The sequence below is a fragment of the Lepidochelys kempii genome, chromosome 14, assembly GCF_965140285.1.
Source record: "Lepidochelys kempii isolate rLepKem1 chromosome 14, rLepKem1.hap1, whole genome shotgun sequence".
In the NCBI taxonomy this organism is placed as follows: domain Eukaryota; kingdom Metazoa; phylum Chordata; order Testudines; family Cheloniidae; genus Lepidochelys; species Lepidochelys kempii.
This window is the reverse complement of record NC_136393.1, coordinates 23,934,723-24,077,067: the sequence shown is the minus strand read 5'-3', so window position 1 is coordinate 24,077,067 and position 142,345 is coordinate 23,934,723. Positions and strand designations below refer to the sequence as shown.

The 142,345-nt window shown below is 52.9% G+C and overlaps 2 pseudogenes; both read right to left on the bottom strand.

Annotated features, from left to right (window-relative positions):
- Positions 1 to 42,509: 42,509 nt before the first annotated feature.
- On the bottom strand, positions 42,510 to 58,144 carry LOC140898033 (C-type lectin domain family 2 member D-like; annotated as a pseudogene).
- Positions 58,145 to 71,580: 13,436 nt separating this feature from the next.
- On the bottom strand, positions 71,581 to 135,110 carry LOC140898028 (C-type lectin domain family 2 member D-like; annotated as a pseudogene).
- Positions 135,111 to 142,345: the final 7,235 nt, after the last annotated feature.

Here is a 142,345-nt window from a genome sequence, read left to right as displayed (position 1 = left end):
AGTGTAAATAAGTCACAATCTGAAATTTTAGTTTCTACTGACTTCGCTCATGCTTTTTGTGTTCCCCTGGTTCCCCTGGTTTTGTGTTCCCCATGTTCCCCTGGTTGAGAACCAGTGGTCTACAGAATAGTTCACCAAAGGGGGCATGTGAGGTCTGTATCAAGGGCCAGTAGCCCAATGGTCACCATAATCGGAGCAAGACCTCTTTACGGATACTATGTAAGGAGCTGTGTCTCCAGACGGACAATGGTGCCCTTAAGGTCTTGGAGTCAAGGCAGGTCACGGGAGGTGATGTACCCCAGATGCTCCTTTCAGACAGGAGACAACTGAAGTTACCTCCCTGTCTGGCCCTCTGTGTATTGTGTGCCTGATGTTGGATGTCTCTTTGCGCACTGAGCCAGGTGCAAAATTAGATTGCAAAATCCACAAAAAAGGGAAATCTACAGGAAGAAACTAACAGCAGGGGGCTGTGTGTGTGTCTGTCTGTGGTGTTTAAGCATAAAGACAAAGGATCGGCCTGATCTCTCTCGGTGTGCAGAGACCTACTGGATCCGTCCCCTCGGAGACGAACTGACAGTACGCATGTCTCAAGAAAGAAGGGTCCGAGGCTGCCTGGCTATGAAGTGCTGCAAGGATTTCGGGTGAGCTGTACTTGGTTAGACAGGAGAATACCTTGTTAGTTTGCTCTAGGCTCTAGAACGCATGTTATGACTTTGTTATATGTAACCATTTGTTTCCAACACTTCCACTTGACTCTTGGCTTTGTTGAACTGAGGTGTGATTTCGCTGTGAGCCTATGGCAGCGCTGTGTGTTAAGTGGAGCAGTGATCTGAGCTGGACCTGGTAAGCTGGGGCCGAGGATGTTACTGTTCCTTTGGAAATAGTGAATCTGTGAATCCTGCCAGGGGACCAGGGACTGGACGCTCCAGACAGATGCTCATAGGGCTTGAGGGCAGAGTGGGCCTATTGCTACCCTGCAGTGACGGCAGGCCCAGCAGCGAGTGCGTGTGGCCAGTGGAGTTGGGGAGCTGACCCCTGACAGGCACAGACAAGGCTCCCTCAGGCAAAGGGCAGGTGGTGGCGAGGTGCCTCCCAGCCCTGGGTACCCTGGGAAGAATTGCAGGGTATTAACTTACTGCAGGTTTGGGGCAGTTAAAAATTACACCCCAAGGCCCCAGCCCAGTGAGGAGGACCGAGGAGAGGAACTGTGACTGCGTGGGGCACCTGAGTCCCAGCACCGCCCAGAGTTCTGCTCTGCCTAAAGCCCCAGTCCCGCCCCGTGAGTAGGGCTTTACCAAATTCATGACCATGAAAAATGCATCACAGCCTGTGAAATCTGGTCTCCCCCGTGAAATCTGGCTGCGGGGGGAGGGAGAGATATGTCCCAGTACTGCCCCCCTTACGTCTACGCTGCCTTCAGAGCTGGGCGGCCAGAGAGCAGCAGCTGCTGGTCTGGTGCCCAGCTCTGAAGGCAGCGCTGCTGCCAGCAACAGTGCAGAATTGAGGGTGGCATGGTGGGGGAGGTGGAGGGGAAGGGCGGATCTTACGGGTGGGTGATGTGGGCAACTGCCCCGAGCGCAGTGGTCAGGAGAGAACCCCGCCACCCGCCAGCTCCAGGCCCTTTTAACCTCTGAGTGCTGGACCCTGGAACGGGGGAGGGGCAGGGCTGGGAGCGTCCTGGGCAGGGGCTCCTACCGTGTGCCAGGCTCTAGCTGCAAGTTCGGGCTGGGCTGGGGAGGAACCGGACCTCGTCCCCTGCATGGACTGCTCCCAGGGCCAGATCAGAGCCACCTCCAGGAACCTCCCCCAGCAGCAGAAAGCACCGTGGCTGCCGGCCGGGAGCCCAGCTCTGAAGGTAGCACCACTGCCAGGAGCAGTGCCGAAGTCAGGGTCGCAATACCGTGACACCCCTCCCCCAATAGCCTTGAGACCCCCCCCCCCCTTGACCCTCTTCTGGGATGGGATCCACACAGTTACAACAGGGTGATATTTCAGATTGAAATAGCTAAAACTGTGAAATTTAAAGGACTTTTAAAAATCTCATGACCATGACATTTACCAAACTGGATGGGTGAATTTGGTAGGGCTCTACCCAGGAGACTAAACAGGGGGTACTTCACGTTACAGCTACACAAATGTGGATCCTCAGTTGCACTGTTTCTATCACGGCCGCTTCTTTCTGGCAGATCCATTTGAGCTCCGCGGCACACGTCTCAGACAGAACCTGGCTGCCTTTTATCAACCCGCAGCTGTTCCCATCAGCAGAGCCTGAGAAGCTGCAGAGTGAGAGAGAGTCCGTGTCACTGTGGGTCCCTGTAACAAGGAAAGGCCCAGGGGTGAGTCTTTCTTCCCCCTCCCCATAGTGGGAAGCTGGGCTTTGGTGTTGTCCTTCATCTCTAACTTCCCTGCGGAGCGTGAGTCGAGAAGACGTCCCAGGCTGTGAGGTGAGTTAGGGCAGTGGCTCTCAACCTTTCCAGACCACTGCACCCCTTTCAGGAGTCTGATTTGTCTTGCGTACCCCAAGTTTCTCCTGACTTAAAAAGAACTTGCTTAGAAAATCCGACAAGAAAATACAAATGTTGCCACAGCCACTATTGCTGAAAAATTGCTGACTCATTTGTACCAAATAATTATAAAATAAACCCATTGGAAATAAGTATTGTACTTACATGTCCGTGTGTGGCGTACAGAACAGTATGAACAAGTCAGTGTCTGTCTGAAATTTTAGTTTGCACTGACTTCGCTAGTGCTTTTTATGTAGCCCGTTGTAAAACTAGGCCAATATCTAGATGAGTTGACCTACTCCTCGGAAAAGCTCTGTGTGCCCCAGGCATACATGTACCCCTGCTTGAGACCCACAGAGTTGGGGGTCTGGAGCAAGGACCATACGAGGCTGAATCCCATGGGGTGGGTGAACTGGTACTTGTTCATTGGAAGCACCACCTTGATCTCCTGCATCTCAGCTTTCCTTTAAAAACGAAGTCTGATGGGTGAGAGGAAACCTGCACCGTGCGGCCTGGGTAACGGAAGAGCTGCAGGGAGCTGAGGACTTGTCCTGATTAGGGCTGGATTCCCAAAGGGACTTAAGAGGCTAATGGCCACTTCAGGCACCCCTGTCTCTTGGAGTGCGAAGTTCCTTGGAGAATTCCACTGGGTGGGAGTCTCAGCTGTGAAGGGAGGGGGAGGGCAGGAGCATCTCCTCAACCCAAGATTGGAATAACTGGAGTAATGTTCCTTTTGCACAGAGCCTCAGCTCTTTGGAACCTCTGCAAACGCTTTAGCCACGTGTTTAATTCCATCCGCAGGAGTAGCCTTGGATCGCAGTGGGAGGGCTCAGGTGTGTATGTGTTTGCAGGATGGGCGCTCAGGGCAGTCCCTGATGCCAGGGGAAAGGGGATATGAAGTGCCACTGTCTGGATTTGGGAGCCTGCCTGCACACCACACTCACTAGGCGCTGGGTGCATGACTGCAAGGTGCTGGGCTGGGGAAAATCAGCCCTGGGTGGTTATTTTGAGTAGAAAACCAGAGCCACTTCTGGGGTCTTTCAGCTTCTAATGCCCTTTCCCTTCTGCAGCTGGATTTCAGCATATGATAATATCCCTCTCAATGCCAAGTCAGTGCCATAAATCACTGGACTGGGTGCAGAAATCAGTAGGCGATGTTCTCTTGCCTGGGTTATGCCAGGGCTCAGACTAAATTATTCTTCCCAAAACTTTTAAAAGCTGAGCCCCCTTCTCAAGGCAAAGAAACCAATCGTGCCCCTCACCCGTCAGCAATGTGTTAGCGACCCCACCCCCCATTTTCTTGTATACATCTTCAAACCCCACCCTTCCCACCATGGCAAGCCCTTCTCCACGCTTCAGGAGACGCTGGAGTAAATGATCCTAACCGTCCCCTCTAACCTTTAGACCTGAGGGACCCCGTCCTGGAGCATCTTAAAAATCACAGTTCCCAGACTCTGGAACAGGGGCTGCTTTGCCGGGCTCACCTTTCTCCCTCCGTCACGTTGGCCGTTGAGGATAATGAGCCTGGAGATCTCATTCCCGCTGCTCTGAGTGGTGACCATGTGCACATGACCCAACTCAGCTCTTACTGTGTCCCAGGAACGTCTTCATCTTCTGGGAGAATCATGGCAGCAGTGGGATGATTTAACGGAGTCCCTTAGTCATGGGGCCTTTCTCTCTCTCTTTAGTTTCAGAGCCAGCATCCTGGAATCGTCTCACGGTGGGTGAAGTGGCGGCAGTGGTGGGGGTGCTGGTCTCACTATACGAATGTGGGCTTTGGAAAGGTAGAGGGAAAGTGTTTGCCTACTCGCGACTCGTCTTCAGGAAGCTGCTGACTCATCAGTCCCAGCAGCCTAGAAGTCCGCAGGATTCACAGGAATCTGAGCTCCCCGCAGTGCGTGACAGGGACGGGGACCAGGCCCAGGGAACCAGAAACAGGAATCGAGACCCAGCCCTGGAGAATGGGGAGGGAGACCTGCTAATGGAGGACAGACGCTTGACCCAGGAACCCAGAGAAAGGGATCCATTAGGTGGGGACACGGGTGTGGCCCAGGAAACTGGAGTAGCATTGCCAATCCTCCAGGATGACCGGGAGACTGCAGGAATTAAAGATTAATTGTCATGTGATAAAATCTTCAGGAATATGTCCAATTAAAATTGGCAACCCTAAACCGGAGTGGGGGGAGGGACCCATTAAATGGAGACAGACTTGGGCTGGGGAACCAGCTAGAAGAGCTGATCCCTCTTACGATGCCCCTCAACAGTGGGGACTAGACTAGGCGAAACTTTTCATCTAAACCTATTTTAGATTCAGCAGTTTGCGAATTCATATCCGGTCTGCTGAATTGTTCATGTCCAGACCCTCCCCCGAGTTCTTAAAAAGTCAAAGCATTTAGTTTAGACACTTTCCAAACAATCCATTTTGATTTTTCAGTTTGAAACAATCTTTTGTTAAAAAGTGTCCTTCAGTTTTATTTTAAAAATTCAAAAAGTTACAACCCTTGAAATGTTCCTGTGGTTTTTTTTGTTTTTTTTTTTTTGTTTTTTCTTTAAAGCTTTTTGGTTCATCAAAAATTTGGAAAAAAATTAGTTTTGTTCAACCTGAAACCAGTTTTTTTCCATCTCTTTTTTTGGAATTGTCAGCGACCAAAACATTCTGTTTGCCCAGCTCTTGGGGCGGGTGAGGATTTTAGTGGTTATATTGTGGGTCTCTGAGTCTCCTTGTTGCTCAAAGTTTTCTTACTGTAACAAATTGATTTGAGATGAGGGCAAGATGGACAAAAGCTTCCTAAAAGTGTGGGAGGGCTGCTGGCACCCAAACTGTGGCCCAGCCCCTGTGCCACCCCTTCTCCTCGAAGTCCGGCCCCCTCAAAACGTCCCTTTCCGAGGCCCCCCTTCATGCCGCCTTTCTCCCTGAGCTCCCACTTCACACTGCCCCTTGCCCCCAAAACACCGCCCCCCTCCCGCTCCTTCTCTCCCCCCTCATCCAGTCGCTCACACTTATGGCCAGTAAAAACTGGTGGGCCCTGGTCTCCCCTGTTCCAGCACCCATGGATGAGAGTGGGAGAGGATGAAGAACTCATTTCAAATATAACTCCCCCCCACCTCAAAAAAGCACAATTTGCCAGCAACAACAAAACGGGCCAGTCACGCTGTGTTGTGTGTTACATTCCCGTCCTGGGGCGGTTTATCTCTTTGAGAATGTGAACCCTGCAGGCCTGGGTGTTTTTCTGCGTAATGTGACCTCAGTGCTCCTCACGAGAGCCATTGTTTGTAAATGTTTCAGGAGCAGACATATTTATCATTCATGGACAGACGGACATTTATTCATAATTAGAACTGGTCAAAAATAGCAGGGGTGGGGAGGGTCATGAAAATTGAAGAAGAAACCAGTTCCCCCCCGCCCCATATTCTTCAAACTTATTTGCAAATGTTTTTAATGATCACATTTCTGTTTAGTTTTGGTGGGAAAACCTCCACGTTCTCTCTCAAGTGGGCAGGGAAATCCAAAATGTTTTTTTTAAAAAGGGAACTCTTTTCAAATGATCAATGTAATCCAAAGTGGCATTTTTAATTCAAAGGTTGCATTGTGAGTGTTAAACCGTTTTGAACCAGCTCTACTACTATATAACAAGATGAGTTTATTTTTCATGATGCATTGTTTGGGCCACGTTCCACGTGCTATTTCAGTTTTTGCACCGCTCTTCTCTTCTTGCGTCTGCCCCTCTCATAAGCTGTGGCCTTAATCTCAGCCCTGGATACACTTTAACCTGCATGTTTAACTTTAATGACTGCTGTGAATAATTCCATTTCAATGGGACAACTCGGAGGTCGGGTTTGCGCTACGGCTCTATATCAGTGTCACTACGTCATTTATTTAATTTTCTTTCTTTTATTTGTGAAAGTTATTGAGAGGTGAAAGCAGGAAAAATACATGAACAGGTTGGGACAGTCCAAGTTTAGAGTGCAAAGTGACAGCAGAGATGAGGTATCTGCTAGTTTTCCATAAGTCTCTCAGGGTTACCCAGGATAACTTTGGGGATCTCTGTCTTGCATCTGGAATGTTCCCTGGAAGTGTCCAAACAGCTCAGAGATGCAGAACCATTTCCTGGATCCATTCTTACAGCTGTCTTCCCCGGAAAGCAGTCTGGCAAGAGTTCCTGTCAGCTCTTTGCTAAGTTATCTGCCAAAACACTAGAGTTTTCAGGTGCCGAAGTAGCCCTTTGAATCATGGTGAAATTATCCTCCCAGCCACCACCAAAATTTGAAATGGTGCCCCTGCGTGCACGGTACCCTACCGTGCTCCCCCAAGAGGAGCTGCATAAACAGGCAACTCTGCAAGTTCTCTGCATGCCTCTGCAAGAGACCCCCACGCCCCTCCATTTCCTTGGCCACATGTATCCTGTCCCCATGTTGGTGGCTAATCCAGAAAAAGGGGGAAAGAGCTCATCACTGCAACCACCTGAGGGATGTGTTGGGCTGAGCTCAGCTGGTCAAAGCAGGCAATAGGGACAGAATCGGAGACTTGAAGCTCCTCGAGTGACCTCTGACCTTTCCAGATCTGCCCTTCAATCAGACACAGCCATTGTAAAGTTTAATGTGATAGTAACTAGACCCATTTTAAACCCTTCACCACACAAGACAAAGCCTGTAGGATTCATCATGAGCAATTTATTTCTCCTCCCCTGGATTCCTGCAGACACCTTGGAGCTTTCCCTCCTCTCTCCCAGGCTGGGTTCACTTGATTGCAAGAGCTCAGCGGAGGGTCCAGCTTTGCTCTTTCGCTTCCATTCTTCACACCTTTGGATGGCTGCATTTGCAACTGAGCAGCCTGATGGAAACACTGAGTCCTCTGTCCAAAGACTCCCTGAGAACAGGGGGAGGTTCGCCTGAACTCTCAGGAGTGGAGGCTTGGCCCATAGGGCAGGGTTACCATGTTTGAACTTTCAAAAAAGAGGACACTCTGGGGGCGGGGGGGGAGTTGTAGCCCTGCCCCCTATCTACTCCCTCCCACTTCCTGCCCCCTGACTGCCCCCCACAGAACTGCCAACCCATCCAACCCCCGCAGCTCCTTGTCCCCTGATCGCCCCCCCCAGGACCCTGCTCTCCATCTAAGCCTTCCTTCTCCCTGTCTCCAACTGCCCCCTCCTTAGACCCCCCCCCACCCTAAATGCCCCCCTAGAACTTCCCCCCCAACTGGCCCCTGACTGCTCCAACCCCTATCCGCACCCCCGCCCCCTGACAGACCCCTGGGTCTCCCACACCTATCCAACCACTCCCTGTCCCCTGACTGCCCCCACAGAACCCCCGACCCATCTAACCCCTCTGCTCCCTGTCCCTTGTCTCCCCGACCCCTCTCCATATGCCCACCCCCTGACAGGCTCCCCCCAGAACCCCTGACCCATCCAACCCCTCCTGCTCCCTGTCCCCTGACTGCCCCTTGGGACCCCATGCCCTTCTCCAGCCCCCCGGCCCCCTTACCCTGCTGCTCAGAGCAGTGTGTTTGGGGTGCGGAGCCAGACACAGTGCCGTGCTCCCCCGCAGAGCGCACAGCTCCCCAACCCCTGCCCCCAGAGTGCTGCATTGGGAGGGAAATCCCGGCCCTCTGGAGAGTTTTACAAATTCCTCCCGGAGGGCGATTTAAAACCCAAAAAGCCGGACATGTCCGGGAAAATCCGGACGCATGGTAACCCGACCACAGGGACTCCAGAATTTGCAGCTGCTGCCAACTCTATGGTGAATCCTCCAACTCATCACCAACCATCTCTTCCCCATTCTGCCACCCGGCCCCACGGTCTGACCGTGCAGGAGAACAGAAACCCTTTGGGACAGCAGGAGAGTCTCCTCAATGCCGCACTCTTTGCATGGCTTCCCGCGGTCACCGGGAAACACGACTACCCTGCCCCCAGGAGTCTCTCAAGGAGCTGCCGGCGCAGTCACTGGGCACCCACTCGTAATGGTCTCGGGCAGTGGCATTGCAGAGGGAGCTGAGCAGACCGTCCCTTCTGTGACTTCCTGAATTGTTGCCAGGACGGATTCTCCTCTGCGCTAGAGTGAGTCCCTGAGGAAAAGCAGCTGTGGTGGGGGAGGGGGCAAGACAAGCTCTCCCCCTGAGCCCTTGACTAGCAGGTAAGCAGGACTCTGGGAGCCAAGGAATCAGTGTGTCTTGCTGGGAGAGCAGAGCTGGAGAGCAGAAAAGGGTACTGGAGGAATTGTAGAAAAGTCAGTGTCATGGCCGAGTCATGGGCAGCCAGATCTAGTGGGCAGAGGCAGAGTCCACACTCACGAGACAGGAGTCGAGAGTCAGCTGGGTCAGGACACTGGAAGAGCAGAAGCAAAAGACCAAATTGTGTTCAGCACCTCAAGTCAGATGAGTCACCCCGAGTCCGGATGCCAGGAAATCAAGCCTGGGGAGTGGGAGCAGGAACAGCCAACACACGGTCCAGAGGGGGCGGGGAGGAGCTCGGGTGTTCAGACAGCTTCTTGTTCCTGCTGCTGGTTTAAGGAGGTCCTGGGGGCCGATTAGCTGCTCTGGGACTCTGCCAATAGGAGCCTCAAACTGGGTCTGGACTTCGTCAGTCCTAGGTAAGCAGTTTTTCGTAGGTTTCCAGGTGGCGTGCTGGAGGGTGGCTGCTCCCAGGAACCCTGCACACCCGGGTTAATGAGCCATGGGTCATGACATTGACTGATCTCTCCCCGCTCAAACCTCCTGCATGAAACAGTCTCCAGGGTCCCGGACGCATCCTCTGAGAATAAAAAAACACAGTCATGAGGACAAATAGGCTATGGAACAGGAGCCCCCTCTTTGTTGCAACAACCCCAAGTGCCCAAAAGAGTGGACGGTTCTTACCTCCAGGAGATGCCTGGGATCTTCCATCTAAGCCTCAGTGGGACCCCTGTTTCTTGGTCTGACATGATGAGATCATCTGTCCCCACTGCTCCCTGCGCTGTTCTGGCTGCAGCACACATCTGTGTAAGAGGCTGGGCCAGAGAGATGTTACAGTCAGGGTCCAGGCAGCCCAGAAGGAGAACAGAGGGTCTGAAACCAGAAGACGAAGCAATCAAAACAGCGGATTCGAGAGAGTGGTTTTGTACCCTACAGGGACATCAAAGAAGGTCTGTAAGGAAAGCTGAGATGTTAGTCTGGAAACTGCTAAGGCAAAGATTGTGACTTGTTAAGGTTCAGTTTAAGTCACTACAAAGTATGTTTTGTTTTCTTTGTCTGTTTGAAATTTGTCTCTTTCTCTTGCTTAGTTTCACTTAAATCTCTTCTTTGTTACTGTGCTTCCCAAAGCACCTCAGCGCTGGGTGTTCGAGTGAAGTGTGAGTCTCCAGCCTACCCAACAGGCTGAGCTGTGCCCTGTCTCTCTGAAGGTAGCAAAAAATTTCTGAGTGGTGCTGGGCCCAGAGTCCAAGGGCAGTTCACCAGACATCTCCTGTGAAGCCCAAAGAGACCAAAGGAGCAGGAGAGATTCAGGCCCCACTGATCCATGGGAACTTCCCACAGAAGAGGCTACACAGGGCTCCAGACACAGCCAGCAGGATCCCTCCCACAAGCTGGGCCGTGTCCTTCCCCTGCCAGCCCCACAGCTGCCTCCCCACCCCAGCCTCAGGAAGCCCTCCCACCTCCCTGCTCTCCCCACCCACTCTCCAATACCAGGCTGTTTCCAGAATGGAAGCAGGTGCGTACCAGAGTTCACTCACCGCTAGATGCTGGCCAGGCCTCGTGTCACCGCTTTCTAGCTGGGCTAGCAACCTCGCTGATACTCACTCTTGCAGTTTGTTGGCTGAGAACTCAGCCCTCCAACCAGATGACTGGCCTTTACTCCACTCCTTCCTGGGTCGTGCTCCTTCCAAACAAAGTCCAAAAATGTCTTGAACAGAAACAAGGTCTTCCACCCTCGTGGGGAGTTCTGCCTCAGCCTGATTTCGGCTCGGCCTGCCCTTCTTGGGTTTCCATGGTCTTCTGTGTCCCCTTCCTTAGGGACGGTGAGAGAACCCAGTCCTACCCTGGACTCCAAATCCGGTCCAGCCCGCTGACAGGTTTGCTGAGGGGATGGTGAAACCCTATTGCTGATCAGAAGGAGGTCAGAGTCTGTTCTTTAGGAGCTGAAGGTCCGTTTGTCCTGCTGCAGGAAGTGGAGCTGGAGAGCGGAGATGTTAGGTGAAAGAGACTGCATGATTGAGTTGGAGACTGAGGGAAGGGAGTCTCCTCCCAGAAACGGTCCCAGAGAACAGCTTTGAGGAGTTCTCTGGGGAGCCTCCTGCTAGGAAAAAAACAAGGGTGGCACATTGATGGAGATGTCTCTGTCCCAGGGATGGGGGAAGCTCCCAGCCAGGCTATGCAGCAGGGATCCCATTTCTCCCCCAAGAAACCCAGATGCCCAAAGAAGTCAATGGCTCTTACCTCCATGAGGGAATGGGGTCTTCCCTCTCAGCCTCTTTGAGAACTACCACTGCTTGGTTTCCTCGGACAAGGGACCTGCCCCCACTGCTCCCTGAGGTGGTTCAGCTTCTGACTGCACCCATCTGGGAGGCTGTCACACACCCCAGGGCCTAGGAGACACAGGGGGAGGAGGCTCCTCTTCATGTCAGACTCTGAGAGCCCATAGAGGGGCCAAAGGAAGAATAAAGGGCAGGAGATGAAGCTAGCCCTGAGCCTCTGTCCCATCCTCACCTCCGCAAATGTGGAGCTTCCTGAGCTTCAGTTGGGCAGACAGTCTGTCGCCCTGACCCAAAGGTCCTTCTGCGCCATATGGGGCAGGAAGATCTCTGCCTGGGAGCACGGGCAATGGGATTGGGGTGAGATCAAGGAAAGAGGGGAGGGGTATGGGTGGGAGGGAAAGAGCTCCTGCCCCAGATGAAGGAATTTCGGGGGCCGAGGGAAGGACCAGCTCCACAGAGAGGGCAGAGAATTTCTGTGAGTGCCAGGGGCCTCCATATCCGCTTCGACTAGCCCCGCATTTACAATGAGACAGAACAGTACCTGCAGCAGGGAGCGGGACTTGCTGAACAGGGAGGGGAACCTTTAAGAGCATCAGATGAGCCACAGCCCTTGCAGCGCCTCGGGCATCTGGTGCAAGTGCCTGATGATGTGAAGCTGGCCCATGACCTTGGCTGTGACATCCTCGTGCTGCAGGGGAACGAGAACATGTCAGAGACAGAGACACTCCCCAGGAATCAGGGAAAATTAAGGGCACCTGGAACCAGCACCATCATTTCCACCCAGCAACTGCTCATGTCTGAGTGGTGGATTCACCCTCCTGACGCCCAGGATGGAGGCTTGCTGTCCTCTCTAGTGACCTCCAGTACCAACCCCCCTCCTTGTCGGGTGGGCTCCTGCCACCGCCCCATCGGTGTCCCTGACAGCTGTTCCACCTCCAACCCACCTCGGGAGACTGCTCAAGTTCCTAGAACCCTCTTCTCCACCCCTACCTCCATCCCCACCCAGGTAGGGCAGGGAGGGGGCTCTAGCAGGGTGGCGGGGGGCAGAAGGGATTCTGGCAGCAGTGAAGTGGGATGGGGAGAGGTTGAGACCTTTCCCCAAGTAACCCCAGGGACAAAAGCTAAAGCCACAGGATGGCAGCCCTGCTGAACGGGCCAGCGAATGGCAATAGGATGGGAATGAGGCCCTGGCCCCCACCCCAAGCTCCTGAGCCGATTGCAGTTGCTTACCGTGACCCCCATCAGTCGCTGCGCTTCCCCCAGGAGGGAGTAGACGAGCATCAGCCCAGCCTGGCTGACACGCAACAGGGGGTCGTGGATGGACAGCACTGCTGTCTGCAGGAAGGATCTCTTCTGACCAATGGAGAAGAATTTTCCAAAGACCTAAAACCAAGAGGACACGGGACTCGAGCAGATTGCCCAGAGCCAGCCTCCAAGTCCTGGCGGTACAATGGCATCTAGTGCCCCAAAGGGCGGGGAAGAGAGCTGCTGTGGCCAAGGCAGTTCATTCCCCAGGAGGCTTTCAGGGTCCCAGGGCTCAGGGAAGCCCCTTTATTAAAAGGTCGCAGATGCTGAGGGACCAAAGCCTCCAGTGGCTCTTTCAGAAGGGCAATTTCTGGCAGGGGCCAGGATAGGCTGGAAATGGATCTCTAATGTGTGTGAGCAGGCCCACTCTGCTGTGCAGGGCACAGAGACGACAAGGGACCCTGTGTTGCTTCCAGCAGAGAGATCTCCTGCATCTCAGCGGCTAGAGGAGTGTATATGGGGGGAGATAGGGAGGGAGTTGGAGCTGAGAGACCAAAGGTCTCTTCCCCGCAGCTTAGTGATTTCTCTCGTTGCTGGGAATGGCCTCTGCATCTCCTTGGTTTCTTCACAGGGAATCCAACCTGCAGCCTGACAAGGACAAGTAGACTCATGGCCCAGTCCCCATCCCAGACACTCCTCGGAGACTTTTCTTCCGCGACAGCAATTCAGCTTGTGGGAGGCGGGACAAGCTCACACAGTCTCTCTCACGGGGCGTCTGTGGAGCAGCGTTCTGTCGATGCCCTTGTCGATCCAGGAGCCGCTCCAGGGCCTCCTCTGTGATGTTGTGGCAATCACCCATTTCACCTTTGACTCCAGGCTGGGGGCACTGTGTTACGGTGTGTTGGAAGGTTTGGATATTCTCACCACAGTTGTGAGACGGGGGCGGGGGGGTGTCTTTGATTTTCTACTTGTGCAGCAAGTAGCCGCAACTTGGGTCAGTGACAATGTGCTTCTTTGGAACAGTGGCTGAGGTCCAGATACTCTGCCATTCCCTGGCCGGGTCTGGAGACATGAGGGGCGCGCATGTGGTCCATATTGGCTCTGGAGCTCACTATGTCCCCTACCCAGTTCCCAGGTTGGGGCATTCGGCTTCCTGACCTGCAATGGAATTGGGCAAAGCCCACCTCCTTTCTCTGCTTCTACAGGGTGCAGGGAATTAAACAAGGGTCTGATCAAGCAATCCTGACTGACTGACTCAGGGCTCTCCTCTCAGACACTTGGGGATCAGCCAGCGGGACAAGGAGCAGAGAGACACCCAAAGCCATAATCCTATATTAACTCACCCACCCGGGGATCCTCCTTATGCCACGGAGCAATGCAGCCATGTAAGACACTCAAATCACGGCAACTAGCGAGGTTCCAATGTGGGACCTTTAGCACCAGCCTGTCCCACTGGTTGCTGGATGAGGAACTCTGAGCTGGAAATAAGGAGTGGGCTCTTTTCCTGTCTCCAGGAGGCATCCACTGCAGGGAACCCAGCCAGCCACATTCCCTGAGCTGTGTCATGCCCTGGCACAGTGCCCTTACCTCCCCGACTCTGGCTGTATTCTTGTAGCCTAAGAGCCTTCTGTCCTGGTGCCAGTCATAGCACCAGAGATCTTCTGCATCATGTATGGTCAGGCCTGGAAGAGAGAGACAGAGAGAGAGACCTTTCTCCTCATTCTGGTTGCAGTTTCTGTGTCCTTCCAATCCCATTGGTGGCTCCACAGTGGAGTGGAGAAGAACAGAGGCAGAGAGAGACTTGTCCTTCAGCCTGGGTGAGTCTGAGAGAAATGGTCTGGGGTCCCATTATCCACCTGTGGTCACTCTCAGTCCCCTATTGGGTTCTGTGTCCCAGCTGGGTTCCTTACCCCTCTGTTGGAGCAGCAGCTGGTAGAGCCGGTAAGTCCCCTCCCTGGCCTGCCGGCTGATGTCCTTGTCTGGATCGCTGACAAACAGAGCCAGCTGGGCCACATGGTGACCCATCCTGGGGAACTCGGCAGAGATCTAATGGAAGAGAGAGGAGAGGGGACTCCATCAGCATTTTCCTGTCAGCTCCCCTGGGCCAGAGGGCTCCTTCCCCTTAGTTCCTCTGCAGGAGATGCTGGGGGAGAGGAGCTTGAGATCGACCCTTCATTTTCTCTGCTGCCAAGGGAGCACGGAGCTGCTTTGGGATGCCAAGCAGGGACTGGAGCATGGGCCCCTTAAAGGCCCAGGGGCAACACTGAACCAGGACAAGAAGAACTTGAGTCAAGCCTAGCTCAGTCCCTGCTCTGACTCTGCCTCCCCATGAAGAACCCTCCTAACCCACAGCCCCGGCAGCAGCAGATCCTGCAGCCCGCTGGAGCCAGCCCGCCACCAGCTGGAGCCAGCAAGCTGGGGTCGGAGCTCACTTACGTCAAACTCAGGGAGGGTGACTGTGTATCTCAGCAGGGCTGTGCTGCTCCTGATGGCCCTGGCTCGCTCCTGCGACACCCTGGACACGACCCACAAGTTGATATTCTGCGGGGAAAGGAGGCAGGTCAGACTCAGTGGCCAGGTGCACCTGCTTTGAAAATGAGCTCCCCACGCCCCCAGCTCCAGGGGCCTGAGACATTCTGTGCAGGGGGGAATATCTGAGGCCTTGGTGGCAGAGCTTTAGAAGGGGATTATTTCACCCAGGATGCAGCTTGTACCCTGCAGGTCACAACTTGTCAGCGTCTCTCTAGATTGGGACAATGTTCGGGGTCGGGGCTGGTCCCCTCCTCCCAGAACTCCTGATTCCTGAACAGTTCACCAGAAAGGAGACTGAACCCTCGGCCCTTCCCTGCTACGAAAATCCTTGCGGGGATGTAGGGAGTGACTGAGAACACAATCCCCCCAGGAATTTCAGAGCAGATCAGAGGGAAGGGCTGATTCCCTGGGATCCTCCTGTTTCTCTAGGAAGGAGCGTGTGCCTCTTCTCTGAGAACCATCTCCCAAATCTCATGGGGTGTGTGTGTTGCAGGGGTGAGGGAAAGGTGGGTTTTCAGACTCTCACTCCCCAAGACAGCCAGGAGCCGTGTGGTTAGTGCTCAGCAGAACCAGGCAGTGCTCTGGCTTTAAGTCCCAGCTCCTTCCTCTGTCCCTCAAGAAGGAAGGACCTGATACTGCTTGCACTGACCTCCCCAACCAAGGACGGCCCACTGGGGACCCAGCTAGGAGGACACAGTAGAAAATGGATCTTCCAGTCTCTCCTTACCAGTCCTCCAAAGAGTTCAGGTGAAATGGGGCTCACCTCCAAGATGAAGTGGAGCCTGTCTGTGCCTGGGGACTCTGCCAGCAGGTTCCCCAGCATGGCATCCAGGACCTCTGGGATGACTTTGTGCAGAGCCTGCAAAGCATGGGTCAGAGTTAGGGAACCTGGGCCTACACGTGCCACAGGATGGGAAGAGGGGTCTCTGGGAAACAATGGGGAGACTCCCAAACACATCTCCTGGACTCTCTCCTTCACATCCCACTGCAGGCAATTCGCAAGAATTGATGACCCCTGGACCTTTGATCCATGAGCTTAGCAGGTCTCTGCAGAGTGCCTTGTAGGCAGAAGAGTATGAAACCGCCAAGTTGCTATGGATGGAAGCTGGGCTTCTGGATAAAACAGGGCTTATGAAAGAAAGAAAGAAAGAAAGAAAGAAAGAAAGAAAGAAAGAAAGAAAGAAAGAAAGAAAGAAAGAAAGAAAGAAAGAAAGAAAGAAATCCCCCAGGGAGGGGCAATCTCTAACCTGCTGGAGGCAAGGATCCAACCCTGCAGTTTCTTCCATCTCTGCTACCCCACCCCTAAATCTGGAGCTCCAGTGAATCAAGGGAGCAGGGACCAAGGACCACTCTGGAAAAGTAAGAGGATGGAGGAGGAGGAGGTACCTGGATGCCGGTGGTGTCCTTCTCCGTGCCCAGGGTGAAGACGGAGTGAAGGGCAGCTCGCAAGAGGTGGGTCTCTAGGGCTGGCTCCAGGGCAGGTTTCATGGTGCTGGCAAGAGAGAGGAGCTGGTATTAGACTGTGCAGTATGGGGGTGGGACTGTCGCCAACACAGACACCAACCCACAGGGATAGAGGCACAGGCTGGCGAGAATGGGAACTGAGGCACTGAGCTTGGGAATGACAAGGCCAAGGCGTCCCAGACAGACAGTGGCAGGACAGGAATAGCTCCTGTTCCCTGGAGCCTGCTGCCCCTCCTGTATCTGAGCCCGGGAATGAGCCCCTCCCCAAGGCCCCTGTCATGTTATGGGAGTGAAAAGAAGAGCCCTGCCAGGAGAGAGTGACCCTTCCCACCCCACCATCTCTGCCAGAGGCGCCACTCTTGGGAGGTGACCTGGGAGGGACAGTGACGGTGACTCCCAGCCTTGGGCCTGAGCAGCACTGGGGTGAGGGGAGCCGGCGGGGTGTGGGGGTGGGGCTGTTTCGGTACCAGAGGTTGCCCACTGCAGCCAGGGAGTGGGCGAGGACGGCGCTGGGTGACGAGTCATCGGGAAGCTCCTCGATGAGCTCCTGTGAGACGCAAAGGAGACAAAGGAGCATGTGAGATTCAGGCCCGACTGACACCTCCCAGGGAGGAGATGACACAGCCAGTGCCCCACATGGCCAGAAGGATCCCCCACCACCTCCCGCTCCCCCGATTCCTTCCTGCCCATCCGACTTGCCCCCTTCCCGGATTCCTGCCCAGCTCACTCCCAATCCCCTTCTCTCCTCCTCCCTGTCAAAACTGCCCTCATTCAGCCCCATCCCGACGACCAAGCTGGGACCATGTGATTCCTTGTCCCCCACTCTCAGCTGCCCCCCAGCCCCACAATTCCCCCCCTCCCTCCAGTTGCCGTATGGAGTGTCTCACTCACCACGATCCTCTTCACCACAGCCGCCTTGCAGCAGCGCGGCTCCAGCGTGTCCTCCCCTCTCTCCCGTGCAGCCAGACATGCGGGGTAGATGGCCTGAAGGAACAGGAGCTGCTGCCCCTCATCCTGGACCCACCAGGAGTGGGGTATAGCGAGAGAGAACCTGTTAGCGAGGGACCTTCCTGCCCCACCCACACCAGCTCCAGGGCTCAGGCCTCAATGGGGGATTGTGGGGACCCGCTGATTGTCCAAATCCCCCACCACTCCTACACAAGCAGGATCAGGAACCGGGACAGTGCCTGTCGGGGGAGACGACCTCGGCTGTTGTGGGATAAACACCCCCATCTTGGGGGTCCCACATAATGGATGTAAAAGGGCCCCATTAGGGGTGGTGGATCAGGAGGGACAAGACCCTCGGCAGGGGGTGGGGATGCTGGGAAGGAACAGGGCAATCTTGGTTGCAGCCCAGGTGGGGAACATTTGTACCTTATCTCTGCACTGGAGCTGCTCTCGGATGACCTTGAGAGCAGCTTCATCTTTGGCCATGTCCACCCCTTCCTCCTGCTCCGAATCCAGGGGGGTCCCTGCACCAGGGAGGGAAGGACAGGGGTGTGGTGGGCAGAGCAGGATTCAAGACCCCCCTTCCCACCTCAGGCCCCCAGGGCAGATCAGGCCCCAAACCCCCCTCTCAGGGATGCCTTCAGCCCCCAACAGTTGCAGAAGCCCACAGCAGAGCCCCCCTCCCCTGCCCAGGACTCCAGGGGAGGTGCCTGTTCCCCCCGCCCGGAGCAGCAAGGACCAACTGGCAGCAGCTCTTCACGCCCCCACCCCCAGGTCCCCGTGCGGAAGGGGCAGCTGTGTGACGGCTGCTGCTGTCCGTGGGGTTCGCAGGGCTCAGGCCAGACATCTGGGCTGGGGACCCCCCCCTGTACCCCTGGGAGAGCGTCTGGGCCCAGGGTGTTCACATCCCGTCCTCAGCCCTCCCGGAGCCCAGCCCGGCTCCTCACCTGGAACAAAGCAGTGGCGCCCGTCGGCCTGGCTGCTGCCAGAGGCCCAGGTGCTGCCGCTGTCCCAAGCTGAGCTGCCGGTGCTGGGACAGGGACCTTCCCCCTCCTGGCCGGCGGGGGCTGGAAGGGCCTCAGAGACCGGGCAGGGCGAGGCCTCCTGATGGGAAGGAGGGCTGGGCTCCTGGGGCCGCTGCTGCCCACACAACAAGCCCCAGAGCCACCCTGCCCGGCGCCCCTCCTGGGCTGGGTCCTGTCTGCAAAACCGCAGCCTGGGCCAGCTCCATTGGGGCCTGGTCGGGGCCTCTCCCAGCTCGGCGCCTGCGCCGGGAGCCGGGGTCCTTTTCCAGAAGGCCGGGCACTTCCGCCGTCTGGCCTGGACGGGACCTGCTTCCCCGCCAGCGGGGACGCAGGGCTTGCTCTGCCCCTTGGGAAGACGGCAGCTGCTTCCCTCAGGCTCTGGGGCCACGTGCAGAGCCTTCCTCCGCAACATCCGCAGGAGCCTGGCCATCCTGGAACCGAGCGGGGAGCAGGTGTGAGTCTGGGCTCAAGGCATCCTTTCACTCCTGGGCCTTTTCCGTCCCTCCTCCTCCCTGCTCCAACCACAGCCGCACCCTCTGCCCCCACAGGAGTGCAGGGAGTGCCATCTACACACACGGGCAGGAGTTCATTGCATGATCTGCTCCCAACCTTTCCCCTCATAATCCCTGCTGCTGCAATAGCCAGGAAGTCTCATCCTTTTCCAGCAATGGCGTAAGTCCCAAAGACCATCGGTTACTCTGGACAAGCAGCCCCCTCCTGACGTCCCAGGCCACTCTCCCGCCCAGGCTAGAGAAGGAACAGAAGCAGGAGTCCGGACTTCTCCTGGGAAACCATTCCCCATGTCAAAGTCACAGAGACCCTAAGCACAGGAAGACCAGGGCCCTCCTCGTTCCCCCTTGATTTCCAGGCTCAGCAGCTCACAGGGTCTGGCCCAGCTCAGAGACTCTCAGCCTGGGGACCAGTGTCCCACAAGGGAAGGGCTGGGAGCCCCATTGCTGGAACCTTTCCAAACACACTGGAGACGGCTCTGGAGAAGCCCCTGCCTGGTCTAAGAGAGAGGAGCTCTTGGGGGCTGTTTGCAAATGAAATCCCCCTTTGGAGATATTCTCTCCCCTTCTTTCTGCCTCTCCCGACACAGACGGGAAGACACCGAGGAATCCGAATGCCACTCACTTGCTCTCAGTGATGGGATGATGGATGGCGGATGTTCAGGGTCAGCAGACGTCCCTCGCCCTCCTCCTCACTCTCCAAGCCCAAGGCAGGCTGGAGAGGGTGGTGACCTCAGGAGTTACCCTGCCCAGCCAGCAGGCAGGGTGATGACACGAGGGCGATCGACTGGCTGTAAAAACAAGAATTTGTCTTATTGCCAAGGGACGGAGAAACTCAGCCAGCAGCAGGGGGGTGCAGAACACGGCCCTAGGGCAGAGGTGACAGCGCCTCCAGGATCCTGACATCCCAGCACTTTACACATCTTCCTGGAGCCTCCCAACCCTGCTGGGCTGTAGCGATGGGACCCCAACCCTACTCTAGGCAAACGGGCCTCAGCTACCAGCTCAGGGTCACATTGAGTGTCAGAGCCATGGATGGACCCCTTCACTAACCACTGCCGCACACTCCCTCCCACAGCTGGCAATTGGAACCAGGCCCTAACGTCTGGTCCCCCTGCCTTTGAGAGGGGGTATCACTCCTGCTTCCACTGCTGCCTATTGATCTGTGGGACTTTGGGCAAGTTGCTCCCCCGCTCTAGGCTCTCTGGGACTCACATCCCTGAATGGGCTTTAAAAAAGACAATGGTTAAAGTTTGGCCCCAACTAGTTCTTGTTTCTCTTGACTAGCCATTTTAGCAAAGTTTAGAATTCTTGACATTCAACACCTGGAAACATCCCTTTCTCCTTCGCAGACGGCCTTAACATTCCTTATCTCACCCAGGCTCCCTGCTGCCTGGAGTTAGAGAATTGACCCTGTTCCCATTGGACCTACCCAAGGTGTCACACAGCAAAATGGGGACGGAGCCAGAAAGAGAAGACAACAGTCCTAACTCCTGGTCTAACTAACAGAAAACAACCCCCCCCCCCCCCGGAGGCAGGGATAAAGCCCAGGAAATCAGGTGTGAACATTTGCATGGAAACCGTTTTCTGTCAGAAAATCCATTCAGACGAAACCACTTTGTTTCTTGAAATCGTAACAAGTAGGATGAAAATTCTTTGCAAAAATATTTGTTTGCAAAACAAGAGCATCTCCTGTCCGTCACAGTGCATTAAACTGTCTCATCGTACACAAAGGGGAGACACTATGCTCTAGAAAATTAGATGAGATGCTTCAGTCTGAGCTAAGTAGTTGCTGCTCTTCACAATTTCAAAACAATAAAATACAAATGAGATTGAATATTAGGTCATAATCTGCTATGGCTCGGTGTGATAGGACACCCCCTAGTCTGCACTGCTCCGAGTGACACTCTTCAGTGGATCCCCAGCATCCACCCATGGCGAGGCAGGTGGGAGAGGATTGTTATTCGTACTTGACAGAAGGAGAAATGAAGGCTGAGAAAGGAACAGTGACTTGTCTTAGCTGATGCAGCCAGTCAGTAGCAGAGTTGCTCTCAAATGAGCTACAGACCAACAATTGTTCCTAGTAATTATTCAGCAATTATTTCAGAAGAATTGGAATGTTCGAGAGGATCATGAACTGCTCCGAGACAATGAATGGAGAGCAGCGTCAACATTGGTCAAACAGATAACTGGTTGTGACTTATTTGCTTGATCATAAAAGAGAACAACAAAGACCAGAGTTTCCTCCCTGTCAATAGCCCCCTCCTCAGCCAATCAAGGTTGGGACTTTGAGGGGTGGGAGGCTAAGGGTTCTCATCAAATAGCCCAAAGAATGGCCCTGGTCACCACCGAGGGGATCACTCTCGGAGCACTAGTCCAGTCTCACCTCTCTGTGAGGGCCTCCCACAACCCCCCCCCCCGGCCCCCGCTCCACCCACAGAGCTCCTGGTGGTGGGAGGAGAGCAGAGGAAAAGGACAAAGGAAGCAAGAAGAGAAAGGTAGGAGGGACAGAGGAAAAGGGAAAACAAAAAGGAGAAACCCCAATGTCCCCAGTAATTCTAAGGGACAAAGTCCTAGGTGGGAAATAAAATGCTGCCCCCACAATCTAGTGTTTTCCATTCCTAAAAATCAGCCGGCACCTCATGGATCAGACTGAACAGGTTCCAAATCTCTCCGAGGCTCTTACCTTCTCTACAGGGAGGTCTCTTTTCAAGCAAAACCACTAAAAGAAAAGGAGAAAACTCCGAAGAGAATCCTCCTTGCGCTCACGAATGTGAAAGTGAATGCTCTCTCAGTCCTCCAGGAGAGACCTCGAGAAGGAGACGTGCTGAAGCAAAGCCACAGGGATCTCCGAGGTTGCCCCTGTCCTGCACCCCTGTCCTGCCTGGCTGATGTCAAGATCTCTCTGTGAGGTCATCGCCTCCCCACCACCTTTGTCCAATAGGCTGAGGTCCTGCCAAAGGCCCTTGTGATGTCACTGCCACACCCACCCCTCCCCTGCAGTGCTGATGTCCTGCCCCTGTCCAGCTACATTGGATGTTTGAGCTGCTTCCCCTGGATCACCCCACTCAATGACACTTCTTTGTGGGGTGACACCGACTACACAGTAGAACACAGAGGTTCTTCCCCAGGCCACAATTAGGTTTCACAAGTTAGTCGACTTTATGGCCAGAAGGAACCGTTCGAGCATTTAATCTGATCCCCTGCGTATCCTAAGGCTTCCTGTATGTCAGAAGAGCTGGGCTTTTCTTTTTCTCAAACCTTTTCCAGAAAGGCATCTCGTCTTTATTCGAAGAGATCAAGAGATGGAGAAGCCATCATTTCTCTTGGTTCTTTGTGCCAATGACGAACCACCCTCTTACAAATCTGGGTCTTATTGTCATTATACTTTTTCTGATTTCTGCTTCCATCCATGGGGTCTTGTCATGCCTTTCTCTGCGACATAAAAGAACCCTTTTATACTCAACATTTTCTCTCCATGAAGTCAAGCAACTCACTTCTCATTCTTCTCTTGTATATACTAAACAGATTGAGGTTTTTCAATGTCTCATTATAGGGCATCATCGCCATCACTCAGTTATGAATCTTTTCTGCACCCTCTCCAATTGTTTTAACATAATATTCAAAATGTGGACACAAGAACTGGATTCAACGTTCCAACATCAGTCTCACCAATGCTCTTCACTTCCCTTTCCATCCTCACTACTCTATCCAGCCAAGAATGGCTTTAACCTTTTTTAACACAGTTTCACATTGACAGCTCATGTTGAGCAGCTCGTCCACTATGGCCCCAAAATCCTTTTCAGGGTCACTGCTTTCCAGCGGATTGTCCCCAATTCTGTAGGGTGCCGCCTGACTCCTTTGTTACTGGAGGTATGGGGTTGCATTTGACTTTATTGAAACCTAATTATTTAGTAAGTATTTTAGAAGAACTAGCCCATTAGAGAGAGAATCGTGAATTACTCAAAGACAATGAATGGAGAAAAGCGGCAAGAGCAATCAAATACATATTTGGTTGTGGCCTATTTCCTTGGTCTTAAAAGAGGGTAACAAGGACCTGAGCCTCCTCCCTCACAATAGCCCCAAGCTCCCCCAATCAGCATTGAGACTCTGAGAAGCAGAAAGCTGAGAGTTCTCACCAGATGTCCCGGTCACCACCTGAGGGAGTCACTCTTAGAGCACCATTCCAGCCACATGTCTTTGGGAGGGCCTCCCGCAATGAGAGTTGGAGTGCAACCCCCCCCCCCCCCGCCCGTCCCCAACTCCAGACGCACAGACAGGTCCTGGTTGGTGAAAGGAAAGCAGGGGAAAAGGACAAAGATGCAAGAGAAGACGAGAAAGGAGGGAGAGACAGGAAAGGGAAAACAAAAAGGAGAAACCCCAATGTCCCCAGTAATTCTAAGGGACAAAGTCCTAGGTCGGAAATAAAATGCTGCCCCCACAATCTAGTGTTTTCCATTCCTAAAAATCAGCCGGCACCTCATGGATCAGACTGAACAGGTTCCAAATCTCTCCGAGGCTCTTACCTTCTCTACAGGGACGTCTCTTTTCAAGAAAAACCACTAAAAGAAAAGGAGAAAACTCCGAAAAGAATCCTCCTTGCGCTCACGAATGTGAAAGTGAATGCTCTCTCAGTCCTCCAGGAGAGACCTCGAGAAGGAGACGTGCTGAAGCAAAGCCACAGGGATCTCCGAGGTTGCCCCTGTCCTGCACCCCTGTCCTGCCTGGCTGATGTCAAGATCTCTCTGTGAGGTCATCGCCTCCCCACCACCTTTGTCCAATAGGCTGAGGTCCTGCCAAAGGCCCTTGTGATGTCACTGCCACACCCACCCCTCCCCTGCAGTGCTGATGTCCTGCCCCTGTCCAGCTACATTGGATGTTTGAGCTGCTTCCCCTTGATCACCCCTCTCAATGAGCGTTCATTGTGGGCTCAAGCCGAACACAGTAAAACATCAGAGGCTTCTCCCCATGCTACGCTCATTTTTTCATAAATTAGCAGACTTTATGGACAGAAGAGACAATTAGAGCGTGTCATCTGACCCCCTGCATATCACATGCTTTCTGTAGAGCATAGGAGCTAGTTTTTGACTACACACCTTCCAGAAAGGCATCTAGTCTTCATTAGAAGACATCAAGAAGTGGGGAATTCCCACCACTTCCCTTTCTACTTTGTTCCTTTGGTGATTCATCCTCACGGTTGAATATGTGTGCCCTCTTTCGAATACGAATTGGTCTCTTTTGAGTTTCCAGCCACTGGGTCTTGTTATGCTTTTCTCTGCTAGATTAATGAGCCCTTTAATACCCGATATTTTCTCTCCATGAAGTCACTTCAACACTTCGATGACATCACCTCCCGATCTTTTTTATCATCTAAACAGGCTGAGCTCTTTCAATAGCTCATTCGCAGGCATTTTTCTCCAGCCCTCAAAACGTTTCGTTGCTTTTTGCTGCCCCATCTCCAATATTTCAAAATCTTTTTTCAAAGGTGGACGCCAAAACTGGATGCAGGATTCCGTGATCAGTCTTCCTCACGGTGTGTCACCTCCCTCTGCGCCTCACTGCTCTTTTCATACATCTAATGATGGCTTTAGCCCCGTTCACCACAGCATCACCCTGGGTGCTCATGTTGAATGGCTTGCCCAGCATGGCCCCGAAATCCTCTTCACAGTCAGTGCTTTCCTGGATACACTTCCCCACTCTGTAGGTGTGGCCTGCATGCTTTGTTGCTAGCTCTAGGACCCTTCCTTTGGTTATTTTCAAACTTGTTTTCTTTGAATGGGTCCAGCTTATCAAGGGATCCGATTTCTCTGTGTCACTGCCCTGTCCTCATCATTAGTTACCACTCTGCTACTATTTTATCACCCACCAATGTTAGCAGCAGTGATTTTTTATTTGGGTTGCAGTTCATTGATATTGATTTTCAAGAATTAGTCCTTGAGAGCCTCTTCATATCCCTAGTGCCTAGAACCTGCTCCACACAGCACAGTGAGAAAAGGCCGCCCGGCCCAGCTGTGCCATAGGGGCTAAGCACAGAACAACCTTAGGAGCTTGTGTCAGGTTTCCAGTTTCAGGCTGTCCCAGGGTGAGATGGCCATGAAAGGGGTAGTAGCGCAACTGAACCTATCCCCAGGTGAAGGGACTAAGTGCAGGGGCAGAAGAGAGGCCCCGAGTTAGGACAGATTCTTCTGCTGGGCTAAGAGTATAGTTGGATGCACTTCACTTCACTTCATCGGATGCATTCAGTGGAAAATACAGTGAGGAGATTTATATACACACAGAACGTGAAAAAATGGGTGTTATCATACACACTCACTTCAGATGAGCTATTACCAGCGGGGGGCGGGGGGGGGAAGAAATCCTTTTGTAGTGATAATCAAGGTGGGCTATTTCCAGCAGTTAACAAGAACGTCTGAGGAATAGTGGGGGGTGGGGGTGGGGGAATAAACATGGGGAAATAGTTTTACTTTGTGTAATGACTCATCCATTCCCAGTCTTCATTCAAGCCTAAATTAATTGTATGCAGTTTGCAAATTAGCTCCAATTCAGCAGTCTCTCGTTGGAGTCTGTTTTTGAAGTCATTTTGTTGTAATATAGCAACTTTTAGGTCAGAGATCGAGTGACCAGAGAGATTGAAGTGTTCTCCGACTGGTTTATGAACGTTATAATTCTTGACATCTGATTTGTGTCCATTTATTCTTTTACGTAGACACTGTCCGGTTTGGCCAATGTACATGGCAGGGGGCATTGCTGGCACATGATGGCATATATCACATTGGTAGATGTGGAGGTGAACGAGCCTCTGATAGTGTGGCTGATGTGATTAGGCCCTATGATGGTGTCCCCTGAATAGATATGTGGACACAGTTGGCAACGGGCTTTGTTGCAAGGATAGGTTCCTGGGTTAGTGGTTCTGTTGTGTGGTGTGTGGTTGCTGGTGAGTATTTGCTTCAGGTTGGGGGGCTGTCTGTAGTCAAGTACTGGCCTGTCTCCCAAGATTTGTGAGAGTGAAATGGCCCACCTTGATAATAGCTGGTAATAGCTCATCTGAAGTGAGTGTGTATGATAACACCCATTTTTTCACGTTCTGTGTGTATATAAATCTCCTCGCTGTATTTTCCACTGAATGCATCCGATGAAGTGAGCTGTAGCTCACGAAAGCTTATGCTCAACTAAATTGGTTAGTCTCTAAGGTGCCACAAGTCCTCCTTTTCTTTTTGCTTAGATGAATGGGTCTGTAGTTGCCTGGATCACTTTTTTCCCTCTTGCTTTACTATCATCGGACACTAGATGAGGAGGAAGAGCCTCACCAGCTCTATAAAACCAGCTGGGGGAAGGCTGGGAGCAACAGGTATCAGAATAAGCTGGACCCGGGCTTCTCAAACTTTTGGTTTTGCTGGCCTCACTTTGAAAGTATTTCAGGGTATGACAACCCCCGACCCCCAAACAGTCATAGCAAGTTACTGTACGGACTCATAGAAACATACGCATGGTATTGCCACCCTTACTTCTGGGCTGCTACGGGCGGGGCACTGCCCTCAGAGCTGGGCAGCTGGAGAGGGGCAGCTGTTGCAGCCCTCTTCCCCTCCTGCCCCCCTCCCCTGAGAATATTTTTGTGATCTCTTGACCCCTCCCTCCCCCCGCCAAAGCCTTGCAACCCCCTTTTGGGTCAGGACTCCCAGTTGGACAAATGCCGAGCTAGACAATCTCAAACCATGAACTAGTTCCCAGGCGTCTCTGGGCCGATTCACAGAGGAGGCAGCTCCCAGAATCAGGCCCTTGATGGCTCTCCCAGTGCAACAGGCCCTGGGTGCAGCGATCTGTTTGAAACAGGAACCCCTGCAAGATGCTCTCTACCTTCGGTTCCTGACCCCTCCAGGAGCCGAGTGCATCTCCCCCAGCCTCAGGCAGAGCTCAGAGCAGAGTCAGCAGCAGCAGCCCCTCCCCGGCGAGAGCTCCAAGCGAAGGCAGGGGCCTGGCAGAGAGAGGAGAGGGGCACAGGCAGGTCAGCGGAGGGGTGGAAGGTGGATCCCACCCCAGGAGATTTAACAGAGAGAGGAAAGCGGGGCTGTGAGAGCGCAGAACAGAGACACCCCCCAGCAAATCCCCCCACCCCCAGACACCGAGATCCCGGCCTGGCAGAGGGGTTCGCTCCCCAACACTTACTCACGACAGCTGCAGCAAGGGGTCCCTGTGGGGCGGGAGGAGCTTCCACCCCGCTCCGGCTGGCTGGATCTGGAGAGAGAGAGAGAGAACAGGGAGAGGAGAGTGCGGTGAGGAGTTGGTGCCCAGGGGTCCCCCTGCCCCCTCTCCTAGCTCTGGACCCCCATTGCAGGGGTATCTGTGGGTGTGTTCAGGGAAGGGCCAGGGCCTCTGCTCCACCAGGGCTGAGAGCGTCAGAGCAAAGTAACTGTAACACTGCTGAGTATTTTCAATGTTGCCTCGTCCTGAATGTCACTGATCCCCCAGTTTATAATGCATCTCCCCGGCCGCTTCTCTTGCTAATTTGAACTTCAGGGAACACATCAAATCTCTCTCCTGTCCCCCACAGCTGCTGGGTATGGGCCACTGCCAGGGCCCTCTACACTGGGGTTAACATCTGGATCCTGGCCAAGCTGGTTCTAGCCCATGTGGCCAACCCCCAGTGAACAAAAATCACAAGTCAGAGCCCCCCAAAACCATCAGATTGGCTGAAACAAGATGAGATTTTGAAAACAACTTTGGGTTCTGTTCTTGATCTTCTGGTGGTGGAGCCTTTAGGGGTCACCTTTTCAAGCTTTTCTCCACAGCCAGGAGGGCTAGAACAAGAAAAAGGTCCGACAAAAATGGTCAACCCCGCCAAAATCTTCAACCAGAATCAGAAAAAATTAGTCCAGAATGATTGAAAACAGAACAATTTTTGGTTTTTGAATTTTCCAGGAAGACAGTGAATGTTTTCTATTAAAGCCGACACTTTCCACAAAAACTTGCCTTTAATCAAACACCCAATTTTTCCTAAAAAAAAAGTCAATGGAACCATTTCAGTCCACTCGTTACAGCTGTTGTGAAATCCCTCATCCCACCCACCCCAGTTCCCACAACCTCCCCCGCAACTCCATCCCCTTCACCCATTGCACACACAGCTGCGCCCCCTGCCTGGCCATAGGGCCCCTTCCCTGCCCCCAAAGAGCAGGTGCAGCAGATCCCAATGGGGGGATCCGCACAGGGACCAGCCAGTTGCACCTGTTGCTGCTCAGCCCTGCAGGGTCGTGTTTAGCCTCTCCCTGTCCCTGTCCCGGGCAGAGAAGCGCGGTACCTGGGGCTGTGCCAGGCCCATCCCTGCCATGAAGATGCCCTGTGGGCTGCGGTGCCCCGGCAGAGGGAGAAGCTGCTGGATCCATCTGGGCTCCGGGCGAGCGCTGGGTTGGGATCAGGCCCCTCTGGAGTGGCTGGGCAGCTGGTTTGCAGGGCTGGTCACCTCCTGGCCCCATGCAGATTGTCTGAACGTGGCAAGCTTCTCTCTAAGGGGAGCTCGGACAGTTCCTCCCAGACCTGTCAGTCACGACATTGCCTCCATTGTTTAGAACCGGTTGTGGGGTCCCCATATCAGGATTCCCCCCTTATATCCCCTCACCATGCCCTGGAGGGACCAGATGGAGGGATCTCACTTCAGTCCTTGGCCTTGGCCTGCTGGGATCCCTCAGGCACGTGGTGACATTTACTCGTGTTCATCCACTCCCCACTTACAGGATTGTGACCAGTGGTATCTCTCCCAAGCACCCCTGTCCCAATGCCACCCCATTGGGCTCCGGAGCTGTTGCCGCTCCATTCCCCACCCAGTTCTCTGGCTTCATACCCTCGCCCATGCTCCTGGTGTCACGCCCCACAATCTGATTGGCTGAGAATTCATTCCCAGTGCTTCCAGCCCAGGGTCCTTGTCCCTCCCTTCCCCCTAGCCAGCCTGGGACCCCTGCAGCCCCACCAGCCGGAGCAAAACGGAGAACACGAGAAGCAAAAGCGCGTGCGTCTCCTTTTAGGGTTGTGCCTCCAGCCCAAGAACCAAATGGATTATCCAGTGGTTCTCCAACTTTTGTCCTGGTGACCCCTTCCACACAGCAAGCCTCTGAGTGCACCCCCCCGTTATAAATTGAAAACCACTTTAATATATTTAACACTGTTATAATGGCTGGGGATGAAGCAGGGTTTGGGGGTGGAGGCTGACAGCTCGTGACCCCCACATAATAACCTCACGACCCCCAGTTTGAGGACCCCTGCACTACACTGAGCATGCACAGAAAGAGAGCCAGAGGGTTGAAAGGCTGCTGGGATGGACAAGTCTTGTGGGGCTCCAAGAGACTGTCCCCCCCCGCCACCCCGCAGCAGTGTGAATTCAGCTCCAACCAGGGGCAGGAATCTGAAATCAGTTAAACAGCAAAGACTTCATGCAGGCAGAGGTCCGGCTTGCCAGGCAGGGACAGCTCCTTCCCTTCCAAGACGTGGGCATCAGCAAAACTCAAGCATCAGAAACCTGGGAATTACAGAGTTACGGTCCATGCCCAGGCAACCTCAACTCTGCTCCCTGGAGCAGGCAATAGGCACTGGGATTATTGGCATGTACAGCGGCTGCACTCACTGTGGGACCTGTAGCTGTACTGAAGGGTGGGGCAGGTCGAGAGAGGTGATAGGCGTTAGTTTGAGGAGTGTCCGAGCTGTGACTGGGCTACGAGGAAACCAGGGGTTGCCCCCACCCCATCAAAGCGCAGGAAGCCTTGTACCTTGAGGCTCCAGTCTGCCTCATTTTGTTGCAAACTTGTGTATGTTGTCTCAGTAGCAAGGCACTGGGGGGTCTTGCCATGGGGATTGGCAGCAGTGAGGTGGGATGCCAGAGCAGGCTGTGGGTTGAATGGTGGGTAAGGGAAAGTCTAAGGTTAGATGGTATCCAGTGAGTGAGTGGGAAGTGGTTGGTACATTTCACATGTGCAGTATTGTGCAGGGATTATGCTTAGTGTTTGAGCACTCGGCAAGCGGAGGCAGCTCCTGCCCATGACAGTGAAAAGGCCGAGTGTGAGCGTATGATGGACCTGTTGGGACATCACTCAGAGGGCAGAGTTACGGCTACCTGGGCACGTACCTGTATTTCCTGGCTTTTAGGTGGTTGAAATTTGCTGAACTCGATATTCTGGAACTGCTCCATTCATGGCCGTGGATATTCTCATCCCCACTGCTGGAGAGCCTGGGATATGCACCAAGCGTGCCCGGACTCAGCTCCTCACCCTGGTGTCAGCGGTGTGTTCTTGGTGCATGCTCCCAGTATGCCTGTTCTCCGCTCCACACCCACAGTGGTAGGGCTTCCCCACATACTGGCTCACAGGGGGTGCAGGAAGAGGTGCTCAGACACCCCCAGAGGGGCAGGGACCCACAGAGCCCAGCTCACATGAGGGGGTTGAGGATCATTGGGAGGGAGGGGACTCAGGACCCTCCCTCAAAAGCAATGGTCCCCCAAAACCATGCTCACATGAGGATGGAGGGCACAGAGGGTGGGGTCAGAACTACAGAGTTGGCCAGGGCCCTCTCCCCTCCCCCAGATCCTGCCACTCGCACAAGGGACAGGCACACATGGGAAGTTTTAGGGAAACAGGCTCAGAACCCTCAAGGACAGGCCAAGGCCTTCCAGCTCCCAGATCCCATGGGGGTGTCAGCCATATATGGGCTGGGAGGTGCCAGATCATGGCCCACACACCTCTGCTCCTATTCTCCCCCAGTCCCCATCCCACACCCCCACTCCTCCCTTCTCAGTGCCCCACTTCACCTAGCCCCCAACCTCAACCCCTCTCTGCCCCTATTCCCAGCCACTCTTCCGTCCTTCTCACCCTCCGCTCCCAGCAAGCATTTGCATGTGGAATTCATTGTCATTTCAAAGACAGAGTTAGCACCTTCTGAGTATTCTGCTGTATTTGGATTAAGTTTCCCCCAAAAAAAACCCTTGGAGAGAGGCAGATTAGAGCAAGATGCCTCCTTTTTTTAAGATACAGATTTCCTACCAAGGCTTGGATTTGAACTCCTAAGAGCATAAGACTTCCCACACTGGGTCAGCCCAAAGGCCCATCCAGCCCAGTGTCCTGTCTTCCAACAGTGGCCAGGGCCAGGTGCCCCAGAGGGAATGAATAGAACAGGGAATCATCAAGTGATCCATTCCCTCTTGCCCATTCCCAGCATCTGGCAGAGGCTAGGGACACCATCCCTGCCCATCTTGGCTCATACCCATGGATGGACCTGTTCTGCATGAATTCATGGTGCCCACTGCGGTTCAATGGCTGGACCATTCCCCCTGGGGTCATAACTAGTTTTCAAGCTCCTTCCCCTCTCTCCCTGCACGGGCACAGTGTGATTTGCTTGGCGTGTGAGTCTCACACCGGCTCAGCAGCCGGCCAACCTAGAATCAAAGTGGTTCATAACGTGGTCATTTGATCTCCCCGAAAGGGCTGGGGGATGCCCTGCACTCTGCTGGGAGAACTCTCAGCCATCTAAAAAAAGAACAGGAGGACTTGTGGCACCTTAGAGACGAACACATTTATCTGAGCATAAGCTTTCAGGAGCTACAGCTCACTGTGTCGGATGCATTTAAAACCCTGGTGCACTGATCTCAGCCCTGGCTGTAAGGAAAGCAGGTCAACTTTAGCTGGTTGGAGGCTTTGTTTGGGGGAGGAGGGGATCTCAGAAATCCCTTGTCCAAATGGCCCTGTGGGCCCCCACCCCGAGGCACACAAACTGTCAAGGCTCCAAGTCAGTGGATGGATTTCAGAGCAGGCAGGAGATCGGTGCTTCAGGCAGAGAGCTGGCGCTTTGCTAGAATAAAATCTCTTTAGCTGCCCTCCACTAAGATCCCGTCCTTCAGCGCCTCATCCCCAGGGCTCACTTGGGACCCCAAGTGAGGGTCAGCCCCAGACCCCCCCACATGGCGGGCTGAGACACGCGACGCTGCCAGGATGCAAGTTCAGAGGGGGTGTTAGGACTCTTTGGCCCATCAGTTAAAAGACAAAGAAACAAAGTCTGCCCTGGGGACCAACGGAGACGTCTTCCCTCATGACAGGGAAAAACCACTTCCCCTTCCACCCCAAAACAATCCGCACTCATGATTTGCTGCCCAGCAGCGGAGTTCTTGTCTCGGGAGGCAACTTCAGCTCCTGCAGGTTACCCGCCTATTTTGCCCCCCTTTGTTGGATCATATTAAAGAAGTTCTGTATTAAAATCACAAATGAGTTTGATTCCCCAGAGTTTAAATTCCAGGGTATTACTAATTAAGAGGTCTCTTGGTTTTTGGTACTGTTTCTCTCCCTCTATGTGTGAAACTTGCAAGCTGCTAACTGTGTTAGTACATTCTAAGACAGAGTCTGTTCTCAAAGCAATTCACAGAGAGAGAGACTCAAAGCAATACTCTAACAACAGAAACAGCACCCAGAGACTCCCCTCCCTTTTGTTGTATTAACAATTGTGATTAAAATAGAGATAGAGGATGTATGTGGATGGATGCTTGGTGTGGATAATAACTGAATGATCAGGGAGGTGCCAGCCTAAGAATCCAGTGTCCATCAGCTGAAGAAGGCGTCAAGTGGAAATAACCAGAGGACCCCCCCGGAGGGCAGACTGGAATCCACCCAACAGCCTCAGGAATGGGAGAACCAAAGAACAAGATAACATCCTGGAGCTGTCAGGAATGTGCTATCTGCTGATTGATTCAGCAACAGCATGATGAAGCAATTCCCATAGACTGGCATAGGAAGAAATTCCTATAAAAATAGACTCTAAAAAGTGAGAACTTTGGGGGTCTGATTCTGCAAACCAACTTCCAGGAGCATCAGATGAGCATCTGACAAGGCCCTGCTCCCTCCTCATGTCCAGGCCACCTGGCCAGTGGCTTGGCATGAGCAACTCTAAGGCTGGTAACTATGATAACAACCTTGCAGAACCTGTGTGTGTGTGTGTGTGTGTTTGTATGAATGAATGTGTGAATAAATATGAGATTGAATGGAATGTTATAACTATAACTAACTGCTTACTATGATTCTTTCTGTATTCACAGTAAATGTGGTATTTTGCCTTTTTCCCTTTAATAAGATCCTGCTGGTTTTTATTTTATTGGTACAACATTTTGGTGGAGAATTGCGAAAGGGGGAATATTGGTAAAAAACCTCAGTTATTGTAAATATTGGTGTGCACACCGCCAGCTCTAGTGAGCTAGGCATTTCTATTAGGTTAACCAGACCTGCTGGCCTCCGAGAAGGTAGCAGGGGACCTGCTGGCCTCCGAGAAGGTAGTAGGGAAAACAGATTAAACCAGACCTGCTGGCCTCCGAGAAGGTAGCAGGGGACCTGATGGCCTCCGAGAAGGTAGTAGGGAAAACAGATTAAACCAGACCTGCTGGCCTCCGAGAAGGTAGCAGGGAGAAATAGGTTAACTGGACCTGCTGGCCTCTGGGAAGGTAGCAGGGGACCTGCTGGCCTCCGGGAAGGTAGCAGGGGAAAAATGCATAGATTAAGCTATGATTTCAGAATCTAGGCTGTGTCACTTGCTAAGTAATACCAGCAGTGACAAAGAGATTGAAATATCCATGTTAAGATGTTTAAAAGAAAACAGGGTAAGCCAGTACCAGAGGGAGGAATGGAGTCAGAAGGAACTGCAACCTCACCTTTTGTTAAAGAAATTACACCTTGTAAACAAATCCTTCAAAAATTTGGGCACAGTCCTTGGACTAAACAAGCCCTAGCTGATGTCTGCACTATTTCGGACCTAGAGGATAGATTGGCTCAGTATATCCTCATATACAAACCTTCTAGTGCTGCCAAAAGAGATGCAGCAGCAATTTGGTTGTTGTGGGAGGCATGTAAGGATTCTTCCCTCCGCTTGTCTTCATGTAAAGAGGAAAAGGCACAAATGGAAAAGGGAGCAGACAATTGGAAGGTGCTGGCTACAAATACCCAAAGCCAACTGAAAATAGTGAAAGAGGCACTCCAGGAATACAAAAAGAGTGAAAAAGTTAACTCTGCAGAGGCTAGAGGGACACAGGTAAAGGGGGAGAAGGCCCTATGTACGGTACCCCCAGGCATAATTACAAAGAGAAAAGAGAGTTTAAAAAAAAAAGTTAACTCTGCTGAGGCTGGAGGGAATTAAGCAGCTAAACTTTATGAAAATGTTAAAAAGGAAAAGTGTTAGAGAAAGAGCATTCTTGGTTGCAGCCATTCTGAAAGAAAAATGGGCCCTTTTCCAAAGGAATGTCTGTAAATTAGCCAGGCAAAAATAAACTATCTGATTAAAATCATTTGACTGGACAATTTAGTCAAATTTGCTAAAAGAACATAAGAGGGTTCTATTGGAACTTAACTGCCTCAAATGTATAAAGGGAATGTAAGATGTAAAAAACAGAGCAGTGTGGAAGGGATGTTAAGGAAAAGAAAACGTGTATGTATCTGTCTGTGTGTGTGTAAATATGTAAAGTTCTAAGGACCAGTTAGTTTTGTTTTTGTTTTAAATAATGCCACTAAAAATCCATTTGACTCTTTAATTCAAAGTTGCAAAACTGACAGACCTTTTTGCTAGACACAGGTAATTAGTGTTGTTTGGCTTTGGGATTTGGCATTTAACCCTTAAAAGGTAACTCAATGCTTTACAAAATTTAAAATGTTTTAAAGTTGTGGCTGCAGCAGGGCAGTCAAAATCAGGAGAATATAAAAAAAAAATTTGGATTCTTTTTGTTTGTTTGTTTTTTGTTTGTTTGTTTTTGTAACAAAATAGCAGATGAGAGTTGTAGTAAAAAAAAATTAAAAAAAGACAGTGCCTCTCTGAAGCAACAGCAGGGGTGAGGTGCACAAAACAAAAAGAAGCAATGTTAGAAACACTGAGTCTTAAAATGGCTCTGAGTAATCAGACTGTCACTTTGATAAAGGTACATGAAAACTCTGTAAGCAAAAAAAGAAATAGTGACACCTTATGTAAAAATGGATCTGGATAATGTTATAGAAGTTAAACTATGGAAGGAATGTGCATTTGCCCCAGAACATGTGCAGGGTATATTGTAGAAGGGGCAAAAGAAATGCAAACATACCATGCTACTTAATTAAAATGCTATTAGGGCTCCAAAGGGAGCCACAATAGGTTGGGTTTTCTTTTTCAGATTGCTGTGTGTTTTGGAAGCAGAAGTTAAAAGTAATCAAAACTCTGGTGAAAGTTGATTGTGTCCCTTTTAAGATAGAGTCTCTGAGCTGCTGATGGCTTTAAATCCAAAAGCAGGAAGTTTCTGTGAAAATGCAAATTACCTAAATGATAAAGGAAGGAAAGAACTAGCAGCACAAAGGAGCTGCAGATAAAGGACATACCTGGTCAGCAAACAAATTGTCTAAATAAAAGGCATGGGATAACAAGATAATTTTAATAAATTTAATGATAATAAGTATCCCTGTAACAACGTATAGTGTGTATGATTTTTGGAAAAATCCTTTAAGGTCGTATGGTAATGATGCTTCTCAGTTATTACCTGTAAATAAAACTTAAAGCTTAACACAGCAAGAAAAACATTATAAACTTGGTCTGCTGTATAAGAAGGAAAACTCAGGGATTTAATGACTAAACAGTCGGATAATTTCCCCATAACCCTTAAAAGATAAAAGCCATTGAAACCTGGCCTGCCTATAGAACAAAAACAGGAAAATATGGGGGCAATTTCTCTGTTTTGTCTGCAATCAGCAAGGGTATTTGTAAAAGAAATATTTTAAGCAATAATCTGCCACCCCAAAAGGGGTAGAAACATGTTCTTTTTGTCTTTCAGAAAATCAGGAAAAGCTGATGCCAGCTGAAAAGCAACCCAATACCATGAATCTACTGTCACAATAGAAATTGTGTTCTGTGTTCTATGTTTTGTCTTGTGTTTTGTCTTGTTGCTAGCACTGTTGTGTGTTTAAAAAAAGAATGCTGAAGACCTGCAGGAACTTAAAAATAAATTAAGCTTTCTGTCCCAGCTACAGGACAGCCTGATACAAAAACAAGTACATGCCAATGTAGACTTGGTCCAAATTGGTCTGGGTAACCTAAAAGGCCGATGGAATCTTTAGTAATGGCTTAATACTACCACATGGCTTATCCATAAGAAAAAAAAATATTAGAAATAGGAAACTACACAGCCATAGCTATGGGATGCACTGAAATGCAGATACTTGCACTAGCTACTTTGGAACACAAAATGTTCTGGGTCATATTGGGAAATATTAAGGGTTTGATGCATTTGTTAAAAAAGAAAGAGATCATTGTTTGACACTTATCAATATGAATGGATGCAATATGTTTCCAGTATTGTAAACCAGACTTGTTAATGGGAGAAATTGTTGTCAAAATTGCACACCAACAGTCCCTGGAGGCAAAGGTATTGAAGGTTAACCCACTCCCCATATTACACATGGGATCCTTTTGGCTACCCTGGACCTTGAGCCAGTGGGCTGGGGAGGGAGGGAAGCTATTGGACACTAGAGGTTGTACCGAATGGACTCCTCAAAAGTGGGTGTGCCTCACCTTGCCTGTTGCCCCAGAACCTTGTAGTAAAGATACATCACTAGGATCATGTATGTGGCATGAATTGGAATCACAAACTCAAATTGCCTCACAGTACTTTCTCTTGAATAGGCTACATAGAAAGTGACACTGACGATTATAAATCTTAGTGTCAAAAGGGGGATTATGTTGGATCATATTAAAGAAGTTCTGTATTAAAATCACAAATGAGTTTGATTCCCCAGAGTTTAAATTCCAGGGTATTACTAATTAAGAGGTCTCTTGGTTTTTGGTACTGTTTCTCTCCCTCTATGTGTGAAACTTGCAAGCTGCTAACTGTGTTAGTACATTCTAAGACAGAGTCTGTTCTCAAAGCAATTCACAGAGAGAGAGACTCAAAGCAATACTCTAACAACAGAAACAGCAACCAGAGACTCCCCGCCCTTTTGTTGTATTAACAATTGTGATTAAAATACAGATAGAGGATGTATGTGGATGGATGCTTGGTGTGGATAATAACTGAATGATCAGGGAGGTGCCAGCCTAAGAATCCAGTGTCCATCAGCTGAAGAAGGCGTCAAGTGGAAATAACCAGAGGACCCCCCCGGAGGGCAGACTGGAATCCACCCAACAGCCTCAGGAATGGGAGAACCAAAGAACAAGATAACATCCTGGAGCTGTCAGGAATGTGCTATCTGCTGATTGATTCAGCAACAGCATGATGAAGCAATTCCCATAGACTGGCATAGGAAGAAATTCCTGTAAAAATAGACTCTAAAAAGTGAGAACTTTGGGGGTCTGATTCTGCAAACCAACTTCCAGGAGCATCAGATGAGCATCTGACAAGGCCCTGCTCCCTCCTCATGTCCAGGCCACCTGGCCAGTGGCTTGGCATGAGCAACTCTAAGGCTGGTAACTATGATAACAACCTTGCAGAACCTGTGTGTGTGTGTGTGTGTGTTTGTATGAATGAATGTGTGAATAAATATGAGATTGAATGGAATGTTATAACTATAACTAACTGCTTACTATGATTCTTTCTGTATTCACAGTAAATGTGGTATTTTGCCTTTTTCCCTTTAATAAGATCCTGCTGGTTTTTATTTTATTGGTACAACAACGCACCCAGCTGTCTGCCCCCGGGGAGCGGGCGAAGAGCAGAGGCTCCAGCCGCTCAGGATCCCGCAGCACTCCCTGCTCTTGTGTCGCCGCCTCCCGGGCTTATGGCTATCCCTACCCCCCAAAAGCAGGTCCGCGTCCCTGGGTGGGCTCAAACCACCAGCCGAATGCGCTAACCGATTGTGCCACAGAGACTGGGCAGCCAGGCCCCAGGCAGGGAGCAAGCGGCCATAGCCAGCTGCTGGGGAGAGCCTGGCTGGGGAGGGGCGGCAGCCCAGTCCCCCCCACACTCGGCTTTCCGGGGCAGTGGAAGTACTTAAAAGTGTGTGTGTTGGGGGGCGGGGGGGGGGAGCACTGATGCCCGAACTGGGGCCCCGCCCCCTGCACCACCCTTTCCCCTGAGGCCCTGCCCCCTCTCTCCTCCCCCCCCCCCACACCTTACAATGTGGAAGTGGGAATACAGGCGCTGGGAGGGGTGTGTGTCTGTCTGTCTGTCTCCTTCTCTCCCCAGCTTGCGGAGAGGCTCTGACCCACCCCATCCCTTCCTCTCCCTCCCCCCAAGTTGTCTTTTGCCCCCTCCCCCAATACTAAAACAGACAAGTTCTTATAATAAAAAAAGGGACTAGGGCCCCCCCCCCCTTGAGCTGCTGGGGGCCCCAAGCAATTGCTTAGGCTGAGCCTCTCTGTGTATACCCAGGGCTCTGAGTGTAGGTAGCCCAGCCCGGCACATGTGCCTCAGTCTCCCCGTACCCTGCACCACCACCTCCAGCTGTCAAAACTGAACTCACCTGGGCCTGGGCCCCCCTGCCGCCCTGCCCCGGAACTGTACACCCTTCTCTGCCCCGGCCCTGCTGGCTCCCCCTGGGGACGACACTACTCTTCCTGGTTCCACACTGGCTGGGCCATGGAGCTGCCCCCACAAGAGTACCCCCACCCCAAGATCAGGAAAGACTGTGACCAGTGAGGATCTCTGGGCGCTGACCCCGCTGAGCTGAGCCCTGGCCGGTGCAGCTTGCCCGGCACTGTGCGGATCCCCCGATGGGTCTCCGGGGGCACAAAGGAGCCAGGCAGGGGGCACATTAGTGTGTGCAACGGGGGTGGGCTGAGGCTGCGGCTGGACTTGGGGAGAAATGTGGGGAGGGGGGTTCCCTGGTACATTTAACAAGAGGTTAACATGTGTCCAACTTTTTTTGAGGGAAAATTTTGCTCTGGGCGAAGGATTTGGGCTGTAGCTACGTAACCCCTCTTCCAGGTGGTGTCGGCAGCAACAAGGGCGTGGTTTAGTTTCCAGGGGTTTCCCTTAACAACTCAAAACAGAACCGGCTCAAGCCCTCAGCCAGTAATCTGAGAAAACTAAACACTCCCGGGGGCACATCTATGAGGCAACACTTTCCCCCTCACCAGCACAGAGTCTGTGTAGTAGAACAAAAATACCCTGACTTCTATTAAAAGTTCTCACCTCTGCCTGAAGGGGAGAGTTAACCACAAAGGAAAGGAGCACAGGAGACGTGCACGGCAAAGCAGAGCACGGAGAGGAGCAAAGGAATCCTTTGCAAAGGGATTTCCTGTCTTGCACCCACCCAACCATCACAAAAGTTCTCTTGCTCGACCCTGTTCCATTGGGGTTGGGCTTCCCTCCCCTCCAGGTTAGGTGACCCAGAGCTGGGAGGCAGAAGCAGAGTATAATCCACGTTACACCAGGAGGGCGCGGGACTCAGATACACCTCCAACACACAGTTCCTCGTCTGCTTCCTTCTGACTTCTAGGGAGTTGCACTTTCTCTAAACCAGCTGTAACTTACTGCCCATTCTCCCCTTATATGGCTCATGATATCTGGTGTTTTTCTTAAAACCCCAGCTCCTAGAGTCCTGTCAGCAGGCCAGAATCTCAGTTCTCATGGTTTTCTTAGGGAGGGCAGACAAAACAAAGTCTTTAATCCTTGCAGAGCATGCTAGAAACCATGACCGCCAAAGGCTCGCAAACCAGGAAATAAAAAACTCTGCATTTAGTATTTTAAGTCTCATGATTTTTAAGTGGGTCTCACAGTTTTGAGGCCCGACTCATTTTGAACTCTTGCGTTTATCAATACAGAAATTATCTAACCCCTCTCTCTCTCTCTCTCTCTCTGTCACACACACGCGCATCACTTAGTCTTGCACACCTGCTGTGGGCGCTGACTCCCTGGGCGCAGGAAGAGGGGGCGCGAGGGTGAGGCCTTGGGGGAAGGGGCAGAGTGGGGATGGGGCCATGGGACAAATCAAACTTCCCAAGAGCCTGTCTGTGCCCAATATAGTTTTAAGGGGCTCCTACCTCCCCTCTCCTGCCATGGCTCTTAAAACCAACTGAGTATCTGAACCGTCTGCTGCCTAAGGCCCTGTGGTGAGCGGAGCTAATGCCAACCCCAGTATGGCCTGATACGGCCTGCACCCTATTTGTGAGACTAAGGGTGAGAATTTTCACCGGGAGTGGGCTCAAGACACTGCTGGGTAGCAGGCCCGGTACAGCCAACCAGAAATCCCCCCTATCATCACTGGGGTTGGGTCCAGGCGAGCAAGGAAAAGAGAGATGTCTGGTGCACCCCCCTCCTTGCATTGCAGGCTGACATACGTGGTGGAGTGTGAACTACCGCCCTGCACCGCCTCACATACTTGATTTGCCATGGCTTTCATGGGACGGTGGAGGTTGATGCTTCCCTAAACCCTCGGGATACAACTTTCCGACTCTCTTTTCCCCTCCCGCAGCCACTCACACGCTAAACCCCCTGAAAGTAGCAAACACTGAAAACCCATCGCAGGCAGCCTAGCTCCGGGCAAGCAGCAGGAATGGGACGGAAGGGCAGAAGCTCACGAGTTCTCCTCGCCCCTGGCAGAATGCCTTGTGCGGGTTGTACCTGGGGGGTGCAGGGGTGGAATGAGGCAGGGACATGTGCCCGTTTGAGCGATTCATAGCAGGCAAACGAGGCACCTTTGGGGGAGCCTTGTCCAGGCCTGCCATGGGTCAGCTCTCTCAAACCACCACCCCTGGCAGCGCAGGCCTGACCTTCCAGCCCCCTGCAGGCCTCGCTCTCTGTGTACAGGTTTGCGATCGACACCCCCAAAGCCTCTGAGCATCCCTCGGGAGTGCTCAGCCCGTTCCACTGAGCACACGCAGAACTGTGACTCTATTCCCTCAGGCACGGTCCACAGCAGCTTGTAAGATTCAATTCAGGCCAACCACTCTATTGAGAACCCAGCACTTAGATATACAGAAAACAGGAACGAGTTTATCATCAAAGAACAGAGATGCAAGCGAGAGTGAATAAATACTGGAAAGTAATGGTTACATAGAAAACCAAATCCTCACACTTTCTAGAGCCGGGGTTCTCACAAATTTTTGGCAGCCTCAGCATGCGGCTCTGACAATACTTAACTAACTGTAGGAAAAACAAACAAATAAATTACATGTGCATATTTACATAGGGATTTTTTGCAGACTCAATAATAAATATAAGGTACAGTTGTGTCCTATCTTTACTGGACCTAAACACAGAACAAACCAGTGCTTTGCGCAGTCTTGTCTTTTTTGTTGTTCTTTTGCTTTTTTGGTCAAAGGTGGAGGGCTGTACAACAATTCTGAACTAAATTTAAAAATCCTTTACATAAGAGAAGTCCAAATAATAATGAGAGAATGTATCTGCCAATATGTCCAAAATTTCTTTCACAGACAAAAAAACCCAATCCACCTAGCCCAGTAATAATAATAATGATAATAGGAACAACAAAATCTGAGCCGTTGCTGTTGTCTTTTCAGCTTGGTTTTTGCATCATTTAACAGCTTGCGCCTCTGAAACTCACCGTGGTAATTTGGTTCAACTTCCCTTGCACGAGTGCTGTAGGGACGTTGCACGACATACGTTTCAATTTGATGAATTTCTCTCGCACACTGCAACTTGCTCAGAAACGGAATCGGGTGGCTTCAGAAACACAGGAAACTGCCTTTCCCCCTGGTGCTGAAGTGTTCCTTTTTCTTTCTATGTTTTGTTTTTCTTCGCAGAAGGTCCCAGAGGAGCCACCTGCTGTCACATTCAAGGTCATGTTCTGGCACTAGATTATTTGAAATACTTTCTGATACCCAGTCACATTTTTAACTCTTTCACCTCCCCCCCCTCTCCATGAACAATCGCAACCTACCCAAACACCACACAGTGAGATGGCCCATAGCCACTTGCAGAGCTACAGTAACATGAGATGTAAACACAGTGGTTAGAGGTCTATAAAATCATGAGTGGTGAGGAGAAAGTGACTAAGGAAAAGCTATTTACTTGTTTCCATAACACAAGAACTAGGGGCCACCAAATGAAATTAATGGGCACCAGGTTTAAAACAAATAAAAGGAAGTTCTTCTTTACACAGCGCACAGCCAACCTGTGGAACTCCTTGCCTGAGGAGGTTGTGAAGGCTGTGACTATAACAGGGTTTAAAAGAGAACTGGATAAACTCATGGAAGTTAAGTCCATGAATGGCCATTAGCCAGGATGGGTAAGGAATGGTGCCCCTAGCCTCTGTTTGTCAGAGGGTGGAGATGGATGGCAGGAGAGAGATCACTTGATCATTGCCTGTTAGGTTCACTCCCTCTGGGGCACCTGGTGTTGGCCGCTGTCGGCAGACAGGATACTGGGCTGGATGGACCTTTGCTCTGACCCAGTCTGGCCCTTCTTATGTTCTTAGCCAAAGAATACACTTTGCGACTTCGAAGAAAACCACACCGATGTAGCTCAGCTCTGCCGACATGGTACTATGTAAAAGGGAGCGCGCATTAGGATTTATGGCATTTAGAAGGCACCTTTAATACCTAACATCTCAGCGATTGTTGGGGCACTTTGGAGGCTCTTGTGGCTGCAAAACAATCAGCTGGTGGCTGCATTTGAGAAATGCTGTTCTGGAGTCTAAACGAACAAGGCCTTCCCTTCTCTCATTTCCCCAGCGTGTGGCTGAGACTCCTTCTCATGAGATCACTCCCTCTCAGCTGCAGAGAAAAGCTTGACAATGTGACCCTGAGTTTAAAGGTTCAAAAGCAGAAGGCACATACGAAGAATCCACAGTTTAAACGAGACACACTTAATGCTTGAGGGCCCTGCTGCCTGATTTTGAGATCCTGGCCAGGCTGACGAATGGGGACTTGGCTCATTCAAGTAGGTGTGAGTTGAATCAGTGTCACTTCTAGGAGTCTCATTTCGAGCCCCCTTCCAGTGCAGTCTCTTTTCCCATCACATACACCTCAGGTTTGCTACAGATCCACCGTCTTTCCATGTAGCACCGTGAGCTGCTGACCCCTTTCTCCTCGTTCAGATACGCGCAGTCACCTCCTCCTCTTATCTGAAACCTGCAACACAGAAGCCAGGGAGCTGCAGTCAGGCAGAGGCCAGGCATTTCACACCAGTCCCAGCCAGGGGAGCCATTCTCCACAGTGCAGGCCTGAGTGCGGAGCAGCTACTCTCCCAGCCCCTCAGGAGCAGAGCTCAGGACAGCGGGGGCTTTGCAGAACCACTGACTGTTTGTGACCCTCTATGCTGAGCAGCCCACAGGGGTGCTGGAGAATGGAAAGTCCCCAGCAGGATGGAGAGAATTTCTTAGACTGATTGTCAAAAGGGACCGGTCCTCTAACAAGAGGGGTAGACCATCACCAGAATCAGACGACCGAGCAGGAAAAGCGGGGGGTAGGAGGAATCTCCCCTCCTTGAAACACACGGAGCAGAACCAAGATGACACTGAAAGAGGAAATTGCATTCAGGGGTTTCCTTTTCCATTGATCTATAACTCCTGAGCTTTCCATTGGGGATGGGGGAAAAAGAGAGTGTTGAAGAAGTTCCTTTGTGAAAGCATGTGTGCCCTGTTTGTAACCCTCCCGTGACCCTCCCAGAGTTCCTCTGGAGTAGAGGGTGGAGCTCTAGGGACAACATGCCTCTTGGGAGGTTTGGGAGGGTTCAGACCTGGTTTTGGGTCCTACAGCAGCTGATCTGCAGGGTCCCACCTCCTAAGGAGGGAACCAGACAGGGAGTCTGTACCCCAGGAGAGGGCCACAGAGGCCCGAACTCAGGACAGTGTCTGGTGGCTATTCAGACCCAGTGAGGCTGGAAGCAGGTGGGATCCAAAGGTTGGGTCCAATACAGCAGAATGGGGACTGTCCATTGGGGAGCCCTGACCCAGCGCCATAACAGCCTGAGTTTTCAAAGTACTGAAGTAAACCAGACCAGGGAAGTGGGGGGTCTCCATCCCCCTCTAATGGCTGGCCTGCATAAGAGCTTTATCAATCAGGGGGGGGTTCAGTTAAAGAAGTGGATTCTTTCGCTCCTATGGCAGAGGCTCATGCTTCTAGTGCTGAATTCCGGGGTTCAAACCCTGCTCCAGGCTCAAGGTTTTGTGATCACACTTGGAGCCCACTGAAACCCATTGCGGGGTGTTGGCTGGGCAGCCATCACTACTGTACCCCATTCCAGTGGGAGCCCCAGGCGTCCAGCACCTGTGAACCGCAGGCTCCTTTAACATCGGTGCCCTGCTGCGGATTCAGAGGCCTCATCAGCCAAGTCACTCAAACCTGCCGGCTGCAATCCCCAGCGGGACCTGCACCTGCCATGCACTGCTCGGCATGCTGCCCTCTCTAGCAGCCACTGTTAACCTGAGCTCCCTGCTACCTCCTTTCCCCGGGGGGGGGGGTCAGACACCCCAGGGACCTTGCTGAAGAGGGCTGGGGGAGAACAGCGAGTGTCCCAGCTGAAATCCCAGCACGCTGCGAGGGCACCTCTGGCTATGGCGGGCTCTGTCTCCGGCCCAGCACCGTGCTGCGGGGAGGAGCCGAGAGTTCAGGGACACGCCGGCTCCCATCGGTCTCCGATACACGCAGGACGCGAACGGACCAGGGTCGTGTCTGGTGGTTTCACTAGCACTGAATGGTGGATCTACCTGAGCTCAAACCGCTCAGACACCAGAATCCCCAAGCCCAGGGAATTAGTCCAGAGGGGTGAGAGAGACTCACAGGTCCCTGAATTTGGTGCTGTTGGCCCATGTCCAGGGCTGACCCTGCTCCCTCCGGAGGCCGATCCAATGGTCATAGACACCCTTATGGCGCAGCAGGAACGCCTTAAAGAAAGCCGAGGGACAGCAGGTATCAGCCCCAGCTCCCGTGCTCCCCACACCGCCCCTCCAGGGCTCTGTGCTGCAGAGAATCCCAGTCGCATATTGAAGGGCGCTCAGTTTATTTTCGGGGGGGGGGGATTTTCCCCTCCCTCTTGCAAAGCACAAGACCACCCGGGCAGTCTTAACGCTCCCACCGCACACAGCAGCCCGGCCCCAGTGCTCCCAGTCACCCACACCCCAAGTCCCCCTGGTCTGGGGGCTGCTGCTGGGTCTGAACTCTCTGCAGAGACGTCTCTTCTCACAGAGCAGCCCCCACTCACCACAGCAGGGTAGGAGGAGGGAGCAAGTCAAGCTAAAGTGGGAGGGGTCAATGTGACAGGTTCCCACCCCCACCCCACCCCACCCCCCACAGCCTCACCTGGCTGCTCTTTTCCCTTCCCCCAAACAGGAGTACTGGCTGGGTTCTCAGTCCCACTCCCGCAGCCAGTAGATGCCTGAGCCAGCCCTGCCCTAGAGAGGGGCTGTCTCCCTATTTGGGGAGGGGGAAGCTGAGAATGGCCAATCCTCGTGATCACACACAGACAATAGGGCCCTGGGCCCAGCCAGGGCTGGCGTTCAGCCGCTGGAAGTTCATTCACTCCGGCCTCCCAGCACGGGAGGGGGCAGAGCCCAGGTCCTACTGTAGCAGCCGCCGCTGAGCCAAGGCCAGTGTCTGGCAATTCGAGAGTCTCTCACCATTTCCTGCTCACTGTCGATCCCAGCCAGGGAGGCACCCGGTGCAGAGCAGGGCTCTGGCTGTCGGTCCAGCTCCCTTCCCTCTCGGAGAAATAGTAGCGTTTCCCTCGGTATCCCACCCAGCTGTCTGGGCACGAGGGTCCAGCAGGGGGGCACAGATCAGCTGATGAAAGCTTAGACGCCAGCACTGAGAATGAGACAGTCACATGGAGGGTAAGAGTTGCACCTAGAATTGGGCATTTGACTGGTACCTCAAATGTGTCATAAAAAAAACCAATGGTCAAATATTTTAAAATACCAATTTATCAGAACAGTAACAAAAAAAGAGCAAGACGTCATTGTCTCCAGTAGGTTTAGCTTAAGGTAGATACTTATGCCTAATTTTTAAAAAAATTATTGAACTGAGTTATTTTAACTCAGATTAAAAAGTGAAACATTGAAACCAAGTTCTGAAAAACACAAGTGAGGCTGCAAGACGCAATCAAAAATCACGCTGCCTCCTACCCCCAGGGCTCTTGCTGGAGTATTTGACACTATTTGACTGAGGTCAAACAGGCAGTCAATTGACCGGCCTGCCAAGCCTACTGGGACCCCCAGCTGGGGCTGGTCCACGGCAATCAGACGCAGGGTGAGGGAGATGTTTGTCACAGTAAATTTGCCTGGCAAGAAGGCTTCCAGGGACACTCCCAGCCTGGGAGGGACTGACACAGCTCAGAGCATTTCACCCCAGGCACAAGATCAACAGCTGGATGTTCAACCTCGCAACAAACAGCAGGTGAACAATTGAGAAGAAGGTGGGAACTTTCACTCAGGGACATGAAAGCCACAAGTGGGGCGCCAGACACCACAGCCACGGGAAGTGACCTGTTGCACTGTGGGCCAGGAATGATGGAACTTAATTCACCTCTGTATCCGAGCAATCTGCACCCGTATAATCACAGTGACGCAGTGACATCAGGGCAAACACCTCCTGGAGATGCGCTGGAGCAGTGCGGCTCGCTCTGGTAACTTCCTGCAGCGAACTGCACCAAGGCAAGCTGCTTTGTGCACCAGTGCGGTGAGTCTCCTTTAGCGGTTTGCCCCAATTCAACGGCACGGATGTCATGACATCGGCACAGAGGATTCCTAATGCAGACAGACCTGGATTCAATCCCCTCTGCCAGCTGCTAAACCCTCCTGGGGCCCAGTGATCGGATCCCAGGGCAGTAGAGAAATCCCACCCCCAACAGCCTCCAGCACGCCCTGCCCCAGACGACGGGGGGATACAGCAGGGTTCATGTTCACGGCAAACAGAAGCCCTCTGCACGAGCACACGCTGTCTGGGCAGCCTGGGGGAGTGAATGGTGCTAAGGGACCCTTCATGGCCAAGCTCAGCGATTGGGGGGTTTTCACACTGCGCTGGTGGAGGGGTCTAGACTGAGCTCTACGGCTCCTTTCAATAACACGGCAGCACCTGCCGTCCGGCCACAAGCGTGACCTGAAGATCCAGGAAGGCCAGGCTGGTAACCTCAGAGCAACACAGGGAAGGCAAAGGGCTCAGGGTTGCACTGCACCCTGTCCCACTGGACACCCTGGTCAGGGACTGCTTCACGGCGCGTGGCAAAGGTGACTTGGACCCAAAGTGCTCAGAGATGGGCTGGGGGGGGCGGGGCTAATGTCAGTCAGATCGTCCCGACACAGAGAGTGCCCAGGTGCAGGGGTCTGGGAGGGAGCAGGAGGAGGGTCGGGGAGGAACATCCCCCAGGAATCCTCTGTCCCAGGGGCAGAAGCCAGACAGGCCGGGAGGAGAGAGGGACCGTGGCAGGTCACGGGGAATGGGATGCACGGAGATTGTAGATGGAGGGGAAGGGAGCAGGGCGGAAGCTGGGAACTCACCTGCCAGAGCAATGATGGCAGCGATCAAAGCAGACGATACAACTCTCAGTGCAACCACAACTCCACAGGTTGGGCTTTTCTTGCAGTTACAATGAGATTCTGAAACAGAAAGACCCGTCAGGCAGGGCTGGGAGGACACGTCTCACTGACAGCACCAGGACTGGAGCTGCCCTGGAACATGCACCGTTCTTGTCTAGTTTTTGTAAAGCTGTCCAACACCACTTTCTACAAACCATTACCCTCTGATCCCACTGAGGGTTTCCAAAAGTTAGTGCCTGTCTCACCCCCTCAACTTGCAAGGTCTCGTGCCAGCAAAGGGAAGCTGCTCCCAGATCTGGAGCTGCATTCGCATGTCCTGAGGGCTGTCCTGCACCATGGTCACCATGGGCAGGTAGGTCATCAACCTCCATCTCTGTCCCAGATGCAGGATGGCCTTTGGTTCCTGCTCCCTCAGGCACCTGGAGATGCTTAAATAGGGGTGGGGTTGGCAGAACAGGAGAATACCCCATGAGGTTAAGAAATGGCAGTGAGAGCCTTTTCCCGCCCTGGGAGATTACGGTGTCCCTCTGTGGGGACTCCCTTCCTGGCAGACGCTAGTGAGCTATTGAAAGAGCTCAGCCTGTTTAGATTATAAAAAAGATCGGGAGGTGACATCATTGAAGTGTTGAAGTGACTTCATGGAGAGAAAATATCGGGTATTAAAGGGCTCATTAATCTAGCAGAGAAAAGCATAACAAGACCCAGTGGCTGGAAACTCAAAAGAGACCAATTCATATGAGAAAGAGGGCACACATATTCAACCGTGAGGATGAATCACCAAAGGAATAAACTAGAAAGGGAAGTGGTGGGAATTCCCCAGCTCTTGATGTCTTCTAATGAAGACAAGATGCCTTTCTGGAAGGTGTGTAGTCAAAAACTAGCTCCTATGCTCTACAGAAGGCATGTGATATGCAGAGGGTCAGAAGACATGCTCTAATTGTCTCTTCTGTCCATAAAGTCTGCTAATTTATGAAAAACTGAGCGTAGCACAGGGAGAAGCCTCTGATGTTTTACTGTGTTTGGCTTGAGCCCACAATGAATGCTCATTGAGAGGGGTGATCCAGGGGAAGCAGCTCAAACATCCAATGTGGCTGGACAGGGGCAGGACATCAGCACTGCAGCAGAGGGGTGGGTGTGGCAGTGACATCACAAGGGCCTTTGGCAGGACCTCAGCCTATTGGACAAAGGTGGTGGGGAGGCGATGACCTCACAGAGAGATCTTGACATCAGCCAGGCAGGACAGGGGAGCAGGACAGGGGCAACCTCGGAGATCCCTGTGGCTTTGCTTCAGCACGTCTCCTTCTCGAGGTCTCTCCTGGAGGACTGAGAGAGAATTCACTTGCACGTACGTGAGCGCAAGGAGGACCCTCTTCGGAGTTTTCTCCTTTTCTTTTTGTGGTTTTGCTCGAAAACAGACCTCCCTGTAGAGAAGGTAAGAGCCTCGGAGAGGTTTGGAACCTGTTCAGTCTGATCCATCAGGTGCCGGCTGATTTTTAGGAAAGGAAAACATTAGCTTGTGGGGGCAGTATTTTATTTCCGACCTAGGACTTTGTCCCTTAGAATTACTGGGGACATTGGGGTTTCTCCTTTTTGTTTTCCCTTTTCCTCTGTCCCTCCTACCTTTCTCTTCTTGCTTCCTTTGTCCTTTTCCTCTGTTCTCCTCCCACCACCAGGAGCTCTGTGTGTGGAGAGGAGGCTGGGGGGGGGGGGGTTGTGGGAGGCCCTCACAGAGAGGTGAGACTGGACTAGTGCTCCGAGAGTGATCCCCTTGGTGGTGACCAGGGCCATTCTTTGGGCTATTTGATGAGAACCCTTAGCCTCCCACTCCTCAAAGTATCAACCTTGATTGGCTGAGGAGGGGGCTATTGACAGGGAGGAAACTCTGGTCTTTGTTGTTCTCTTTTATGACCAAGCAAATAAGTCACAACCAGTTAGATGTCTGACCAATGTTGACGCTGCTCTCCATTCATTGTCTCGGAGCAGTTCATGATCCTCTCGAACATTCCAATTCTTCTGAAATAATTGCTGAATAATTACTAGGAACAATTGTTGGTCTGTAGCTCATTTGAGAGCAACTCTGCTGCTGACTGGCTGCATCAGCTAAGACAAGTCCCCGCTCCTTTCTCAGCCTTCGTTTCTCCTTCTGTCAAGTACAAATAACAATCCTCTCCCACCTACCTCACCATGGGTGGATGCTGGGGATGCACTGAAGAGTGTCACTTGGAGCAGTGCAGACTAGGGGGTGTCCTATCACACTGAGCCATAGCAGATTATGACCTAATATTCAATCTCATTTCTATTTTATTGTTTTGAAATTGTGAAGAGCAGCAACTACTTAGCTCAGACTGAAGCATCTCATCTAATTTTCTAGAGCATAGTGTCTCCCCTTTGTGTACGACGAGACAGTTTAATGCACTGTGACGGAGAGGAGATGCTCTTGTTTTGCAAACAAATATTTTTGCAGAGAATTTTCATCCTACTTGTTATGCTTTCAAGAAACAAAGTGGTTTCGTCTGAATGGATTTTCTGACAGAAAACGGTTTCCATGCAAATGTTCACACCTTATTTCCTGGACTTTATCACTGCCTCCGGGGGGGTTGTTGTCTGTTAGAACAGGAGTCAAGACTGTTGTGTTCTCTTTCTGGCTCCGTGACCGCTTTGCTGTGTGACACCTTGGGTAGGTCCAATGGGAACAGGGTCAATTCTCTAACTCCAGGCAGCAGGGAGCCTGGGTGAGATAAGGGATGTTAAGGCCGTCTGCGAAGGAGAAAGGAATGTTTCCAGGTGCTGAATGTCAAGAACTCTAAACTTTGCTAAAATGGCTAGTCTCGAGAAACAAGAACTAGTTGGGGCCAAACTTTAACCATTGTCTTTTTTAAAGCCCATTCAGGGATGTGAGTCCCAGAGAGCCATAGAGAGGGGGAGCAACTTGCCCAAAGTCCCACAGATCAAGAGGCAGCAATGGAAGCAGGAGTGACCCTCCCTCTCAAAGTCAGGGGGACCAGCCATTAGGGCCTGGTTGCAATTGCCAGCTGTGGGAGGGAGTGTGCGGCAGTGGTTAGTGAAGGGGTCCATCCATGGCTCTGACACTCAATGTGACCCTGAGCTGGTAGGTGACGCCCGTTTGCTATCAGTCGGGTTGAGGTCCCATCGCTACAGCCCAGCAGGGTTGGGAGGCTCCAGGAAGGTGGGTAAAGTGCTGGGATGTCAGGATCCTGGAGGCGCTGTCACCTCCGCCCTAGGGCCGTGTTCTGCACCCCCCTGCTGCTGGCTGAGTTTCTCCGTCCCTTGGCAATCAGACAGACTCTTGTTTTTACAGCCAGTCGATCGCCCTCGTGTCATCACCCTGCCTGCTGGCTGGGCAGGGAAACTCCTGAGGTCACCACCCTCTCCAGCCTGCCTTGGGCTTGGAGAGTGAGGAGGAGGGCGACGGACGTCTGCTGACCCTGAACATCCGCCATCCATCATACCATCACTGAGAGCAAGTGAGTGGCATTCAGGTTCCTCGGTGTCTTCCCCTGTCTGTCTGGGGAGAGGCAGAAACAGGGGGAGAGACTATCTCCAAAGGGGGATTTCCTTTGCAAACAGCCCCCAAGAGCCCCTCACTCTTAGGCCAGGCAGGGGCTTCTTCAGAGCCGTCTCCAGTGTGTTTGGAAAGGTTCCAGCAAAGGGGCTCCCAGCCCTTCCCTTGTGGGACACTGTTCCCCAGGCTGAGAGTCTCTGAGCTGGGCCAGACCCTGTGAGCTGCTGAGCCTGGAAATCAATGGGGAACGAGGAGGGCTCTGGTCTTCCTGTGCTTACGGTCTTTGTGACTTTGATGTGGAGAATGGTTTCCCAGGAGAAGTCCGGGCTCCTGGGTTCTGTTCCTTCTCTAGCCTGGGCGGGAGAGTGGCCTGGGACGACAGGAGGGGGCTGCTTGTCCAGAGTAACCAATGGTCTTTGGGACTGACCCCATTGCTGGAAAAGGATGAGACTTCCTGGCTATTGCAGGAGCAGGGATTACGAGGGGAACGTTGGGAGCAGATCATGCAATGAACTCCTGCCCGTGTGTGTAGATGGCACTCCCTGCACTCCTGTGGGGGCAGAGGGTGCGGCTGTGGTTGGAGCAGGGAGGAGGAGGGACGGAAAAGGCCCAGGAGTGAGAGGCTGCCTTGAGCCCAGACTCACCCCTGCTCCCCGCTCGGTTCCAGGATGGCCAGGCTCCTGCGGATGTTGCGGAGGAAGGCTCTGCACGTGGCCCCAGAGCCTGAGGGAAGCAGCTGCCGTCTTCCCAAGGGGCAGAGCAAGCCCTGCGTCCCCGCTGGCAGGGAAGCAGGTCCCATCCAGGCCAGACGGCGGAAGTGCCCGGCCTTCTGGAAAAGGACCCCGGCTCCCGGCGCAGGCGCCGAGCTGGGAGAGGCCCCGACCAGGCCCCAATGGAGCTGGCCCAGGCTGCGGTTTGGCAGACAGGACCCAGCCCAGGAGGGGCGCCGGGCAGGGTGGCTCTGGGGCTGGTTGTGTGGGCAGCAGCGGCCCCAGGAGCCCAGCCCTCCTTCCCATCAGGAGGCCTCGCCCTGCCCGGTCTCTGAGGCCCTTCCAGCCCCCGCCGGCCAGGAGGGGGAAGGTCCCTGTCCCAGCACCGGCAGCTCAGCCTGGGACAGCGGCAGCACCTGGGCCTCTGGCAGCAGCCAGGCCGACGGGCGCCACTGCTTTGTTCCAGGTGAGGAGCCGGGCTGGGCTCCGGGAGGGCTGAGGACGGGATGTGAACACCCTGGGCCCAGACGCTCTCCCAGGGGTACAGGGGGGGGTCCCCAGCCCAGATGTCTGGCCTGAGCCCTGCGAACCCCACGGACAGCAGCAGCCGTCACACAGCTGCCCCTTCCGCACGGGGACCTGGGGGTGGGGGCGTGAAGAGCTGCTGCCAGTTGGTCCTTGCTGCTCCGGGCGGGGGGAACAGGCACCTCCCCTGGAGTCCTGGGCAGGGGAGGGGGGCTCTGCTGTGGGCTTCGGCAGCTGTTGGGGGCTGAAGGCATCCCTGAGAGGGGGGTTTGGGGCCTGATCTGCCCTGGGGGCCTGAGGTGGGAAGGGGGGTCTTGAATCCTGCTCTGCCCACCACACCCCTGTCCTTCCCTCCCTGGTGCAGGGACCCCCCGGGATTCGGAGCAGGAGGAAGGGGTGGACGTGGCCAAAGATGAAGCTGCTCTCAAGGTCATCCGAGAGCAGCTCCAGTGCAGAGAAAAGGTATGAATGTTCCCCACCTGGGCTGGAACCAAGATTGCCCTGTTCCTTCCCAGCATCCCCACCCCCTACCGAGGGTCTTGTCCCTCCTGATCCACCACCCCTAATGGGGCCCTTTTACATCCATTATGTGGGACCCCCAGATTGGGGTGTTTGTCCCACAAGAGCCGAGGTCGTCTCCCCCGACAGGCACTGTCCCAGTTCCTGATCCTGCTTGCGTAGGAGTGGTGGGGGATTTGGAGAATAGGTGGGTCCCCACAATCCCCCATTGAGGCCTGAGCCCTGGAGCTGGTGTGGGTAGGGCAGGAAGGTCCCTCGCTAACAGGTTCTCTGTCACTATACCCCACTCCTGGTGGGTCCAGGATGAGGGGCAGCAGCTCCTGTTCCTTCAGGCCATCTACCCCGCATGTCTGGCTGCACGGGAGAGAGGGGAGGACACGCTGGAGCCGCGCTGCTGCAAGGCGGCTGTGGTGAAGAGGATCGTGGTGAGTGAGACACTCCATACGGCAACTGGAGGGAGGGGGGGAATTGTGGGGCTGGGGGGCAGCTGAGAGTGGGGGACAAGGAATCACATGGTCCCAGCTTGGTCGTCGGGATGGGGCTGAATGGGGGCAGTTTTGACAGGGAGGAGGAGAGAAGGGGATTGGGAGTGAGCTGGGCAGGAATCCGGGAAGGGGGCAAGTCGGATGGGCAGGAAGGAATCGTAGGAGTGGGAGGTGGTGGGGGATCCTTCTGGCCATGTGGGGCACTGGCTGTGTCATCTCCTCACTGGGAGGTGTCAGTCGGGCCTGAATCTCACATGCTCCTTTGTGTCCTTCGCGTCTCACAGGAGCTCATCGAGGAGCTACCCGATGACTCGTCACCCAGCACCGTCCTCGCCCACTCCCTGGCTGCAGTGGGCAACCTCTGGTACCAAGACAGCCCCACCCCCCCACCCCGCCGGCTCCCCTCACCCCAGTGCTGCTCAGGCCCAAGGCTGGGAGTCACCGTCACTGTCTCTTCCAGAAAGAAAAGGAGTACTTGTGGCACCTTAGAGACTAACCAATTTATTTGAGCATAAGCTTTCGTGAGCTACAGCTCACTTCATCGGATGCATGCCGTGGAAACTGCAGCAGACTTTATTTATACACAGAGAATATGAAAAAATACCTCCTCCCACCCCACTGTCCTGCTGGTAATAGCTTATCTAAAGTGATCATCAGGTGGGCCATTTCCAGCACAAATCCAGGTTTTCTCACCCTCCACCCCCTCACACAAATTCACTCTCCTGCTGGTGATAGCCCATCCAAAGTGACAACTCTTTACACAATGTTCATGATAATAAAGTTGGGCCATTTCCTGCACAAATCCAGGTTCTCTCACCCCCTCACCCCCCTCCCAAAAACCAAACACAGAAACTCTGGTGCCTGGTGCCTCTGGCAGAGATGGTGGGGTGGGAAGGGTCACTCTCTCCTGGTGGGGCTCTTCTTTTCACTCCCATAACATGACAGGGGCCTTGGGGAGGGGCTCACTCCCGGGCTCAGATACAGGAGGGGCAGCAGGCTCCAGAGAACAGGAGCTATTCCTGTCCTGCCACTGTTTGTCTGGGACGCCTTGGCCTTGTCATTCTCAAGCTCAGTGCCTCAGTTCCCATTCTCGCCAGCCTGTGCCTCTATCTCTGTGGGTTGGTGTCCTTGTTGGAGACAGTCCCACCCCCGTACTGCACAGTCTAATACCAGCTCCTCTCTCTTGCCAGCACCATGAAACCTGCCCTGGAGCCAGCCCTAGAGACCCACCTCTTGCGAGCTGCCCTTCACTCCGTCTTCACCCTGGGCACAGAGAAGGACACCACCGACATCCAGGTACCTCCTCCTCCTCCATCCTCTTACTTTTCCAGAGTGGTCCTTGGTCCCTGCTCCCTTGATTAGCTGGAGCTCCAGATTTAGGGGTGGGGTAGCGGAGATGGAACAAGCTGCAGGGTTGGATCCTTGCCTCCAGCAGGAAAGAGATTGCCCCTCCCTGGGGGATTTCTTTCTTTCTTTCTTTCTTTCTTTCTTTCTTTCTTTCTTTCTTTCTTTCTTTCTTTCTTTCTTTCTTTCTTTCTTTCTTTCATAAGCCCTGTTTTGCCCAGAAGCCCAGCTTCCATCCATAGCAACTTGGCTGTTTCATACTCTTCTGCCTACAAGACCCTCTGCAAAGACCTGCTAAGCTCATGGATCAAAGGTCCAGGGGTCATCAATTCTTGCGAATTGCCTGCAGTGGGATGTGAAGGAGAGAGTCCAGGAGATGTGTTTGGGAGTCTCCCCAGTGCTTCCCAGAGACCCCTCTTCCCATCCTGTGTCAGGTGTAGGCCCAGGTTTCCTAACTCTGACCCATGCTTTGCAGGCTCTGCACAAAGTCATCCCAGAGGTCCTGGATGCCATGCTGGGGAACCTGCTGGCAGAGTCCCCAGACACAGACAGGCTCCACTTCATCTTGGAGGTGAGCCCCATTTCACCTGAACTCTTTGGAGGACTGGTAAGGAGAGACTGGAAGATCCATTTTCTACTGTGTCCTCCTAGCTGGGTCCCCAGTGGGCCGTCCTTGGTTGGGGAGGTCAGTGCAAGCAGTATCAGGTCCTTCCTTCTTGAGGGACAAAGGAAGGAGCTGGGACTTCAAGCCAGAGCTCTGCCTGGTTCTGCTGAGCACTAACCACACGGCTCCTGGCTGTCTTGGGGAGTGAGAGTCTGAAAACCCACCTTTCCCCCACCCCTCCAACACACACACCCCATGAGATTTGGGAGATGGTTCTCAGAGAAGAGGCACACGCTCCTTCCTAGAGAAACAGGAGGATCCCAGGGAATCAGCCCTTCCCTCTGATCTGCTCTGAAATTCCTGGGGGGATTGTGTTCTCAGTCACTCCCTCCATCCGCCCAAAGATTTTCGTAGCAGGGAAGGGCCGAGGGTTCAGTCTCCTTTCTGGTGAACTGTTCAGGAATCAGGAGTTCTGGGAGGAGGGGACCAGCCCCGACCCCGAACATTGTCCGAATCTAGAGAGACGCTGACAAGTTGTGACCTGCAGGGTACAAGCTGTGTCCTGGGGGAAAGAATCCCTTTCTAAAGCTATGCCATCAAGGCCTCAGATATTCCCCCCTGTGCAGAATGTCTCAGGCCCCTGGGGCTGGGGGCGTGGGGGGCTCATTTGCAAAGCAGGTGCACCTGGCCACTGAGTCTGACCTGCCTCCTTTCCCCACAGGATATCAACTTGTGGGTTGTGTCCAGGGTGTCGCAGGAGCGAGCCAGGGCCATCAGGAGCAGCACAGCCCTGCTGAGATACACAGTCACCCTCCCTGAGTTTGACGTAAGTGACCTCCAAACCCAGCTTGCTGGCTCCAGGCGGAGGCGGGCTGGCTCCAGCGGGCTGCAGGATCTGCTGCTCCCGGGGCTGTGGGTTAGGAGGGTTCTTCATGGGGAGGCAGAGTCAGAGCAGGGACTGAGCTAGGCTTGAGTCAAGTTCTTCTTGTCCTGGTTCAGTGTTGCCCCTGGGCCTTTAAGGGGCCCATGCTCCAGCCCCTGCTTGGCATCCCAAAGCAGCTCTGTGCTCCCTTGGCAGCAGAGCAAATGAAGGGTCGATCTCAAGCTCCTCTCCCCCAGCATCTCCTGCAGAGGAGCTAAGGGGAAGGAGCCCTCTGGCCCAGGGGAGCTGACAGGAACATGCTGATGGAGTCCCCTCTCCTCTCTCTTCCATTAGATCTCTGCCGAGTTCCCCAGGATGGGTCACCATGTGGCCCAGCTGGCTCTGTTTGTCAGCGATCCAGACAAGGACATCAGCCGGCAGGCCAGGGAGGGGACTTATCGGCTCTACCAGCTGCTGCTCCAACAGAGGGGTAAGGAACCCAGCTGGGACACAGAACCCAATAGGGGACTGAGAGTGACCACAGGTGGATAATGGGACCCCAGACCATTTCTCTCAGACTGACCCAGGCTGAAGGACAAGTCTCTCTCTGCCTCTGTTCTTCTCCACTCTACTGTGGAGCCACCAATGGGATTGGAAGGACACAGAAACTGCAACCAGAATGAGGAGAAAAGTCTCTCTCTCTCTCTTCCAGGCCTGACCATACATGATGCAGAAGATCTCTGGTGCTATGACTGGCACCAGGACAGAAGGCTCTTGGGCTACAAAAATACAGCCAGAGTGGGGGAGGTAAGGGCACTGTGCCAGGGCATGACACAGCTCAGGGAGTGTGGCTGGCTGGGTTCCCTGCAGTGGATGCCTCCTGGAGACAGGAAAAGAGCCCACTCCTTATTTCCAGCTCAGAGTTCCTCATCCAGCAACCAGTGGGACAGGCTGGTGCTAAAGGTCCCACATTGGAATCTCGCTAGTTGCCGTGATTTGAGTGTCTTACATGGCTGCATTGCTCCATGGCATAAGGAGGATCCCCGGGTGGGTGAGTTAATATAGGATTATGGCTCTGGGTGTCTCTCTGTTCCTTGTCCCCCTGGCTGATCCCCAAGTGTCTGAGAGGAGAGCCCTGAATCAGTCAGTCACGATTGCTTGATCAGACCCTTGTTTAATTCCCTGCACCCTGTAGAAGCAGAGAAAGGAGGTGGGCTTTGCCCAATTCCATTGCCGGTCAGGAAGCAGAATGCCCCAACCTGGGAACTGGGTAGGGGACATAGTGAGCTCCAGAGCCAATATGAACCACATGCGCCCCCCTCATGTCTCCAGACCCGGCCAGGGAATGGCAGAGTATCTGGACCTCAGCCACTGTTCCAAAGAAGCACATTGTCACTGACCCAAGTTGCGGCTACTTGCTGCACAAGTAGAAAATCAAAGACACTCCCCTCCCGCCCCCGTCTCACAACTGTGGTGAGAATATCCAATCCTTCGAACACACCGTAACACAGTGTCCCCAGCCTGGAGTCAAAGGTGAAATGGGTGATTGCCACAACATCACAGAGGAGGCCCTGGAGCGGCTCCTGGATCGACAAGGGCATCGACAGAACGCTGCTCCACAGACGCCCCGTGAGAGAGACTGTGTGAGCTTGTCCCGCCTCCCACAAGCTGAATTGCTGTCGCGGAAGAAAAGTCTCCGAGGAGTGTCTGGGATGGGGACTGGGCCATGAGTTTCCTTGTCCTTGTCAGGCTGCAGGTTGGATTCCCTGTGAAGAAACCAAGGAGATGCAGAGGCCATTCCCAGCAACGAGAGAAATCACTAAGCTGCGGGGAAGAGACCTTTGGTCTGTCAGCTCCAACCCCCTCCCTACGTCCCCCCACATACACTCCTCTAGCCGCTGAGGTGCAGGAGATCTCTCTGCTGGAAGCAACACAGGGTCCCCTGTCGTCTCTGTCGCCCCTGCACAGCAGAGTGGGCCTGCTCACACACATTAGAGATCTATTTCCAGCCCATCCTGGCCCCTGCCATAAATTGCCTTCCGAAAGAGCCAATGGAGGCTTTGGTCCCTAAGCATCTGCGATCTTTTAATAAAGGGGCTTCCCTGAGCCCTGGGACCCTGAAAGCCTCCTGTGGAATGAACTGCCTTGGCCACAGCAGCTCTCTTCCCCGCCCTTTGGGGCACTAGACGCCATTGTACCGCCAGGACTTGGAGGCTGGCTCTGGCCAATCTGCTCGAGCCTTGTGTCCTCTTGGTTTTAGGTCTTTGGAAAATTCTTCTCCATTGGTCAGAAGAGATCCTTCCTGCAGACAGCAGTGCTGGCCATCCACGACCCCGTGTTGCGTGTCAGCCAGGCTGGGCTGGTGCTCGTCTACTCCCTCCTGGGGGAAGCCCACCAACTGATGGGGGTCACGGTAAGCAGCTGCAATCGACTCAGGAGCTTGGGGTGGGGGCCAGGGCCTCATTCCCATCCTACCGCCATTCGCTGGCCCGTTCACCAGGGCTGCCATCCTGTGGCTTTAGCTTTTGTCACTGGGGTGACTTGGGGAAAAGTCTCAACCTCTCCCCATCCCACTTCACTGCTGCCAGAATCCCTTCTGCCCCCGCCACCCTGCTAGAGCCCCCTCCCTGCGCTACCTGGGTGGGGATGGAGGTAGGGGTGGAGGAGAGGGTTCTAGGAACTTGAGCAGTCTCCCCAGGTGGGTTGGAGGTGGAACAGCTGTCAGGGGCACGGATGGGGAGGTGGCAGGAGCCCACCCGACAAGGAGGGTGGTTGGTACTGGAGGTCACTGGAGAGGACAGCAAGCCTCCATCCTGGGCGTCAGGAGGGTGAATCCACCACTCAGACATGAGCAGTTGCTGGGTGGAAATGATGGTGCTGGTTCCAGGTGCCCTTAATTCTCCCTGATTCCTGGGGAGTGTCTCCGTCTCTGACATGTTCTCGTTCCCCTGCAGCACGAGGATGTCACAGCCAAGATCATGTGCCAGCTTCACATCATCCGGCACTTGCACCAGATGCCTGAGGCGCTGCAAGGGCTGTGGCTCGTCTGATGCTCTTAAAGGTTCCCCTCCCTGTTCAGCAAGTCCCGCTCCCTGCTGCAGGTACTGCTCTGTTTCACTGTAAATGCGGGGCTAGTGGAAGCGGATATGGAGGCCACTAGCACTCACAGAAATTCTCTGCCCTCTCTGTGGAGCTAGTCCTTCCCTCGGCCCCCCAGATTCCTTCATCTGGGGCAGGAGCTCTTTCCCTCCCACCCATACCCCTCCCCTCTTTCCTTGATCTCACCCCCATCCCATTCCCCGTGCTCCCAGGCAGAGATCTTCCTGCCGCATATGGCGCAGAAGGACCTTTGGGTCAGGGCGACAGACTGTCTGCCCAACTGAAGCTCAGGAAGCTCCACATTTGCGGAGGTGAGGATGGGACAGAGGCTCAGGGCTAGCTTCATCTCCTGCCCTTTATTCTTCCTTTGGCCCCTCTATGGGCTCTCAGAGTCTGACATGAAGAGGAGCCTCCTCCCCCCGTGTCTTCTAGGCCCTGGGGTGTGTGACAGCCTCCCAGATGGGTGCAGTCAGAAGCTGAACCACCTCAGGGAGCAGTGGGGGCAGGTCCCTTGTCCAAGGAAACCAAGCAGTGGTAGTTCTCAAAGAGGCTGAGAGGGAAGACCCCATTCCCTCATGGAGGTAAGAGCCATTGACTTCTTTGGGCATCTGGGTTTCTTGGGGGAGAAATGGGATCCCTGCTGCATAGCCTGGCTGGGAGCTTCCCCCATCCTTGGGACAGAGACATCTCCATCAATGTGCCACCCTTGTTTTTTTCCTAGCAGGAGGCTCCCCAGAGAACTCCTCAAAGCTGTTCTCTGGGAGCGTTGCTGGGAGGAGGCTCCCATCCCTCAGTCTCCAACTCAATCATGCAGTCTCTTTCACCTAACATCTCCGCTCTCCAGCTCCACTTCCCGCAGCAGGACAAACGGACCTTCAGCTCCTAAAGAACAGACTCTGACCTCCTTCTGATCAGCAATAGGGTTTCACCATCCCCTCAGCAAACCTGTCAGCCGGGCTGGACCGGATTTGGAGTCCAGGGTAGGACTGGGTTCTCTCACCGTCCCTAAGGAAGGGGACACAGAAGACCATGGAAGCCCAAGAAGGGCAGGCCGAGCCGAAATCAGGCTGAGGCAGAACTCCCCACGAGGGTGGAAGGCCTTGTTTCTGTTCAAGACATTTTTGGACTTTGTTTGGAAGGAGCACAACCCAGGAAGGAGTGGAGTAAAGGCCAGTCACCTGGTTGGAGGGCTGAGTTCCCAGCCAACAAACTGCAAGAGTGAGTATCAGCGGGGTTGCTAGCCCAGCTAGAAAGCGGTGACACGAGGCCTGGCCAGCATCTAGCAGTGAGTGAACTCTGGTACGCACCTGCTTCCATTCTGGAAACAGCCTGGTATTGGAGAATGGGTGGGGAGAGCAGGGAGGTGGGAGGGGTTCCTGAGGCTGGGGTGGGGAGGAAGCTGTGGGGCTGGGAGGGGAAGGACATGGCTCAGCTTGTGGGAGGGATCGTGCTGGCTGTGTCTGGAGTCCTGTGTAGCCTCTTCTGTGGGAAGTTCCCATGGATCAGTGGGGCCTGAATCTCTCCTGCTCCTTTGGTCTCTTTGGGCTTCACAGGAGATGTCTGGTGAACTGCCCTTGGACTCTGGGCCCAGCACCGCTCAGAAATTATTCGCTACCTTCAGAGAGACAGGGCACAGCTCAGCCTGTTGGGTAGGCTGGAGACTCACACTTCACTCAAACACCCAACGCTGAGGTGCTTTGGGAAGCACAGTAACAAAGAAGAGATTTAAGTGAAACTAAGCAGGAGAAAGAGACAAATTTCAAACAGACAAAGAAAACAAAACATACTTTGTAGTGACTTAAACTGAACCTTAACAAGTCACAATCTTTGCCTTAGCAGTTTCCAGACTAACATCTCAGCTTTCCTATCAGACCTTCTTTGATGTCCCTGTAGGGTACAAAACCACTCTCTCGAATCCGCTGTTTTGATTGCTTCATCTTCTGGTTTCAGACCCTCTGTTCTCCTTCTGGGCTGCCTGGACCCTGACTGTAACATCTCTCTGGCCCAGCCTCTTACACAGATGTGTGCTGCAGCGAGCCCAGCGCACGGAGCAGTGGGGACAGAAGATCTCATCCTGTCAGACCAAGAAACAGGGGTCCCAGTGAGGCTTAGATGGAAGATCCCAGGCATGTCCTGGAGGTAAGAACTGTCCACTCTTCTGGGCACTTGGGGCTGTTGCAACAAAGAAGGGGCTCCTGTTCCATAGCCTATTTGTCCTTATGACTGTGTTTTTTTATTCTCAGAGGATGCGTCCGGGACCCTGGAGACTGTTTCGTGCAGGAGGTTTGAGCGGGGAGAGATCACTCACTGTCATGTACCATGGCTCATTAACCCGGGTGTGCAGGGTTCCTGGGAGCAGCCACCCTCCAGCACGCCACCTGGAAGCCTACGAAAAACTGCTTACCTAGGACTGACGAAGTCCAGACCCAGTTTGAGGCTCCTATTGGCAGAGTCCCAGAGCAGCTAATCGGCCCCTAGGACCTCCTTAAACCAGCAGCAGGAACAAGAAGCTGTCTGAACACCCGAGCTCCTCCCTGCCCCCTCTGGACCGTGTGTTGGCTGTTCCTGCTCCCACTCCCCAGGCTTGATTTCCCGGCATCCGGACTCAGGGTGACTCATCTGACTTGAGGTGCTGAACACAATTTGGTCTTTTGCTTCTGCTCTTCCAGTGTCCTGACCCAGCTGACTCTCGACTCCTGTCTCGTGAGTGTGGACTCTGCCTCTGCCCACTAGATCTGGCTGCCCATGACTCGGCCATGACACTGACTTTTCTACAATTCCTCCAGTACCCTTTTCTGCTCTCCAGCTCTGCTCTCCCAGCAACACACACCGATCCCTTGGCTCCCAGAGTCCTGCTTGCCTGCTAGTCAAGGGCTCAGGGGGAGAGCTTGTCTTGCCCCCTCCCCCACCACAGCTGCTTTTCCTCAGGGACTCACTCTAGCGCAGAGGAGAATCCGTCCTGGCCGCAATTCAGGAAGTCACAGAAGGGACGGTCTGCTCAGCTCCCTCTGCAATGCCACTGCCCGAGACCATTACGAGTGGGTGCCCAGTGACTGCGCCGGCAGCTCCTTGAAAGACTGCTGGGGGCAGGGTAGTCGTGTTTCCCGGTGACCGCGGGAAGCCATGCAAAGAGTGCGGCATTGAGGAGACTCTCCTGCTGTCCCAAAGGGTTTCTGTTCTCCTGCACGGTCAGACCGTGGGGCCGGGTGGCAGAATGGGGAAGAGCTGGTTGGTGATGAGTCGGAGGAATCACCATAGAGGTGGCAGCAGCTGCAGATCCTGGGGTCCCTGTGGTCGGGTTACCATGCGTCCGGATTTTCCCGGACATGTCCGGCTTTTTGCGTTTTAAATCGCCCTCCGGGAGGAATTTGTAAAACTCTCCAAAGGGCCGGGATTTCCCTCCCAATGCAGCACTCTGGGGGCAGGGGGTGGGGAGCTGCGCGCTCTGCGGGGGAGCGCGGCACTGTGTCTGGCTCCGCACCCCAGACACACTGCTCAGAGCAGCAGGGTACGGGGGCCGGGTGGCTGGAGAAGGGTATGGGGTCCCAAGGGGCAGTCAGGGGACAGGGAGCAGGAGGGGTTGGATGGGTCAGGGGTTCTGGGGGGAGCCTGTCAGGGGGTGGGCATATGGAGAGGGGTCGGGGGAGACAAGGGACAGGGAGCAGGGGGGTTAGATGGGTCGGGGGTTCTGCGGGGGCAGTCAGGGGACAGGGAGTGGTTGGATAGGTGTGGGAGACCCGGGGGTCTGTCAGGGGGCAGGGGTGCGGATAGGGGGCAGGGCAGTCAGGGGACAGGTGGGGGGGAAGTTCTAGGGCGGCAGTTAGGGTGGGGGGGTGTAAGGAGGGTGCAGTTGGAGACAGGGAGAAGGAAGGCTTGGATAGAGGGCGCGGTCCTGGGGGGGGGCGCGATCAGGGGACAAGGAGCTGCGGGGGTTGGATGGGTTGGCAGTTCTGTGGGGGGCAGTCAGGGGGCAGAAAGTGGGAGGGAGTAGATAGGGGGCAGGGCTACAACTGCCCCCCCCCGCCCCCAGAGTGTCCTCTTTTTTGAAAGTTCAAATATGGTAACCCTACCCTATGGGCCAAGCCTCCACTCCTGAGAGTTCAGGCGAACCTCCCCCTGTTCTCAGGGAGTCTTTGGACAGAGGACTCAGTGTTTCCATCAGGCTTCTCAGTTGCAAATGCAGCCACCCAAAGACGTGAAGAATGGAAGCGAAAGAGCAAAGCTGGACCCTCCGCTGCGCTCCTGCAATCAAGTGAGCCCAGCCTGGGAGAGGCGAGGTGTCTGCAGGGAGCCAGGGGAGGAGAAATAAATAGTTCATGATGAATCCTAAGGGCTTTTTCTTCTGTGGTGAAGGGTTTAAAATGGGTCTAATTACTATCACATTCAACTTTACAATGGCTGTGTCTGATTGAAGGGCAGGTCTGGAAAGGTCAGAGGTCACTCGAGGAGCTTCAAGTCTCCGATTCTGTCCCTATTGCCTGCTTTGACCAGCTGAGCTCAGCCAACACATCCCTCAGGTGGTCGCAGTGATGAGCTGTTTCCTCCTTTTTCTGGATTAGTCGCCAGCATGGGGACAGGATACATGTGGCCAAGGAAATGGAGGGGCGTGGGGGTCTCTTGCAGAGGCATGCAGAGAACTTGCAGAGTTGCCTGTTTATGCAGCTCCTCTTGGGGGAGCACGGTAGGGTACCGTGCACGCAGGGGCACCATTTCAAATTTTGGTGGTGGGGGGGAGGATAATTTCACCATGATTCAAAGGGCTACTTCGGCACCTGAAAACTCTAGTGTTTTGGCAGATAACTTAGCAAAGAGCTGACAGGAACACTTGCCAGACTGCTTTCCGGGGAAGACAGCTGTAAGAATGGATCCAGGGAATGGTTCTGCATCTCTGAGCTGTTTGGACAATTTCAGGGAACATTCCAGATGCAAGAGAGAGATTCCCCAAAGTTATCCTGGGTAACCCTGAGAGAAAACGATGGAAAACTAGCAGATACCTCATCTCTGCTGTCACTTTGAACTGATAAACTTGGACTGTCCCAACCTGTTCATGTATTTTACCTGCTTTCACCTCTCAATAACTTTCACAAATAAAAGAAAGAAAATTAAATAAATGACGTAGTGACACTGATATAGAGCCGTAGCGGAAACCCGACCTCCGAGTTGTCCCATTGAAATGGAATTATTCACAGCAGTCATTAAAGTTAAACATGCACGTAATGGTTTCCAGGGCCGAGATTAAGGCCACAGCTTATGAGAGGGGCAGACGCAAGAAGAGAAGAGCGGTGCAAAAACTGAAATACCACGTGGAACGTGGCCCAAACAATGCATCATGAAAAATAAACTCATCTTGTTATATAGTAATAGAGCTGGTTCAAAATGGTTTTACACTGACAATGCAACCTTTGAACTAGAAATGCCACTTTGGATTACTTTGATCATTTGAAAAGAGTTCCCTTTTTTAAAAAAACATTTTGGATTTCCCTGCCCACTTGAGAGAGAACGTGGAGTTTTTCCCACCAAAACTAAACAGAAATTTGATCATTAAAAACATTTGCAAATAAGTTTGAAGAATATGGGGCGGGGGGGGGGAATTGGTTTCTTCTTCAATTTTCATGACCCTCCCCACCCCTGCTATTTTTGATCAGTTCTAATTATGAATAAATGTCTGTCTGTCCATGAATGATAAATATGTCTGCTCCTGAAACATTTACAACAATGGCTCTTCTGAGGAGCACTGAGGTCACATTACGCAGAAAAACACCCAGGCCTGCAGGGTTCACATTCTCAAAGACATAAACCGCCCCAGGACGGGAATGTAACACACAACAGAGCGTGACTGGCCCGTTTTGTTGTTGCTGGCAAATTGTGCTTTTTTGAGGTGGGGGGGAGTTATATTTGAAATGAGTTCTTCATCCTCTCCCACTCTCATCCATGGGTGCTGGAACAGGGGAGACCAGGGCCCACCAGTTTTTACTGGCCATAAGTGTGAGCGACTGGATGAGGGGGGAGAGAAGGAGCGGGAGGGGGGCGGTGTTTTGGGGGAAAGGGGTAGTGTGAAGTGGGAGCTCAGGGAGAAAGACGGCATGAGGGGGGGCCTCGGAAAGGGACGTTTTGAGGGGGCCGGACTTCGAGGAGAAGGGGTGGCACAGGGGCTGGGCCACAGTTTGGGTGCCAGCAGCCCCCCACACACACACTTTTAGGAAGCTTTTGCCCATCTCGCCCTCATCTCAAATCAATTTGTTACAGTAAGAAAACTTTGAGCAACAAGGAGACTCAGAGACCCACAATATAACCACTAAAATCCTCACCCGCCCCAAGAGCTGGGCAAACAGAATTTTTTGGTCGCTGACAATTCCAAAAAAAGAGATGGAAAAAAACTGGTTTCAGGTTGAACAAAACTAAAATTTTTTAACCAAAAAGCTTAAAAAAAACCAAAAAAAACACAGGAACATTTCAAGGGTTGTAACTTTTTGAATTTTTAAAATAAAACTGAAGGACATTTTTAAACAAAAGATTGTTTCAAACTGAAAAATCAAAATGGATTGTTTGGAAAGTGTCTAAACTAAATGCTTCGACTTTTTAAGAACTCGGGGGTGGGTCTGGACGTGAACAATTCAGCAGACCGGATATGAATTCGCAAACTGCTGAATCTAAAATAGGTTTAGATGAAAAGTTTTGCCTAGTCTAGTCCCCACCGTTGAGGGGCATCGTAAGAGGGATCAGCTCTTCTAGCTGGTTCCCCAGCCCAAGTCTGTCTCCATTTAATGGGTCCCTCCCCCCACTCCGGTTTAGGGTTGCCAATTTTAATTGGACATATTCCTGAAGATTTTATCACATGACAATTAATCTTTAATTCCTGCAGACTCCCGGTCATCCTGGAGGATTGGCAATGCTACTCCAGTTTCCTGGGCCACACCCGTGTCCCCACCTAATGGATCCCTTCCTCTGGGTTCCTGGATCAAGCATGTGTCCTCCATTAGCAGGTCTCCTTCCCCATTCTCCAGGGCTGGGTCTCGATTCCTGTTTCTGGTTCCCTGGGCCTGTCACACACTGCGGGGAGCTCAGATTCCTGTAAATCCTGCGGACTTCCAGGCTGCTGGGAGGGATGAGTCAGCAGCTTCTTGAAGATGAGTCGCGAGTAGGCAAACACTTTCCCTCTACCTTTCCAAAACCCACATTCGTATAGTGAGACTAGCACCCCCACCACTGCCACCACTCCACGCACCAGGAGACGATTCCACGACGCTGGCTCTGAAACAAAAGAGAGAGAAAGGCCCCATGACTAAGGGACTCCGTTAAATCATCCCACTGCTGCCATGAGGCTCCCAGAAGATGAAGACGTTCCTGGGACACAGTAAGAGCTGAGTTGGGTCGTGTGCACATGGTCACCACTCAGAGCAGCGGGAATGAGATCTCCAGGCTCATTGTCCTCAATGGCCAACGTGACGGAGGTAAAAAAGTGAGCCCGGCAAAGCAGCCCCTGTTCCAGAGTCTGGGAACTGTGATTTTTAAGATGCTCCGGGATGGGGTCCCTCAGTTCTTAAGGTTAGAGGGGACGGTTAGGATCATCTACTCCAGCGTCTCCTGAAGCGTGGGGAAGGGCTAGCCATGGTGGGAAGGGTGGGGTTTGAAGATGTATACAAGAAAATGGGGGGTGGGGTCGCTAACACATTGCTGACGGGTTAGGGGCATGATTGGTTTCTTTGCCTTGAGGAGGGGGCTCAGCTTTTAAAAGTTTTGGGAAGAATAATTTAGTCTGAGCCCTGGCATAACCCAGGCAAGAGAACGTCGCCTACTCATTCCTGCACCCAGTCCAGTGATTTATGGCACTGACTTGGCATTGAGAGGGATTTTATCATACGCTGAAATCCAGCTGCAGAAGGGAAAGGGCATTAGAAGCTGAAAGACCCCAGAAGTGGCTCTGGTTTTCTACTCAAAATAACCACCCAGGGCTGATTTTCCCCGGCCCAGCACCTTGCAGTCATGCACCCAGCGCCTAGTGAGTGTGGTGTGCAGGCAGGCTCCCAAATCCAGACAGCGGCACTTCATATCCCCATTGCCCTGGCGTCAGGGACTGCCCTGAGCGCCCATCCTGCAAACACATACGCACCTGAACCCTCCCACTGCCATCCAAGGCTACTCCTACAGATGGAGTTAAACATGTGGCTAAAGCGTTTGCAGAGGTTCCAAAGAGCTGAGGCTCTGTGCAAAAGGAACATTACTCCAGTTATTCCAATCTTGGGTTTATGAAATGCTCCTGCCCGCCCCCTCCCTTCACAGCTGAGTCTCCCACCCAGTGGAATTCTCCAAGGAACTTCGCACTCCAAGAGACAGAGGTGCCTGAAGTGGCCATTAGCCTCTTAAGTCCCTTTGGGAATTCAGCCCTAATCAGGACAAGTCCTCAGCTCCCTGCAGCTCTTCCGTTACCCAGGTCGCACTGTGCAGGTTTCCTCTCACCCATTAGACTTCATTTTTAAAGGAAAGCTGAGATGCAGGAGATCAAGGTGGTGCTTCCAGTGAACAAGTACCAGGTCACCCACCCCATGGGATTCAGCCTCGTATGGTCCTTGCTCCAGACCCCCAACTCTGTGGGTCTCAAGCAGGGGTACACGTATCCCTGGGGTACACAGAGCTCTTCCGAGGAGTATGTCAACTCATCTAGATATTGGCCTAGTTTTACAACGGGCTACATAAAAAGCACAAGTGAAGTCAGTGCAAACTAAAATTTCAGACAGACACTGACTTGTTCATACTGTTCTGTACGCCACACACGGACATGTAAGTACAATACTTATTTCCAATGGGTTTATTTTATAATTATTTGGTACAAATGAGTCAGCAATTTTTCAGCAATAGTGGCTGTGGCAACATTTGTATTTTCATGTCGGATTTTCTAAGCAAGTCCTTTTTAAATCAGGAGAAACTTGGGGTACGCAAGACAAATCAGACTCCTGAAAGGGGTGCAGTGGTCTGGAAAGGTTGAGAGCCACTGCCCTAACTCACCTCACAGCCTGGGACGTCTTCTCGACTGACACTCCGCAGGGAAGTTAGAGATGAAAGACAACACAGAGCCCAGCTTCCCACTACGGGGAGGAGGAGGAAAAACTCACCCCTGGGCCTTTCCTTGTTACACGGACCCACAATGACACGGACTCTCTCTCACTCTGCAGCTTCTCAGGCTCTGCTGCCGGGAGCAGCTGCGGGTGGATAAAAGGCAGCACGGTTCTGTCTGAGACGCGTGCCGCGGAGCTCAAATGGATCTGCCAAAAAGAAGCGGCCGAGATAGAAACAGTGCAACTGAGGATCCATATTTGTGTATCTGTAATGTGAAGTACCCCCTGTTTAGTCTCCTGGGTAGAGCCCTACCAAATTCACCCATCCAGTTTGGTAAATGTCATGGTCATGAGATTTTTAAAAGTCCTTTAAATTTCACAGTTTTAGCTATTTCAATCTGAAATATCACCCTGTTCTAACTGTGTGGATCCCATCCCAGAAGAGGGTCAAGGGGCGGGGTCTCAAGGCTATTGGGCGAGGGGTGTCACGGTATTGCGACCCTGACTTCGGCACTGCTCCTGGCAGTGGTGCTACCTTCAGAGCTGGGCTCCCGGCCGGCAGCCACGGAGCTTTCTGCTGCTGGGGGAGGTTCCTGGCGGTGTCTCTGATCTGGCCCTGGGAGCAGCCCATGCAGGGGACGAGGTCCTGTTCTTCCCCAGCCCAGCCCGAACTTGCAGCTAGAGCCTGGCACACGGTAGGAGCCCCTGCCCGGGACGCTTCCAGCCCTGCCCCTCCCCCATTCCAGAGTCCAGCACTCAGAGGTTAAAAGGGCCTGGAACTGGCGGGTGGTGGGGTTCCCTCCTGACCACTGCGCTCGGGGCAGTTGCCCACATCACCCACCCGTAAGATCCGCCCTTCCCCTCCACCTCTCCCACCATGCCACCCTCACTTGTGCACTGTTGCTGGCAGCAGCGCTGCCTTCAGAGCTGGGCACCAGACCAGCAGCTGCTGCTCTCTGGCCGCCCAGCTCTGAAGGCAGCGTAGACGTAAGGGGGGCAGTACTGGGACATATTCCCCCCCTCCCCCGCCGAGCCAGATTTCACAGGCTGTGATGCATTTTTCATGGTCATGAATTTGGTAAAGCCCTACTCACGGGGCGGGACTGGGGCTTTAGGCAGAGCAGAACTCTGGGCGGTGCTGGGACTCAGGTGCCCCACGCAGTCACAGTTCCTCTCCTCGGTCCTCCTCACTGGGCTGGGGCCTTGGGGTGTAATTTTTAACTGCCCCAAACCTGCAGTAAGTTAATACCCTGCAATACTTCCCAGGGTACCCAGGGCTGGGAGGCACCTCGCCACCACCTGCCCTTTGCCTGAGGGAGCCTTTTCTGTGCCTGCCAGGGGTCAGCTCCAACTCCACTGGCCACACGCACTCGCTGCTGGGCCTGCCGTCACTGCAGGGTAGCAATAGGCCCACTCTGCCCTCAAGCCCTATGAGCATCTCTCTGGAGCGTCCAGTCCCTGGTCCCCTGGGCACTGGCAGGATTCACAGATTCACTATTTCCAAAGGAACAGTAACATCCTCGGCCCCAGCTTACCAGGTCCAGCTCAGATCACTGCTCCACTTAACACACAGCGCTGCCATAGGCTCACAGCGAAATCACCCCTCAGTTCAACAAAGCCAAGCGTCAAGTAGAAGTGTTGGAAACAAATGGTTACATATAACAAAGTCATAACATGTGTTCTAGAGCCTAGAGCAAACTAACAAGGTATTCTCCTGTCTAACCAAGTACAGCTCACCCGAAATCCTTGCAGCACTTCACAGCCAGGCAGGTTTGGACCCTTCTTTCATGAGACATGCGTACGGTCAGTTTGTCTCCGAGGGGATGGATCCAGTAGGTCTCTGCACACCGAGAGAGATCAGACCGATCCTTTGTCTTTATGCTTAAACACCACAGATGGACACACACACAGCCCCCTGCTGTAAGTTTCTTCCTGTAGATTTCCCTTTTTTGTGGATTTTGCAATCTAATTTTGCACCTGGCTCACTGCGCAAAGAGACATCCAACATCAGGCACACAATACACAGATGGTCAGACAGGGAGGTAACTTCAGTTGTCTCCTGTCTGAAAGGAGCATCTGGGGTACATCACCTCCTGTGACCTGCCTTAACTCCGAGACCTTAAGGGCATCATTGTCCGTCTTGAGACACAGCTTCTTATATAGTATCTGTACAGAGGTCTTGCTCCGATTATAGTGACCATTGGGCTACTGGCTCTTGACACAGAGCTGGCAAACCCGCTTTGTGAACTATTCTGTAGACCACTGTGACTATCAGGCATCTCAACCAGGGGAACATGTACTCCTGGCCATATGCAGAGACCTTCCAGGTGATACATCAACTCATCCAGATATTTACCTAGTTTTAAAACAGGCTACATAAAAAGCACTAGCGAAGTCAGTACAAACTAAAATTTCAGATCGTGACTTGTTTACACTGCTCCTGAAAGAGGTACAGTCATCTGGAAAGGTTTAAAACGACTGATGTAAAGATCAGACCCAGGGGATTCCTGGAAAACCTTCTGTGCTGCCTGCCACTTGGCACCAAGGGGTCCCTGGGTCACATGCATCTTTCCCCCAAACTCCATCTCTGGGCAGGCTCAGCTTCTCTCTCCTGCAAGGAGGGAACTGGAGCCAAGGCCGTGCAATAGCGCTGTCTGCAGTGTCTTGAGAGAGTGCGCGCCAACCTCAGGGCAGACTGCTGGGAACCAGGGCACAAATCCAAACTGGCTGAGAATTCTAGACCTAAATTTCACCAACCAAACATGCAGGGTAACCTTCCCCGGCATTCTAACAGCCTAGCCATGCAGTCCTCTTGGGTTCTCCGATCTGTCTCGCAACCCAGGTGAGCCTGCCTTTGAGAGACAGATGATCTCTCACACTCAGAATCACAACAGTATTCAGGTTACTCCCAGTCCCACAGGCCCAGGCATCCCAGGTGAACTGCACCTTAGATGTCACACCAAAGACTGAGCACGTAGCCAGTCTTATTATAGGACAATTTATTAAAAAGGAAATAAGATTTATTTACAAGGCTAAAGCAGGTGAACATACATACCTTTTGAAACTTTGTAGCTTAGTTGTGTAACAGAAGCATCTATAGCAGACATGGGGACTTTGGCATGACCTGGCACCTGGTCTGTCTGTGTGACACCTACCCCCTCCCTGCCCTTTTCAAACCCACTGGGCTTCAGGAAGGGAGAGAACAGACATTTTTCCTCTTACTCCTACGTTCCAGGCCCTAGGTGTCCCACGAGGAGTGTAACAGGGGTCCTACTCCCTTGGCAGGTGCAGCGCTCTTAAAACTAAAAATGGAAAATTAAATTAAAGTTTAAAATGTTCATTCTTTCATCCAAAGCAATATCTGGCAACAAAAACCAGGAACTGGTGGTGTAAACCTGCAAACTTCAAAATCAGTTGGGTTTTCAAAACACCCCAAAAACTGACCATAAAAAAATCTTGTTAAAAAGTTGCTGGGGGGGGGCGGGAATGGAGAACATCCCCCCTCAGCTCTATTCCAGACCATAAAATGGGAATGATGAATATTTTTAAAAGATTCCATAGATAATTTTCTGTAGTAAAAGGCTTCTGTGGGGGAATGTCAGGGCAGTGAAAGCTGAGGCTGGTGCCTTGCCTCAGTTAGGCAGAGCTCCTGGTCCAGCTGAGGAGGGGTAGGAAAGGCTGGATTTGAGCCGTTCCACTGGCGGAAAAAGAGACGGCACGGGTTGGGGGACAAGATGTGCAAATAGCATCTCTGGTTTTCACCTGAGTCCACAGTGCTCTGCCCAGTGATGCGCAGAGCATTCCCCGATATTCTGGAAGTGCTCAGATGTGATGGTCACAAGAAATCACAGTCAGGCTTTTCCAGGGCTAGATTCTAGAATACTCTTGTTACCAGCCCCCGTCCATGGCAGCCTCCTGTGCCTGTGTAAATGCATCGGGTTTGGTGCAGATCCAGGGTCTCTCACTGGTGCATCGCAAGCTGCTGACCGCACTCAGACCGTTTAGATACGCGCAGTCTCCTCCTCCTCCGATCGGAAACCTGCAAGACAGAAGCCAGGGAGCTGGTGTCAGGTAGGAGTTGGACATTTCCCACCAGTCACAGGCAGGGAGAGACGCTCTCGCACAGTGCAGGGAGCTGCTGCACTCACAGCCCCTCACGATTCCCCTTCCTGCACCTGCTACAGGCCCCAGCTAGAAAGGGGGCAGTGGGGCAGCAAGGCCAGGAAAGGTTCGAAGATCAACAGACCTCCATGGAGCATTTATGCCGGGTGGGTATTAATCCAGTTCCTACTCTCCTCCCGCCCCCCCCCCCCCCCCACCGCACACCCAGCTGGGTCTGGATGGGCCCCTGCAGGCCCAACCCACCCAAACTGCCCTGGGCGCAGGTTCCAGGTGACTCTCAGCGTGGCGAGGAGCAGCAGTAACGCCGCACAGAAGAGCTGGGTCCAGCGCTCCCTGGACAGTTTACATCAGCTCTCGGGCCAGAAGACTGTCAGGACAGGCTGTATTGCAGGGGGCGGCTGGAGTGAAATGCCAGCAGCACAAACCCAGCGGCCATGGGGTGACCCCAGCCACTCACACAGAGCTTCCCGTGAGAGCTGGAGGCCAGCGCTTCCCACCTGGGAACAGGGTGGGATCAAGGCCCACAGGCAAATCCTCCCCCATGGTCCCATCCTGGCTACTCACAGTAGTCATGTGCTGGGCTGGGAGGAGGCCCAGCACTACCCTTTGGGCAGGCCGGGATCTCCCTGCCCTCAGGCCACCAGCCTCTGGCTCGGGGTGAGATCTGTCCCAGAGAAGGGAGAACCCAGCTCACAGCCACCTGAGCAGATGGCTGTGGGTGGCTCCCCCACCAGCATCACCCCAGACGAGCTCTGATGTGATCTCCCTCACATGCTCTGTGTGTATATCAATTTACTCACTGTTATTTTCCACTGAATGCATCCGATGAAGTGAGCTGTAGCTTACGAAAGCTTCTGCTCAACTAAATTGGTTAGTCTCTAAGGTGCCACAAGTCCTCCTTTTCTCTTTGCGAATACAGACTAACAGGGCTGCTGCTCTGAAACCTGTCACAATTAAATGAATAGGCAGCAGGTCTGACACAAACAAAAGGAAGTATTTCTTCACACAACATACAGTCAACCTGTGGAGCTTGTTGCCAGGGGATATTGTGAAGGCCAATAGTATAACTCTGTTCAAACAAGAAGTAGATAAGTTCACAGAGGATAGCTGGACCAGTTCCTATCAGCCAGGATGGTCAGGGATGCAACCCCATGCTCTGAGTGTCCATAAACATCTGACTGCCAGAAGCTGGGTGTGAATGGGATGGATCACTCGATACTGACCCTGTTCTGTTCATTCCCTCTGAAGCACCTACCGCTGGCCAGTATCGGAGGAAAGGACACTGGGCTAGATGGGCCATTGGTCTGACCCAGTCTTAGGTACTTACAGCTGAATGGCATTTTTAAAAAAGCCCTTTGCGATTGATGGGAAGCTGGAAAATGTGCCCAGAGGAGGCTTAGAAAACAAGTCAGTTGATGACCTGTTGTTTGATCCCAGTCAGATATTTTCACATATTCCAGCAAGGATGCCCTGATGTCAGCAGCAGTCTGTCTTTGTGATTGCCTCATGAGCCCATCTGTTAGCAGGCCTGTTTGGGGTCTGTCCACACCGCAGCTGGCACCATGCCATTGCAGAGAAACTAAATGAATTCTTTGCAGCAGTCTTCACGGCTGAGCATGTGAGGGAGATTCCCAAACCTGAGCCGTCCTTTTTAGGTGACAAATCTGAGGAACTGTCCCAGATGGAGGTGTCATTAGAGGAGGTTTTGGAACAAATTGAGAAACTAAACAGTAACAAGTCACCAGGACCAGGAACTCAAATGTGAAATGGCAGGACTGTGAACTGTAGTCTGTAACCTATCATTTAAATCCGCTTCTGTACCCGATGACTGGAGGATAGCTAATGTGACGCCAATTTACCAAACTGCATAAACAGGCATCTCAGTGGGGTGTTAACCCTGAAATCTGCCACCCTGCGGGCGCCCACCCCAGCAGAAGGCTCTGGGTGCATCATTGCCATCCCCTCAGAGCTCTTCCAGGGTGATGCTGGTGGGGGAGCCACCCACAGCCATCTGCTCAGGTGGCTGTGAGCTGGGTTCTCCCTTCTCTGGGACAGATCTCACCCCGAGCCAGAGGCTGGTGGCCTGAGGGCAGGGAGATCCCGGCCTGCCCAAAGAGTAGTGCTGGGCCTCCTCCCAGCCCAGCACATGACTACTGTGAGTAGCCAGGATGGGACCATGGGGGAGGATTTGCCTGTGGGCCTTGATCCCACCCTGTTCCCAGGTGGGAAGCGCTGGCCTCCAGCTCTCACGGGAAGCTCTGTGTGAGTGGCTGGGGTCACCCCATGGCCGCTGGGTTTGTGCTGCTGGCATTTCACCCCGGCCACCCCCTGCAATACAGCCTGTCCTGACAGTCTTCTGGCCCGAGAGCTGATGTAAACTGTCCAGGGAGCTCTGGACCCAGCTCTTCTGTGCGGCGTTACTGCTGCTCCTCGCCATGCTGAGAGTCACCTGGAACCTGCGCCCGGGGCAGTTTGGGTGGGTTGGGCCTGCAGGGGCCCATCCAGACCCAGCTGGGTGTGCGGGGCTGGGAGGGGACGGAGTAGGAACTGGGTTAATACCCACCCGGCACATATGCTCTATGGAGATCTGTTGATCTTCGAACCTTTCCTGGCCTTGCTGCCCCACTGCCCGCTTTCTAGTTGGGGCCTGTGGCAGGTGCAGGAAGGGGAATCGTGAGGGGCTGTGAGTGCAGCAGCTCCCTGCACTGTGCGAGAGCGTCTCTCCCTGCCTGTGACTGAAGGGAAATGTCCAACTCTGACCTGACACCAGCTCCCTGGCTTCTGTCTTGCAGGTTTCCGATAGGAGGAGGAGGAGACTGTGCGTATCTGAATGATGTGCATGGGGACAGCAGCTTGCGATGCACCAGTGAGAGACCCTGTATCTGCACCAAACCCGATGCATTTACACAGGCACAGGAGGCTGCCGTGGTAGGGGGCTCGTAAGGAGAGTACTGTGGAATTAGTCCCAGAAAAGCTGGACTGATCTCTTTACAAGATCACATCTGGGCACTTCCAGAATATCGGGGAATGCTCTGCGCATCACTGGGCAGAGCACTGTGGACTCAGGTGAAAACCAGAGATGCTATTTGCACATCTTGTCCCCCAACCCGTGCCGTCTCTTTTTCCGCCAGTGGAACGGCTCAAATCCAGCCTTTCCAACTTCCCTCAGCTGGACCAGGAGCTCTGCCTAACTGAGGCAAGGCACCAGCCTCAGCTTTCACTGCCCTGACATTCCCCCACAGAAGCTTTTCACTACAGAAAATTATCTATGGAATCTTTGAAAAATATTCATCATTCCCATTTGGTGGTCTGGAATAGAGCTGAGGGGGGATGTTCTACATTCCCGCGTGCCTTCCCCCCCCCCCCCCAGGAACTTTTTAACAAAGTTTTTTTATGGGTCAGTTTTTGGGGTCTTTTGGAAACCCAATTGATTTTGAAGTTTACAGGTTTACACCTCCAGTTCCTTTTTGTTGTTGTTGTTTCCAGATATTGCTTTGGATAAAAGCATGAATGTTTTAAACTGGTTTTAATTTTCCATTTTTAGTTTTAAGAGCGCTGCACCTGCCAAGGGAGTAGACCCCCGTTACACTCCTCATGTGACACCTAGGGCCTGGAACGTACGCGTAAGAGGAGAAATGTCTGTTCTCTCCCTTCCTGGAGCCCAGTGGGTTTGAAAAGGGCAGGGAGGTGATCAGTGTGACACAGACAGACCAGGTGCCAGGTCATGCTAAAGTCCCCATGTCTCAAGGGGACCCTGAGAAATACACAGCTGGGATCAGGCTGGCTCATCTGTGTGTTAAGATAGGTATTAGCGTTATAAGAATGTGTGTTGAGCCTTTATTGAACGCTTGTGAGCTGCTGCAGCATTAATCTCATTTCTTCTGACCTCTGTATCCCACCTTGTGAGGTAATATTGGAGCGTTTGTTTTGGGAGCCTCTGTGACTGTGTAAATCAGCAGACAGGAGAGCGAATTAAGGCATTCAGGAGTGTGAAGTGCTGATCTCCAGCAGCTCAGAGCACAGGGGAGGAGGTGGGATACAAGAAGGAACTGCATCTAGCTTGTTGATGCTGGGGGCAGGGTTTTCTAGGCATAAGCAAGAGATCCCCAGCTGCTTAGCCTGGGTTAGCCCTAAAGGACAGAGTTTATAATGGACCAGTGATACACAGACTGCGGCTCATGAGCTGCAAGTGACTCTTTAATGAGTCTTCTGTCGCTCTTTTTAGCACCTGATATTAAAACACTGTGATTTCATTGTTAACCAGTCAGGATGCTTTTACTATGTTATTAGCCACTAAGTTATTTGCTGCGATCATTTATATAAAAACCTAAATATTTCCCCTGCCCTTCTGTTTAAATATGAGTAATACTATAGTAAATGAAACAATGAATTCCTGCTACTGTGGCTCTTTTGGGTAAGGCTGATCACTAATTTCGCTCCTGAACCACCGAGCTCAGAGCATCACTGCTATAGATGCTTCTGTTACCTTTTGAAACTTTGTAGCTTCGTTGCGTATGTATGTTCACCCGCTTTAGCCTTGTAAAGAAATCTTATTTCCTTTTTAATAAATTGTCCTATAATAAGACTGGCTACGTGCGTGGTCTTTGGTGTGATGTCTAAGGTGCAGTTCACCTGCGGTGCCTGGGCCTGTGGGACTGGGAGTAACCTGAATACTGTTGTGATTCTGAGTGTGAGAGACCATCTGTCTCTCAAAGGCAGGCTCACCTGGGTTGCGAGACAGATCGGAGAACCCAAGGGGACTGCATGGCTAGGCTGTTAGGATGCCGGGGGAGGTAACCCTGCATGTTTGGTTGGTGAAATCTAGGTCTAGAATTCTCAGTCAGTTTGTATTTGTGCCCTGGTTCCCAGCAGTCTGCCCTGAGGTTGGCGCGCACTCTCTCAGGACACTGCAGACAGTGCTATTGCACGGCCTTGGCTCCAGTTCCCTCCTTGCAGGAGAGAGAAGCTGAGCCTGCCCAGAGATGGAGTTTGGGGGACCGATGTATGTGACCCAGGGACCCCTTGGTGCCAAGTGGCAGGCAGCACAGAAGGTTTTCCAGGAATCCCCTGGGCGTGATCTTTACATCAGTCGTTTTAAACCTTTCCAGATGACTGTACCTCTTTCAGGAGCAGTGTAAATAAGTCACAATCTGAATTTTTAGTTTCTACTGACTTCGCTCATGCTTTTTGTGTTCCCCTGGTTCCCCTGGTTTTGTGTTCCCCACTTTCCCCTGGTTGAGAACCAGTGGTCTACAGAATAGTTCACCAAAGGGGGCATGTGAGGTCTGTATCAAGGGCCAGAAGCCCAATGGTCACCATAATCGGAGCAAGACCTCTTTACGGATACTATGTAAGGAGCTGTGTCTCCAGACGGACAATGGTGCCCTTAAGGTCTTGGAGTCAAGGCAGGTCACGGGAGGTGATGTACCCCAGATGCTCCTTTCAGACAGGAGACAACTGAAGTTACCTCCCTGTCTGGCCCTCTGTGTATTGTGTGCCTGATGTTGGATGTCTCTTTGCGCACTGAGCCAGGTGCAAAATTAGATTGCAAAATCCACAAAAAAGGGAAATCTACAGGAAGAAACTAACAGCAGGGGGCTGTGTGTGTGTCTGTCTGTGGTGTTTAAGCATAAAGACAAAGGATCGGCCTGATCTCTCTCGGTGTGCAGAGACCTACTGGATCCGTCCCCTCGGAGACGAACTGACAGTACGCATGTCTCAAGAAAGAAGGGTCCGAGGCTGCCTGGCTATGAAGTGCTGCAAGGATTTCGGGTGAGCTGTACTTGGTTAGACAGGAGAATACCTTGTTAGTTTGCTCTAGGCTCTAGAACGCATGTTATGACTTTGTTATATGTAACCATTTGTTTCCAACACTTCCACTTGACTCTTGGCTTTGTTGAACTGAGGTGTGATTTCGCTGTGAGCCTATGGCAGCGCTGTGTGTTAAGTGGAGCAGTGATCTGAGCTGGACCTGGTAAACTGGGGCCGAGGATGTTACTGTTCCTTTGGAAATAGTGAATCTGTGAATCCTGCCAGGGGACCAGGGACTGGACGCTCCAGAGAGATGCTCATAGGGCTTGAGGGCAGAGTGGGCCTATTGCTACCCTGCAGTGACGGCAGGCCCAGCAGCGAGTGCGTGTGGCCAGTGGAGTTGGAGCTGACCCCTGGCAGGCACAGAAAAGGCTCCCTCAGGCAAAGGGCAGGTGGTGGCGAGGTGCCTCCCAGCCCTGGGTACCCTGGGAAGCATTGCAGGGTATTAACTTACTGCAGGTTTGGGGCAGTTAAAAATTACACCCCAAGGCCCCAGCCCAGTGAGGAGGACCGAGGAGAGGAACTGTGACTGCGTGGGGCACCTGAGTCCCAGCACCGCCCAGAGTTCTGCTCTGCCTAAAGCCCCAGTCCCGCCCCGTGAGTAGGGCTTTACCAAATTCATGACCATGAAAAATGCATCACAGACTGTGAAATCTGGTCTCCCCCGTGAAATCTGGCTGCGGGGGGAGGGAGAGATATGTCCCAGTACTGCCCCCCTTACGTCTACGCTGCCTTCAGAGCTGGGCGGCCAGAGAGCAGCAGCTGCTGGTCTGGTGCCCAGCTCTGAAGGCAGCGCTGCTGCCAGCAACAGTGCAGAATTGAGGGTGGCATGGTGGGGGAGGGGGAGGGGAAGGGCCGATCTTACGGGTGGGTGATGTGGGCAACTGCCCCGAGCGCGGTGGTCAGGAGAGAACCCCGCCACCCGCCAGCTCCAGGCCCTTTTAACCTCTGAGTGCTGGACCCTGAAACGGGGGAGGGGCAGGGCTGGGAGCGTCCTGGGCAGGTGCTCCTACCCTGTGCCAGGCTCTAGCTGCAAGTTCGGGCTGGGCTGGGGAGGAACCGGACCTCGTCCCCTGCATGGACTGCTCCCAGGGCCAGATCAGAGCCACCTCCAGGAACCTCCCCCAGCAGCAGAAAGCACCGTGGCTGCCGGCCGGGAGCCCAGCTCTGAAGGTAGCTCCACTGCCAGGAGCAGTGCCGAAGTCAGGGTCACAATACCGTGACACCCCTCCCCCAATAGCCTTGAGACCCCCCCCCCCCTTGACCCTCTTCTGGGATGGGATCCACACAGTTACAACAGGGTGATATTTCAGATTGAAATAGCTAAAACTGTGAAATTTAAAGGACTTTTAAAAATCTCATGACCATGACATTTACCAAACTGGATGGGTGAATTTGGTAGGGCTCTACCCAGGAGACTAAACAGGGGGTACTTCACGTTACAGCTACACAAATGTGGATCCTCAGTTGCACTGTTTCTATCACGGCCGCTTCTTTCTGGCAGATCCATTTGAGCTCCGCGGCACGCGTCTCAGACAGAACCTGGCTGCCTTTTATCCACCTGCAGCTGTTCCCATCAGCAGAGCCTGAGAAGCTGCAGAGTGAGAGAGAGTCCGTGTCACTGTGGGTCCCTGTAACAAGGAAAGGCCCAGGGGTGAGTCTTTCTTTCCCCTCCCCGTAGTGGGAAGCTGGGCTCTGGTGTTGTCCTTCATCTCTAACTTCCCTGCGGAGCGTGAGTCGAGAAGACATCCCAGGCTGTGAGGTGAGTTAGGGCAGTGGCTCTCAACCTTTCCAGACCACTGCACCCCTTTCAGGAGTCTGATTTGTCTTGCGTACCCCAAGTTTCTCCTGACTTAAAAAGGACTTGCTTAGAAAATCCGACATGAAAATACAAATGTTGCCACAGCCACTATTGCTGAAAAATTGCTGACTCATTTGTACCAAATAATTATAAAATAAACCCATTGGAAATAAGTATTGTACTTACATGTCCGTGTGTGGCGTACAGAACAGTATGAACAAGTCAGTGTCTGTCTGAAATTTTAGTTTGCACTGACTTCGCTAGTGCTTTTTATGTAGCCCGTTGTAAAACTAGGCCAATATCTAGATGAGTTGACCTACTCCTCGGAAAAGCTCTGTGTGCCCCAGGCATACATGTACCCCTGCTTGAGACCCACAGAGTTGGGGGTCTGGAGCAAGGACCATACGAGGCTGAATCCCATGGGGTGGGTGACCTGGTACTTGTTCATTGGAAGCACCACCTTGATCTCCTGCATCTCAACTTTCCTTTAAAAACGAAGTCTGATGGGTGAGAGGAAACCTGCACCGTGCGGCCTGGGTAACGGAAGAGCTGCAGGGAGCTGAGGACTTGTCCTGATTAGGGCTGGATTCCCAAAGGGACTTAAGAGGCTAATGGCCACTTCAGGCACCCCTGTCTCTTGGAGTGCGAAGTTCCTTGGAGAATTCCACTGGGTGGGAGACTCAGCTGTGAAGGGAGGGGGAGGGCAGGAGCATCTCCTCAACCCAAGATTGGAATAACTGAAGTAATGTTCCTTTTGCACAGAGCCTCAGCTCTTTGGAACCTCTGCAAACGCTTTAGCCACGTGTTTAATTCCATCCGCAGGAGTAGCCTTGGATGGCAGTGGGAGGGCTCAGGTGTGTATGTGTTTGCAGGACGGGCGCTCAGGGCCTGCCTGCACACCACACTCACTAGGCGCTGGGTGCATGACTGCAAGGTGCTGGGCTGGGGAAAATCAGCCCTGGGTGGTTATTTTGAGTAGAAAACCAGAGCCACTTCTGGGGTCTTTCAGCTTCTAATGCCCTTTCCCTTCTGCAGCTGGATTTCAGCATATGATAAAATCCCTCTCAATGCCAAGTCAGTGCCATAAATCACTGGACTGGGTGCAGAAATCAGTAGGCGATGTTCTCTTGCCTGGGTTATGCCAGGGCTCAGACTAAATTATTCTTCCCAAAACTTTTAAAAGCTGAGCCCCCTCCTCAAGGCAAAGAAACCAATCGTGCCCCTCACCCGTCAGCAATGTGTTAGCGACCCCACCCCCCATTTTCTTGTATACATCTTCAAACCCCACCCTTCCCACCATGGCAAGCCCTTCTCCACGCTTCAGGAGACGCTGGAGTAAATGATCCTAACCGTCCCCTCTAACCTTAAGACCTGAGGGACCCCGTCCTGGAGCATCTTAAAAATCACAGTTCCCAGACTTTGGAACAGGGGCTGCTTTGCCGGGCTCACCTTTCTCCCTCCGTCACGTTGGCCGTTGAGGATAATGAGCCTGGAGATCTCATTCCCGCTGCTCTGAGTGGTGACCATGTGCACACGACCCAACTCAGCTCTTACTGTGTCCCAGGAACGTCTTCATCTTCTGGGAGAATCATGGCAGCAGTGGGATGATTTAACGGAGTCCCTTAGTCATGGGGCCTTTCTCTCTCTCTTTAGTTTCAGAGCCAGCATCCTGGAATCGTCTCACGGTGCGTGGAGTGGTGGCAGTGGTGGGGGTGCTAGTCTCACTATACGAATGTGGGCTTTGGAAAGGTAGAGGGAAAGTGTTTGCCTACTCGCGACTCGTCTTCAGGAAGCTGCTGACTCATCCCTCCCAATAGCCTAGAAGTCCGCAGGATTCACAGGAATCTGAGCTCCCCGCAGTGCGTGACAGGGATGGGGACCAGGCCCAGGGAACCAGAAACAGGAATCGAGACCCAGCCCTGGAGAATGGGGAGGGAGACCTGCTAATGGAGGACAGACGCTTGACCCAGGAACCCAGAGAAAGGGATCCATTAGGTGGGGACACGGGTGTGGCCCAGGAAACTGGAGTAGCATTGCCAATCCTCCAGGATGACCGGGAGACTGCAGGAATTAAAGATTAATTGTCATGTGATAAAATCTTCAGGAATATGTCCAATTAAAATTGGCAACCCTAAACCGGAGTGGGGGGAGGGACCCATTAAATGGAGACAGACTTGGGCTGGGGAACCAGCTAGAAGAGCTGATCCCTCTTACGATGCCCCTCAACAGTGGGGACTAGACTAGGCAAAACTTTTCATCTAAACCTATTTTAGATTCAGCAGTTTGCGAATTCATATCCGGTCTGCTGAATTGTTCATGTCCAGACCCTCCCCCGAGTTCTTAAAAAGTCGAAGCATTTAGTTTAGACACTTTCCAAACAATCCATTTTGATTTTTCAGTTTGAAACAATCTTTTGTTAAAAAGTGTCCTTCAGTTTTATTTTAAAAATTCAAAAAGTTACAACCCTTGAAATGTTCCTGTGTTTTTTTTTGTTTTTTGTTTTTGTTTTTTCTTTAAAGCTTTTTGGTTCATCAAAAATTTGGAAAAAAATTAGTTTTGTTCAACCTGAAACCAGTTTTTTTCCATCTCTTTTTTTGGAATTGTCAGCGACCAAAACATTCTGTTTGCCCAGCTCTTGGGGCGGGTGAGGATTTTAGTGGTTATATTGTGGGTCTCTGAGTCTCCTTGTTGCTCAAAGTTTTCTTACTGTAACAAATTGATTTGAGATGAGGGCAAGATGGACAAAAGCTTCCTAAAAGTGTGGGAGGGCTGCTGGCACCCAAACTGTGGCCCAGCCCCTGTGCCACCCCTTCTCCTCGAAGTCCGGCCCCCTCAAAACGTCCCTTTCCGAGGCCCCCCTTCATGCCGCCTTTCTCCCTGAGCTCCCACTTCACACTGCCCCTTGCCCCCAAAACACCGCCCCCCTCCTGCTCCTTCTCTCCCCCCTCATCCAGTCGCTCACACTTATGGCCAGTAAAAACTGGTGGGCCCTGGTCTCCCCTGTTCCAGCACCCCTGGATGAGAGTGGGAGAGGATGAAGAACTCATTTCAAATATAACTCCCCCCCACCTCAAAAAAGCACAATTTGCCAGCAACAACAAAACGGGCCAGTCACGCTGTGTGGTGTGTTACATTCCCGTCCTGGGGCGGTTTATGTCTTTGAGAATGTGAACCCTGCAGGCCTGGGTGTTTTTCTGCGTAATGTGACCTCAGTGCTCCTCAGGAGAGCCATTGTTTGTAAATGTTTCAGGAGCAGACATATTTATCATTCATGGACAGACGGACATTTATTCATAATTAGAACTGGTCAAAAATAGCAGGGGTGGGGAGGGTCATGAAAATTGAAGAAGAAACCAGTTCCCCCCCGCCCCATATTCTTCAAACTTATTTGCAAATGTTTTTAATGAACACATTTCTGTTTAGTTTTGGTGGGAAAACCTCCACGTTCTCTCTCAAGTGGGCAGGGAAATCCAAAATGTTTTTTTTAAAAAGGGAACTCTTTTCAAATGATCAATGTAATCCAAAGTGGCATTTTTAATTCAAAGGTTGCATTGTGAGTGTTAAACCGTTTTGAACCAGCTCTACTACTATATAACAAGATGAGTTTATTTTTCATGATGCATTGTTTGGGCCACGTTCCACGTGCTATTTCAGTTTTTGCACCGCTCTTCTCTTCTTGCGTCTGCCCCTCTCATAAGCTGTGGCCTTAATCTCAGCCCTGGATACACTTTAACCTGCATGTTTAACTTTAATGACTGCTGTGAATAATTCCATTTCAATGGGACAACTCGGAGGTCGGGTTTGCGCTACGGCTCTATATCAGTGTCACTACGTCATTTATTTAATTTTCTTTCTTTTATTTGTGAAAGTTATTGAGAGGTGAAAGCAGGAAAAATACATGAACAGGTTGGGACAGTCCAAGTTTAGAGTGCAAAGTGACAGCAGAGATGAGGTATCTGCTAGTTTTCCATAAGTCTCTCAGGGTTACCCAGGATAACTTTGGGGATCTCTGTCTTGCATCTGGAATGTTCCCTGGAAGTGTCCAAACAGCTCAGAGATGCAGAACCATTTCCTGGATCCATTCTTACAGCTGTCTTCCCCGGAAAGCAGTCTGGCAAGAGTTCCTGTCAGCTCTTTGCTAAGTTATCGCCAAAACACTAGAGTTTTCAGGTGCCGAAGTAGCCCTTTGAATCATGGTGAAATTATCCTCCCAGCCACCACCAAAATTTGAAATGGTGCCCCTGCGTGCACGGTACCCTACCGTGCTCCCCCAAGAGGAGCTGCATAAACAGGCAACTCTGCAAGTTCTCTGCATGCCTCTGCAAGAGACCCCCACGCCCCTCCATTTCCTTGGCCACATGTATCCTGTCCCCATGTTGGTGGCTAATCCAGAAAAAGGGGGAAAGAGCTCATCACTGCAACCACCTGAGGGATGTGTTGGGCTGAGCTCAGCTGGTCAAAGCAGGCAATAGGGACAGAATCGGAGACTTGAAGCTCCTCGAGTGACCTCTGACCTTTCCAGATCTGCCCTTCAATCAGACACAGCCATTGTAAAGTTTAATGTGATAGTAACTAGACCCATTTTAAACCCTTCACCACACAAGACAAAGCCTGTAGGATTCATCATGCGCAATTTATTTCTCCTCCCCTGGATTCCTGCAGACACCTTGGAGCTTTCCCTCCTCTCTCCCAGGCTGGGCTCACTTGATTGCAAGAGCTCAGCGGAGGGTCCAGCTTTGCTCTTTCGCTTCCATTCTTCACACCTTTGGATGGCTGCATTTGCAACTGAGCAGCCTGATGGAAACACTGAGTCCTCTGTCCAAAGACTCCCTGAGAACAGGGGGAGGTTCGCCTGAACTCTCAGGAGTGGAGGCTTGGCCCATAGGGCAGGGTTACCATGTTTGAACTTTCAAAAAAGAGGACACTCTGGGGGCGGGGGGGGGAGTTGTAGCCCTGCCCCCTATCTACTCCCTCCCACTTCCTGCCCCCTGACTGCCCCCCACAGAACTGCCAACCCATCCAACCCCCGCAGCTCCTTGTCCCCTGATCGCCCCCCACAGGACCCTGCTCTCCATCTAAGCCTTCCTTCTCCCTGTCTCCAACTGCCCCCTCCTTAGACCCCCCCCACCCTAAATGCCCCCCTAGAACTTCCCCCCCAACTGGCCCCTGACTGCTCCAACCCCTATCCGCACCCCCGCCCCCTGACAGACCCCTGGGTCTCCCACACCTATCCAACCACTCCCTGTCCCCTGACTGCCCCCACAGAACCCCCGACCCATCTAACCCCTCTGCTCCCTGTCCCTTGTCTCCCCGACCCCTCTCCATATGCCCACCCCCTGACAGGCTCCCCCCAGAACCCCTGACCCATCCAACCCCTCCTGCTCCCTGTCCCCTGACTGCCCCTTGGGACCCCATGCCCTTCTCCAGCCCCCCGGCCCCCTTACCCTGCTGCTCAGAGCAGTGTGTTTGGGGTGCGGAGCCAGACACAGTGCCGTGCTCCCCCGCAGAGCGCACAGCTCCCCAACCCCTGCCCCCAGAGTGCTGCATTGGGAGGGAAATCCCGGCCCTCTGGAGAGTTTTACAAATTCCTCCCGGAGGGCGATTTAAAACCCAAAAAGCCGGACATGTCCGGGAAAATCCGGACGCATGGTAACCCGACCACAGGGACTCCAGAATTTGCAGCTGCTGCCAACTCTATGGTGAATCCTCCAACTCATCACCAACCATCTCTTACCCATTCTGCCACCCGGCCCCACGGTCTGACCGTGCAGGAGAACAGAAACCCTTTGGGACAGCAGGAGAGTCTCCTCAATGCCGCACTCTTTGCATGGCTTCCCGCGGTCACCGGGAAACACGACTACCCTGCCCCCAGGAGTCTCTCAAGGAGCTGCCGGCGCAGTCACTGGGCACCCACTCGTAATGGTCTCGGGCAGTGGCATTGCAGAGGGAGCTGAGCAGACCGTCCCTTCTGTGACTTCCTGAATTGTTGCCAGGACGGATTCTCCTCTGCGCTAGAGTGAGTCCCTGAGGAAAAGCAGCTGTGGTGGGGGAGGGGGCAAGACAAGCTCTCCCCCTGAGCCCTTGATTAGCAGGTAAGCAGGACTCTGGGAGCCAAGGAATCAGTGTGTCTTGCTGGGAGAGCAGAGCTGGAGAGCAGAAAAGGGTACTGGAGGAATTGTAGAAAAGTCAGTGTCATGGCCGAGTCATGGGCAGCCAGATCTAGTGGGCAGAGGCAGAGTCCACACTCACGAGACAGGAGTCGAGAGTCAGCTGGGTCAGGACACTGGAAGAGCAGAAGCAAAAGACCAAATTGTGTTCAGCACCTCAAGTCAGATGAGTCACCCCGAGTCCGGATGCCAGGAAATCAAGCCTGGGGAGTGGGAGCAGGAACAGCCAACACAGGGTCCAGAGGGGGCGGGGAGGAGCTCGGGTGTTCAGACAGCTTCTTGTTCCTGCTGCTGGTTTAAGGAGGTCCTGGGGGCCGATTAGCTGCTCTGGGACTCTGCCAATAGGAGCCTCAAACTGGGTCTGGACTTCGTCAGTCCTAGGTAAGCAGTTTTTCGTAGGTTTCCAGGTGGCGTGCTGGAGGGTGGCTGCTCCCAGGAACCCTGCACACCCGGGTTAATGAGCCATGGGTCATGACATTGACTGATCTCTCCCCGCTCAAACCTCCTGCATGAAACAGTCTCCAGGGTCCCGGACGCATCCTCTGAGAATAAAAAAACACAGTCATGAGGACAAATAGGCTATGGAACAGGAGCCCCCTCTTTGTTGCAACAACCCCAAGTGCCCAAAAGAGTGGACGGTTCTTACCTCCAGGAGATGCCTGGGATCTTCCATCTAAGCCTCAGTGGGACCCCTGTTTCTTGGTCTGACATGATGAGATCATCTGTCCCCACTGCTCCCTGCGCTGTTCTGGCTGCAGCACACATCTGTGTAAGAGGCTGGGCCAGAGAGATGTTACAGTCAGGGTCCAGGCAGCCCAGAAGGAGAACAGAGGGTCTGAAACCAGAAGATGAAGCAATCAAAACAGCGGATTCGAGAGAGTGGTTTTGTACCCTACAGGGACATCAAAGAAGGTCTGTAAGGAAAGCTGAGATGTTAGTCTGGAAACTGCTAAGGCAAAGATTGTGACTTGTTAAGGTTCAGTTTAAGTCACTACAAAGTATGTTTTGTTTTCTTTGTCTGTTTGAAATTTGTCTCTTTCTCTTGCTTAGTTTCACTTAAATCTCTTCTTTGTTACTGTGCTTCCCAAAGCACCTCAGCGCTGGGTGTTCGAGTGAAGTGTGAGTCTCCAGCCTACCCAACAGGCTGAGCTGTGCCCTGTCTCTCTGAAGGTAGCAAAAAATTTCTGAGTGGTGCTGGGCCCAGAGTCCAAGGGCAGTTCACCAGACATCTCCTGTGAAGCCCAAAGAGACCAAAGGAGCAGGAGAGATTCAGGCCCCACTGATCCATGGGAACTTCCCACAGAAGAGGCTACACAGGGCTCCAGACACAGCCAGCAGGATCCCTCCCACAAGCTGGGCCGTGTCCTTCCCCTGCCAGCCCCACAGCTGCCTCCCCACCCCAGCCTCAGGAAGCCCTCCCACCTCCCTGCTCTCCCCACCCACTCTCCAATACCAGGCTGTTTCCAGAATGGAAGCAGGTGCGTACCAGAGTTCACTCACCGCTAGATGCTGGCCAGGCCTCGTGTCACCGCTTTCTAGCTGGGCTAGCAACCCCGCTGATACTCACTCTTGCAGTTTGTTGGCTGAGAACTCAGCCCTCCAACCAGATGACTGGCCTTTACTCCACTCCTTCCTGGGTCGTGCTCCTTCCAAACAAAGTCCAAAAATGTCTTGAACAGAAACAAGGTCTTCCACCCTCGTGGGGAGTTCTGCCTCAGCCTGATTTCGGCTCGGCCTGCCCTTCTTGGGTTTCCATGGTCTTCTGTGTCCCCTTCCTTAGGGACGGTGAGAGAACCCAGTCCTACCCTGGACTCCAAATCCGGTCCAGCCCGCTGACAGGTTTGCTGAGGGGATGGTGAAACCCTATTGCTGATCAGAAGGAGGTCAGAGTCTGTTCTTTAGGAGCTGAAGGTCCGTTTGTCCTGCTGCAGGAAGTGGAGCTGGAGAGCGGAGATGTTAGGTGAAAGAGACTGCATGATTGAGTTGGAGACTGAGGGAAGGGAGTCTCCTCCCAGAAACGGTCCCAGAGAACAGCTTTGAGGAGTTCTCTGGGGAGCCTCCTGCTAGGAAAAAAACAAGGGTGGCACATTGATGGAGATGTCTCTGTCCCAGGGATGGGGGAAGCTCCCAGCCAGGCTATGCAGCAGGGATCCCATTTCTCCCCCAAGAAACCCAGATGCCCAAAGAAGTCAATGGCTCTTACCTCCATGAGGGAATGGGGTCTTCCCTCTCAGCCTCTTTGAGAACTACCACTGCTTGGTTTCCTCGGACAAGGGACCTGCCCCCACTGCTCCCTGAGGTGGTTCAGCTTCTGACTGCACCCATCTGGGAGGCTGTCACACACCCCAGGGCCTAGGAGACACGGGGGGAGGAGGCTCCTCTTCATGTCAGACTCTGAGAGCCCATAGAGGGGCCAAAGGAAGAAAAAAGGGCAGGAGATGAAGCTAGCCCTGAGCCTCTGTCCCATCCTCACCTCCGCAAATGTGGAGCTTCCTGAGCTTCAGTTGGGCAGACAGTCTGTCGCCCTGACCCAAAGGTCCTTCTGTGCCATATGGGGCAGGAAGATCTCTGCCTGGGAGCACGGGCAATGGGATTGGGGTGAGATCAAGGAAAGAGGGGAGGGGTATGGGTGGGAGGGAAAGAGCTCCTGCCCCAGATGAAGGAATTTCGGGGGCCGAGGGAAGGACCAGCTCCACAGAGAGGGCAGAGAATTTCTGTGAGTGCCAGGGGCCTCCATATCCGCTTCGACTAGCCCCGCATTTACAATGAGACAGAACAGTACCTGCAGCAGGGAGCGGGACTTGCTGAACAGGGAGGGGAACCTTTAAGAGCATCAGATGAGCCACAGCCCTTGCAGCGCCTCGGGCATCTGGTGCAAGTGCCTGATGATGTGAAGCTGGCCCATGACCTTGGCTGTGACATCCTCGTGCTGCAGGGGAACGAGAACATGTCAGAGACAGAGACACTCCCCAGGAATCAGGGAAAATTAAGGGCACCTGGAACCAGCACCATCATTTCCACCCAGCAACTGCTCATGTCTGAGTGGTGGATTCACCCTCCTGACGCCCAGGATGGAGGCTTGCTGTCCTCTCTAGTGACCTCCAGTACCAACCCCCCTCCTTGTCGGGTGGGCTCCTGCCACCGCCCCATCGGTGCCCCTGACAGCTGTTCCACCTCCAACCCACCTCGGGAGACTGCTCAAGTTCCTAGAACCCTCTTCTCCACCCCTACCTCCATCCCCACCCAGGTAGGGCAGGGAGGGGGCTCTAGCAGGGTGGCGGGGGGCAGAAGGGATTCTGGCAGCAGTGAAGTGGGATGGGGAGAGGTTGAGACCTTTCCCCAAGTAACCCCAGGGACAAAAGCTAAAGCCACAGGATGGCAGCCCTGCTGAACGGGCCAGTGAATGGCAATAGGATGGGAATGAGGCCCTGGCCCCCACCCCAAGCTCCTGAGCCGATTGCAGTTGCTTACCGTGACCCCCATCAGTCGCTGCGCTTCCCCCAGGAGGGAGTAGACGAGCATCAGCCCAGCCTGGCTGACACGCAACAGGGGGTCGTGGATGGACAGCACTGCTGTCTGCAGGAAGGATCTCTTCTGACCAATGGAGAAGAATTTTCCAAAGACCTAAAACCAAGAGGACACGGGACTCGAGCAGATTGCCCAGAGCCAGCCTCCAAGTCCTGGCGGTACAATGGCATCTAGTGCCCCAAAGGGCGGGGAAGAGAGCTGCTGTGGCCAAGGCAGTTCATTCCCCAGGAGGCTTTCAGGGTCCCAGGGCTCAGGGAAGCCCCTTTATTAAAAGGTCGCAGATGCTGAGGGACCAAAGCCTCCAGTGGCTCTTTCAGAAGGGCAATTTCTGGCAGGGGCCAGGATAGGCTGGAAATGGATCTCTAATGTGTGTGAGCAGGCCCACTCTGCTGTGCAGGGCACAGAGACGACAAGGGACCCTGTGTTGCTTCCAGCAGAGAGATCTCCTGCATCTCAGCGGCTAGAGGAGTGTATATGGGGGGAGATAGGGAGGGAGTTGGAGCTGAGAGACCAAAGGTCTCTTCCCCGCAGCTTAGTGATTTCTCTCGTTGCTGGGAATGGCCTCTGCATCTCCTTGGTTTCTTCACAGGGAATCCAACCTGCAGCCTGACAAGGACAAGTAGACTCATGGCCCAGTCCCCATCCCAGACACTCCTCGGAGACTTTTCTTCCGCGACAGCAATTCAGCTTGTGGGAGGCGGGACAAGCTCACACAGTCTCTCTCACGGGGCGTCTGTGGAGCAGCATTCTGTCGATGCCCTTGTCGATCCAGGAGCCGCTCCAGGGCCTCCTCTGTGATGTTGTGGCAATCACCCATTTCACCTTTGACTCCAGGCTGGGGGCACTGTGTTACGGTGTGTTGGAAGGTTTGGATATTCTCACCACAGTTGTGAGACGGGGGCGGGGGGGTGTCTTTGATTTTCTACTTGTGCAGCAAGTAGCCGCAACTTGGGTCAGTGACAATGTGCTTCTTTGGAACAGTGGCTGAGGTCCAGATACTCTGCCATTCCCTGGCCGGGTCTGGAGACATGAGGGGCGCGCATGTGGTCCATATTGGCTCTGGAGCTCACTATGTCCCCTACCCAGTTCCCAGGTTGGGGCATTCGGCTTCCTGACCTGCAATGGAATTGGGCAAAGCCCACCTCCTTTCTCTGCTTCTACAGGGTGCAGGGAATTAAACAAGGGTCTGATCAAGCAATCCTGACTGACTGACTCAGGGCTCTCCTCTCAGACACTTGGGGATCAGCCAGCGGGACAAGGAGCAGAGAGACACCCAAAGCCATAATCCTATATTAACTCACCCACCCGGGGATCCTCCTTATGCCACGGAGCAATGCAGCCATGTAAGACACTCAAATCACGGCAACTAGCGAGGTTCCAATGTGGGACCTTTAGCACCAGCCTGTCCCACTGGTTGCTGGATGAGGAACTCTGAGCTGGAAATAAGGTGTGGGCTCTTTTCTTGTCTCCAGGAGGCATCCACTGCAGGGAACCCAGCCAGCCACATTCCCTGAGCTGTGTCATGCCCTGGCACAGTGCCCTTACCTCCCCGACTCTGGCTGTATTCTTGTAGCCTAAGAGCCTTCTGTCCTGGTGCCAGTCATAGCACCAGAGATCTTCTGCATCATGTATGGTCAGGCCTGGAAGAGAGAGACAGAGAGAGAGACTTTTCTCCTCATTCTGGTTGCAGTTTCTGTGTCCTTCCAATCCCATTGGTGGCTCCACAGTGGAGTGGAGAAGAACAGAGGCAGAGAGAGACTTGTCCTTCAGCCTGGGTGAGTCTGAGAGAAATGGTCTGGGGTCCCATTATCCACCTGTGGTCACTCTCAGTCCCCTATTGGGTTCTGTGTCCCAGCTGGGTTCCTTACCCCTCTGTTGGAGCAGCAGCTGGTAGAGCCGGTAAGTCCCCTCCCTGGCCTGCCGGCTGATGTCCTTGTCTGGATCGCTGACAAACAGAGCCAGCTGGGCCACATGGTGACCCATCCTGGGGAACTCGGCAGAGATCTAATGGAAGAGAGAGGAGAGGGGACTCCATCAGCATTTTCCTGTCAGCTCCCCTGGGCCAGAGGGCTCCTTCCCCTTAGTTCCTCTGCAGGAGATGCTGGGGGAGAGGAGCTTGAGATCGACCCTTCATTTTCTCTGCTGCCAAGGGAGCACGGAGCTGCTTTGGGATGCCAAGCAGGGACTGGAGCATGGGCCCCTTAAAGGCCCAGGGGCAACACTGAACCAGGACAAGAAGAACTTGAGTCAAGCCTAGCTCAGTCCCTGCTCTGACTCTGCCTCCCCATGAAGAACCCTCCTAACCCACAGCCCCGGCAGCAGCAGATCCTGCAGCCCGCTGGAGCCAGCCCGCCACCAGCTGGAGCCAGCAAGCTGGGGTCGGAGCTCACTTACGTCAAACTCAGGGAGGGTGACTGTGTATCTCAGCAGGGCTGTGCTGCTCCTGATGGCCCTGGCTCGCTCCTGCGACACCCTGGACACGACCCACAAGTTGATATTCTGCGGGGAAAGGAGGCAGGTCAGACTCAGTGGCCAGGTGCACCTGCTTTGAAAATGAGCTCCCCACGCCCCCAGCTCCAGGGGCCTCAGACATTCTGTGCAGGGGGGAATATCTGAGGCCTTGGTGGCAGAGCTTTAGAAGGGGATTATTTCACCCAGGATGCAGCTTGTACCCTGCAGGTCACAACTTGTCAGCGTCTCTCTAGATTGGGACAATGTTCGGGGTCGGGGCTGGTCCCCTCCTCCCAGAACTCCTGATTCCTGAACAGTTCACCAGAAAGGAGACTGAACCCTCGGCCCTTCCCTGCTACGAAAATCCTTGCGGGGATGTAGGGAGTGACTGAGAACACAATCCCCCCAGGAATTTCAGAGCAGATCAGAGGGAAGGGCTGATTCCCTGGGATCCTCCTGTTTCTCTAGGAAGGAGCGTGTGCCTCTTCTCTGAGAACCATCTCCCAAATCTCATGGGGTGTGTGTGTTGCAGGGGTGAGGGAAAGGTGGGTTTTCAGACTCTCACTCCCCAAGACAGCCAGGAGCCGTGTGGTTAGTGCTCAGCAGAACCAGGCAGTGCTCTGGCTTTAAGTCCCAGCTCCTTCCTCTGTCCCTCAAGAAGGAAGGACCTGATACTGCTTGCACTGACCTCCCCAACCAAGGACGGCCCACTGGGGACCCAGCTAGGAGGACACAGTAGAAAATGGATCTTCCAGTCTCTCCTTACCAGTCCTCCAAAGAGTTCAGGTGAAATGGGGCTCACCTCCAAGATGAAGTGGAGCCTGTCTGTGCCTGGGGACTCTGCCAGCAGGTTCCCCAGCATGGCATCCAGGACCTCTGGGATGACTTTGTGCAGAGCCTGCAAAGCATGGGTCAGAGTTAGGGAACCTGGGCCTACACGTGCCACAGGATGGGAAGAGGGGTCTCTGGGAAACAATGGGGAGACTCCCAAACACATCTCCTGGCCTCTCTCCTTCACATCCCACTGCAGGCAATTCGCAAGAATTGATGACCCCTGGACCTTTGATCCATGAGCTTAGCAGGTCTCTTCAGAGTGCCTTGTAGGCAGAAGAGTATAAAACAGCCAAGTTGCTATGGATGGAAGCTGGGCTTCTGGATAAAACAGGGCTTATGAAAGAAAGAAAGAAAGAAAGAAAGAAAGAAAGAAAGAAAGAAAGAAAGAAAGAAAGAAAGAAAGAAAGAAAGAAAGAAAGAAAGAAAGAAAGAAAGAAAGAAAGAAAGAAATCCCCCAGGGAGGGGCAATCTCTAACCTGCTGGAGGCAAGGATCCAACCCTGCAGTTTCTTCCATCTCTGCTACCCCACCCCTAAATCTGGAGCTCCAGTGAATCAAGGGAGCAGGGACCAAGGACCACTCTGGAAAAGTAAGAGGATGGAGGAGGAGGAGGTACCTGGATGTCGGTGGTGTCCTTCTCCGTGCCCAGGGTGAAGACGGAGTGAAGGGCAGCTCGCAAGAGGTGGGTCTCTAGGGCTGGCTCCAGGGCAGGTTTCATGGTGCTGGCAAGAGAGAGGAGCTGGTATTAGACTGTGCAGTACGGGGGTGGGACTGTCGCCAACACAGACACCAACCCACAGGGATAGAGGCACAGGCTGGCGAGAATGGAAACTGAGGCACTTCGCTAGGGAATGACAAGGCCAAGGTGTCCCAGACAGACAGTGGCAGGACAGGAATAGCTCCTGTTCCCTGGAGCCTGCTGCCCCTCCTGTATCTGAGCCCGGGAATGAGCCCCTCCCCAAGGCCCCTGTCATGTTATGGGAGTGAAAAGAAGAGCCCCACCAGGAGAGAGTGACCCTTCCCACCCCACCATCTCTGCCAGAGGCGCCACTCTTGGGAGGTGACCTGGGAGGGACAGTGACGGTGACTCCCAGCCTTGGGCCTGAGCAGCACTGGGGTGAGGGGAGCTGGCGGGGTGGGGGGGTGGGGCTGTTTCGGTACCAGAGGTTGCCCACTGCAGCCAGGGAGTGGGCGAGGACGGCGCTGGGTGACGAGTCATCGGGAAGCTCCTCGATGAGCTCCTGTGAGACGCAAAGGAGACAAAGGAGCATGTGAGATTCAGGCCCGACTGACACCTCCCAGGGAGGAGATGACACAGCCAGTGCCCCACATGGCCAGAAGGATCCCCCACCACCTCCCGCTCCCCCGATTCCTTCCTGCCCATCCAACTTGCCCCCTTCCCGGATTCCTGCCCAGCTCACTCCCAATCCCCTTCTCTCCTCCTCCCTGTCAAAACTGCCCCCATTCAGCCCCATCCCGACGACCAAGCTGGGACCATGTGATTCCTTGTCCCCCACTCTCAGCTGCCCCCCAGCCCCACAATTCCCCCCCTCCCTCCAGTTGCCGTATGGAGTGTCTCACTCACCACGATCCTCTTCACCACAGCCGCCTTGCAGCAGCGCGGCTCCAGCGTGTCCTCCCCTCTCTCCCGTGCAGCCAGACATGCGGGGTAGATGGCCTGAAGGAACAGGAGCTGCTGCCCCTCATCCTGGACCCACCAGGAGTGGGGTATAGCGAGAGAGAACCTGTTAGCGAGGGACCTTCCTGCCCCACCCACACCAGCTCCAGGGCTCAGGCCTCAATGGGGGATTGTGGGGACCCGCCGATTGTCCAAATCCCCCACCACTCCTACGCAAGCAGGATCAGGAACTGGGACAGTGCCTGTCGGGGGAGACGACCTCGGCTCTTGTGGGATAAACACCCCCATCTTGGGGGTCCCACATAATGGATGTAAAAGGGCCCCATTAGGGGTGGTGGATCAGGAGGGACAAGACCCTCGGCAGGGGGTGGGGATGCTGGGAAGGAACAGGGCAATCTTGGTTGCAGCCCAGGTGGGGAACATTTGTACCTTATCTCTGCACTGGAGCTGCTCTCGGATGACCTTGAGAGCAGCTTCATCTTTGGACATGTCCACCCCTTCCTCCTGCTCCGAATCCAGGGGGGTCCCTGCACCAGGGAGGGAAGGACAGGGGAGTGGTGGGCAGAGCAGGATTCAAGACCCCCCTTCCCACCTTAGGCCCCAAGGGCAGATCAGGCCCCAAACCCCCCTCTCAGGGATGCCTTCAGCCCCCAACAGTTGCAGAAGCCCACAGCAGAGCCCCCCTCCCCTGCCCAGGACTCCAGGGGAGGTGCCTGTTCCCCCGGCCCGGAGCAGCAAGGACCAACTGGCAGCAGCTCTTCACGCCCCCACCCCCAGGTCCCCGTGCGGAAGGGGCAGCTGTGTGACGGCTGCTGCTGTCCGTGGGGTTCGCAGGGCTCAGGCCAGACATCTGGGCTGGGGACCCCCCATATCCGTGGGAGAGCGTCTGGGCCCAGGGTGTTCACATCCCGTCCTCAGCCCTCCCGGAGCCCAGCCCGGCTCCTCACCTGGAACAAAGCAGTGGCGCCCGTCGGCCTGGCTGCTGCCAGAGGCCCAGGTGCTGCCGCTGTCCCAGGCTGAGCTGCCGGTGCTGGGACAGGGACCTTCCCCCTCCTGGCCGGCGGGGGCTGGAAGGGCCTCAGAGACCGGGCAGGGCGAGGCCTCCTGATGGGAAGGAGGGCTGGGCTCCTGGGGCCGCTGCTGCCCACACAACAAGCCCCAGAGCCACCCTGCCCGGCGCCCCTCCTGGGCTGGGTCCTGTCTGCCAAACCGCAGCCTGGGCCAGCTCCATTGGGGCCTGGTCGGGGCCTCTCCCAGCTCGGCGCCGGAGCCGGGAGCCGGGGTCCTTTTCCAGAAGGCCGGGCACTTCCGCCGTCTGGCCTGGACGGGAGCTGCTTCCCCGCCAGCGGGGACGCAGGGCTTGCTCTGCCCCTTGGGAAGACGGCAGCTGCTTCCCTCAGGCTCTGGGGCCACGTGCAGAGCCTTCCTCCGCAACATCCGCAGGAGCCTGGCCATCCTGGAATTGAGCGGAAAGCAGGTGTGAGTCTGGGCTCAAGGTATCCTTTCACTCCTGGGCCTTTTCCGTCCCTCCTCCTCCCTGCTCCAACCACAGCCGCACCCTCTGCCCCCACAGGAGTGCAGGGAGTGCCATCTACACACACGGGCAGGAGTTCATTGCATGATCTGCTCCCAACCTTTCCCCTCATAATCCCTGCTGCTGCAATAGCCAGGAAGTCTCATCCTTTTCCAGCAATGGCGTAAGTCCCAAAGACCATCGGTTACTCTGGACAAGCAGCCCCCTCCTGACGTCCCAGGCCACTCTCCCGCCCAGGCTAGAGAAGGAACAGAAGCCAGGAGCCCGGACTTCTCCTGGGAAACCATTCCCCATGTCAAAGTCACAGAGACCCTAAGCACAGGAAGACCAGGGCCCTCCTCGTTCCCCCTTGATTTCCAGACTCAGCAGCTCACAGGGTCTGGCCCAGCTCAGAGACTCTCAGCCTGGGGACCAGTGTCCCACAAGGGAAGGGCTGGGAGCCCCATTGCTGGAACCTTTCCAAACACACTGGAGACGGCTCTGGAGAAGCCCCTGCCTGGTCTAAGAGAGAGGAGCTCTTGGGGGCTGTTTGCAAATGAAATCCCCCTTTGGAGATATTCTCTTCCCTTCTTTCTGCCTCTCCCCACACAGACGGGAAGACACCGAGGAATCCGAATGCCACTCACTTGCTCTCAGTGATGGGATGATGGATGGCGGATGTTCAGGGTCAGCAGACGTCCCTCGCCCTCCTCCTCACTCTCCAAGCCCAAGGCAGGCTGGAGAGGGTGGTGACCTCAGGAGTTACCCTGCCCAGCCAGCAGGCAGGGTGATGACACGAGGGCGATCGACTGGCTGTAAAAACAAGAATTTGTCTTATTGCCAAGGGACGGAGAAACTCAGCCAGCAGCAGGGGGGTGCAGAACACGGCCCTAGGGCAGAGGTGACAGCGCCTCCAGGATCCTGACATCCCAGCACTTTACACATCTTCCTGGAGCCTCCCAACCCCGCTGGGCTGTAGCGATGGGACCCCAACCCTACTCTAGGCAAACGGGCCTCAGCTACCAGCTCAGGGTCACATTGAGTGTCAGAGCCATGGATGGACCCCTTCACTAACCACTGCCGCACACTCCCTCCCACAGCTGGCAATTGGAACCAGGCCCTAACGTCTGGTCCTCCTGCCTTTGAGAGGGGGTGTCACTCCTGCTTCCACTGCTGCCTATTGATCTGTGGGACTTTGGGCAAGTTGCTCCCCCGCTCTAGGCTCTCTGGGACTCACATCCCTGAATGGGCTTTAAAAAAGACAATGGTTAAAGTTTGGCCCCAACTAGTTCTTGTTTCTCTTGACTAGCCATTTTAGCAAAGTTTAGAATTCTTGACATTCAGCACCTGGAAACATCCCTTTCTCCTTCGCAGACGGCCTTAACATTCCTTATCTCACCCAGGCTCCCTGCTGCCTGGAGTTAGAGAATTGACCCTGTTCCCATTGGACCTACCCAAGGTGTCACACAGCAAAATGGGGACGGAGCCAGAAAGAGAAGACAACAGTCCTAACTCCTGGTCTAACTAACAGTAAACAACCCCCCCCCCCCCCCGGAGGCAGGGATAAAGCCCAGGAAATCAGGTGTGAACATTTGCATGGAAACCGTTTTCTGTCAGAAAATCCATTCAGACGAAACCACTTTGTTTCTTGAAATCGTAACAAGTAGGATGAAAATTCTTTGCAAAAATATTTGTTTGCAAAACAAGAGCATCTCCTGTCCGTCACAGTGCATTAAACTGTCTCATCGTACACAAAGGGGAGACACTATGCTCTAGAAAATTAGATGAGATGCTTCAGTCTGAGCTAAGTAGTTGCTGCTCTTCACAATTTCAAAACAATAAAATACAAATGAGATTGAATATTAGGTCATAATGTGCTATGGCTCAGTGTGATAGGACACCCCCTAGTCTGCACTGCTCCGAGTGACACTCTTCAGTGGATCCCCAGCATCCACCCATGGCGAGGCAGGTGGGAGAGGATTGTTATTCGTACTTGACAGAAGGAGAAACGAAGGCTGAGAAAGGAGCGGGGACTTTTCTTAGCTGATGCAGCCAGTCAGTAGCAGAGTTGCTCTCAAATGAGCTACAGACCAACAATTGTTCCTAGTAATTATTCAGCAATTATTTCAGAAGAATTGGAATGTTCGAGAGGATCATGAACTGCTCCGAGACAATGAATGGAGAGCAGCGTCAACATTGGTCAAACAGATAACTGGTTGTGACTTATTTGCTTGATCATAAAAGAGAACAACAAAGACCAGAGTTTCCTCCCTGTCAATAGCCCCCTCCTCAGCCAATCAAGGTTGGGACTTTGAGGGGTGGGAGGCTAAGGGTTCTCATCAAATAGCCCAAAGAATGGCCCTGGTCACCACCGAGGGGATCACTCTCGGAGCACTAGTCCAGTCTCACCTCTCTGTGAGGGCCTCCCACAACCCCCCCCCCGGCCCCCGCTCCACCCACAGAGCTCCTGGTGGTGGGAGGAGAGCAGAGGAAAAGGACAAAGGAAGCAAGAAGAGAAAGGTAGGAGGGACAGAGGAAAAGGGAAAACAAAAAGGAGAAACCCCAATGTCCCCAGTAATTCTAAGGGACAAAGTCCTAGGTCGGAAATAAAATACTGCCCCCACAATCTTATGTTTTACTTTCCTAAAAATCAGCCAGCACCTGATGGATCAGACTGAACAGGTTCCAAACCTCTCCGAGTCTCTTACCTTCTCTACAGGGACGTCTCTTTTCAAGAAAAACCACTAAAAGAAAAGGAGAAAACTTCGAAGAGGGTCCTCCTTGCGCTCACGTACGTGCAAGTGAATGCTCTCTCAGTCCTCCAGGAGAGACCTCGAGAAGGAGACGTGCTGAAGCAAAGCCACAGGGATCTCCGAGGTTGCCCCTGTCCTGCACCCCTGTCCTGCCTGGCTGATGTCAAGATCTCTCTGTGAGGTCATCGCCTCCCCACCACCTTTGTCCAATAGGCTGAGGTCCTGCCAAAGGCCCTTGTGATGTCACTGCCACACCCACCCCTCCCCTGCAGTGCTGATGTCCTGCCCCTGTCCAGCTACATTGGATGTTTGAGCTGCTTCCCCTGGATCACCCCACTCAATGACACTTCTTTGTGGGGTGACACCGACTACACAGTAGAACACAGAGGTTCTTCCCCAGGCCACAATTAGGTTTCACAAGTTAGTCGACTTTATGGCCAGAAGGAACCGTTCGAGCATTTAATCTGATCCCCTGTGTATCCTAAGGCTTCCTGTATGTCAGAAGAGCTGGGCTTTTCTTTTACTCAAACCTTTTCCAGAAAGGCATCTCGTCTTTATTCGAAGAGATCAAGAGATGGAGAAGCCATCATTTCTCTTGGTTCTTTGTGCCAATGACGAACCACCCTCTTACAAATCTGGGTCTTATTGTCATTATACTTTTTCTGATTTCTGCTTCCATCCATGGGGTCTTGTCATGCCTTTCTCTGCGACATAAAAGAGCCCTTTTATACTCAACATTTTCTCTCCATGAAGTCAAGCAACTCACTTCTCATTCTTCTCTTGTATATACTAAACAGATTGAGGTTTTTCAATGTCTCATTATAGGGCATCATCGCCATCACTCAGTTATGAATCTTTTCTGCACCCTCTCCAATTGTTTTAACATAATATTCAAAATGTGGACACAAGAACTGGATTCAACGTTCCAACATCAGTCTCACCAATGCTCTTCACTTCCCTTTCCATCCTCACTACTCTATCCAGCCAAGAATGGCTTTAACCTTTTTTAACACAGTTTCACATTGACAGCTCATGTTGAGCAGCTCGTCCACTATGGCCCCAAAATCCTTTTCAGGGTCACTGCTTTCCAGCGGATTGTCCCCAATTCTGTAGGGTGCCGCCTGACTCCTTTGTTACTGGAGGTATGGGGTTGCATTTGACTTTATTGAAACCTAATTATTTAGTAAGTATTTTAGAAGAACTAGCCCATTAGAGAGAGAATCGTGAATTACTCAAAGACAATGAATGGAGAAAAGCGGCAAGAGCAATCAAATACATATTTGGTTGTGGCCTATTTCCTTGGTCTTAAAAGAGGGTAACAAGGACCTGAGCCTCCTCCCTCACAATAGCCCCAAGCTCCCCCAATCAGCATTGAGACTCTGAGAAGCAGAAAGCTGAGAGTTCTCACCAGATGTCCCGGTCACCACCTGAGGGAGTCACTCTTAGAGCACCATTCCAGCCACATGTCTTTGGGAGGGCCTCCCGCAATGAGAGTTGGAGTGCAACCCCCCCCCCCCCGCCCGTCCCCAACTCCAGACGCACAGACAGGTCCTGGTTGGTGAAAGGAAAGCAGGGGAAAAGGACAAAGATGCAAGAGAAGACGAGAAAGGAGGGAGAGACAGGAAAGGGAAAACAAAAAGGAGAAACCCCAATGTCCCCAGTAATTCTAAGGGACAAAGTCCTAGGTCGGAAATAAAATGCTGCCCCCACAATCTAGTGTTTTCCATTGCTAAAAATCAGCCGGCACCTCATGGATCAGACTGAACAGGTTCCAAATCTCTCCGAGGCTCTTACCTTCTCTACAGGGACGTCTCTTTTCAAGCAAAACCACTAAAAGAAAAGGAGAAAACTCCGAAAAGAATCCTCCTTGCGCTCACGAATGTGAAAGTGAATGCTCTCTCAGTCCTCCAGGAGAGACCTCGAGAAGGAGACGTGCTGAAGCAAAGCCACAGGGATCTCCGAGGTTGCCCCTGTCCTGCACCCCTGTCCTGCCTGGCTGATGTCAAGATCTCTCTGTGAGGTCATCGCCTCCCCACCACCTTTGTCCAATAGGCTGAGGTCCTGCCAAAGGCCCTTGTGATGTCACTGCCACACCCACCCCTCCCCTGCAGTGCTGATGTCCTGCCCCTGTCCAGCTACATTGGATGTTTGAGCTGCTTCCCCTTGATCACCCCTCTCAATGAGCGTTCATTGTGGGCTCAAGCCGAACACAGTAAAACATCAGAGGCTTCTCCCCATGCTACGCTCATTTTTTCATAAATTAGCAGACTTTATGGACAGAAGAGACAATTAGAGCGTGTCATCTGACCCCCTGCATATCACATGCTTTCTGTAGAGCATAGGAGCTAGTTTTTGACTACACACCTTCCAGAAAGGCATCTAGTCTTCATTAGAAGACATCAAGAAGTGGGGAATTCCCACCACTTCCCTTTCTACTTTGTTCCTTTGGTGATTCATCCTCACGGTTGAATATGTGTGCCCTCTTTCGAATACGAATTGGTCTCTTTTGAGTTTCCAGCCACTGGGTCTTGTTATGCTTTTCTCTGCTAGATAAATGAGCCCTTTAATACCCGATATTTTCTCTCCATGAAGTCACTTCAACACTTCAATGACATCACCTCCCGATCTTTTTTATCATCTAAACAGGCTGAGCTCTTTCAATAGCTCATTCGCAGGCATTTTTCTCCAGCCCTCAAAACGTTTCGTTGCTTTTTGCTGCCCCATCTCCAATATTTCAAAATCTTTTTTCAAAGGTGGACGCCAAAACTGGATTCAGGATTCCGTGATCAGTCTTCCTCATGGTGTGTCACCTCCCTCTGCGCCTCACTGCTCTTTTCATACATCTAATGATGGCTTTAGCCCCGTTCACCACAGCATCACCCTGGGTGCTCATGTTGAATGGCTTGCCCAGCATGGCCCCGAAATCCTCTTCACAGTCAGTGCTTTCCTGGATACACTTCCCCACTCTGTAGGTGTGGCCTGCATGCTTTGTTGCTAGCTCTAGGACCCTTCCTTTGGTTATTTTCAAACTTGTTTTCTTTGAATGGGTCCAGCTTATCAAGGGATCCGATTTCTCTGTGTCACTGCCCTGTCCTCATCATTAGTTACCACTCTGCTACTATTTTATCACCCACCAATGTTAGCAGCAGTGATTTTTTATTTGGGTTGCAGTTCATTGATATTGATTTTCAAGAATTAGTCCTTGAGAGCCTCTTCATATCCCTAGTGCCTAGAACCTGCTCCACACAGCACAGTGAGAAAAGGCCGCCCGGCCCAGCTGTGCCATAGGGGCTAAGCACAGAACAACCTTAGCAGCTTGTGTCAGGTTTCCAGTTTCAGGCTGTCCCAGGGTGAGATGGCCATGAAAGGGGTAGTAGCGCAACTGAACCTATCCCCAGGTGAAGGGACTAAGTGCAGGGGCAGAAGAGAGGCCCCGAGTTAGGACAGATTCTTCTGCTGGGCTAAGAGTATAGTTGGATGCACTTCACTTCACTTCATCGGATGCATTCAGTGGAAAATACAGTGAGGAGATTTATATACACACAGAACGTGAAAAAATGGGTGTTTTCATACACACTCACTTCAGATGAGCTATTACCAGCGGGGGGCGGGGGGAGGAAGAAATCCTTTTGTAGTGATAATCAAGGTGGGCTATTTCCAGCAGTTAACAAGAACGTCTGAGGAATAGTGGGGGGTGGGGGTGGGGGAATAAACATGGGGAAATAGTTTTACTTTGTGTAATGACTCATCCATTCCCAGTCTTCATTCAAGCCTAAATTAATTGTATGCAGTTTGCAAATTAGCTCCAATTCAGCAGTCTCTCGTTGGAGTCTGTTTTTGAAGTCATTTTGTTGTAATATAGCAACTTTTAGGTCAGAGATCGAGTGACCAGAGAGATTGAAGTGTTCTCCGACTGGTTTATGAACGTTATAATTCTTGACATCTGATTTGTGTCCATTTATTCTTTTACGTAGACACTGTCCGGTTTGGCCAATGTACATGGCAGGGGGCATTGCTGGCACATGATGGCATATATCACATTGGTAGATGTGGAGGTGAACGAGCCTCTGATAGTGTGGCTGATGTGATTAGGCCCTATGATGGTGTCCCCTGAATAGATATGTGGACACAGTTGGCAACGGGCTTTGTTGCAAGGATAGGTTCCTGGGTTAGTGGTTCTGTTGTGTGGTGTGTGGTTGCTGGTGAGTATTTGCTTCAGGTTGGGGGGCTGTCTGTAGTCAAGTACTGGCCTGTCTCCCAAGATTTGTGAGAGTGAAATGGCCCACCTTGATAATAGCTGGTAATAGCTCATCTGAAGTGAGTGTGTATGATAACACCCATTTTTTCACGTTCTGTGTGTATATAAATCTCCTCGCTGTATTTTCCACTGAATGCATCCGATGAAGTGAGCTGTAGCTCACGAAAGCTTATGCTCAACTAAATTGGTTAGTCTCTAAGGTGCCACAAGTCCTCCTTTTCTTTTTGCTTAGATGAATGGGTCTGTAGTTGCCTGGATCACTTTTTTCCCTCTTGCTTTACTATCATCGGACACTAGATGAGGAGGAAGAGCCTCACCAGCTCTATAAAACCAGCTGGGGGAAGGCTGGGAGCAACAGGTATCAGAATAAGCTGGACCCGGGCTTCTCAAACTTTTGGTTTTGCTGGCCTCACTTTGAAAGTATTTCAGGGTATGACAACCCCCGACCCCCAAACAGTCATAGCAAGTTACTGTACGGACTCATAGAAACATACGCATGGTATTGCCACCCTTACTTCTGGGCTGCTACGGGCGGGGCACTGCCCTCAGAGCTGGGCAGCTGGAGAGGGGCAGCTGTTGCAGCCCTCTTCCCCTCCTGCCCCCCTCCCCTGAGAATATTTTTGTGATCTCTTGACCCCTCCCTCCCCCCGCCAAAGCCTTGCAACCCCCTTTTGGGTCAGGACTCCCAGTTGGACAAATGCCGAGCTAGACAATCTCAAACCATGAACTAGTTCCCAGGCGTCTCTGGGCCGATTCACAGAGGAGGCAGCTCCCAGAATCAGGCCCTTGATGGCTCTCCCAGTGCAACAGGCCCTGGGTGCAGCGATCTGTTTGAAACAGGAACCCCTGCAAGATGCTCTCTACCTTCGGTTCCTGACCCCTCCAGGAGCCGAGTGCATCTCCCCCAGCCTCAGGCAGAGCTCAGAGCAGAGTCAGCAGCAGCAGCCCCTCCCCGGCGAGAGCTCCAAGCGAAGGCAGGGGCCTGGCAGAGAGAGGAGAGGGGCACAGGCAGGTCAGCGGAGGGGTGGAAGGTGGATCCCACCCCAGGAGATTTAACAGAGAGAGGAAAGCGGGGCTGTGAGAGCGCAGAACAGAGACACCCCCCAGCAAATCCCCCCACCCCCAGACACCGAGATCCCGGCCTGGCAGAGGGGTTCGCTCCCCAACACTTACTCACGACAGCTGCAGCAAGGGGTCCCTGTGGGGCGGGGGGAGCTTCCACCCCGCTCCGGCTGGCTGGATCTGGAGAGAGAGAGAGAGAACAGGGAGAGGAGAGTGCGGTGAGGAGTTGGTGCCCAGGGGTCCCCCTGCCCCCTCTCCTAGCTCTGGACCCCCATTGCAGGGGTATCTGTGGGTGTGTTCAGGGAAGGGCCAGGGGCTCTGCTCCACCAGGGCTGAGAGCGTCAGAGCAAAGTAACTGTAACACTGCTGAGTATTTTCAATGTTGCCTCGTCCTGAATGTCACTGATCCCCCAGTTTATAATGCATCTCCCCGGCCGCTTCTCTTGCTAATTTGAACTTCAGGGAACACATCAAATCTCTCTCCTGTCCCCCACAGCTGCTGGGTATGGGCCACTGCCAGGGCCCTCTACACTGGGGTTAACATCTGGATCCTGGCCAAGCTGGTTCTAGCCCATGTGGCCAACCCCCAGTGAACAAAAATCACAAGTCAGAGCCCCCCAAAACCATCAGATTGGCTGAAACAAGATGAGATTTTGAAAACAACTTTGGGTTCTGTTCTTGATCTTCTGGTGGTGGAGCCTTTAGGGGTCACCTTTTCAAGCTTTTCTCCACAGCCAGGAGGGCTAGAACAAGAAAAACGTCCGACAAAAATGGTCAACCCCGCCAAAATCTTCAACCAGAATCAGAAAAAATTAGTCCAGAATGATTGAAAACAGAACAATTTTTGGTTTTTGAATTTTCCAGGAAGACAGTGAATGTTTTCTATTAAAGCCGACACTTTCCACAAAAACTTGCCTTTAATCAAACACTCAATTTTTCCTAAAAAAAAAGTCAATGGAACCATTTCAGTCCACTCGTTACAGCTGTTGTGAAATCCCTCATCCCACCCACCCCAGTTCCCACAACCTCCCCCGCAACTCCATCCCCTTCACCCATTGCACACACAGCTGCGCCCCCTGCCTGGCCATAGGGCCCCTTCCCTGCCCCCAAAGAGCAGGTGCAGCAGATCCCAATGGGGGGATCCGCACAGGGACCAGCCAGTTGCACCTGTTGCTGCTCAGCCCTGCAGGGTCGTGTTTAGCCTCTCCCTGTCCCTGTCCCGGGCAGAGAAGCGCGGTACCTGGGGCTGTGCCAGGCCCATCCCTGCCATGAAGATGCCCTGTGGGCTGCGGTGCCCCGGCAGAGGGAGAAGCTGCTGGATCCATCTGGGCTCCGGGCGAGCGCTGGGTTGGGATCAGGCCCCTCTGGAGTGGCTGGGCAGCTGGTTTGCAGGGCTGGTCACCTCCTGGCCCCATGCAGATTGTCTGAACGTGGCAAGCTTCTCTCTAAGGGGAGCTCGGACAGTTCCTCCCAGACCTGTCAGTCACGACATTGCCTCCATTGTTTAGAACCGGTTGTGGGGTCCCCATATCAGGATTCCCCCCTTATATCCCCTCACCATGCCCTGGAGGGACCAGATGGAGGGATCTCACTTCAGTCCTTGGCCTTGGCCTGCTGGGATCCCTCAGGCACGTGGTGACATTTACTCGTGTTCATCCACTCCCCACTTACAGGATTGTGACCAGTGGTATCTCTCCCAAGCACCCCTGTCCCAATGCCACCCCTTTGGGCTCCGGAGCTGTTGCCGCTCCATTCCCCACCCAGTTCTCTGGCTTCATACCCTCGCCCATGCTCCTGGTGTCACGCCCCACAATCTGATTGGCTGAGAATTCATTCCCAGTGCTTCCAGCCCAGGGTCCTTGTCCCTCCCTTCCCCCTAGCCAGCCTGGGACCCCTGCAGCCCCACCAGCCGGAGCAAAACGGAGAACACGAGAAGCAAAAGCGCGTGCGTCTCCTTTTAGGGTTGTGCCTCCAGCCCAAGAACCAAATGGATTATCCAGTGGTTCTCCAACTTTTGTCCTGGTGACCCCTTCCACACAGCAAGCCTCTGAGTGCACCCCCCCGTTATAAATTGAAAACCACTTTAATATATTTAACACTGTTATAATGGCTGGGGATGAAGCAGGGTTTGGGGGTGGAGGCTGACAGCTCGTGACCCCCACATAATAACCTCACGACCCCCAGTTTGAGGACCCCTGCACTACACTGAGCATGCACAGAAAGAGAGCCAGAGGGTTGAAAGGCTGCTGGGATGGACAAGTCTTGTGGGGCTCCAAGAGACTGTCCCCCCCCGCCACCCCGCAGCAGTGTGAATTCAGCTCCAACCAGGGGCAGGAATCTGAAATCAGTTAAACAGCAAAGACTTCATGCAGGCAGAGGTCCGGCTTGCCAGGCAGGGACAGCTCCTTCCCTTCCAAGACGTGGGCATCAGCAAAACTCAAGCATCAGAAACCTGGGAATTACAGAGTTACGGTCCATGCCCAGGCAACCTCAACTCTGCTCCCTGGAGCAGGCAATAGGCACTGGGATTATCGGCATGTACAGCGGCTGCACTCACTGTGGGACCTGTAGCTGTACTGAAGGGTGGGGCAGGTCGAGAGAGGTGATAGGCGTTAGTTTGAGGAGTGTCCGAGCTGTGACTGGGCTACGAGGAAACCAGGGGTTGCCCCCACCCCATCAAAGCGCAGGAAGCCTTGTACCTTGAGGCTCCAGTCTGCCTCATTTTGTTGCAAACTTGTGTATGTTGTCTCAGTAGCAAGGCACTGGGGGGTCTTGCCATGGGGATTGGCAGCAGTGAGGTGGGATGCCAGAGCAGGCTGTGGGTTGAATGGTGGGTAAGGGAAAGTCTAAGGTTAGATGGTATCCAGTGAGTGAGTGGGAAGTGGTTGGTACATTTCACATGTGCAGTATTGTGCAGGGATTATGCTTAGTGTTTGAGCACTCGGCAAGCGGAGGCAGCTCCTGCCCATGACAGTGAAAAGGCCGAGTGTGAGCGTATGATGGACCTGTTGGGACATCACTCAGAGGGCAGAGTTACGGCTACCTGGGCACCTACCTGTATTTCCTGGCTTTTAGGTGGTTGAAATTTGCTGAACTCGATATTCTGGAACTGCTCCATTCATGGCCGTGGATATTCTCATCCCCACTGCTGGAGAGCCTGGGATATGCACCAAGCGTGCCCGGACTCAGCTCCTCACCCTGGTGTCAGCGGTGTGTTCTTGGTGCATGCTCCCAGTATGCCTGTTCTCCGCTCCTCACCCACAGTGGTAGGGCTTCCCCACATACTGGCTCACAGGGGGTGCAGGAAGAGGTGCTCAGACACCCCCAGAGGGGCAGGGACCCACAGAGCCCAGCTCACATGAGGGGGTTGAGGATCATTGGGAGGGAGGGGACTCAGGACCCTCCCTCAAAAGCAATGGTCCCCCAAAACCATGCTCACATGAGGATGGAGGGCACAGAGGGTGGGGTCAGAACTACAGAGTTGGCCAGGGCCCTCCCCCCTCCCCCAGATCCTGCCACTCGCACAAGGGACAGGCACACATGGGAAGTTTTAGGGAAACAGGCTCAGAACCCTCAAGGACAGGCCAAGGCCTTCCAGCTCCCAGATCCCATGGGGGTGTCAGCCATATATGGGCTGGGAGGTGCCAGATCATGGCCCACACACCTCTGCTCCTATTCTCCCCCAGTCCCCATCCCACACCCCCACTCCTCCCTTCTCAGTGCCCCACTTCACCTAGCCCCCAACCTCAACTCCTCTCTGCCCCTATTCCCAGCCACTCTTCCGTCCTTCTCACCCTCCGCTCCCAGCAAGCATTTGCATGTGGAATTCATTGTCATTTCAAAGACAGAGTTAGCACCTTCTGAGTATTCTGCTGTATTTGGATTAAGTTTCCCCCAAAAAAAACCCTTGGAGAGAGGCAGATTAGAGCAAGATGCCTCCTTTTTTTAAGATACAGATTTCCTACCAAGGCTTGGATTTAAACTCCTAAGACTTCCCACACTGGGTCAGCCCAAAGGCCCATCCAGCCCAGTGTCCTGTCTTCCAACAGTGGCCAGGGCCAGGTGCCCCAGAGGGAATGAATAGAACAGGGAATCATCAAGTGATCCATTCCCTCTTGCCCATTCCCAGCATCTGGCAGAGGCTAGGGACACCATCCCTGCCCATCTTGGCTCATACCCATGGATGGACCTGTTCTGCATGAATTCATGGTGCCCACTGCGGTTCAATGGCTGGACCATTCCCCCTGGGGTCATAACTAGTTTTCAAGCTCCTTCCCCTCTCTCCCTGCACGGGCACAGTGTGATTTGCTTGGTGTGTGAGTCTCACACCGGCTCAGCAGCCGGCCAACCTAGAATCAAAGTGGTTCATAACGTGGTCATTTGATCTCCCCGAAAGGGCTGGGGGATGCCCTGCACTCTGCTGGGAGAACTCTCAGCCGTCTAAAAAAAGAACAGGAGGACTTGTGGCACCTTAGAGACGAACACATTTATCTGAGCATAAGCTTTCAGGAGCTACAGCTCACTGTGTCGGATGCATTTAAAACCCTGGTGCACTGATCTCAGCCCTGGCTGTAAGGAAAGCAGGTCAACTTTAGCTGGTTGGGGGCTTTGTTTGGGGGAGGAGGGGATCTCAGAAATCCCTTGTCCAAATGGCCCTGTGGGCCCCCACCCCGAGGCACACAAACTGTCAAGGCTCCAAGTCAGTGGATGGATTTCAGAGCAGGCAGGAGATCGGTGCTTCAGGCAGAGAGCTGGCGCTTTGCTAGAATAAAATCTCTTTAGCTGCCCTCCACTAAGATCCCGTCCTTCAGCGCCTCATCCCCAGGGCTCACTTGGGACCCCAAGTGAGGGTCAGCCCCAGACCCCCCCACATGGCGGGCTGAGACACGCGACGCTGCCAGGATGCAAGTTCAGAGGGGGTGTTAGGACTCTTTGGCCCATCAGTTAAAAGACAAAGAAACAAAGTCTGCCCTGGGGACCAACGGAGACGTCTTCCCTCATGACAGGGAAAAACCACTTCCCCTTCCACCCCAAAACAATCCGCGCTCATGATTTGCTGCCCAGCAGCGGAGTTCTTGTCTCGGGAGGCAACTTCAGCTCCTGCAGGTTACCCGCCTATTTTGCCCCCCTTTGTTGGATCATATTAAAGAAGTTCTGTATTAAAATCACAAATGAGTTTGATTCCCCAGAGTTTAAATTCCAGGGTATTACTAATTAAGAGGTCTCTTGGTTTTTGGTACTGTTTCTCTCCCTCTATGTGTGAAACTTGCAAGCTGCTAACTGTGTTAGTACATTCTAAGACAGAGTCTGTTCTCAAAGCAATTCACAGAGAGAGAGACTCAAAGCAATACTCTAACAACAGAAACAGCACCCAGAGACTCCCCTCCCTTTTGTTGTATTAACAATTGTGATTAAAATAGAGATAGAGGATGTATGTGGATGGATGCTTGGTGTGGATAATAACTGAATGATCAGGGAGGTGCCAGCCTAAGAATCCAGTGTCCATCAGCTGAAGAAGGCGTCAAGTGGAAATAACCAGAGGACCCCCCCGGAGGGCAGACTGGAATCCACCCAACAGCCTCAGGAATGGGAGAACCAAAGAACAAGATAACATCCTGGAGCTGTCAGGAATGTGCTATCTGCTGATTGATTCAGCAACAGCATGATGAAGCAATTCCCATAGACTGGCATAGGAAGAAATTCCTATAAAAATAGACTCTAAAAAGTGAGAACTTTGGGGGTCTGATTCTGCAAACCAACTTCCAGGAGCATCAGATGAGCATCTGACAAGGCCCTGCTCCCTCCTCATGTCCAGGCCACCTGGCCAGTGGCTTGGCATGAGCAACTCTAAGGCTGGTAACTATGATAACAACCTTGCAGAACCTGTGTGTGTGTGTGTGTGTGTTTGTATGAATGAATGTGTGAATAAATATGAGATTGAATGGAATGTTATAACTATAACTAACTGCTTACTATGATTCTTTCTGTATTCACAGTAAATGTGGTATTTTGCCTTTTTCCCTTTAATAAGATCCTGCTGGTTTTTATTTTATTGGTACAACATTTTGGTGGAGAATTGCGAAAGGGGGAATATTGGTAAAAAACCTCAGTTATTGTAAATATTGGTGTGCACACCGCCAGCTCTAGTGAGCTAGGCATTTCTATTAGGTTAACCAGACCTGCTGGCCTCCGAGAAGGTAGCAGGGGACCTGCTGGCCTCCGAGAAGGTAGTAGGGAAAACAGATTAAACCAGACCTGCTGGCCTCCGAGAAGGTAGCAGGGGACCTGATGGCCTCCGAGAAGGTAGTAGGGAAAACAGATTAAACCAGACCTGCTGGCCTCCGAGAAGGTAGCAGGGAGAAATAGGTTAACTGGACCTGCTGGCCTCTGGGAAGGTAGCAGGGGACCTGCTGGCCTCCGGGAAGGTAGCAGGGGAAAAATGCATAGATTAAGCTATGATTTCAGAATCTAGGCTGTGTCACTTGCTAAGTAATACCAGCAGTGACAAAGAGATTGAAATATCCATGTTAAGATGTTTAAAAGAAAACAGGGTAAGCCAGTACCAGAGGGAGGAATGGAGTCAGAAGGAACTGCAACCTCACCTTTTGTTAAAGAAATTACACCTTGTAAACAAATCCTTCAAAAATTTGGGCACAGTCCTTGGACTAAACAAGCCCTAGCTGATGTCTGCACTATTTCGGACCTAGAGGATAGATTGGCTCAGTATATCCTCATATACAAACCTTCTAGTGCTGCCAAAAGAGATGCAGCAGCAATTTGGTTGTTGTGGGAGGCATGTAAGGATTCTTCCCTCCGCTTGTCTTCATGTAAAGAGGAAAAGGCACAAATGGAAAAGGGAGCAGACAATTGGAAGGTGCTGGCTACAAATACCCAAAGCCAGCTGAAAATAGTGAAAGAGGCACTCCAGGAATACAAAAAGAGTGAAAAAGTTAACTCTGCAGAGGCTGGAGGGACACAGGTAAAGGGGGAGAAGGCCCTATGTACGGTACCCCCAGGCATAATTACAAAGAGAAAAGAGAGTTTAAAAAAAAAAGTTAACTCTGCTGAGGCTGGAGGGAATTAAGCAGCTAAACTTTATGAAAATGTTAAAAAGGAAAAGTGTTAGAGAAAGAGCATTCTTGGTTGCAGCCATTCTGAAAGAAAAATGGGCCCTTTTCCAAAGGAATGTCTGTAAATTAGCCAGGCAAAAATAAACTATCTGATTAAAATCATTTGACTGGACAATTTAGTCAAATTTGCTAAAAGAACATAAGAGGGTTCTATTGGAACTTAACTGCCTCAAATGTATAAAGGGAATGTAAGATGTAAAAAACAGAGCAGTGTGGAAGGGATGTTAAGGAAAAGAAAACGTGTATGTATCTGTCTGTGTGTGTGTAAATATGTAAAGTTCTAAGGACCAGTTAGTTTTGTTTTTGTTTTAAATAATGCCACTAAAAATCCATTTGACTCTTTAATTCAAAGTTGCAAAACTGACAGACCTTTTTGCTAGACACAGGTAATTAGTGTTGTTTGGCTTTGGGATTTGGCATTTAACCCTTAAAAGGTAACTCAATGCTTTACAAAATTTAAAATGTTTTTAAGTTGTGGCTGCAGCAGGGCAGTCAAAATCAGGAGAATATAAAAAAAAAATTTGGATTCTTTTTGTTTGTTTGTTTTTTTGTTTGTTTGTTTTTGTAACAAAATAGCAGATGAGAGTTGTAGTAAAAAAAAATTAAAAAAAGACAGTGCCTCTCTGAAGCAACAGCAGGGGTGAGGTGCACAAAACAAAAAGAAGCAATGTTAGAAACACTGAGTCTTAAAATGGCTCTGAGTAATCAGACTGTCACTTTGATAAAGGTACATGAAAACTCTGTAAGCAAAAAAAGAAATAGTGACACCTTATGTAAAAATGGATCTGGATAATGTTATAGAAGTTAAACTATGGAAGGAATGTGCATTTGCCCCAGAACATGTGCAGGGTATATTGTAGAAGGGGCAAAAGAAATGCAAACATACCATGCTACTTAATTAAAATGCTATTAGGGCTCCAAAGGGAGCCACAATAGGTTGGGTTTTCTTTTTCAGATTGCTGTGTGTTTTGGAAGCAGAAGTTAAAAGTAATCAAAACTCTGGTGAAAGTTGATTGTGTCCCTTTTAAGATAGAGTCTCTGAGCTGCTGATGGCTTTAAATCCAAAAGCAGGAAGTTTCTGTGAAAATGCAAATTACCTAAATGATAAAGGAAGGAAAGAACTAGCAGCACAAAGGAGCTGCAGATAAAGGACATACCTGGTCAGCAAACAAATTGTCTAAATAAAAGGCATGGGATAACAAGATAATTTTAATAAATTTAATGATAATAAGTATCCCTGTAACAACGTATAGTGTGTATGATTTTTGGAAAAATCCTTTAAGGTCGTATGGTAATGATGCTTCTCAGTTATTACCTGTAAATAAAACTTAAAGCTTAACTCAGCAAGAAAAACATTATAAACTTGGTCTGCTGTATAAGAAGGAAAACTCAGGGATTTAATGACTAAACAGTCGGATAATTTCCCCATAACCCTTAAAAGATAAAAGCCATTGAAACCTGGCCTGCCTATAGAACAAAAACAGGAAAATATGGGGGCAATTTCTCTGTTTTGTCTGCAATCAGCAAGGGTATTTGTAAAAGAAATATTTTAAGCAATAATCTGCCACCCCAAAAGGGGTAGAAACATGTTCTTTTTGTCTTTCAGAAAATCAGGAAAAGCTGATGCCAGCTGAAAAGCAACCCAATACCATGAATCTACTGTCACAATAGAAATTGTGTTCTGTGTTCTATGTTTTGTCTTGTGTTTTGTCTTGTTGCTAGCACTGTTGTGTGTTTAAAAAAAGAATGCTGAAGACCTGCAGGAACTTAAAAATAAATTAAGCTTTCTGTCCCAGCTACAGGACAGCCTGATACAAAAACAAGTACATGCCAATGTAGACTTGGTCCAAATTGGTCTGGGTAACCTAAAAGGCCGATGGAATCTTTAGTAATGGCTTAATACTACCACATGGCTTATCCATAAGAAAAAAAAATATTAGAAATAGGAAACTACACAGCCATAGCTATGGGATGCACTGAAATGCAGATACTTGCACTAGCTACTTTGGAACACAAAATGTTCTGGGTCATATTGGGAAATATTAAGGGTTTGATGCATTTGTTAAAAAAGAAAGAGATCATTGTTTGACACTTATCAATATGAATGGATGCAATATGTTTCCAGTATTGTAAACCAGACTTGTTAATGGGAGAAATTGTTGTCAAAATTGCACACCAACAGTCCCTGGAGGCAAAGGTATTGAAGGTTAACCCACTCCCCATATTACACATGGGATCCTTTTGGCTACCCTGGACCTTGAGCCAGTGGGCTGGGGAGGGAGGGAAGCTATTGGACACTAGAGGTTGTACCGAATGGACTCCTCAAAAGTGGGTGTGCCTCACCTTGCCTGTTGCCCCAGAACCTTGTAGTAAAGATACATCACTAGGATCATGTATGTGGCATGAATTGGAATCACAAACTCAAATTGCCTCACAGTACTTTCTCTTGAATAGGCTACATAGAAAGTGACACTGACGATTATAAATCTTAGTGTCAAAAGGGGGATTATGTTGGATCATATTAAAGAAGTTCTGTATTAAAATCACAAATGAGTTTGATTCCCCAGAGTTTAAATTCCAGGGTATTACTAATTAAGAGGTCTCTTGGTTTTTGGTACTGTTTCTCTCCCTCTATGTGTGAAACTTGCAAGCTGCTAACTGTGTTAGTACATTCTAAGACAGAGTCTGTTCTCAAAGCAATTCACAGAGAGAGAGACTCAAAGCAATACTCTAACAACAGAAACAGCAACCAGAGACTCCCCGCCCTTTTGTTGTATTAACAATTGTGATTAAAATACAGATAGAGGATGTATGTGGATGGATGCTTGGTGTGGATAATAACTGAATGATCAGGGAGGTGCCAGCCTAAGAATCCAGTGTCCATCAGCTGAAGAAGGCGTCAAGTGGAAATAACCAGAGGACCCCCAGAGGGCAGACTGGAATCCACCCAACAGCCTCAAGAATGGGAGAACCAAAGAACAAGATAACATCTTGGAGCCGTCAGGAATGTGCTATCTGCTGATTGATTCAGCAACAGCATGATGAAGCAATTCCCATAGACTGGCATAGGAAGAAATTCCTGTAAAAATAGACTCTAAAAAGTGAGAACTTTGGGGGTCTGATTCTGCAAACCAACTTCCAGGAGCATCAGATGAGCATCTGACAAGGCCCTGCTCCCTCCTCATGTCCAGGCCACCTGGCCAGTGGCTTGGCATGAGCAACTCTAAGGCTGGTAACTATGATAACAACCTTGCAGAACCTGTGTGTGTGTGTGTGTGTGTTTGTATGAATGAATGTGTGAATAAATATGAGATTGAATGGAATGTTATAACTATAACTAACTGCTTACTATGATTCTTTCTGTATTCACAGTAAATGTGGTATTTTGCCTTTTTCCCTTTAATAAGATCCTGCTGGTTTTTATTTTATTGGTACAACAACGCACCCAGCTGTCTGCCCCCGGGGAGCGGGCGAAGAGCAGAGGCTCCAGCCGCTCAGGATCCCGCAGCACTCCCTGCTCTTGTGTCGCTGCCTCCCGGGCTTATGGCTATCCCTACCCCCCCAAAGCAGGTCCGCGTCCCTGGGTGGGCTCGAACCACCAGCCGAATGCGCTAACCGATTGTGCCACAGAGACTGGGCAGCCAGGCCCCAGGCAGGGAGCAAGCGGCCATAGCCAGCTGCTGGGGAGAGCCTGGCTGGGGAGGGGCGGCAGCCCAGTCCCCCCCACACTCGGCTTTCCGGGGCAGTGGAAGTACTTAAAAGTGTGTGTGTTGGGGGGTGGGGGGGGAGCACTGATGCCCGAACCGGGGCCCCGCCCCCTGCACCACCCTTTCCCCTGAGGCCCTGCCCCCTCTCTCCTCCCCCCCCCCACACCTTACAATGTGGAAGTGGGAATACAGGCGCTGGGAGGGGTGTGTGTCTGTCTGTCTGTCTCCTTCTCTCCCCAGCTTGCGGAGAGGCTCTGACCCACCCCATCCCTTCCTCTCCCTCCCCCCAAGTTGTCTTTTGCCCCCTCCCCCAATACTAAAACAGACAAGTTCTTATAATAAAAAAAGGGACTAGGGGCCCCCCCCTTGAGCTGCTGGGGGCCCCAAGCAATTGCTTAGGCTGAGCCTCTCTGTGTATACCCAGGGCTCTGAGTGTAGGTAGCCCAGCCCGGCACATGTGCCTCAGTCTCCCCGTACCCTGCACCACCACCTCCAGCTGTCAAAACTGAACTCACCTGGGCCTGGGCCCCCCTGCCGCCCTGCCCCGGAACTGTACACCCTTCTCTGCCCCGGCCCTGCTGGCTCCCCCTGGGGACGACACTACTCTTCCTGGTTCCACACTGGCTGGGCCATGGAGCTGCCCCCACAAGAGTACCCCCACCCCAAGATCAGGAAAGACTGTGACCAGTGAGGATCTCTGGGCGCTGACCCCGCTGAGCTGAGCCCTGGCCGGTGCAGCTTGCCCGGCACTGTGCGGATCCCCCGATGGGTCTCCGGGGGCACAAAGGAGCCAGGCAGGGGGCACATTAGTGTGTGCAATGGGGGTGGGCTGAGGCTGCGGCTGGACTTGGGGAGAAATGTGGGGAGGGGGGTTCCCTGGTACATTTAACAAGAGGTTAACATGTGTCCAACTTTTTTTGAGGGAAAATTTTGCTCTGGGCGAAGGATTTGGGCTGTAGCTACGTAACCCCTCTTCCAGGTGGTGTCGGCAGCAACAAGGACGTGGTTTAGTTTCCAGGGGTTTCCCTTAACAACTCAAAACAGAACCGGCTCAAGCCCCCAGCCAGTAATCTGAGAAAACTAAACACTCCCGGGGGCACATCTATGAGGCAACACTTTCCCCCTCACCAGCACAGAGTCTGTGTAGTAGAACAAAAATACCCTGACTTCTATTAAAAGTTCTCACCTCTGCCTGAAGGGGAGAGTTAACCACAAAGGAAAGGAGCACAGGAGACGTGCACGGCAAAGCAGAGCACGGAGAGGAGCAAAGGAATCCTTTGCAAAGGGATTTCCTGTCTTGCACCCACCCAACCATCACAAAAGTTCTCTTGCTCGACCCTGTTCCATTGGGGTTGGGCTTCCCTCCCCTCCAGGTTAGGTGACCCAGAGCTGGGAGGCAGAAGCAGAGTATAATCCACGTTACACCAGGAGGGCGCGGGACTCAGATACACCTCCAACACACAGTTCCTCGTCTGCTTCCTTCTGACTTCTAGGGAGTTGCACTTTCTCTAAACCAGCTGTAACTTACTGCCCATTCTCCCCTTATATGGCTCATGATATCTGGTGTTTTTCTTAAAACCCCAGCTCCTAGAGTCCTGTCAGCAGGCCAGAATCTCAGTTCTCATGGTTTTCTTAGGGAGGGCAGACAAAACAAAGTCTTTAATCCTTGCAGAGCATGCTAGAAACCATGACCGCCAAAGGCTCGCAAACCAGGAAATAAAAAACTCTGCATTTAGTATTTTAAGTCTCATGATTTTTAAGTGGGTCTCACAGTTTTGAGGCCCGACTCATTTTGAACTCTTGCGTTTATCAATACAGAAATTATCTAACCCCTCTCTCTCTCTCTCTCTCTCTGTCACACACACGCGCATCACTTAGTCTTGCACACCTGCTGTGGGCGCTGACTCCCTGGGCGCAGGAAGAGGGGGCGCGAGGGTGAGGCCTTGGGGGAAGGGGCAGAGTGGGGATGGGGCCATGGGACAAATCAAACTTCCCAAGAGCCTGTCTGTGCCCAATATAGTTTTAAGGGGCTCCTACCTCCCCTCTCCTGCCATGGCTCTTAAAACCAACTGAGTATCTGAACCGTCTGCTGCCTAAGGCCCTGTGGTGAGCGGAGCTAATGCCAACCCCAGTATGGCCTGATACGGCCTGCACCCTATTTGTGAGACTAAGGGTGAGAATTTTCACCGGGAGTGGGCTCAAGACACTGCTGGGTAGCAGGCCCGGTACAGCCAACCAGAAATGCCCCCTATCATCACTGGGGTTGGGTCCAGGCGAGCAAAGAAAAGAGAGACGTCTGGTGCACCCCCCTCCTTGCATTGCAGGCTGACATACGCGGTGGAGTGTGAACTACCGCCCTGCACCGCCTCACATACTTGATTTGCCACGGCTTTCATGGGACGGTGGAGGTTGATGCTTCCCTAAACCCTCGGGATACAACTTTCCGACTCTCTTTTCCCCTCTCGCAGCCACTCACACGCTAAACCCCCTGAAAGTAGCAAACACTGAAAACCCATCGCAGGCAGCCTAGCTCCGGGCAAGCAGCAGGAATGGGACAGAAGGGCAGAAGCTCACGAGTTCTCCTCGCCCCTGGCAGAATGCCTTGTGCGGGTTGTACCTGGGGGGTGCAGGGGTGGAATGAGCCGGGGACGTGTGCCCGTTTGAGCGATTCATAGCAGGCAAACGAGGCACCTTTGGGGGAGCCTTGTCCAGGCCTGCCATGGGTCAGCTCTCTCAAACCACCACCCCTGGCAGGGCAGGCCTGACCTTCCAGCCCCCTGCAGGCCTCGCTCTCTGTGTACAGGTTTGCGATCGACACCCCCAAAGCCTCTGAGCGTCCTTCGGGAGTGCTCAGCCCGTTCCACTGAGCACACGCAGAACTGTGACTCTATTCCCTCAGGCGCGGTCCACAGCAGCTTGTAAGATTCAATTCAGGCCAACCACTCTATTGAGAACCCAGCACTTAGATATACAGAAAACAGGAACGAGTTTATCATCAAAGAACAGAGATGCAAGCGAGAGTGAATAAATACTGGAAAGTAATGGTTACATAGAAAACCAAATCCTCACACTTTCTAGAGCCGGGGTTCTCACAAATTTTTGGCAGCCTCAGCATGCGGCTCTGACAATACTTAACTAACTGTAGGGAAAACAAACAAATAAATTACATGTGCATATTTACATAGGGATTTTTTGCAGACTCAATAATAAATATAAGGTACAGTTGTGTCCTATCTTTACTGGACCTAAACACAGAACAAACCAGTGCTTTGCGCAGTCTTGTCTTTTTTGTTGTTCTTTTGCTTTTTTGGTCAAAGGTGGAGGGCTGTACAACAATTCTGAACTAAATTTAAAAATCCTTTACATAAGAGAAGTCCAAATAATAATGAGAGAATGTATCTGCCAATATGTCCAAAATTTCTTTCACAGACAAAAAAACCCAATCCACCTAGCCCAGTAATAATAATAATGATAATAGGAACAACAAAATCTGAGCCGTTGCTGTTGTCTTTTCAGCTTGGTTTTTGCATCATTTAACAGCTTGCGCCTCTGAAACTCACCGTGGTAATTTGGTTCAACTTCCCTTGCACGAGTGCTGTAGGGACGTTGCACAACATACGTTTCAATTTGATGAATTTCTCTCGCACACTGCAACTTGCTCAGAAACGGAATCGGGTGGCTTCAGAAACACAGGAAACTGCCTTTCCCCCTGGTGCTGAAGTGTTCCTTTTTCTTTCTATGTTTTGTTTTTCTTCGCAGAAGGTCCCAGAGGAGCCACCTGCTGTCACATTCAAGGTCATGTTCTGGCACTAGATTATTTGAAATACTTTCTGATACCCAGTCACATTTTTAACTCTTTCACCTCCCCCCCCCCATGAACAATCGCAACCTACCCAAACACCACACAGTGAGATGGCCCATAGCCACTTACAGAGCTACAGTAACATGAGATGTAAACACAGTGGTTAGAGGTCTATAAAATCATGAGTGGTGAGGAGAAAGTGACTAAGGAAAAGCTATTTACTTGTTTCCATAACACAAGAACTAGGGGCCACCAAATGAAATTAATGGGCACCAGGTTTAAAACAAATAAAAGGAAGTTCTTCTTTACACAGCGCACAGCCAACCTGTGGAACTCCTTGCCTGAGGAGGTTGTGAAGGCTAGGACTATAACAGGGTTTAAAAGAGAACTGGATAAACTCATGGAAGTTAAGTCCATGAATGGCCATTAGCCAGGATGGGTAAGGAATGGTGCCCCTAGCCTCTGTTTGTCAGAGGGTGGAGATGGATGGCAGGAGAGAGATCACTTGATCATTGCCTGTTAGGTTCACTCCCTCTGGGGCACCTGGTGTTGGCCGCTGTCAGCAGACAGGATACTGGGCTGGATGGACCTTTGCTCTGACCCAGTCTGGCCCTTCTTATGTTCTTAGCCAAAGAATACACTTTGCGACTTCGAAGAAAACCACACCGATGTAGCTCAGCTCTGCCGGCATGGTACTATGTAAAAGGGAGCGCGCATTAGGATTTATGGCATTTAGAAGGCACCTTTAATACCTAACATCTCAGCGATTGTTGGGGCACTTTGGAGGCTCTTGTGGCTGCAAAACAATCAGCTGGTGGCTGCATTTGAGAAATGCTGTTCTGGAGTCTAAACGAACAAGGCCTTCCCTTCTCTCATTTCCCCAGCGTGTGGCTGAGACTCCTTCTCATGAGATCACTCCCTCTCAGCTGCAGAGAAAAGCTTGACAATGTGACCCTGAGTTTAAAGGTTCAAAAGCAGAAGGCACATACGAAGAATCCACAGTTTAAACGAGACACACTTAATGCTTGAGGGCCCCGCTGCCTGATTTTGAGATCCTGGCCAGGCTGACGAATGGGGACTTGGCTCGTTCAAGTAGGTGTGAGTTGGATCAGTGTCACTTCTAGGAGTCTCATTTCGAGCCCCCTTCCAGTGCAGTCTCTTTTCCCATCACATACACCTCAGGTTTGCTACAGATCCACCGTCTTTCCATGTAGCACCGTGAGCTGCTGACCCCTTTCTCCTCGTTCAGATACGCGCAGTCACCTCCTCCTCTTATCTGAAACCTGCAACACAGAAGCCAGGGAGCTGCAGTCAGGCAGAGGCCAGGCATTTCACACCAGTCCCAGCCAGGGGAGCCATTCTCCACAGTGCAGGCCTGAGTGCGGAGCAGCTACTCTCCCAGCCCCTCAGGAGCAGAGCTCAGGACAGCGGGGGCTTTGCAGAACCACTGACTGTTTGTGACCCTCTATGCTGAGCAGCCCACAGGGGTACTGGAGAATGGAAAGTCCCCAGCAGGATGGAGAGAATTTCTTAGACTGATTGTCAAAAGGGACTGGTCCTCTAACAAGAGGGGTAGACCATCACCAGAATCAGATGACCGAGCAGGAAAAGCGGGGGGCAGGAGGAATCTCCCCTCCTTGAAACACACGGAGCAGAACCAAGATGACACTGAAAGAGGAAATTGCATTCAGGGGTTTCCTTTTCCATTGATCTATAACTCCTGAGCTTTCCATTGGGGATGGGGGAAAAAGAGAGTGTTGAAGAAGTTCCTTTGTGAAAGCATGTGTGCCCTGTTTGTAACCCTCCCGTGACCCTCCCAGAGTTCCTCTGGAGTGGAGGGTGGAGCTCTAGGGACAACATGCCTCTTGGGAGGTTTGGGAGGGTTCAGACCTGGTTTTGGGTCCTACAGCAGCTGATCTGCAGGGTCCCACCTCCTAAGGAGGGAACCAGACAGGGAGTCTGTACCCCAGGAGAGGGCCACAGAGGCCCGAACTCAGGACAGTGTCTGGTGGCTATTCAGACCCAGTGAGGCTGGAAGCAGGTGGGATCCAAAGGTTGGGTCCAATACAGCAGAATGGGGACTGTCCATTGGGGAGCCCTGACCCAGCGCCATAACAGCCTGAGTTTTCAAAGTACTGAAGTAAACCAGACCAGGGAAGTGGGGGGTCTCCATCCCCCTCTAATGGCTGGCCTGCATAAGAGCTTTATCAATCAGGGGGGGTTTCAGTTAAAGAAGTGGATTCTTTCGCTCCTATGGCAGAGGCTCATGCTTCTAGTGCTGAATTCCGGGGTTCAAACCCTGCTCCAGGCTCAAGGTTTTGTGATCACACTTGGAGCCCACTGAAACCCATTGCGGGGTGTTGGCTGGGCAGCCATCACTACTGTACCCCATTCCAGTGGGAGCCCCAGGCGTCCAGCACCTGTGAACCGCAGGCTCCTTTAACATCGGTGCCTTGCTGCGGATTCAGAGGCCTCACCAGCCAAGTCACTCAAACCTGCCGGCTGCAATCCCCAGCGGGACCTGCACCTGCCATGCACTGCTCGGCATGCTGCCCTCTCTAGCAGCCACTGTTAACCTGAGCTCCCTGCTGCCTCCTTTCCCCGGGGGGGGGTCAGACACCCCAGGGACCTTGCTGAAGAGGGCTGGGGGAGAACAGCGAGTGTCCCAGCTGAAATCCCAGCGCGCTGCGAGGGCACCTCTGGCTATGGCGGGCTCTGTCTCCGGCCCAGCACCGTGCTGCGGGGAGGAGCCGAGAGTTCAGGGACACGCCGGCTCCCATCGGTCTCTGATACACGCAGGACGCGAACGGACCAGGGTCGTGTCTGGTGGTTTCACTAGCACTGAATGGTGGATCTACCTGAGCTCAAACCGCTCAGACACCAGAATCCCCAAGCCCAGGGAATTAGTCCAGAGGAGTGAGAGAGACTCACAGGTGGTTGAATTTGGTGCTGTTGGCCCATGTCCAGGGCTGACCCTGCTCCCTCCGGAGGCCGATCCAGTGGTCATAGACACCCTTATGGCTCAGCAGGAACGCCTTAAAGAAAGCCGAGGGACAGCAGGTATCAGCCCCAGCTCCCGTGCTCCCCCCACCGCCCCTCCAGGGCTCTGTGCTGCAGAGAATCCCAGTCGCATATTGAAGGGCGCTCAGTTTATTTTCGGGGGGGGGGGGGATTTTCCCCTCCCTCTTGCAAAGCACAAGACCACCCGGGCAGTCTTAACGTTCCCACCGCACACAGCAGCCCGGCCCCAGTGCTCCCAGTCACCCACACCCCAAGTCCCCCTGGGCTGGGGGCAGCTGCTGGGTCTGAACTCTCTGCAGAGATGTCTCTTCTCACAGATCAGCCCCCGCTCACCACAGCAGGGTAGGAGGAGGGAGCAAGTCAAGCTAAAGTGGGAGGGGTCAATGTGACAGGTTCCCACCCCCACCCCACCCCACCCCCCACAGCCTCACCTGGCTGCTCTTTTCCCTTCCCCCAAACAGGAGCACTGGCTGGGTTCTCAGTCCCACTCCCGCAGCCAGTAGATGCCTGAGCCAGCCCTGCCCTAGAGAGGGGCTGTCTCCCTATTTGGGGAGGAGGAAGCTGAGAATGGCCAATCCTCGTGATCACACACAGACAGTAGGGCCCTGGGCCCAGCCAGGGCTGGCGTTCAGCCGCTGGAAGTTCATTCACTCTGGCCTCCCAGCACGGGAGGGGGCAGAGCCCAGGTCCTACTGTAGCAGCCGCCGCTGAGCCAAGGCCAGTGTCTGGCAATTCGAGAGTCTCTCACCATTTCCTGCTCACTGTCGATCCCAGCCAGGGAGGCACCCGGTGCAGAGCAGGGCTCTAGCTGTCGGTCCAGCTCCCTTCCCTCTCGGAGAAATAGTAGCGTTTCCCTTGGTATCCCACCCAGCTGTCTGGGCACGAGGGTCCAGCAGGGGGGCACAGATCAGCTGATGAAAGCTTAGATGCCAGCACTGAGAATGAGACAGTCACATGGAGGGTAAGAGTTGCACCTAGAATTGGGCATTTGACTGGTACCTCAAATGTGTCATAAAAAAAACCAATGGTCAAATATTTTAAAATACCAATTTATCAGAACAGTAACAAAAAAAGAGCAAGACGTCATTGTCTCCAGTAGGTTTAGCTTAAGGTAGATACTTATGCCTAATTTTTAAAAAAATTATTGAACTGAGTTATTTTAACTCAGATTAAAAAGTGAAACATTGAAACCAAGTTCTGAAAAACACAAGTGAGGCTGCAAGACGCAATCATAAATCATGCTGCCTCCTACCCCCAGGGCTCTTGCTGGAGTATTTGACATTATTTGACTGAGGTCAAACAGGCAGTCAATTGACCGGCCTGCCAAGCCTACTGGGACCTCCAGCTGGGGCTGGTCCACGGCAATCAGACGCAGGGTGAGGGAGATGTTTGTCACAGTAAATTTGCCTGGCAAGAAGGCTTCCAGGGACACTCCCAGCCTGGGAGGGACTGACACAGCTCAGAGCATTTCACCCCAGGCACAAGATCAACAGCTGGATGTTCAACCTCGCAACAAACAGCAGGTGAACAACTGAGAAGAAGGTGGGAACTTTCACTCAGGGACATGAAAGCCACAAGGGGGCGCCAGACACCACAGCCACAGGAAGTGACCTGTTGCACTGTGGGCCAGGAATGATGGAACTTAATTCACCTCTGTATCCGAGCAATCTGCACCCGTATAATCACAGTGACGCAGTGACATCAGGGCAAACACCTCCTGGAGATGCGCTGGAGCACTGCGGCTCGCTCTGGTAACTTCCTGCAGCGAACTGCACCAAGGCAAGCTGCTTTGTGCACCAGTGCGATGCGTCTCCTTTAGCGGTTTGCCCCAATTCAACGGCACGGATGTCATGACATCGGCACAGAGGATTCCTAATGCAGACAGACCTGGATTCAATCCCCTCTGCCAGCTGCTAAACCCTCCTGGGGCCCAGTGATCGGATCCCAGGGCAGTAGAGAAATCCCACCCCCAACAGCCTCCAGCACGCCCTGCCCCAGACGACGGGGGGATACAGCAGGGTTCATGTTCACGGCAAACAGAAGCCCTCTGCACGAGCACATGCTGTCTGGGCAGCCCGGGGGAGTGAATGGTGCTAAGGGACCCTTCATGGCCAAGCTCAGCGATTGGTGGGTTTTCACACTGCGCTGGTGGAGGGGTCTAGACTGAGCTCTACGGCTCCTTTCAATAACACGGCAGCACCTGCCGCCCGGCCACAGGCGTGACCTGAAGATCCAGGAAGGCCAGGCTGGTAACCTCAGAGCAACACAGGGAAGGCAAAGGGCTCAGGGTTGCACTGCACCCTGTCCCACTGGACACCCTGGTCAGGGACTGCTTCACGGCGCGTGGCAAAGGTGACTTGGACCCAAAGTGCTCAGAGATGGGCTGGGAGGAGGGGGGGGGGCTAATGTCAGTCAGATCGTCCCGACACAGAGAGTGCCCAGGTGCAGGGGTCTGGGAGGGAGCAGGAGGAGGGTCGGGGAGGAACATCCCCCAGGAATCCTCTGTCCCAGGGGCAGAAGCCAGACAGGCCGGGAGGAGAGAGGGACCGTGGCAGGTCACGGGGAATGGGATGCACGGAGATTGTAGATGGAGGGGAAGGGAGCAGGGCGGAAGCTGGGAACTCACCTGCCAGAGCAATGATGGCAGCGATCAAAGCAGACGACACAACTCTCAGTGCAACCACAACTCCACAGGTTGGGCTTTTCTTGCAGTTACAATGAGGTTCTGAAACAGAAAGACCCGTCAAGCAGGGCTGGGAGGACACGTCTCACTGACAGCACCAGGGCTGGAGCTGCCCTGGAACATGCACCGTTCTTGTCTAGTTTTTGTAAAGCTGTCCAACACCACTTTCTACAAACCATTACCCTCTGATCCCACTGAGGGTTTCCAAAAGTTAGTGCCTGTCTCACCCCCTCAACTTGCAAGGTCTCGTGCCAGCAAAGGGAAGCTGCTCCCAGATCTGGAGCTGCATTCGCATGTGCTGAGGGCTGTCCTGCACCATGGTCACCATGGGCAGGTAGGTCATCAACCTCCATCTCTGTCCCAGATGCAGGATGGCCTTTGGTTCCTGCTCCCTCAGGCACCTGGAGATGCTTAAATAGGGGTGGGGTTGGCAGAACAGGAGAATACCCCATGAGGTTAAAAAATGGCAGTGAGAGCCTTTTCCCGCCCTGGGAGATTACGGTGTCCCTCTGTGGGGACTCCCTTCCTGGCAGGCGCTAGTGAGCTATTGAAAGAGCTCAGCCTGTTTAGATTATAAAAAAGATCGGGAGGTGACATCATTGAAGTGCTGAAGTGACTTCATGGAGAGAAAATATCGGGTATTAAAGGGCTCATTAATCTAGCAGAGAAAAGCATAACAAGACCCAGTGGCTGGAAACTCAAAAGAGACCAATTCATATGAGAAAGAGGGCACACATATTCAACCGTGAGGATGAATCACCAAAAGAACAAACTAGAAAGGGAAGTGGTGGGAATTCCCCAGCTCTTGATGTCTTCTAATGAAGACTAGATGCCTTTCTGGAAGGTGTGTAGTCAAAAACTAGCTCCTATGCTCTACAGAAGGCATGTGATATGCAGGGGGTCAGAAGACATGCTCTAATTGTCTCTTCTGTCCATAAAGTCTGCTAATTTATGAAAAACTGAGCGTAGCACAGGGAGAAGCCTCTGATGTTTTACTGTGTTCGGCTTGAGCCCACAATGAACGCTCATTGAGAGGGGTGATCCAGGGGAAGCAGCTCAAACATCCAATGTGGCTGGACAGGGGCAGGACATCAGCACTGCAGCAGAGGGGTGGGTGTGGCAGTGACATCACAAGGGCCTTTGGCAGGACCTCAGCCTATTGGACAAAGGTGGTGGGGAGGCGATGACCTCACAGAGAGATCTTGACATCAGCCAGGCAGGACAGGGGTGCAGGACAGGGGCAACCTCGGAGATCCCTGTGGCTTTGCTTCAGCACGTCTCCTTCTCGAGGTCTCTCCTGGAGGACTGAGAGAGAATTCACTTGCACGTACGTGAGCGCAAGGAGGACCCTCTTCGGAGTTTTCTCCTTTTCTTTTTGTGGTTTTGCTCGAAAACAGACCTCCCTGTAGAGAAGGTAAGAGCCTCGGAGAGGTTTGGAACCTGTTCAGTCTGATCCATCAGGTGCCGGCTGATTTTTAGGAAAGGAAAACATTAGCTTGTGGGGGCAGTATTTTATTTCCGACCTAGGACTTTGTCCCTTAGAATTACTGGGGACATTGGGGTTTCTCCTTTTTGTTTTCCCTTTTCCTCTGTCCCTCCTACCTTTCTCTTCTTGCTTCCTTTCTCCTTTTCCTCTGTTCTCCTCCCACCACCAGGAGCTCTGTGTGTGGAGAGGAGGCTGGGGGGGGGTTGTGGGAGGCCCTCACAGAGAGGTGAGACTGGACTAGTGCTCCGAGAGTGATCCCCTTGGTGGTGACCAGGGCCATTCTTTGGGCTATTTGATGAGAACCCTTAGCCTCCCACCCCTCAAAGTCCCAACCTTGATTGGCTGAGGAGGGGGCTATTGACAGGGAGGAAACTCTGGTCTTTGTTGTTCTCTTTTATGACCAAGCAAATAAGTCACAACCAGTTAGATGTCTGACCAATGTTGACGCTGCTCTCCATTCATTGTCTCGGAGCAGTTCATGATCCTCTCGAACATTCCAATTCTTCTGAAATAATTGCTGAATAATTACTAGGAACAATTGTTGGTCTGTAGCTCATTTGAGAGCAACTCTGCTACTGACTGGTTGCATCAGCTAAGACAAGTCACTGTTCCTTTCTCAGCCTTCGTTTCTCCTTCTGTCAAGTACAAATAACAATCCTCTCCCACCTACCTCACCATGGGTGGATGCTGGGGATGCACTGAAGAGTGTCACTTGGAGCAGTGCAGACTAGGGGGTGTCCTATCACACTGAGCCATAGCAGATTATGACCTAATATTCAATCTCATTTCTATTTTATTGTTTTGAAATTGTGAAGAGCAGCAACTACTTAGCTCAGACTGAAGCATCTCATCTAATTTTCTAGAGCATAGTGTCTCCCCTTTGTGTACGACGAGACAGTTTAATGCACTGTGACGGAGAGGAGATGCTCTTGTTTTGCAAACAAATATTTTTGCAGCGAATTTTCATCCTACTTGTTATGCTTTCAAGAAACAAAGTGGTTTCGTCTGAATGGATTTTCTGACAGAAAACGGTTTCCATGCAAATGTTCACACCTTATTTCCAGGACTTTATCACTGCCTCCGGGGGGGTTGTTGTCTGTTAGAACAGGAGTCAAGACTGTTGTGATCTCTTTCTGGCTCCGTGACCGCTTTGCTGTGTGACACCTTGGGTAGGTCCAATGGGAACAGGGTCAATTCTCTAACTCCAGGCAGCAGGGAGCCTGGGTGAGATAAGGGATGTTAAGGCCATCTGCGAAGGAGAAAGGAATGTTTCCAGGTGCTGAATGTCAAGAACTCTAAACTTTGCTAAAATGGCTAGTCTCAAGAAACAAGAACTAGTTGGGGCCAAACTTTAACCATTGTCTTTTTTAAAGCCCATTCAGGGATGTGAGTCCCAGAGAGCCATAGAGAGGGGGAGCAACTTGCCCAAAGTCCCACAGATCAAGAGGCAGCAATGGAAGCAGGAGTGACCCTCCCTCTCAAAGTCAGGGGGACCAGCCATTAGGGCCTGGTTGCAATTGCCAGCTGTGGGAGGGAGTGTGCGGCAGTGGTTAGTGAAGGGGTCCATCCATGGCTCTGACACTCAATGTGACCCTGAGCTGGTAGGTAACGCCCGTTTGCTATCAGTCGGGTTGAGGTCCCATCGCTACAGCCCAGCAGGGTTGGGAGGCTCCAGGAAGGTGGGTAAAGTGCTGGGATGTCAGGATCCTGGAGGCGCTGTCACCTCTGCCCTAGGGCCGTGTTCGGCACCCCCCTGCTGCTGGCTGAGTTTCTCCGTCCCTTGGCAATCAGACAGACTCTTGTTTTTACAGCCAGTCGATCGCCCTCGTGTCATCACCCTGCCTGCTGGCTGGGCAGGGAAACTCCTGAGGTCACCACCCTCTCCAGCCTGCCTTGGGCTTGGAGAGTGAGGAGGAGGGCGACGGACGTCTGCTGACCCTGAACATCCGCCATCCATCATACCATCACTGAGAGCAAGTGAGTGGCATTCAGGTTCCTCGGTGTCTTCCCCTGTCTGTCTGGGGAGAGGCAGAAACAGGGGGAGAGACTATCTCCAAAGGGGGATTTCATTTGCAAACAGCCCCCAAGAGCCCCTCACTCTTAGGCCAGGCAGGGGCTTCTTCAGAGCCGTCTCCAGTGTGTTTGGAAAGGTTCCAGCAAAGGGGCTCCCAGCCCTTCCCTTGTGGGACACTGTTCCCCAGGCTGAGGGTCTCTGAGCTGGGCCAGACCCTGTGAGCTGCTGAGCCTGGAAATCAATGGGGAACGAGGAGGGCTCTGGTCTTCCTGTGCTTACGGTCTTTGTGACTTTGATGTGGAGAATGGTTTCTCAGGAGAAGTCCGGGCTCCTGGGTTCTGTTCCTTCTCTAGCCTGGGCGGGAGAGTGGCCTGGGACGACAGGAGGGGGCTGCTTGTCCAGAGTAACCAATGGTCTTTGGGACTGACCCCATTGCTGGAAAAGGATGACACTTCCTGGCTATTGCAGGAGCAGGGATTACGAGGGGAACGTTGGGAGCAGATCATGCAATGAACTCCTGCCCGTGTGTGTAGATGGCACTCCCTAACACTGCTGTGGGGGCAGAGGGTGCGGCTGTGGTTGGAGCAGGGAGGAGGAGGGACGGAAAAGGCCCAGGAGTGAAAGGCTGCCTTGAGCCCAGACTCACCCCTGCTCCCCGCTCGGTTCCAGGATGGCCAGGCTCCTGCGGATGTTGCGGAGGAAGGCTCTGCACGTGGCCCCAGAGCCTGAGGGAAGCAGCTGCCGTCTTCCCAAGGGGCAGAGCAAGCCCTGCGTCCCCGCTGGCGGGGAAGCAGCTCCCGTCCAGGCCAGACGGCGGAAGTGCCCGGCCTTCTGGAAAAGGACCCCGGCTCCCGGCGCAGGCGCCGAGCTGGGAGAGGCCCCGACCAGGCCCCAGTGGAGCTGGCCCAGGCTGCGGTTTGGCAGACAGGACCCAGCCCAGGAGGGGCGCCGGGCAGGGTGGCTCTGGGGCTTGTTGTGTGGGCAGCAGCGGCCCCAGGAGCCCAGCCCTCCTTCCCATCAGGAGGCCTCGCCCTGCCCGGTCTCTGAGGCCCTTCCAGCCCCCGCCGGCCAGGAGGGGGAAGGTCCCTGTCCCAGCACCGGCAGCTCAGCCTGGGACAGCGGCAGCACCTGGGCCTCTGGCAGCAGCCAGGCCGACGGGCGCCACTGCTTTGTTCCAGGTGAGGAGCCGGGCTGGGCTCCGGGAGGGCTGAGGACGGGATGTGAACACCCTGGGCCCAGACGCTCTCCCAGGGATACGGGGGGTCCCCAGCCCAGATGTCTGACCTGAGCCCTGCGAACCCCACGGACAGCAGCAGCCGTCACACAGCTGCCCCTTCCGCACGGGGACCTGGGGGTGGGGGCGTGAAGAGCTGCTGCCAGTTGGTCCTTGCTGCTCCGGGCGGGGGGAACAGGCACCTCCCCTGGAGTCCTGGGCAGGGGAGGGGGGCTCTGCTCTGGGCTTCGGCAGCTGTTGGGGGCTGAAGGTATCCCTGAGAGGGAGGTTTGGGGCCCGATCTGCCCTGGGGGCCTGAGGTGGGAAGGGGGGTCTTGAATCCTGCTCTGCCCACCACTCCCCTGTCCTTCCCTCCCTGGTGCAGGGACCCCCCTGGATTCGGAGCAGGAGGAAGGGGTGGACGTGGCCAAAGATGAAGCTGCTCTCAAGGTCATCCGAGAGCAGCTCCAGTGCAGAGATAAGGTACAAATATTCCCCACCTGGGCTGGAACCAAGATTGCCCTGTTCCTTCCCAGCATCCCCACCCCCTGCCGAGGGTCTTGTCCCTCCTGATCCACCACCCCTAATGGGGCCCTTTTACATCCATTATGTGGGACCCCCAAGATGGGGGTGTTTATCCCACAACAGCCGAGGTCGTCTCCCCCGACAGGCACTGTCCCAGTTCCTGATCCTGCTTGTGTAGGAGTGGTGGGGGATTTGGACAATCAGCGGGTCCCCACAATCCCCCATTGAGGCCTGAGCCCTGGAGCTGGTGTGGGTAGGGCAGGAAGGTCCCTCGCTAACAGGTTCTCTCTCGCTATACCCCACTCCTGGTGGGTCCAGGATGAGGGGCAGCAGCTCCTGTTCCTTCAGGCCATCTACCCCGCATGTCTGGCTGCACGGGAGAGAGGGGAGGACACGCTGGAGCCGCGCTGCTGCAAGGCGGCTGTGGTGAAGAGGATCGTGGTGAGTGAGACACTCCATACGGCAACTGGAGGGAGGGGGGGAATTGTGGGGCTGAGGGGCAGCTGAGAGTGGGGGACAAGGAATCACATGGTCCCAGCTTGGTCGTCGGGATGGGGCTGAATGGGGGCAGTTTTGACAGGGAGGAGGAGAGAAGGGGATTGGGAGTGAGCTGGGCAGGAATCCGGGAAGGGGGCAAGTCGGATGGGCAGGAAGGAATCGTAGGAGCGGGAGGTGGTGGGGGATCCTTCTGGCCATGTGGGGCACTGGCTGTGTCATCTCCTCCCTGGGAGGTGTCCGTCGGGCCTGAATCTCACATGCTCCTTTGTGTCCTTCGCGTCTCACAGGAGCTCATCGAGGAGCTACCCGATGACTCGTCACCCAGCGCCGTCCTCGCCCACTCCCTGGCTGCAGTGGGCAACCTCTGGTACCGAAACAGCCCCACCCCCCCACCCCGCCAGCTCCCCTCACCCCAGTGCTGCTCAGGCCCAAGGCTGGGAGTCACCGTCACTGTCCCTCCCAGAAAGAAAAGGAGTACTTGTGGCACCTTAGAGACTAACCAATTTATTTGAGCATAAGCTTTCGTGAGCTACAGCTCACTTCATCGGATGCATGCCGTGGAAACTGCAGCAGACTTTATTTATACACAGAGAATATGAAAAAATACCTCCTCCCACCCCACTGTTCTGCTGGTAATAGCTTATCTAAAGTGATCATCGGTTGGGCCATTTCCAGCACAAATCCAGGTTTTCTCACCCTCCACCCCCTCACACAAATTCACTCTCCTGCTGGTGATAGCCCATCCAAAGTGACAACTCTTTACACAATGTGCATGCTAATAAAGTTGGGCCATTTCCTGCACAAATCCAGGTTCTCTCACCCCCTCACCCCCCTCCCAAAAACCACACACACAAACTCTGGTGCCTGGTGCCTCTGGCAGAGATGGTGGGGTGGGAAGGGTCACTCTCTCCTGGTGGGGCTCTTCTTTTCACTCCCATAACATGACAGGGGCCTTGGGGAGGGGCTCACTCCCGGGCTCAGATACAGGAGGGGCAGCAGGCTCCAGAGAACAGGAGCTATTCCTGTCCTGCCACTGTTTGTCTGGGACGCCTTGGCCTTGTCATTCTCAAGCTCAGTGCCTCAGTTCCCATTCTCGCCAGCCTGTGCCTCTATCCCTGTGGGTTGGTGTCCTTGTTGGAGACAGTCCCACCCCCATACTGCACAGTCTAATACCAGCTCCTCTCTCTTGCCAGCACCATGAAACCTGCCCTGGAGCCAGCCCTAGAGACCCACCTCTTGCGAGCTGCCCTTCACTCCGTCTTCACCCTGGGCACGGAGAAGGACACCACCGACATCCAGGTACCTCCTCCTCCTCCATCCTCTTACTTTTCCAGAGTGGTCCTTGGTCCCTGCTCCCTTGATTAGCTGGAGCTCCAGATTTAGGGGTGGGGTAGCGGAGATGGAACAAGCTGCAGGGTTGAATCCTTGCCTCCAGCAGGAAAGAGATTGCCCCTCCCTGGGGGATTTCTTTCTTTCTTTCTTTCTTTCTTTCTTTCTTTCTTTCTTTCTTTCTTTCTTTCTTTCTTTCTTTCATAAGCCCTGTTTTGCCCAGAAGCCCAGCTTCCATCCATAGCAACTTGGCTGTTTCATACTCTTCTGCCTACAAGGCCCTCTGCAAAGACCTGCTAAGCTCATGGATCAAAGGTCCAGGGGTCATCAATTCTTGCGAATTGCCTGCAGTGGGATGTGAAGGAGAGAGTCCAGGAGATGTGTTTGGGAGTCTCCCCAGTGCTTCCCAGAGACCCCTCTTCCCATCCTGTGTCAGGTGTAGGCCCAGGTTTCCTAACTCTGACCCATGCTTTGCAGGCTCTGCACAAAGTCATCCCAGAGGTCCTGGATGCCATGCTGGGGAACCTGCTGGCAGAGTCCCCAGACACAGACAGGCTCCACTTCATCTTGGAGGTGAGCCCCATTTCACCTGAACTCTTTGGAGGACTGGTAAGGAGAGACTGGAAGATCCATTTTCTACTGTGTCCTCCTAGCTGGGTCCCCAATGGGCCGTCCTTGGTTGGGGAGGTCAGTGCAAGCAGTATCAGGTCCTTCCTTCTTGAGGAACAAAGGAAGGAGCTGGGACTTCAAGCCAGAGCTCTGCCTGGTTCTGCTGAGCACTAACCACACGGCTCCTGGCTGTCTTGGGGAGTGAGAGTCTGAAAACCCACCTTTCCCCCACCCCTCCAACACACACACCCCATGAGATTTGGGAGATGGTTCTCAGAGAAGAGGCACACGCTCCTTCCTAGAGAAACAGGAGGATCCCAGGGAATCAGCCCTTCCCTCTGATCTGCTCTGAAATTCCTGGGGGGATTGTGTTCTCAGTCACTCCCTCCATCCGCCCAAAGATTTTCGTAGCAGGGAAGGGCCGAGGGTTCAGTCTCCTTTCTGGTGAACTGTTCAGGAATCAGGAGTTCTGGGAGGAGGGAACCAGCCGCGACCCCGAACATTGTCCGAATCTAGAGAGACGCTGACAAGTTGTGACCTGCAGGGTACAAGCTGTGTCCTGGGGGAAAGAATCCCTTTCTAAAGCTATGCCATCAAGGCCTCAGATATTCCCCCCTGTGCAGAATGTCTCAGGCCCCTGGGGCTGGGGGCGTGGGGGGCTCATTTTCAAAGCAGGTGCACCTGGCCACTGAGTCTGACCTGCCTCCTTTCCCCACAGGATATCAACTTGTGGGTTGTGTCCAGGGTGTCGCAGGAGCGAGCCAGGGCCATCAGGAGCAGCACAGCCCTGCTGAGATACACAGTCACCCTCCCTGAGTTTGACGTAAGTGACCTCCAAACCCAGCTTGCTGGCTCCAGGCGGAGGCGGGCTGGCTCCAGCGGGCTGCAGGATCTGCTGCTCCCGGGGCTGTGGGTTAGGAGGGTTCTTCATGGGGAGGCAGAGTCAGAGCAGGGACTGAGCTAGGCTTGAGTCAAGTTCTTCTTGTCCTGGTTCAGTGTTGCCCCTGGGCCTTTAAGGGGCCCATGCTCCAGCCCCTGCTTGGCATCCCAAAGCAGCTCTGTGCTCCCTTGGCAGCAGAGCAAATGAAGGGTCGATCTCAAGCTCCTCTCCCCCAGCATCTCCTGCAGAGGAGCTAAGGGGAAGGAGCCCTCTGGCCCAGGGGAGCTGACAGGAACATGCTGATGGAGTCCCCTCTCCTCTCTCTTCCATTAGATCTCTGCCGAGTTCCCCAGGATGGGTCACCATGTGGCCCAGCTGGCTCTGTTTGTCAGCGATCCAGACAAGGACATCAGCCGGCAGGCCAGGGAGGGGACTTATCGGCTCTACCAGCTGCTGCTCCAACAGAGGGGTAAGGAACCCAGCTGGGACACAGAACCCAATAGGGGACTGAGAGTGACCACAGGTGGATAATGGGACCCCAGACCATTTCTCTCAGACTGACCCAGGCTGAAGGACAAGTCTCTCTCTGCCTCTGTTCTTCTCCACTCTACTGTGGAGCCACCAATGGGATTGGAAGGACACAGAAACTGCAACCAGAATGAGGAGAAAAGTCTCTCTCTCTCTCTTCCAGGCCTGACCATACATGATGCAGAAGATCTCTGGTGCTATGACTGGCACCAGGACAGAAGGCTCTTGGGCTACAAAAATACAGCCAGAGTGGGGGAGGTAAGGGCACTGTGCCAGGGCATGACACAGCTCAGGGAGTGTGGCTGGCTGGGTTCCCTGCAGTGGATGCCTCCTGGAGACAGGAAAAGAGCCCACTCCTTATTTCCAGCTCAGAGTTCCTCATCCAGCAACCAGTGGGACAGGCTGGTGCTAAAGGTCCCACATTGGAATCTCGCTAGTTGCCGTGATTTGAGTGTCTTACATGGCTGCATTGCTCCATGGCATAAGGAGGATCCCCGGGTGGGTGAGTTAATATAGGATTATGGCTCTGAGTGTCTCTCTGTTCCTTGTCCCCCTGGCTGATCCCCAAGTGTCTGAGAGGAGAGCCCTGAATCAGTCAGTCACGATTGCTTGATCAGACCCTTGTTTAATTCCCTGCACCCTGTAGAAGCAGAGAAAGGAGGTGGGCTTTGCCCAATTCCATTGCCGGTCAGGAAGCAGAATGCCCCAACCTGGGAACTGGGTAGGGGACATAGTGAGCTCCAGAGCCAATATGAACCACATGCGCCCCCCTCATGTCTCCAGACCCGGCCAGGGAATGGCAGAGTATCTGGACCTCAGCCACTGTTCCAAAGAAGCACATTGTCACTGACCCAAGTTGCGGCTACTTGCTGCACAAGTAGAAAATCAAAGACACTCCCCTCCCGCCCCCGTCTCACAACTGTGGTGAGAATATCCAATCCTTCGAACACACCGTAACACAGTGTCCCCAGCCTGGAGTCAAAGGTGAAATGGGTGATTGCCACAACATCACAGAGGAGGCCCTGGAGCGGCTCCTGGATCGACAAGGGCATCGACAGAACGCTGCTCCACAGACGCCCCGTGAGAGAGACTGTGTGAGCTTGTCCCGCCTCCCACAAGCTGAATTGCTGTCGCGGAAGAAAAGTCTCCGAGGAGTGTCTGGGATGGGGACTGGGCCATGAGTTTCCTTGTCCTTGTCAGGCTGCAGGTTGGATTCCCTGTGAAGAAACCAAGGAGATGCAGAGGCCATTCCCAGCAACGAGAGAAATCACTAAGCTGCGGGAAAGAGACCTTTGGTCTGTCAGCTCCAACCCCCTCCCTACGTCCCCCCACATACACTCCTCTAGCCGCTGAGGTGCAGGAGATCTCTCTGCTGGAAGCAACACAGGGTCCCCTGTCGTCTCTGTCGCCCCTGCACAGCAGAGTGGGCCTGCTCACACACATTAGAGATCTATTTCCAGCCCATCCTGGCCCCTGCCATAAATTGCCTTCCGAAAGAGCCAATGGAGGCTTTGGTCCCTAAGCATCTGCGATCTTTTAATAAAGGGGCTTCCCTGAGCCCTGGGACCCTGAAAGCCTCCTGTGGAATGAACTGCCTTGGCCACAGCAGCTCTCTTCCCCGCCCTTTGGGGCACTAGACGCCATTGTACCGCCAGGACTTGGAGGCTGGCTCTGGCCAATCTGCTCGAGCCTCGTGTCCTCTTGGTTTTAGGTCTTTGGAAAATTCTTCTCCATTGGTCAGAAGAGATCCTTCCTGCAGACAGCAGTGCTGGCCATCCACGACCCCATGTTGCGTGTCAGCCAGGCTGGGCTGGTGCTCGTCTACTCCCTCCTGGGGGAAGCGCAGCGACTGATGGGGGTCACGGTAAGCAGCTGCAATCGACTCAGGAGCTTGGGGTGGGGGCCAGGGCCTCATTCCCATCCTACCGCCATTCGCTGGCCCGTTCACCAGGGCTGCCATCCTGTGGCTTTAGCTTTTGTCACTGGGGTGACTTGGGGAAAAGTCTCAACCTCTCCCCATCCCACTTCACTGCTGCCAGAATCCCTTCTGCCCCCGCCACCCTGCTAGAGCCCCCTCCCTGCGCTACCTGGGTGGGGATGGAGGTAGGGGTGGAGGAGAGGGTTCTAGGAACTTGAGCAGTCTCCCCAGGTGGGTTGGAGGTGGAACAGCTGTCAGGGGCACGGATGGGGAGGTGGCAGGAGCCCACCCGACAAGGAGGGGGGTTGGTACTGGAGGTCACTGGAGAGGACAGCAAGCCTCCATCCTGGGCGTCAGGAGGGTGAATCCACCACTCAGACATGAGCAGTTGCTGGGTGGAAATGATGGTGCTGGTTCCAGGTGCCCTTAATTCTCCCTGATTCCTGGGGAGTGTCTCCGTCTCTGACATGTTCTCGTTCCCCTGCAGCACGAGGATGTCACAGCCAAGATCATGTGCCAGCTTCACATCATCCGGCACTTGCACCAGATGCCTGAGGCGCTGCAAGGGCTGTGGCTCGTCTGATGCTCTTAAAGGTTCCCCTCCCTGTTCAGCAAGTCCCGCTCGATGCTGCAGGTACTGCTCTGTTTCACTGTAAATGCGGGGCTAGTGGAAGCGGATATGGAGGCCACTAGCACTCACAGAAATTCTCTGCCCTCTCTGTGGAGCTAGTCCTTCCCTCGGCCCCCCAGATTCCTTCATCTGGGGCAGGAGCTCTTTCCCTCCCACCCATACCCCTCCCCTCTTTCCTTGATCTCACCCCCATCCCATTCCCCGTGCTCCCAGGCAGAGATCTTCCTGCCGCATATGGCGCAGAAGGACCTTTGGGTCAGGGCGACAGACTGTCTGCCCAACTGAAGCTCAGGAAGCTCCACATTTGCGGAGGTGAGGATGGGACAGAGGCTCAGGGCTAGCTTCATCTCCTGCCCTTTATTCTTCCTTTGGCCCCTCTATGGGCTCTCAGAGTCTGACATGAAGAGGAGCCTCCTCCCCCCGTGTCTTCTAGGCCCTGGGGTGTGTGACAGCCTCCCAGATGGGTGCAGTCAGAAGCTGAACCACCTCAGGGAGCAGTGGGGGCAGGTCCCTTGTCCAAGGAAACCAAGCAGTGGTAGTTCTCAAAGAGGCTGAGAGGGAAGACCCCATTCCCTCATGGAGGTAAGAGCCATTGACTTCTTTGGGCATCTGGGTTTCTTGGGGGAGAAATGGGATCCCTGCTGCATAGCCTGGCTGGGAGCTTCCCCCATCCTTGGGACAGAGACATCTCCATCAATGTGCCACCCTTGTTTTTTTCCTAGCAGGAGGCTCCCCAGAGAACTCCTCAAAGCTGTTCTCTGGGAGCGTTGCTGGGAGGAGGCTCCCATCCCTCAGTCTCCAACTCAATCATGCAGTCTCTTTCACCTAACATCTCCGCTCTCCAGCTCCACTTCCCGCAGCAGGACAAACGGACCTTCAGCTCCTAAAGAACAGACTCTGACCTCCTTCTGATCAGCAATAGGGTTTCACCATCCCCTCAGCAAACCTGTCAGCCGGGCTGGACCGGATTTGGAGTCCAGGGTAGGACTGGGTTCTCTCACCGTCCCTAAGGAAGGGGACACAGAAGACCATGGAAACCCAAGAAGGGCAGGCCGAGCCGAAATCAGGCTGAGGCAGAACTCCCCACGAGGGTGGAAGACCTTGTTTCTGTTCAAGACATTTTTGGACTTTGTTTGGAAGGAGCACGACCCAGGAAGGAGTGGAGTAAAGGCCAGTCATCTGGTTGGAGGGCTGAGTTCTCAGCCAACAAACTGCAAGAGTGAGTATCAGCGGGGTTACTAGCCCAGCTAGAAAGCGGTGACACGAGGCCTGGCCAGCATCTAGCGGTGAGTGAACTCTGGTACGCACCTGCTTCCATTCTGGAAACAGCCTGGTATTGGAGAGTGGGTGGGGAGAGCAGGGAGGTGGGAGGGGTTCCTGAGGCTGGGGTGGGGAGGCAGCTGTGGGGCTGGCAGGGGAAGGACACGGCCCAGCTTGTGGGAGGGATCCTGCTGGCTGTGTCTGGAGCCCTGTGTAGCCTCTTCTGTGGGAAGTTCCCATGGATCAGTGGGGCCTGAATCTCTCCTGCTCCTTTGGTCTCTTTGGGCTTCACAGGAGATGTCTGGTGAACTGCCCTTGGACTCTGGGCCCAGCACCGCTCAGAAATTATTCGCTACCTTCAGAGAGACAGGGCACAGCTCAGCCTGTTGGGTAGGCTGGAGACTCACACTTCACTCAAACACCCAACTCTGAGGTGCTTTGGGAAGCACAGTAACAAAGAAGAGATTTAAGTGAAACTAAGCAGGAGAAAGAGACAAATTTCAAACAGACAAAGAAAACAAAACATACTTTGTAGTGACTTAAACTGAACCTTAACAAGTCACAATCTTTGCCTTAGCAGTTTCCAGACTAACATCTCAGCTTTCCTATCAGACCTTCTTTGATGTCCCTGTAGGGTACAAAACCACTCTCTCGAATCCGCTGTTTTGATTGCTTCATCTTCTGGTTTCAGACCCTCTGTTCTTCTTCTGGGCTGCCTGGACCCTGACTGTAACATCTCTCTGGCCCAGCCTCTTACACAGATGTGTGCTGCAGCCAGCCCAGCGCACGGAGCAGTGGGGACAGAAGATCTCATCCGGTCAGACCAAGAAACAGGGGTCCCAGTGAGGCTTAGATGGAAGATCCCAGGCATGTCCTGGAGGTAAGAACTGTCCACTCTTCTGGGCAGTTGGGGCTGTTGCAACAAAGAAGGGGCTCCTGTTCCATAGCCTGTTTGTCCTTATGACTGTGTTTTTTTATTCTCAGAGGATGCGTCCGGGACCCTGGAGACTGTTTCGTGCAGGAGGTTTGAGCGGGGAGAGATCACTCACTGTCATGTACCATGGCTCATTAACCCGGGTGTGCAGGGTTCCTGGGAGCAGCCACCCTCCAGCACGCCACCTGGAAGCCTACGAAAAACTGCTTACCTAGGACTGACGAAGTCCAGACCCAGTTTGAGGCTCCTATTGGCAGAGTCCCAGAGCAGCTAATCGGCCCCCAGGACCTCCTTAAACCAACAGCAGGAACAAGAAGCTGTCTGAACACCCGAGCTCCTCCCTGCCCCCTCTGGACCGTGTGTTGGCTGTTCCTGCTCCCACTCCCCAGGCTTGATTTCCCGGCATCCGGACTCAGGGTGACTCATCTGACTTGAGGTGCTGAACACAATTTGGTCTTTTGCTTCTGCTCTTCCAGTGTCCTGACCCAGCTGACTCTCGACTCCTGTCTCGTGAGTGTGGACTCTGCCTCTGCCCACTAGATCTGGCTGCCCATGACTCGGCCATGACACTGACTTTTCTACAATTCCTCCAGTACCCTTTTCTGCTCTCCAGCTCTGCTCTCCCAGCAACACACACCGATCCCTTGGCTCCCAGAGTCCTGCTTGCCTGCTAGTCAAGGGCTCAGGGGGAGAGCTTGTCTTGCCCCCTCCCCCACCACAGCTGCTTTTCCTCTGGGACTCACTCTAGCGCAGAGGAGAATCCGTCCTGGCCGCAATTCAGGAAGTCACAGAAGGGACGGTCTGCTCAGCTCCCTCTGCAATGCCACTGCCCGAGACCATTACGAGTGGGTGCCCAGTGACTGCGCCGGCAGCTCCTTGAGAGACTCCTGGGGCAGGGTAGTCGTGTTTCCCGGTGACCGCGGGAAGCCATGCAAAGAGTGCGGCATTGAGGAGACTCTCCTGCTGTCCCAAAGGGTTTCTGTTCTCCTGCACGGTCAGACCGTGGGGCCGGGTGGCAGAATGGGGAAGAGCTGGTTGGTGATGAGTCGGAGGAATCACCATAGAGGTGGCAGCAGCTGCAGATCCTGGAGTCCCTGTGGTCGGGTTACCATGCGTCCGGATTTTCCCGGACATGTCCGGCTTTTTGGGTTTTAAATCGCCCTCCGGGAGGAATTTGTAAAACTCTCCAAAGGGCCGGGATTTCCCTCCCAATGCAGCACTCTGGGGGCAGGGGTTGGGGAGCTGCGCGCTCTGCGGGGGAGCGCGGCACTGTGTCTGGCTCCGCACCCCAAACACACTGCTCTGAGCAGCAGGGTAAGGGGGCCGGGGGGCTGGAGAAGGGCATGGGGTCCCAAGGGGCAGTCAGGGGACAGGGAGCAGGAGGGGTTGGATGGGTCAGGGGTTCTGGGGGGAGCCTGTCAGGGGGTGGGCATATGGAGAGGGGTCGGGGAGACAAGGGACAGGGAGCAGAGGGGTTAGATGGGTCGGGGGTTCTGTGGGGGCAGTCAGGGGACAGGGAGTGGTTGGATAGGTGTGGGAGACCCGGGGTTCTGTCAGGGGGCAGGGGTGCGGATAGGGGGCAGGGCAGTCAGGGGACAGGTGGGGGGGAAGTTCTAGGGCGGCAGTTAGGGTGGGGGGGTGTAAGGAGGGTGCAGTTGGAGACAGGGAGAAGGAAGGCTTGGATAGAGGGCGCGGTCCTGGGGGGGGGGCGATCAGGGGACAAGGAGCTGCGGGGGTTGGATGGGTTGGCAGTTCTGTGGGGGGCAGTCAGGGGGCAGGAAGTGGGAGGGAGTAGATAGGGGGCAGGGCTACAACTGCCCCCCCCGCCCCCAGAGTGTCCTCTTTTTTGAAAGTTCAAATATGGTAACCCTACCCTATGGGCCAAGCCTCCACTCCTGAGAGTTCAGGCGAACCTCCCCCTGTTCTCAGGGAGTCTTTGGACAGAGGACTCAGTGTTTCCATCAGGCTTCTCAGTTGCAAATGCAGCCACCCAAAGACGTGAAGAATGGAAGCGAAAGAGCAAAGCTGGACCCTCCGCTGCGCTCCTGCAATCAAGTGAGCCCAGCCTGGGAGAGGCGAGGTGTCTGCAGGGAGCCAGGGGAGGAGAAATAAATAGTTCATGATGAATCCTAAGGGCTTTTTCTTCTGTGGTGAAGGGTTTAAAATGGGTCTAATTACTATCACATTCAACTTTACAATGGCTGTGTCTGATTGAAGGGCAGGTCTGGAAAGGTCAGAGGTCACTCGAGGAGCTTCAAGTCTCCGATTCTGTCCCTATTGCCTGCTTTGACCAGCTGAGCTCAGCCAACACATCCCTCAGGTGGTCGCAGTGATGAGCTGTTTCCTCCTTTTTCTGGATTAGTCGCCAGCATGGGGACAGGATACATGTGGCCAAGGAAATGGAGGGGCGTGGGGGTCTCTTGCAGAGGCATGCAGAGAACTTGCAGAGTTGCCTGTTTATGCAGCTCCTCTTGGGGGAGCACGGTAGGGTACCGTGCACGCAGGGGCACCATTTCAAATTTTGGTGGTGGGGGGGAGGATAATTTCACCATGATTCAAAGGGCTACTTCGGCACCTGAAAACTCTAGTGTTTTGGCAGATAACTTAGCAAAGAGCTGACAGGAACACTTGCCAGACTGCTTTCCGGGGAAGACAGCTGTAAGAATGGATCCAGGGAATGGTTCTGCATCTCTGAGCTGTTTGGACAATTTCAGGGAACATTCCAGATGCAAGAGAGAGATTCCCCAAAGTTATCCTGGGTAACCCTGAGAGAAAACTATGGAAAACTAGCAGATACCTCATCTCTGCTGTCACTTTGAACTGATAAACTTGGACTGTCCGAACCTGTTCATGTATTTTACCTGCTTTCACCTCTCAATAACTTTCACAAATAAAAGAAAGAAAATTAAATAAATGACGTAGTGACACTGATATAGAGCCGTAGCGGAAACACGACCTCAGAGTTGTCCCATTGAAATGGAATTATTCACAGCAGTCATTAAAGTTAAACATGCACGTAATGGTTTCCAGGGCCGAGATTAAGGCCACAGCTTATGAGAGGGGCAGACGCAAGAAGAGAAGAGCGGTGCAAAAACTGAAATACCACGTGGAACGTGGCCCAAACAATGCATCATGAAAAATAAACTCATCTTGTTATACAGTAATAGAGCTGGTTCAAAATGGTTTTACACTGACAATGCAACCTTTGAACTAGAAATGCCACTTTGGATTACTTTGATCATTTGAAAAGAGTTCCCTTTTTTAAAAAAACATTTTGGATTTCCCTGCCCACTTGAGAGAGAACGTGGAGTTTTTCCCACCAAAACTAAACAGAAATGTGATCATTAAAAACATTTGCAAATAAGTTTGAAGAATATGGGGCGGGGGGGGGGGAATTGGTTTCTTCTTCAATTTTCATGACCCTCCCCACCCCTGCTATTTTTGATCAGTTCTAATTATGAATAAATGTCCGTCTGTCCATGAATGATAAATATGTCTGCTCCTGAAACATTTAGAACAATGGCTCTTCTGAGGAGCACTGAGGTCACATTACGCAGAAAAACACCCAGGCCTGCAGGGTTCACATTCTCAAAGAGATAAACTGCCCCAGGACGGGAATGTAACACACAACACAGCGTGACTGGCCCGTTTTGTTGTTGCTGGCAAATTGTGCTTTTTTGAGGTGGGGGGGAGTTATATTTGAAATGCGTTCTTCATCCTCTCCCACTCTCATCCATGGGTGCTGGAACAGGGGAGACCAGGGCCCACCAGTTTTTACTGGCCATAAGTGTGAGCGACTGGATGAGGGGGGAGAGAAGGAGTGGGAGGGGGGCGGTGTTTTGGGGGAAAGGGGTAGTGTGAAGTGGGAGCTCAGGGAGAAAGGCGGCATGAGGGGGGGCCTCGGAAAGGGACGTTTTGAGGGGGCCGGACTTCGAGGAGAAGGGGTGGCACAGGGGCTGGGCCACAGTTTGGGTGCCAGCAGCCCCCCACACACACTTTTAGGAAGCTTTTGCCCATCTCGCCCTCATCTCAAATCAATTTGTTACAGTAAGAAAACTTTGAGCAACAAGGAGACTCAGAGACCCACAATATAACCACTAAAATCCTCACCCGCCCCAAGAGCTGGGCAAACAGAATGTTTTGATCGCTGACAATTCCAAAAAAAGAGATGGAAAAAAACTGGTTTCAGGTTGAACAAAACTAAAATTTTTCCAAATTTTTGATGAACCAAAAAGCTTAAAAAAAACAAAAAAAACCCCACAGGAACATTTCAAGGGTTGTAACTTTTTGAATTTTTAAAATAAAACTGAAGGACATTTTTAAACAAAAGATTGTTTCAAACTGAAAAATCAAAATGGATTGTTTGGAAAGTGTCTAAACTAAATGCTTCGACTTTTTAAGAACTCGGGGGAGGGTCTGGACGTGAACAATTCAGCAGACCGGATATGAATT